Source organism: Emys orbicularis, chromosome 8 (genome assembly GCF_028017835.1).
Source record: "Emys orbicularis isolate rEmyOrb1 chromosome 8, rEmyOrb1.hap1, whole genome shotgun sequence".
Classification (NCBI taxonomy): Eukaryota; Metazoa; Chordata; order Testudines; family Emydidae; genus Emys; species Emys orbicularis.
This window is the reverse complement of record NC_088690.1, coordinates 111,044,815-111,181,713: the sequence shown is the minus strand read 5'-3', so window position 1 is coordinate 111,181,713 and position 136,899 is coordinate 111,044,815. Positions and strand designations below refer to the sequence as shown.

At 46.9% G+C, this 136,899-nt stretch overlaps 5 protein-coding genes across 7 annotated transcripts; 2 read left to right on the top strand and 3 right to left on the bottom strand.

Moving 5' to 3' along the window:
• Window positions 1-17,840: 17,840 nt before the first annotated feature.
• Window positions 17,841-25,408, bottom strand: LSM11 (LSM11, U7 small nuclear RNA associated). Its single transcript, XM_065410047.1, has 4 exons — window positions 25,000-25,408; window positions 21,341-21,480; window positions 19,936-20,019; window positions 17,841-18,262 (listed from the first exon to the last, which is right to left on the bottom strand). The coding sequence occupies exons 1-4, from the start codon at window positions 25,406-25,408 to the stop codon at window positions 17,858-17,860; spliced, it is 1,038 nt and encodes a 345-aa protein (XP_065266119.1). The 3' UTR covers window positions 17,841-17,857.
• A 3,680-nt stretch (window positions 25,409-29,088) lies between these two features.
• Window positions 29,089-38,658, bottom strand: THG1L (tRNA-histidine guanylyltransferase 1 like). 3 transcript variants are annotated; one of them, XM_065409552.1, is made up of 6 exons: window positions 38,468-38,658; window positions 36,486-36,662; window positions 35,730-35,899; window positions 34,705-34,793; window positions 32,106-32,213; window positions 29,089-29,986 (listed from the first exon to the last, which is right to left on the bottom strand). In XM_065409552.1, exons 1-6 carry the CDS (start codon window positions 38,656-38,658, stop codon window positions 29,828-29,830), a joined length of 894 nt encoding a protein of 297 aa, XP_065265624.1. In that variant the 3' UTR covers window positions 29,089-29,827. The 3 variants fall into 3 exon arrangements, with proteins under 3 accessions (XP_065265624.1, XP_065265626.1, XP_065265625.1); XM_065409554.1 differs by lacking the exon at window positions 38,468-38,658 and having other exon boundaries at window positions 35,730-35,804; window positions 36,486-36,638; XM_065409553.1 differs by lacking the exon at window positions 38,468-38,658 and having other exon boundaries at window positions 35,730-35,895; window positions 36,486-36,550.
• Window positions 38,659-39,489: 831 nt separating this feature from the next.
• SOX30 (SRY-box transcription factor 30) lies at window positions 39,490-51,064 on the top strand. The gene is made up of 5 exons (XM_065410150.1): window positions 39,490-40,411; window positions 41,713-41,952; window positions 43,945-44,124; window positions 46,139-46,631; window positions 50,683-51,064. Exons 1-5 carry the CDS (start codon window positions 39,490-39,492, stop codon window positions 51,062-51,064), a joined length of 2,217 nt encoding a protein of 738 aa, XP_065266222.1.
• A 14,318-nt stretch (window positions 51,065-65,382) lies between these two features.
• ADAM19 (ADAM metallopeptidase domain 19) lies at window positions 65,383-116,392 on the top strand. Its single transcript, XM_065409107.1, has 23 exons — window positions 65,383-65,476; window positions 67,660-67,736; window positions 72,776-72,846; window positions 85,919-85,997; window positions 87,463-87,539; window positions 92,468-92,660; window positions 92,933-92,998; window positions 95,252-95,323; window positions 95,924-96,090; window positions 97,240-97,324; window positions 97,991-98,130; window positions 99,926-100,103; window positions 101,767-101,856; window positions 104,367-104,562; window positions 105,740-105,848; window positions 106,575-106,779; window positions 107,543-107,620; window positions 107,939-108,047; window positions 108,154-108,298; window positions 108,735-108,819; window positions 110,533-110,763; window positions 114,208-114,354; window positions 116,345-116,392. The coding sequence occupies exons 1-23, from the start codon at window positions 65,383-65,385 to the stop codon at window positions 116,390-116,392; spliced, it is 2,742 nt and encodes a 913-aa protein (XP_065265179.1).
• Window positions 116,393-123,857: 7,465 nt separating this feature from the next.
• Window positions 123,858-136,321, bottom strand: NIPAL4 (NIPA like domain containing 4). The gene is made up of 6 exons (XM_065409655.1): window positions 136,270-136,321; window positions 131,185-131,313; window positions 127,511-127,567; window positions 126,785-126,875; window positions 125,450-125,610; window positions 123,858-124,462 (listed from the first exon to the last, which is right to left on the bottom strand). The coding sequence occupies exons 1-6, from the start codon at window positions 136,319-136,321 to the stop codon at window positions 123,858-123,860; spliced, it is 1,095 nt and encodes a 364-aa protein (XP_065265727.1).
• Window positions 136,322-136,899: the final 578 nt, after the last annotated feature.

The window sequence follows — 136,899 nt, the reverse complement described above, 5'->3', positions numbered from 1 at the left end:
CTCCCCAGCCAGCCTTGCGTAGGGTTTCTCTTTAACCTAGTGCCACCTCGTGGTGGAATGAAAAAGCTGAAAGGGGGATTTCTTGTAATAAGACTACTGTATAGCAAAATTTCAGGATTTTCACTTCCAGGCGTGGGTGGGAAGGGAGACGAGCCGCCTGGGATTTTGCAGTTGAAGCTAAGTGTACAAGGCGATTTAAGGTTCAGCTGAAGTCAGGCCTTGTACTGGTGTGAAAAGGCAAGAAAGCAAAGCATCCTCAAGCCTTTCCCCTCCTATTACAATCACCTTGAGTGTAGTGACTCCCCCTTTCAGAGACTGGCCCGGTCAGGGCTTGATTCCTCCAGCAGCCCACGCTTGCAGTGCCCATAAAGCCCATGCTAGTCGATCCGACACCGTCTCCTATACCACTCCCGTCCCCATGCTAGCTGAACTCTGAAGGAGCAATGTGCTCCAGGAACTTTTAAGTGAAGAAAGAGCAGTCTAAGGGTCTGTATTTCAAAGGGGGCTTTGGTTCAAACCCTGTCTCTTGGGCATTTGGCACCTACGGAAGATGTCAGGCTGAACAGCTAGCAGTGTTTGTTTGCTATCAGCCTGGGCTGGGTTTGAACTACATGCTGCATCTGAGCCATCCGCTCTCAATCTGCCTTCAAAGGGAATAACTAGCCATGTACAGGGGCAGCTGTTTTACAGCGAGACCTGTGAGTCAGTTGTGCTGGGTGGCATGGGACTGTTACAGTAGGTGATAATACACATAGGCCCAGTCCTGCCCCTGGACTTGAGTTTTATAGATGAGAAGCAGCACCGCTGCTGACCTGCATTAAGTGTCCAGAAACAGCTCCCATTTCTAATGACACCATAAAACAAGGGAAGAGTCGCGGCTGTGGCACCGGCTAGAGTGAAACAGAGGCAAGCAAATTAAATGTGATCTCAATCTGTTCAGCTTGTGAGCTGGAGAGCAGAGAGCAGCAGAGATGACTAGCCCAGGGAAGAGATTTAGGGGCCATTTGGGCAGTTATATTAAAACCATCTGTTATAAAATCTGCCAGACATTGTACAAAGCAAAAGGGAAGGCGATAAAGGTCCCGAGGCACGGACGGGGTCAGATAGAGCCGGTTCCTCAAAGCAGCCCCTCCCAAGGGTGCCCATCAGCTTCGAAAGACTTATTACTTTATTTTTTTAATGAAAGCTTAAGTTTCCAGCCTTTGTTATGAAGAAAACCTCCTGAACATGACCTGATCTGCTGTTGTCTTACTGAGTCTAGAGTCAGAAAAACAAGGCCTCCACTGACTAGAATGGAGCTATGCCTATTGCCACCGACAGAGGTTCCAGCCCAAGTGCTTTAATTAACTATCCAGTTCATATCCACTGGGCATTAACTCTGAAACCTAATGATGGCACATTAAAATATCAACGTTAAATATTTTGCTGCTGATTGCTTTTAGCAGAAGCAGCTCTGTGATGCTTTTCTGGTAACACCATTAGCAGTGTGCTCCCTTGTGGCTAGGCATGGCATGTCAGGCGCTCCTGCTTCGGCAGCCCCTGCTGACGTCCACTCTGACTCAGCCCTCTGGCTGGGAAATTTATAATCCCACCTCCTCTGGGGTAAATTAGTAGTCCAACAAACAATTGTCTCCACCCTCGAGTTGGGGGCTTCAGCCCAACTCCAGACTCACTAGTCCTTACCCCTAATATCAGGGGGATTTGTGCTCTACCTTCCTCGGTGGGCTAGTTGGGGAACCTTAGCCTTCGCTCTCTTCTGGGCTCCAGCTCAGGGCCCCTTTAATAAGCAGCCAAGGATTGTCTACCTGGCCCACTTCCTACATATCTTAAGCCTTTCCCCCAGCCTTTTCTTGGGCTCACTGTGTATCAGCATCTCTCCCTAGACCTCTTCTCCAGGCTCACTGCTGAGCTTCTTAGCACTGCCTGCCACCCAGCTGGTGCTGCTGCAGGAGAGTTCTCTCTACACCCCTGGCAGGGCAGTCTCTAATGATGGGGCGGGGCAAGGCAAAGAGAAAAACCCAGGACACCAGCTCGAGGTTGGGCCATCTATTTATTTGCATAAGCTTTTTACTGGTGCTCAGCGTAGTATCTGACTCTTCACAGCCATCAGTCTTCTGAGCACGCCACGTTAGAGGTTCAGCAGTGTGATTGTCCCAATTTTCTAGATAAGAAATGGACATGCCGAGATCACAGCCAATGTTTTCAAGAGTAGCTGCTAAGCCTCAGTTTTGGTGTTGCCAACTTGAGCCACTGGGGGCTGGTTTTCAGAGCTGCCGAGCACTCCCACAACTCTCAATGATTTCAACAGGGAGTAGAGGGTTTTCAGCATTGAAAACCAGGCCCCAGCTGTGCATGTAACATGCCCAAGGTAATGCACAAAATCTGTTGTAAAGCCACAGAGCCCAGATCTACCAGGTCCAGTCTTGGCAGCCAATAATCCTTCTTCCAGCAAGGCATGCTTCCATAGACACCTCCAAGTGGCAGCAGGCTTACAACAGTTTGCTGAAGACTGGAGAGTTAGTCCTTTTCAGGCTTCAGCTGCCCTAAGGCAACGTGATTTTTCTTCTCTGGAGGGAAAGGCTCTGAGGGATTTCCCAAAAGCCCTTAGAGGGGACCTGCAAAGAAACTAACACTGGGGTTCTGCCCCCCCCCCCCTCGCCATGAGCTGCAGAGAAGGCCTGAAAGGTTTTTATTCTTGGGTCATCACAGAGATCCTGGAAGCAAAACCTGAACAGAGAAGGGAAGTGACTTATTCAGACTGGTCAAAACTTCAACATCTGCTTAACTCATACTCATACTCTTAAAAGAAACAGTGTCTGTTAGGGAGTCAATTGCTCCTTCAAGGGCTGAGAAAACTCCGTGCATGTGTGAAGCACCAAAGCAGCGTTCCCACTTTTTTTCCAGAAACTCCAAAACAAGGCAGTTTTATTCCTCAAGGTGGTGTGTAAAAAAAAAAAAAAAAAAAAAAAAAAAAAAAACCCACCAACAAAAAAACCCAATATTTTCCCCCTCTTCTTTCTACAACATCAACTCCTTCCCAAAAACCGGAACAGAGCAACACTACAAACAAGAGGCCACTACTTCTAGGGCTCTGGGGACATTGTGCAGAATTTCATTGGGGTAGGAACCTGTAATCCTGTCTCAAAAGCCGTCGTTTTACCATCTGAACCAGCATTGGTCCCATTTGATTAATCTGAAGCAATTAAAGAGCTTTGGCTAGGATCTGCTTAACTAGCATTAGATGCACATCACCTCTCCATTAAAAATAGTACAGGAATTAAGTGAGTTTAATTCAACTGCACTTGGGAGCAATAAACCAAGGAGAGAGATGCTCACATCAGGTATTTGCAGCAGTATAGCACCTGTCTTTCCAACCCTTTGGGGGCACAACTAATGCAACTTCTTTGAAGCCCCAAATCAGGAAGGTATTTAAGCACATGCTTCCTTTGAAGTTAATGCAGACTACCCAGGTGCTTTAAGTTAAGCACCTGACTTAAGTGTTGTACAGATCTGGATGGAGTCTAAGCTAGTCCTGTCTCCACAGGGCAAGAAGCAGTTGTTGAAATCTCATTAAATGATTTATAGTCAAGGAAAAGGTTAGAGGGACAGGGAAGAAAGAGCTGATGCCTAGCAAAAAAAAAAAAAAAAAAAAAAAAATTTGGAGTTGGGTAATGCTTTAGATTGCCAGTGAAAGTAAATGAATCATAACTGGTAACCCCAGGCCAGACCCCTCTTCCCCCTTCCTATATACATCTTAGTGCTGTCACTCATTGTCTTTTTATTAGGTTTTCTGTTTTTCTTTTTTTAATAGGACCTGGATTAGACAACAGATTAATGCTTTTAATAATTTGACATGTGCCTGGATTAAAGCGCCTAAGAGCACAGCTACCCAAACACACAGCTACTCCAGCCACAAAGGATTTACATAGCCAACAGAACTGCTGCAAGACACAGTACTTACATCCTTAACGTCTGCCACATACTTAAGTACTTTGCTAAATTCGGGCCTAGCTAGGTAAGTGGCACACCATGATCATGCTCAACAATATCTCTTGCCTACTGTCTTGAGCTTTATAAGCAAGGTGACTGATGGCAGGGAAAACTGGCACAGATGAGGGATTCTTGCCTAATCTCTTCCACAAGTGTCATAGGATGGGAATCCTCATTTTCAGTGGCTGGCCAGGTGGAACTTGGACATAGGGACTTTCCCTTTAAGAGGCTCTTTGGGGGCAGGGCCCATCTTTTTGTTGTCTGCACAGTGCCTAGCACCATAGGGTTCTGGTCCATCACTGGGGTGCCTAGGTGCCACCCTAGTATTACTACTCCCTCAGATAGCTAGCAGCTCCCCGCCAAGGGTCTCCGAATGCTTTACAAACATGAAGTCTCAACGGCCTTGGCTACACTTGTGAGTTACAGCGCTGTAAAGGCTCCCCCAGCGCTGTAACTCACTCCCCGTCCACACTGGCAAGGCATTTGCAGCGCTGTATCTCCGTGGCTGCAGCGCTGCATGTACTCCACCTCTCAGAGAGGAATAGCGAGTATTGCGGCGCCAGTGTGGCCGCCTAATGCGCTGTGAATGGCCTCCAGAATTATTGGGCAGTATCCCACAATGCCTGTTCTAGCCACTCTGGTCATCAGTTCAAACTCTACTGCCCTGGCCTCAGGTAACCAACCATGTGACCCACCCTTTACATTCCCCGGGAATTTTAAAAATCCCCTTCCTGTTTGCTCAGCCCGGCGTGGCGTGGAGTGCTATCAGCGAATCTTTCCAGGTGACCATGCCTCCACGCGCCAAGCGAGCCCCAGCATGGAGCAATGGCGAGTTGCTGGACCTCATCAGTGTTTGGAGGGAGGAAGCTGTACAGTCCCAGCTGCGCTCCAGCTGTAGGAATTACGATACCTTCGGGAAGGTATCAAAGGACATGATGGAAAGGGGCCATGACCGGGACGCCCTGCAGTGCAGGATTAAAGTGAAGGAGCTGCGGAGTGCCTACCGCAAAGCCCGCGATGCAAGCTCGGGTGCTCCCCCCGCGACCTGCTGATTCTACAGAGAGCTGGATGCGATACTTGGGGTTAACCCCACCTCCACTCCGAGCACCACCATGGACACTTCAGAGCTGGGGGGGGCGGGGGAAGAGGAGGAGGAAAACAGGAGTGATGGTGGTGGGCCGGATGGAGACACCCCGGAATCCCTGGAGCCATGCAGCCAGGAGCTCTTCTCAAGCCAGGAGGAAGGTAGCCAGTCGCAGCGGCCGGTACTTGGTGGAGGACAAACAGAAGAGCAGGTTCTCGGTAAGCGTTTTTTTTTTTTCGGGAAGGAATTTTTTCGGTGCGGGCTCTTTGGGAGAGGAGGGTTAGGCATGCATGCCTAGATGCGGAATAGTGCATTGATGTGGTTTATCACATCGCGGTAATTGGCCTCGGTAATCTCCTCGAATGTCTCATCCGGAACGTGTGCAATGCGCTTGCGCAGGTTTATCGGGAGAGCCAGCGTGGTCCTTGTCCCAGCCAGGCTAGTGTCCGCGCCACTGTCCCGTGAGGGGCGGGGGGACCATTGCTGCACACAGGCAAGCTGCATATGGGCCAGGGCGGAAGCCGCATTGCAGTAGAAGACCCTCCCTTGCTTCCCAGGTCACCCTCAGCAGCGAGATATCGTCCAGGACGAACTCCTGTGGAAAATGTTGGGACAGTGTTCAGTGTAGGTGCCCCCTGAAGCTGTTGGCTCTCCCCAAGGCACAGAAACCCAGAGGACAGTGCAGCCCTGAAACAATCAGTCCCCCTTACTCACCATTTTGAGGCTCCCGTGGGATATGTGTGCTCTGTTTCAGACGGGAAAATTATGCTATTGTGTAGACCCTGTGTGTTTTCTACTCCTTAAGTGCGGGGGGAATCATTACTCTGTTTGGTATAAACAATGCTGCCTCTGTTAAATGTTGCATTTTGCCTATACAGCTGTATCAACCTTGAGACCTCAGCCGTCCCTCTTATCGCCTGCTCAGAGACTGCAAAGACTCAGGAAGAGACCGCGAAAAAGCAAAGATGACATGCTGCAAGAAGTGATGCGGCAATCTATTAAAGAGAATGAGAAAGCACAGAACTGGAGGGAGAGAGAAAGCAGGATCCGCCAGGAAAACGCAGCGCACCGGCGGCAAAGCACTGATACGCTCATAAGCATCCTGGAGCGCCAAGCAGACGCTATCCAGGAGCTGGTAGCCATACAGAAAGAGGAGCAGTACCGCAAACGCCACCCCCCCCCCACAGCCCTTGTCCCAAAACTCTCTGTTGTGCCCCACTGTCACCTCCAACCCACTTTCCCCAACTTCCGTGTTCTTCACGCCACCCGCTGCCTCCACCACCAGTATCTTCACCACCCAGCCCTGAAAACCACGACCCTTACCCTCTGCACTCAACCCCCATCACCATGCAGTATAGCTGTCCTGAAGTGCAGCACTCACTGCACAGCACACCAGACAGGACATACGTGAATCTGTGATTGTACCGTTCCCCACTCCACCCCCTTGTTTTTCAATAAATATTTTTTTTTTCTTTTCAATAAATGGATTCTTTGGCTTTGAAACATTCTTTATTATTGCATAAAGTAAAAGACTCCTTAGCCCAGGAAATAAACAGGCACTGCAAGTCTGCTTAGCAGACACTGGAACTACTGCACTTCACTCCCATGCAGGGCACCAGATATCATTGCTGGTTTTCAGCCTCAAATTGCTCCTTCAAGGCATCCCTAATCCTTGCAGCCCTGCTCTGGGCCCCTGTAATAGCCCTGCTCTCTGGCTGTGCAAATTCAGCCTCCAGGTGTTGAACCTGGGAGGTCCATGCCCGAGTGAAGCTTTCACCCTTCCCTTCACAAATATTATGGAGGGCACAGCACGCGGATATAACCGCGGGGATGCTGTTTTCGGCCAAGTCCAGCTTCCCATACAGAGATCGCCAGCGGCCCTTTAAACGGCCAAAGGCATACTCCAGTGTCATTCGGCACCGGCTCAGCCTGTAGTTGAACCGTTCCTTGCTGCTGTCACGGCTCCCTGTGTAGGGTTTCATAAGCCACGGCATTAACGGGTAAGTGGGATCTCCAAGGATCACAATGGGCATTTCAACTTCCCCTACCGTGATCTTCCGCTCTGGGAAAAAAGTCCTGGCTTGCATCTTCCTGAACAGCCAAGTGTTCCGAAAGATGTGTGCGTCATGCACCTTTCCGGGCCAGCCTGTGTTAATGTCAATGAAATACCCACGGTGATCCACAAGCACCTGGAGAACCATAGAGAAATACCCCTTCTGATTAACGTACTCGGATCCTAGGTGGGGTGGTGCCAGAATAGGAATGTGCGTCCCATCTATCGCCCCTCCACAGTTAGGGAACCCCATTTGTGCAAAGCCATCCACTATTTCCTGCACGTTACCCAGAGTCACGGTTCTTCTGAGTAGGATGCGATTAATGGCCTTGCAAACTTGCATCAACATGATTCCAACGGTCGACTTTCCCACTCCAAACTGGTTTGCGACCGACCGGTAGCTGTCTGGAGTTGCCAGCTTCCAGATTGCAATAGCCACCCCCTTCTCCACTGGCAGGGCAGCTCTCAATCTCGTGTCCTTGCGCCGCAGGGTGGGGGCAAGCTCCTCACACAGTCCCATGAAAGTGGCTTTTCTCAACCGAAAGTTCTGCAGCCACTGCTAGTCATCCCAGACTTCCATGACGATGTGATCCCACCACTCGGTGCTTGTTTCCCGAGCCCAAAAGCAGCATTCCACGGTGCTAAGCATGTCCATGAATGCCACAAGCAATTTCGTGTCGTACGCGTTTCGCGGCTCGATAGCATCATCGGACTCCTCACCCTCACTCTCACTTTGGATCTTAAGGAATAGTTCGACAGCCAAAGGTGACGTGCTGGCAAGACTCGTCAGCATACTCCTCAGCAGTTCGGACTCCATTTCCCGCAGACAGATCGCGCTGCACAGAAACCGTTGAAAGATGGTGCCAAAGGTGGACGGAAACAAAGATATTTCTGGGATGCGAAGCGATGCATCATGGGGCATTGGGACAGGACCCAGAATCCCCCGCACCCACGCCCCCTTCCCACAACCCACGGCGCCAGAATGGGAAGAGGTGCTCTGTGGGATAGCTGCCCATAATGCACCGCTCCCAATAGCGCTGCAATTGCCACAAATGTGGCCACGACAGTGCGCTGGGCAGCTGTCAGTGTGGACAGACTGCAGCGCTTTCCCTACTCAGCTGCATGAAGTCAGGTTTAACTCACAGCGCTGTACATCTGCAAGTGTAGCCAAGGCCAACGTCTCTCAGAGGGGTGCAGGCATTATCCCTATTGCACAGCGGGTAACTGGAACAGACAGATTAGACATCTTGCCCAAGATCACACAGGTCACCTACCCTGCTGAGAAGAGAATCCAGTGGCCTGGGCATAAACAATTTTTTTATTTTGGGGGGTATGAGCTAGAATTAAATAATAAAATAGCTGCTATCACGTTAGTGAGTACCCTGTACCACAACTAAATTGGTCCACTTTTAATAAAATGAGATGAACTAGTTTGGAACAGTGTCTCTTTATTGATGCAATCCCTATTTTTTTACTCCCCCCTCCCCCCAAACTGCCAGTTGTCTATGTGCGAGTGGTCTCTACCACCAGTCTTCTGCTCTAACCACTAGGGTAAGCGCCACTCGATACACAAATTAACAGATCAAAAAAAAATCCCCTTGGAACAACCACTGTTACACAGATATTTATTGCTTTGCAGTTTCAGCACTTTTATACAAACATTTGTATTTGGAGAGCAAATTCCTTGTTAGAATCATAGCAGCAATTCCTTCCTAGAAACTAAACGTTTAGGAAGACAGAGAAAGATAATTATGAGCAACTTGTACACTTGTTTATAACCATTTTACCAGAGCATGGTATTCCGGTTGTGAAATAAAAATTTGCAGTCACTCCAGGTGTAGCCTTGTAGACACAAGTAATTTCAAGACTGAAGTGTTACAGCTGATAGCTGAACATTTCTAGTGTGCCATGACAAGGCTAAAAGGTCAAGTGCCTTCAAGTGGCTGAAGAGGACAGATGACCTGTCTATCTGCTTCACCTGTTGTATTATGGCTTTAAGAATACTTGGCATTTATACAGTGCATACCTATGAGATAAGCAGATGTGGAAAGTGAGACAGAGTGAAAGTAAAACTTGCCACAGCCATGCAGCAGGTTAGTAGCAGCAGTAAGATTAGAACTAGGCAGCTCTTCACTCAGGCCTGAGTTCAATCCATTAGATCGTGCTGTTCTTCTCGTATAGAGCTTAATACTGTGGTAACTGATTAGCAAATCCCAACCCATTCAGCTACACTAGATACAAGCACTCGCAGAACCAAGGTCAGCCTGTCAACTCCCCTAATAATGCCCATTTTAGGTTTTAAATCAGTGGAACATTTCTCTCAGTTTCTAAACTTCAAGTGATCTATCGAGTAGAAGATACAATGCTACAGCTGCACTTTGCTCTGAAGCAGTGAAAATCAGAAGCAATTGCTAAAGGAGCAGAAGCAGCTTTCGTTTCTTTCCTGAGGGAGAGCTCCAATCTTTTGAGAGGAAAGAAGGACAGATATGTTTTTACACAAACTGATCAAATTTCTTTTCATTCTCAATGAATACAAGGCTGATAAAGTCTCAGGTGTACTAATTTTCTTCAGCTAGGTCATCCTACTGTATGCTATGAAGCTAGAAGCTAATAAAATAGCTATCCGGGAACATCAGAAGCCATTTCTCCTTCCTTGACAGACTTTCAGTTCTGTCAGCTGAGAGCAAGAGCACTTATGACATCTAAAAGGGCTTGTAAACATCATGAGACAAGCCATCTCTGATATTCCCCCACTGAAGTAGTCCTTTCTCCTCCATCCCTAGCAGGGCCGGCTCCAGGCACCAGCTTGTCAAGCAGGTGCTTGGGGCAGCCGCTCCGGAGAGGGGCGGCACGTCCAGGTATTCGGCAGCAATTCGGCGGATGGTCCCTCACTCCGCCTGGGAGCGAAGGACCTCCCGCCAAATTGCCGCCACAGATTGCGGCTTTTTGTTGTTGTTGTTTTGGCTGCTTGGGGCGGCCAAAACCCTGGAGCCGGCCCTGATCCCTAGGAAACAAACAAGAATCACCAAGACACCAGTCTATCTCTAGTGCAAAAAAGACAAATTTGCTTACCTGATTTTTCTTTTCCCAATGGGTTTCCTCTGCAAATTTTGGAGACAGGATCAAACATGTCAGTTAGCAGAGATGGGGCTTGGCTGCATCCCCTAGAATCACTGCCAGAGTGTGTGTTTCATGTGCTGTAAAATACGCAGAGAACTAATGTCATGGAAGTCTTGTAGTTGAGAATGCTTTCCCTTAACACTTCCTACGGTGTCTGCAGAGCATAAACCACCCAATGTTGGCCAAATTACATTAAAATCTGAGGAGGTTAAGAGAAGAAAAACTGTTGTCAGGTAAAGAAATCTCTCTCCGCTGTACTCGTATCTGGCTTTACCATTTCTTAGTATGGAATTTTAATGGTGGTAAAATCCAAAGGATGGGCTAAGGGAAGCGGCAGATCGAGATGTACAGGAAGGAATTTGGGGTGTGGGTGGAGAGCGTATTACTGCATGCAGTACCTGTCCAACAAAAGCAGCATCCGTCACCGAAGTCTGTGCATTAATTGTGCAGTGTCCATATGGCTGGAGGACCAGTTGGCTCCCTTGCCAATCTTTTCATAGTTGGCCTGAGATTTTCCTGCCCAGAATGCTGATGTGGATCTGGTCTGATGGGCAATAATAGATTATAGAAAGAACGTGTGCTTAGAATGATAAACTTCTTCACCGCATAATTTCAGCCATAAGACAACTGATGACTTAAAGGCCCTTTCCCCCATTAGCGATATAAGGCACAGACAGCTGTGGACTTTCTGAAGGTACTTTTGAAATTTACTTGGAATGAATGAGTTTTCCTTACATCCAGCTGATACTATTTTCCTCTTGAGGTACAGAGTTAGGACAGAAGGAAACAAATGCAACCTTGTGACCTATGAAGAAGTATTTATTTCAAGGATGGTCTAATCTTAGGACCATTTTGTAGGCATGCAACGCACAGGACTGGCTTCACAGACAGAATGCCACGCTAACGTAATGTTACTTTGATGGCAAGACAAAGATAGTGGCTGAAGCAGTTTGAGTGCCATTTTCATTACGGCATTGTAACTAACTGTTCTGAACAGAGCATACACACACACGCTCCCTAAAGCCCAGACTTACCCCCTCGGGGGTTTGACATTTTTGGTAACAAAAAGGAACATGGACCTCACCTTAAGTGAGTTTCCTTGAGTTTGGCAGTTTGAAGATTTCCCTGCAGTGCCTCTGTCCCTGCTTCCCTCTGCCTTCAAGTGAGGCACTCCAGACCCACGTGCTTCCACACTGGAGTTAATTGGTCACAACTGATCTGTCCTCAGAGTGACTCAGCAATAATTACGGAGCACTTTCTGCAGAGCACCTGATAAAAGGATGAGCTGCACGGGTCTTAGAATCTGCCACCTTTTTGCAGGCATCAAAATACCAAGTTAAGCATCCGCAGTGCTACTTGGTGGATCTCTGAAGATTAAGCAGCTGCGCTGCTCCTCTCAAGAATCTTCTGATGCAAGATTAGTCAACTGCTCCCCCGTAGGATAGTGACAGGAGGCAGGTTTACGCCGGGCTCTATCTAGAACTCATCTGTCTGATGGGAAGGCGTAGATTCCGCAAACTGAAGGAGTCTGTCTCTCAAGGGCTCTGGTCCGTGGGCAAGTGGAGCAGAGTCAGGTGGGATTTTTTTTGCTTACTTGTGGAACTGGCTTTGCTTCTAGACTTCTCTACACTAGCTGCCATTCAAGCCCTAGAAATCTGGGAAGAACTGAAGCCTTGAACGGAGTATTTCCCTTTGGTAGGATGGTCTGAAATCTCTCTTTTCTACTGACTACAGAAGGGAAATATTTCTTATTTCTGTTACAGTTCTCCAGTGGTTTCCCAAAGAATTTTCCACCTGCACATTTTGAGAATGCTATGAGATGTTTGGCTTAGCCCTCTCCTTCTCAGGAACATAAGTTACCATAGCAGTCTCTTAGCTACTGCAGTGTATGCCAAGGACTCAGAGGCAAATCTCAGGGAGCCCAAGCACGAAATGAAGCTCACTTTAGTGGCTAAAAACTCTTCGTGTAGCACTGATTTCAGGTCTCTTTCATTTGGGTTTATTTTTGGACAAAGTCTCTCTATGGTAGGTTCGACCCTGGAAAGTAGGCAGAAAACGTGATGTACACCTTTTCTAACAAACTAGGAAATTTCTCTCTATGGGAGGGGGAAAAAACAGAACAAAACAAAAAACCCTGCAGTTCACTCCAGCCAGGTCAAAGAGCAATCCCAACTAAGGATTCTGCCCAAAGACGGAGTTTAGAAAGTTTTGCCCAATTGCTCTGTAAGAAGGGGGTAGAAGATCCAACAACAGCCTATGTCTCTGTCTGGTGCCCAATGCCTGCTAAATGTCAAAACCTATCTCCAAAATTTGCACAAGGGAAACCCATACCTAGAAATCTTGAACGTGGTCATGGAGAATGAATAATTAGACACCCAGTAAAAAATACCTGGCAGAAGATAACAATGAAAACCTTTAGTGAGCCACCTACAGATAGGCTAATCAGTTTAGAACAGGAACAAACATTTTACACTTTCTATTAAAGCTGGTTCCATTTTTTTGGATCCATTTATTCTAATACAAGAGCCACATTTAAGCGACAGCTGATATCACAGCAGGAAAATGGTGGAAACGGTTCCTGCCCTGTCTACAAAGAGAACCAGAAGCACAGCACCTTCACCTGTACTTAAAACACCTGGGCCGAATATGCTATAACTCTCCTTAGCAGCTTCCATGCATCAATACAACTGTAACTAAACACAGTTCTGATGCCAGTGGGGATAGGGCTCTGATTTAAAGATCACTTCTTTAAAAAAGTAAAGTAGTAATAGATTTTTTTCCCATTGTATTGTGTTGGCAATAAAGAGATTACAGCATATTTGATAGTGTGAAAGCACAGTTTGATTCAAGGACCTTTCACGTTATAACAGCAGACATCAAATGATTCCACAGATTCTGTATTTTCTTAGTATTTTTAGAACCATTTCTAATATTTACCAGGGTTTCATGACCCTTCTTCAAAGGCAGTTTAGAGCACTTTGTTTCATGTAATAAAATTTGGCACGTCAAAACACACACCTTGTGAATGAATTATTGTTATCCAACCATCTTGCAGAACAGTAAAAAAGACTAGACGGAATGCAAGCGACATGTCCATCCCTTTCCAGTGTACCGTAGATATTCTGTCCATGTAGTTCTTTGTTTCCCCATCTGCTCCGGCTGTTTGTTCTTCACCTGAGGTTCTCTCATTTGTGACACCACAGTTAATTGCTGTGGTAAATGCATGGTAGGAGCAAACTGTATATGTATGAAACAAAGACCCTCTTTTTAGGCAAAAACAACCCAGGAGGGGAAAAATCAAGGAAATAAATAATCAAAAAATATAAACAAAACTATTTTTAAATACGGTTTTGCAAATATTAACATGAAGATTTAGATGATGTAGAAGAATTCATTCCAGATCACAGATTTTTATTTAGGGCTTGTTGACATATAAAAGTTAATCCGGAATAAGGAAGAGTGTGAATTTAAAGCATATTATCTATTCCAGTTAGTACTTTAAGTTCAGATTAACAGTGTCCACACATGGAGTTAATTAGGAATAGCTATTCCAAAATGACTGCCCAAGTACACAAGCCCTTGTATAGTAACTTTTATCCAAAGTGCTGCATACGCATAAAAGAAACATACAGGATCACTATTGACTTGTTTGTGGCTGAGTGACAATACCTTACACTCACAAGAGAGAAAGTTCATAATAAAGTTTTGCAGATGGGTTTTAAAATCACCGAGTATCAGAAAGAGGTGGAGGAGGGGAAGAAAGTGCCAACTCTAGGGCTATAGAAAGAAGAGGACAATATTTAGAAACATGTGCAGATATGAAAGGGGCAATTAAAGGAAGAAGGACCAGATCAAGCACTGAACTGTAAGAAAGAATTTTTAAATTGACAGCACAGATGGACAGCAAGACATTGAAATGAAAGCAGCAGCAACATGAATGGTGAGAGAGCAAAACAGTACATGTGTTGGGTGGTTAGTCAACTGAGGTGGCTGACGAGAAGATTTTGGAAAAGCAGATCAATAGCAATGCAGAAATCAAGGCACAAAACAAGCAGCTCAAGGATGAGGATTTGTACTGTAATGTAAATAAGAAGCCTACAGAGAGATGTTAAACCTTGCAGATATCACCTTCTAAACAAAGAGAAAAGGGTGGAAAAAAGTTGTTAGTTGAAGATAACATCAAGACTCATAGAAGCAGCAGCAACCAGATTGATGGGAGTATTATCAACAAGTAAGCAGTGGAGATGAAGAGAGAACATTCATCTTCGTCATATCTAATTTAAGGCAAGTGGCTTTAGTCCAAGTGGAAATGGACTCAAGCAAGGTAGAAAGAATTATGGGTATATGAGAAAAAGGAAAGGAAAGAACACAACTAAATGTTACCCTATGATTGGGCCTGAACAGAGATAATCACACCCAGCGAGTGAGTTGGAAGAAATAGACTAGGGGACCAAGAACAGAGCCCTTTGGCTGAGACAGAGAAATGGTTGTCCCAGGATACCCTAAATAACAAAACGAGATAAGAAAATCATTGGACTACAGTCAGAAAAACAACTGAGGCAATGAAAAAAAGAAGTCAGTGACTCTCAGATGCTGAGAAGTCAAGAACAGAAGTAAAATTTTTGGCTGCAACCTCAAGCAACAATAAAGTGACCTGATAGAAAGCCAAACTGGAAAGGCTGAGTGAATTAAGGGCAAATATGAAAATAAGATTTCTGCTCCAAGATTTTAGAAAGGACTGCAGGGAGAAGGAAGAATCAATAGAAGGCTTTTTAAGAATAGGGAAAATAGCTCAAAAGAGGGATGGACAGAGCCTGAGACCAGAGAAGTCTTTTCAGTGGCCAAAGTCTGAGATTAGGCAGTGGTTTGGTAACAAAGCTATCCTTAATTATAAGAAGTTACAGTAATTCACTTTTTTCATAGCAAGTTTTCAGAATCTTATTGAATTTGTTTTATTCCCACTACAGTCTTCAGTGACAGTGATTAAGTCCATTTCATTTTCAGTCCTTATTATCGCAGACTGGATTTGAACTGGCAACTCAGAGACTTATCCTATCAGTCATCCAAGCCCCAATACGTGCGTTATTTGAAATGTCTTCAGAAGTTTCAGACAAAAGGCTGTTTTGAATGTCCAGAAACTCGTGTATTAGATGTATTCCTAATTATAAACAATTTATACATCACTTTTAACAGCAAAATTATACTCCTACGGTTTTATATAACCAGTAAATTCTAGGACTGACTTTTTATTGCATTATGACTCAGGGTATAAAGCATTAAGTTGTTCTCGCATCAGAATGCTGGATGGTCTTAATCCTCACTTTTAGTGGGGGAGTTGCTATGCAGCATCAGATAACTGAGATCAATACAGGAGAAATGTAATGGCCTATGATATAGATCCCAAGGCCAGAAGGGACCATTGTGGTCATCTAGTCTGACCTCCTGTAGAACGCAGGCCAGAGAACTGCCCCAAAATAATGGCTAAAGATCTGCTCTAGAAGACAGCTATTCTTGATTTTAAAAATGGTTAATGATAGGGAATCCACCACAAACCTTGATACATTGTTCCAGTGGTTAATTACTCACTGTTAAAAATTTACACCTTATTTCCAATCTGAATTTGTCTAGCTTCCACTTCCAGCCATTGGATCATGTTGTACCTTTCTCTAATAAACTGAAGAGACCATTATTAAATATTTGTTACTCAGACTGTAATCAAGTCACTTCTTAACCTTCTCTTTGTTAAGCTAACGAGATCAAGCTCTTGGAGTCGATCACTAGAAGGCAGGTTTTCTAATCTTTAATCATTCTCGTGGCTCTTTTCTGAACCCTCTCCCATTTATCAACATCCTTCTTGAATTGTTGGCACTGGAAAACACAGTATTCCAGCAGCAGTCGCACCAATGCCAAATACAGAGGTAAAAATAATCTCTCTGCTCCTACTCAAGATACCCATTTATGCATCCCACGATTGCATTACTCTTTTGGCCACAGCATCACACTGGGAGCTCGTGTTCAGGTGATTATCCATCATGACCCCCAACTCTTTTTCAATGTCACTGCTTCCCAGGATAGTCGCCTCATCCTGAATGACCTACATTCTTTGTTCCTAGATGTACACATTTACGCTTAGCCATCTTAAAATGCTTGTTTGCTTGCACCCAGTTTACCAAGCGATCCAAATCACTCAATCAGTGACTGTCCTTTTTATTATTAACCACTCTCCCAATCCGTGTGTCATATGCCAAGAGGTCAGACTAGATGACCTAATGGTCCCTTCCAGCCTTAGGCTCTAGGAATTTACCAATAGCTGTTGAACAGTTTATACATTGCAGTGGTTTGAGGCTATTCTTCAGTGATTTAGATACAAGGAGGGGAACACTACTGAAATTAAACCACTGATTTGCTGGGGCTTAGCATTAATTTTTATGTTTCATAGAAACATTAAGTACACCTCTGAAATTCAATTCAACTGGAATTAGAGGGAGCATCATTCATAAAGATATACTATCCGGAAAGAATCACTAAGATTTGTGTTCCCATCAGAACTGCTGGAGAGGCAGCATCTCACATTTCAACAGAGGGAACTTCAAAGGCGCTTCGATACAGTACAACTGTGCTAAGTACAAGCTATTTTTCAAATCTGACAAGAAAAGTATATAGTATAACAGTGAAATGTGAGACTGTGGCAAATGGCTGATAAGAAATACAAAAGACTGGAGTATGATTTCTTGTGTTTCATGTAGAAATTCCCAGTAAGAAAGTTATTGGATTGACTACTTTAACTGCTGGCTGGCGGTGCAGGCAGAAAGCATGGCAAGTGGGGAAAAGCACAAGCTATGCCAATGGACACAAGTTCAAATCCTGACAAAGAGGGGTTTTTCCCCCCTCTCCTTATTTAGACACATCAGACCACCTCAACATTCAGTCTTTGTTCAAAAGACAGGCTTGGACAACAGAGGGTGCTGCAGCTCAGGATTGGGGTGCATTTACAGAGCTGTGCCTGCCACAGCAGGACACGAATGGTTAACACCATTGCAGTTGTCCCTCTTTTGCATAGGCTGTTAATTCCCTTACAAATTAAGATACAAGAGTTATTCTTTGCTAGACTTTAAATTATTAACTACTAATATTACATAAGTTGGTTTCATTAGAAACCAATTTCTCTTGCAATTATGAGACAGTATTTAGCATTGGTCACTCATTTTAGACTTGTATGCTGAGTCGCATGCTCTTTAAATGTGGGGTGACTATTTTGTCCCATAACCAAGCACACTGATGTCACCCCTCAACCCTCTTAAATTTAGCCTGTTAAGAAGCCTCCTGTCCTGCCTTGAGGATTCTTCTCATTTCCTCATCTTGTAGAAGCAAACTCTTGCTGAACTTGCCTTCAACCCCTTGAATGGAAGAGGTCTAGCGAGGCTGATCTGGCGGCTGGCTCAAGATGCAGCAACCTCCGACAAACTTGCAACTATTTCCCCTATCCTGTTATGGCTGAAGGAAGGGAACCAGTTATGATACCACGGTACTTCACAACAATGCTAAGTAGCACAGAGCTGTAGCTGCAATTCATGCTATGTGTTAAATATACTGACTAAGGCTCGGCCAAGTCAATGTGCTAAATGAACAAGCAAGACATTCTCTCCTCGGATAAATATCTGGTTTATATGACGTGTAAACACCTGCTGATAATCCACTTTGGGCCTCCGTTTTTTCCGTGGCTGGCCTTTTGCATTAGCACCCCCTGCACTAGTACCCTCTGTCTGGGCAGTCCTGCTCGGCAGGTCAGCCTTATTCCTGACTGCCAGATGCAAGTTGTCATTCGTTGTCTTCTTTTCTTCAGCTCCACTCAAAAATTTCTGCATCCCACACTCGTCCTCTGCTCTCCCCCGTCCTGACCCAGCTTTCCGTCCAAACATCTTGGATTCATTTGTCAGGGCTGGCTCCTCGGCTGCAGTCCTTGAGTCAGCTCCCTTCTTTATCAAGGACTCCTGCAGTTTGAGTCTGTCAAACAGCTGCAAGGGAACATTCAGGTAAATGATCCCATTCATGAACAGAGGCGTCTCATTCTCCCCTCCTAAATGAAGCACTGAGCACCTGGCCCAGAATCAGCAGCCAGGACACATGATTGGTGGAGAATTTTATCATCAACCGATATTAGATTTTTGCCAGAGTTAGACCAAGAAGTAAGGTGAATGGGTGTCTCACGCATACAGATCTGCCAGACTGACTATGCAAGAGTGCCTTTAGCATCTCATGACTAATAGGGAGTTTGGTTTTGCAGGGGCGATACTGCCGTGGAGGCAGTACTCAACACTATGGCAGGGAAGACAGGAGTCAGCATGTTGTTCAATGACCTCTAAACCACCCTCTACCCCAAAAACAATCAGATAGTTCTAAAAGAATCCCTATCCTCTCCGCCTCAGCCAGGAGACAAACAGCTGTGATGTGGAGCCTCGATATGTCAGGACTTCATTCAGGGAGAACAACAGATCCTTGGTGCCCCATTGTCTCATTAAAGGAGCCCCAGAAGAGGACTGTTTTGGGAGGTGAGCGGCCAAAACCAATAGTAACTATTCATAAAAATGCCTAGGATAGCAGAACTGATAAATAAAGAGTTAATTACTCTGAAAATGTAAAGGTGCTGAAGTTGGAAAAGAAATTATTATGCTGGCATTATGTGAATTGTGTGTAATGCTGACATGTGAAACAAACACTGGATTGCTTGGCATGTCCAATCACAGGGTTTCTTAATGGAAACCCCCCCCCCCCCCCCCCAATATGAATGGGCTTAAAAGGAACACTGGCAACTTGAATATTTAACTGATAGATTTCAAAAAAGGGGGGGGGGAAGAGAGGGGAGGAGAGAGAGAGAGAAGGGAAATCTATCCAAACAGATTTAAATAGTATGTCCCCAATTTGAAAACAAATTCCTTATAATAAATTTGTTCAAGGATTTCTCGGCTCCTCTGCTGAGGTTTAGAAAAGTCTTTTGAGCAGGCCCAAAGCAACAACATTAAACATGCATCTCCTGTCCCCCCTCATCCTCTTCCTCGCTGTTCATGTGTCTGTCTACTGCCTCCGCAGTTTCAGCTTTGCTGTAACTGGTAAATGCCCTCTTGTGGTGCTTGGGAAAACAACAAGCATGTGAGCTCCAGAGCAGGACATGAGAGGGATATTTAACAGATATTCAACAGACTGACATTCAAATGACTACCAAATGAACAGTGAAACTGACTATAGACGCAATGCTGTCAAATGCACAAAATAAACAAATTGTAATAAAAGTGTGTGTGTGGGTGGGGGGGAGGGGTTTCTCTCTGAGCTCTTTCAGTTCTAGTAATCTTCTAGGGTTATCTGTAAAAGTTAGTACAGGTCTGTCTCATCTTACGCTGGGGTTACGTTCCGCAGTCAGCGCCTAAAGCGAAAATCGCCTATAGTCAAAATTACATTGAGTGTAATGGCGGGCGGAATCGCCCGCACTACAGAAACAGAATTTAAATTGTTATTTTCTCTTTTTTTTTGTTTTTTGTTTTTGTTTTGCCGACCGTGTAAAGCTGAAATCGCACATGTTAAATGCGCCTAAGATGCGACAGACCTGTACAATTTCAGATGGAAATGCTACCTTTAACTACTACAAAAATAAGGCATAGAAAGTCAGTTGTTAAGCTATTAGAAAGCTATTTACCCTGGTAAGAGTCAGCTGAGGTTCACTGTAGAACGCTTTGCCCAGTACAGGCTTTCTGTACGTCTCATCTACATCTGTCAAGGCCTGGAAGAAGACAAAGGGAAAAGTTCAAGATAAAGTTCTAAACACTCTGACCTTCAAAACAGCTTTGTATCATACCTTATAAAGCCATCAAAAAGTGTCTTGTCTCAAGGACAATCTAGGAACAAGCACTACACAGGAATGTGTTTCTTTAGGTATAAAAACAAAGGACCTGTAGCACCCAGCAGCTGCTTCTACATTACTTCTACATCCTCACACACACATACTTTTGTTTTATATCCCAAGATAACACTGATTTTTCCCAACCTTCTCCCACCTTCAGGGCTCAAAACCCTTTGATGGCTGCCTTCCCTCCATCCAATTTCCCCTCTCAAAATCTTGGGGCAATCTTGCCTTGCTCGGCTTTTGTAGCACTGAAACATGGTAGTCTGTCCCCTTTAAGGAAATGGGGCCTTGGGGTCAGCTCACTTTCCATCACATGGTGTGGCCCTTTAAGATTTTGAGAGGTCTGATATAACAAAGTTGTAAGAGATTTTGGTAGAGAGGAAGTGGTCACAGGAATAGGTAGTGTTTGCGAGGAAATCCCATTACTGTTTCTTTAAGGACCTGGAACAAGGAGCCTTTCAGAATGGACAAATTAAGGCTCCCTTTTCTCCCAGCCAATTGAGATGAGCTTTAGGAAGCAGACCAGCATATATGCTGCCTCTTCCCTCATAGCAGGAGTAGGCCTGCTTGCTGAACTCTTTGATCCTGAGAACTAACTGAGGAAGAGGGCCCAGCTGACAGAGAAGATGGCTAAGGCCCTACAGCTGACCTAAGATACAAACACAGTTCCAAGGGGAGAACTGGGGAACTCTTGCCTTAAGGAGAGACAGAGGGACTGCATGAAGCACTACCCTAGCTCCATGGAATATGTGGAAGAAGAACTTAACATGTGGAAAAGACAGTAGTTTAAGGAGTGACATCAAATGAAAGAAAATCAGTCTCCTGAAGAAGAAAAAAAACAATGAGAGGTTCAGAAGGTCAAGGTAAGGAAAATGATTCGGGGGGGGGGGCAAAATGAGCAAGAAAAATTGTTTTGAGGAAAGACAGGGGAGTAGTTTCCAACACACCATGCCTAGATCCTGCAGAGAAGACTTTAGAAATTTCTGCTATCCCTTATATTCTAGCTCCCTGTGTTTGGTAACAAACTTTGGAAACTGTGAAATACATCCTAGCATTCAATACAAGGGCAAAATGGGTTCATGACTTACAACCTCTGCACTGGAAACACCTAAACATCCACTGGGAGAGGGACTAAACTGGCAAACTTGGAGGAGGTGGGAGTGTAGTATTGTAAGTCAAGGAGTAGTACAATAATTACCATATTCCAGAATTTGTCGAATGCAACCAAAAACCCTGTGCAGACTCCTCGCAGCCCCTTGAAAGTTCGGATGTGGACATTGACTTTTACACCATCTCTGACACAACGATGTAGTTCACCAAGAGGGCTGCCTTCATGAACTAGAACAGATATGAAAAACCATCAGTGAAGTGTATATTTTATACACAACAACAACAAAATACAGAGGGCTCCGTTCTTTCTAGTAGTACAAGAGAACCTTCTTGGAGGATACTATTTTATAACCAAATAAAATGGAAATCCAGAATTGTTACAATGTATTGCATTAAGCCAACTGTAATTCCCAGTGGAGCAGACCTCAACTTACAGTGAGATAAAAAGATTGTGGTATATGACAGTCTCAATGCACACAACTGACAGTCAAAACGGCCTATGGGCTTGTCTATACTGGCACTTTACAGCGCTGAAACTTACTGTGCTCAGGGGGGTGTTTTTTCACTCCCAGCGCTGGTAGCTACGTCCCTCGTGGAGGTGGGTTTTTTTAGAGCACTGGGAGAGCTCTCTCCCAGCGCTGTGCCACGACTACACAAGCCATGTTAAAGCGCTGCCACGGCAGTGCTTTAACATTGCCAGTGTAGACTAGCCCATAGCGAGGACAGGAAACAATTTTGCTACGTCTGAAAAACACCCACTTAATCTGAATGTTCAGATAAAAGGAGTTTACAAGGAACAATGCATAGGGCAAGAACTCCATCCCTACCTGGAATGCTCAGGGTACATGTTCCATGTAGAAACAAGTGTAATGATGCAAGTCCCAAGAAGGCAGCCATCTTATGGGAGTACTGCTTCTCTTTACAAGGAAACTTTGAAACAGTGGATCGCTAGAAGATCTCTGACCAACTAAGTTGAATTAGTGTGTAATTTACGGAGAGCTTCTTGGTTCAGCTGAGACTTAGTGGCTAGCAACTACTAATGCAGTACTCTCCCCAGCATCATACATCCCTCAGTGTATTTCACAGTGGGTTACTTGAGTGGACCATGCTGCACAGTATTTATCTAACAAAGGTTTACTTCATTCCTTGAGGTAGAAGGGAAAGGACTAAACTCCAGCCCCAAATGAGAGTTTGTTCAACTGCAGAACAGCACTTGTTTTAGTCTTAGTGAACAGTCATTAGCGAGGAAGCAGAGCCAGGGAAAACTGCGTAACATACCTGCCACAACATGCAGTTTGTCTACACACTCGCACAGTAATTCACCTGGGGTGCAGCTCCATGACAATACAGTGGTCTGCATACAGCTGTCACCTACACTACCACTGGTGAAGCTGTACTAATGGTGAATTACAGCTGTCAAGATGTAGCCATGAATTAGCCATGCAATTTCCATTAACATTCAGAGGGAAACTGCACAACTTAAAACCTCAAGACTCTGCATATTTATTAATAACAATACTACTTAGGAAATGTACCCAATCATGTAGCTTCTTATAAAACCTGACCAATATTGTGAATATTTTAGTCTAACATGTACAATTTATAAGTTAAATGCACACAACTGAACTTAAACTTCATTTGACAGGCATGTGATTTGGTTTTTGGTACAGGTGTCCAAACTGAGCACCTTACTGCTCACAAAACTACAATGCTGTTCCCCTGACTGCGTGTGTGAATTTATATTAACACACTCTGAACAATAATAATTATAGTTCATGAATCTGGTCATATCATAGATCCCTCTAGCTTTGATCTACAGTTCTATCATCATGTCACTAGACACCTCAGCACTGTATTTATGCCCCTGGAATGTACAGTTACTGACCAAGATATAGCAGTGTGTAACAAACACATACTGTGGTTATAATTTAACAACTAGCTGCACAGGATGAAATCTGATGCCTGGCATACAAGTAGTATTTTTTAAAGACACAGCAGCTGCTTTTCACAAATTAGTCACCTTAAAATCAAAGGGGAGAAAGTAATGACAGTGCAGAGACCTCTTTTAGTTAGCAATGTGTTTGAATTATGCTGTTGTCCACATCAAGCAACTTGTCCAAGTTTCCCCACAGCATCCAATCACGCACAAGTTCCCCACCCCCAAACTTCACCAGCCCCCGCTCCCTAGCCAACTCCACATTTTAATCTTACCTAGTCAGTTCCGCTACCCAGTTCCCCCAGTTGCTGCCCCACTCAATACTCGAAGCTCTCCAGTACCCCAGCATGCTCCTTTGCCCCCCCCAACCAATTCCCCCACAGGATGCCCCCAACCAATTCCCTGCCTCTCCAACCTACTTCCCTACCCCTGCCAGTAGGCCCCCAGATCTCCTTCCCTTCTCACCCATCCAATCCCCCACAGCTCCTCCTCATTGCTTTCCCATCCTAGCCTGTATCCCCCTAGCTCGCCTTCCCCTCACACCTCATAACCCCCTCAACCTTCCCCCAACTGCCCCTCACCCAGCCAGTATCACCCCACAGCCCCCTACCCCATCCAACACTTCACAGCTTCTCCTCACCCCATCCCTCCATTCCCATATACACCTCACTACCCACCCCAGCCTCTCTCTCCATCACACCCTGCCCCATCCAATGCCCCCATCCATTATCTGCATACTCCTTCCCCATATCCCTCCACCCAGTATCCCCCCCCAGTCCCTTCTCTCCACACCCCATCCATCACCACCACCCCACTCCTCACCCTGTCCTGCCACCCCCAGGCAAGATCCACCTCCCCCCACCCAATATCATCCCAGCACTCCCAGGCTACAACCCCCACAGCCCTTATCCCAGCCAATACCCAAAGACCCCTTCCCTCCACCCCCATCCAACACCTCCCAATTCCTCATCGCCCCCCTCCACAGCCAGCAACCCCATACCTTTCCCCCACCCCGCTGCTCCCCATCTCCCTAGAGCCAGCACCCCAAATAACCCTTCCCCATCCCACTGCTCCCCTCCCCCCCACAGCCAGCACCCCCATAACCCTTACCCCACTGTTCGCCCTCCCCCCACAGCCAGCACTCCCATTTCTCTCCCCCACCCCACTACTCCCCCTCCCCCCACAGCCAGCACCCCCATAACCCTTACCCCACTGTTCCCCCTCCCCCACCCCACTGTTCCCCCTTGCCACATCCCCCACCCCCATTCCCCTCCCCCCACTGCCAGCACCCCCATAGCCCTTCCCCCACGCCACTACTTGCCCTTGCCACATCCCCCACAGCCAGCACCTCCATAACCTTTACCCCACTGTTCCCCCTCCCCCCACAGCCAGCACCCCCATAACCTTCACCCCACTGCTCCCCACAGCCAGCACCCCCATAACCTTCACCCCACTGCTCCCCACAGCCAGCACCCCCCGTTCCCCCTCCCCCATAACCTTCACCCCACTGCTCCCCACAGCCAGCACCCCCCGTTCCCCCTCCCCCATAACCTTCACCCCACTGCTCCCCCACAGCCAGCACCCCCATAACCTTCACCCCACTGCTCCCCACAGCCAGCACCCCCCGTTCCCCCTCCCCCATAACCTTCACCCCACTGCTCCCCACAGCCAGCACCCCCATAACCTTCACCCCACTGCTCCCCACAGCCAGCACCCCCCGTTCCCCCTCCCCCATAACCTTCACCCCACTGCTCCCCACAGCCAGCACCCCCATAACCTTCACCCCACTGCTCCCCCCCAGCCCCCCTTACGCGGCATCCTGGTGAGGACGTTGCGCGGGGCCCGGCGGGGCCCGGCCCGGCCGCGGGCCGCCGCCTCGCGCTCGGGGTCCCGGTGGACCATGAGGCTGCGGAGGCGCTGGAGGCGCTCGGGGTCGGCGGCGGGCGGGCGGCGGCGGGTGCTGCGGGCGGCGGGCGGGCCGCGGCGGGCGGCCGGGCGGCGCAGGCCCCGCTGGAAGCTCTCGTACTCGGCCAGGTTGTTGAAGCAGGGCGCGCCGGGGAAGGGCAGCGGCGTGCGGGCCGAGTACAGCGCCAGCAGCGGGTCGAAGCGGGCCGAGCTCACGTCCAGGCGGCTGGGGCTGGGAGACCGGCCGGGCTCGGGGGCCGGGGCCGGGCTGGAGCCTGAGCGCCGCCGCGGCTCCGCGCCGGCCGCCTTCTCCATGCTCCGCTCGGGCCGGGCCGGGCTCGGCGCCGGGGCCACTTGTAGCTCGCCGCGGCCGCCGCTAGGGGCCGCCCTAGCGCCGCCCCCGAGCCCGGCACCGCCCCCAAGCTAAGCAGGCTCCGGCCCGCACCGCGCTGGGATGGGAGACGGAGCGCGGCCGGGCTGGAGGGAGGGTGACCAGATGTCCTGATTTTATAGGGACAGCAGGGCCGGCTCTACCATTTTCGCCACCCCGAGCAAAAAAAAAAAAAAAAGCCACCCGGACTGTGCCGCCCCTTAGCATGTCAAGTACCAGGGGGTAGCCGTGTTAGTCTGTATCTACAAAAACAACAAGGAGTCTGGTGGCACCCTAAAGACTAACAGATTTATTTGGGCATAAGCCTCACTTCTTCAGATACATCTTCCTAGGTGGGTGGGGCCAGGGGGTCTGCATCCGAAGAAGTGAGGTTTTTACCCACGAAAGCTTATGCCCAAATAAATCTGTTAGTCTTTAAGGTGCCACCAGACTCCTTGTTGTTCCCTTAGCATGTGTGTCCCCAGGCATGTGCTTCCTCTGTTGGTGCCTGGAGCCGGCCCTGAGGGACAGGCCCGATATTTGGGGCTTTTTCTTATATAGGCTCCTATTACCCCCAACCCCCGTCCCGATTTTTCACATGTGCTGGCTGGTCACCCTAGCTGGAGGCCAAGCAGGCATGCTGCAGAGACAGCCGCTGTTGGAAATAGCGCACATGGCCAGAGCCCGGAGGCCTTCAACAGGCTCCCTGCCCCAATGCAGTGGTTATCAACCAGAGGCACATGTACACCTGGGGTACACCGAGCAAAGGTCTTCTAATCTAGGGCGTACATCAGCTCCTCTAGATATTTGCCTAGTTTTACAACAGGCTACGTGAACTAGACTTATGTCAACACGAACTAAAATTTGATACAGATGACTTGTTTCTACTGCTCTGTACGCTGAACTGTGCGTACAATATTTATAGTCCAGTGATTTTATTTTATAATTCGATGGTAAAGATGAGCAATTGTTCAGTACTAGTGTGGCTGTGACACTTTTGTATTTTTATGTCTGAGTTTTGTAAGCAAGTCGTTTTTAAATGAGGTGAAACTTGGGGCGTGCGCAAAACAAATCCGACTCCCGAAAGGGCTACAGTAGTCTGGAAAGGCTGAGAGCCACTGCGCTGATGGTTTCAGTATAGATGAGCTTTGCTCAGTGCTCATCACCTCATCTGGTTGGAAATCAGGCCAGCAGCCCCAGCCCTCCTGGCTGGTAATCAAGCTCACCAGCACTCAGATAGATTAAAGATGCTCTAGTTTTAATATGGCTTCTCTAATTGCTGCACATTTAATTAATTTCTCATACCCAAACCCCTCTGTGTATCACAGCAGCTCTGCTGGTGTAAAACATCAAGTCCCTCCCCCAAGGACCTTTCACAGGTCATGCACTGGCTCTTTCATATAGGTGAGCACTTACATTGCACAACTGAAAGGCAGCTGGGTAAAGGTCAGTACAAAAAGCTTTTTTGTTATTTTTTCCCTAGAGTACATATTGCAGAAGTGTTTTCTCCAAAGGAAAGTGACACTGTTTCAGTTCCTGGAGCCCATTCCAGTCACTTTTAAGAGACTGCACCCCCTGCTATTAAACTCTATAACTAGTTCCCAAAGGTCAAATGCTTCATTTTATGGCAGTAAAACATAACTGAGAAAAGTCCTCTGAACAACTTCAAAAGGAAGTGTCCATTTCTTAAGTGGGTCACAGTGAAACTTTACCTGCTCTATAGAGGCACGGTGTGAACATAGTATTGGGCCGCTGGCACATACTGGTTCTAATTCTGTCCAGCACTCATCCAGCTCCTCTTTTGACTTGGGCAGATCCATTTTCAATTTCCTCTAGTTTTGAATAGCAAACTTTAGATAGATAGGGCCTGATTTTTGGAGGTCCTCAGCACCATTTACTTCAGTTGGAGTTATTTGTTCAGTACCTCTCAAAATAATGTGACCCAAAATTAAAGGCCATTTTTGAAAATAGGACCCTTACCTATGGCCTGCAGTTTCCACCTATCTGTGAAAGGGGAAGATTTACCTATTATACACTATTCTGAGGATTGGTTAATGCTTGCAAAATGCTCTAAGGATATAAAGCCCCATGTGGGTGGATAAGTATTATCAGCTGAAACCATGTTCTCAAAAAAATATTTTTCCACTTTATTCCGGAGTGAAAAATCCAAATTTTACTATCTTTTTGTTGAAGATTCATTTATTATATGAAGAGACTGACTCCTGAAGTCAGTTACTGGATACTGACATGAGACATTCTGGGGTCCAATGGAGTTTATATTTCAGACCAAAAAAAAAAGTATAGAGGGCTCACCGATGCTAGGAAGACTCTAAATAACTTTGGTGTAGTGATTAATTTGGAATGAATGATGTGCTGCCCACCCCACAATCCCCCAAGTCTGCCTTTTCCTATTAGCTTCTTGATGATCCCGTATCCATACTACACATTAAGAAAATGAGATTATTTACACTCTCTTCTATTTAAGTACTTATGATCCAGCTGGCTTGAATGTATTATTTTCTTTATACCCAGCCTATCCCATTAACAGGAGTGGGGGTGGAGAGGAAAATGGCCGCAGTAGTAAAACACCTTGATGCCGTAAACTTTTATTAGAGCTTTTCAGACAGGTTGTGAATAAATAATAGTTAAAAAAAAAAAATGCATATCGCTGTAAATCAGCTCCCTTCCTGGAAGGGGGGGGGGGAGGAGGAGGAGGAGAAGTGGCTGGAATGTTAATTAATGAGAGACAAGTCCAGTGTCAACCTTCTTTAGTCATAGTTGCTCCTTGCTTTCATTGTCTATCCCCAGCCTGCGAAGCATGAACAATCCCTTACCAAGTACTTGTCAACATAGTTTAACCAGACCTAAAGAAGAGTTCTGTGTAAGCTTAAAAGCTTGTCTCTTTCACCAACAGAAGTTGATCCAATAAAAGATATTACCTCCCCACCTTATCTGACAGTTAAACTACACCTCTACCCCGATATAACGCTGTCCTCGGGAGCCAAAAAATCTTACTGCGTTATAGGTGAAACTGCGTTATATCGAACTTGCTTTGATCCGCCGGAGTGCGCAGCCCCGCCCTCCCGGAGCACTGCTTTACCGCGTTATATCCGAATTCATGTTACATCGGGGTAGAGGTGTAAGTCATTTTGAAACCAGTATAGTTAAAATGGTACCATCCCTAGTGTGGATGCTTGTATATCAGTATACAGGTATAAGCACTTTTATAGCTTATCCCCCTAAATATACTGGTATAACTGTGTCCACACTAGGGACTGAACTGATTTAACTACTTTGGTAACAAGTTTTCCTCTAACCGAAATAGTTAAATCAGCACAAAAACTGTGTGTGAGCCAGGCCACCAAATTCCTTCAGGTACACACTCCACAAGGTAGTTTCTCCCCATCCATCCCATGACTCATCTCTGCCTCCTCTTGTAGCAGGAATTGTCATCAATACCACTTCATGGATCAAACACAAGTAACATAAGACCTTCCCAACTATAAGCAATAAGATCTTCTCTCCCTCTCCCACGCTCTCTGCTAGTTTCCATAGTCCTAGCCAGCAGGAGCCAGAGAGTTTCCCAGTGAGCAGAAAAATGAGAGCATGACCTACACACACCTCCTACCGTGATAGAAGTCTGTATGAGAATTTTATTACAACATTTGGCCATTTGAGACCTTCACTAATAACTAGCAAAGCTACAGTGACGATAAAGTCTGAAGAATAAACATGGGAGTGGAAGGGGGAGAATTACATTTCTGCATCTTTAAAAAAATACAAAAGTAATTTACACATGAGAAAAACCCTTTAAAATCAGTTACAGCAAATTGCTGGGCTACTTTGTGTATCCTCGATATGGGCCTGAGATGTCGACTGCTAGAGAATTTTTGTAACTAAGCTCCCTGGTTATGGAACTTGATTCAAGGAACTATTCCAAGTCTTTAGTCTGTTTCAGAGTTTAAAACAAAGCTAAAGAAATAATCTTTCTGCTGCTTTTAACTGTTCCAAAGAGTGGATCGTTTTAGGTGAATAACTCTATAAAGCACCCTGTGACTTTAATGTGAAAGATGCTACATAAATGCATGATGATGATGTTATAAATCAATGCAAATACGCATTTACAAGGGTTAATTTTGTAATTTTATATAAAAGTTCTTGCCCTTTGAAAGTAACATGATTTTAGCTTCTGCAGGCAGATATATCTGCATGACAGGCAAGGACACTGTTTCTAAGACAATATCGCTCAAAATGTGGATGCTGAATTAAAATTATCCGAGCCTCACCCCACAGTCCTCACTTCCCAGAAGCTCATGCAGATAAGTTGTTTCCTGTTATTTGCACAAGAACTCAAACAGGGAAGGTCAGCTATCAGCTAGGATTTCTGGATACTCCTCCCAGAACTGGTCCCCAATGATGTCACAGTGCAGTGGGACAGCTTTAGTCCTGGTCCGTGCCACTTCAACTTCCTTCTCTTCACTTTCCTTTGGCAGTTTTATTCTTTTTGTAGTGACTTCGTTAACCTGCAAATATAGTTGACACATGAGTGCATTTATAAAAGGGTTTTGAAGGTTTCATAAATTGTTGGTTTTGCCTTGTTTACATATTAACAATAAGCCACCACTTTGTCCCCTCTGCCTCATGACACCTTTTAATTTTGTACCAGAACCTGCAAATCTAGGCATATGGTGTCACTCAGGTACCAAAAATAAGTCATACTGAAACAATTTTTCCAGTCAAAACTCATTCCATGCAGGTCATATATTTACAGGGTTTTGCTACTGAATGGATCAGATTACAAGAGTGCCACTAATTAATGCCATACTGATGATTTTCACAGTAATTGTTTCAGGATTCATTTTTCATTCAATATCTACACCTGAAGTTTTTTAGCTTATCACATGAGTATTTTCAGCAAGACAAAAACAAAGATGGCAAGGTGCAGGTGAGCTGTTCGCTCTAAGCCAAACACTGAGATGACGTTTCAATATAAAGGCAAGCATCCCCAGGTGTATATATTACTATATGGTGAGACACTCATTAAAGGCATTTATTAATATAATCAAGAGATAGGTATTCATGCATGTTAGCTCGCTGGATAAAGAAACAGATGAAACAGTTGGTCATTCTCACATGGTCTGAAGAGAGCACCTACAAATATTTGGAAAGCTGGGAAAGAATATATTCACTTTTATGAAAAAAGTAGATATAAAGCCCCCAGAAGGCCTAATATTTTCAAAGAAAGGGATGTGCAAGAAACAAGGAGACAAGTGGAACACTATGTCAAACCAAGGAGTCTCTCCCTATAATATATCAGTCCTCTTGGTAAAGTGCCATAGAAATCACCAGCCACAAAAGAAAACTGAGTTAGCTATTAGTCATTCTTTTTATATATAACAAAAAGTAAGAACAGTGAGAAAATAATTGTGGCAGACTCTCAACCAACATTAGCTAGGCCCTAATCACAAGAAACACACACATGCAAGACTGACTTCTGTAACACATGCATCCACAGAGATGGTAATAAGTCTATGCCTAGGTAAACAGTCGTACAGGTATTTTATAAGTGAGTCAGATTTCAGACACCAGTTTTCATATTATTCAGTTAGACAGATATATCTATAACACCTCAAAATAACTCATTTTTAATACCTTTTGTTCAAAACCCCCATTTCCTTAGTATCTAGAATATATCTATAGATAGACAGTCATAGCCACAGAATCTGCGGTCATGACATGTAATCATAAGAAACATCAGGGGTGGGGTTATACTGTGGTTTGTGAACTGCACGTAGTTGTTGTAGCACCTAGGAGCACTAACCATGGACCTTGGTACTGTACAAAGAGCAAACGAAAAGACGGTCCCTGCCCCCAAAGAGTTTGCAATTTAAGAATAAGACAAAAGACAACAAATGCTTAAACAGACTGATGGGAGAGTACAAGGAAACAATGAGACAATATTGGTCAGTAGAGTAGGTGGTGGTCCCAGCTCATGAACAGCCTAATTGTTGTCAATATTTTGGTAGGCACCATGGCAAAGGAGAGTTTTAAGGCGGAATCTGAAGGAGAATGAGGTAGTTTTACAAATGTTTATGGGGGGCTCCTCCCAAGCAGGAGAGAAAGCACAAAGGTGCTTGTTTGAAAATTTAACACATGGGCAATGGAGGCTGACATCACAGCCCGGGGTGGCCAACCTGTGGCTCCGGAGCCACATGCGGCTCTTCAGAAGTTAATATGCGGCTCCTTGTATAGGCACCGACTCCGGGGCTGGAGCTACAGGCACCAACTTTCCAATGTGCCGGGGGGTGCTCACTGCTCAGCCCCTGGCTCTGCCACAGGCCCTGCCCCCACTCCACCCCCTCCCACGAGCCTGCCATGCCCTCGCTCTCCCCCCCTCGCCTCTTGCACACCACGACACAGCTGATCGGGAGGTGTGGGGAGGGAGGGGGATGCGCTGATCAGCGAGGCTGCCGGTGGGTGGGTGGGAGGAGCTGGGAGCGGGAGCTGATGCGGGGGCTGCTGCTCAGGCTCAGGTTGGCCACCCCTGTCACAGGCCAACTGGAGGCAGGAGTCCACCTGTCTATACTGAATGAGAGATGGTAAGTAGTGTGGGGGCTAGGCATGCAGTTAAGATGCTTTTACCTTCTGCCATATTAGTACAGTTCCTTTCCTATACATCAAGGGCTCATTGTTGTAGTTAATGTTGAATTCAGAAAATAAAATCTCATTCTTGTCTCCAGCCAAAGTTCCCTGAAATTGAGAAAAAGACAATAAAAAGTGCACCTTATAGCCTCAATTTATTTATAAATGTCCTTTTTTATAGCACAGAAACAAGTGGGGTAAATGTTGAGTGTAAGTAATTAATAACAACAACATGTGTACATGCATCTGACGAAGTGGGTATTCACCCACGAAAACTCATGCTCCAATACATCTGTTAGTCTATAAGGTGCCACAGGACTCTTTGCTGCTTTTATGTATGCAGGGTTTTTTTAATCTTCAAACAACTTTATTAACTTATTATCCTCACAGCATCCCCATGAAGTAAGTAAGCGTTATCTCCTTTGGTAAAATGGGGATAGATAAGCAGAGCAAGGTGTGTTCTTCTTGATTTTATTAGGGCTGTCAAGCGATTAAACAAATTAATAGCGATCATTTAAATATTTTGGGATTTTTCTACATTCAAATAGACTGATTTCTATTACAACACAATACAAAATATACAGTGCTCACTTTATATTTATTTTTATTACAAGTATTTGCTCTATTAAAAAAATAGTATTTTTCAATTCACCTAATAAAAGTTCTGTAGTGCAATCTCTTTATCATGAAAGTTCAACTTACAAATATAGAATTATGTACAAAAATAACTGCATTCAAAAATAAATGTAAAATTTTAGGGCCTGCAAGTCCACTCAGTCCTACTTTTTTTTCAGCCAATCACTCAAACAAACAAGTTTGTTTACATTTGCAGGAGATAATGCTGCCCGCTTCTTCTTTACAATGTCACCTGAAAGTGCGAACAGGCGTTCTTGTGGCACTGTTGTAGCCGCCATCGCAAGATATTTACGTGCCAGACGTGCTAAAGATTCATATGTCCCTTCATGCTTCAACCACCATTCCAGAGGACATGCGTCCATGCTGATGACAGGTTCTGCTCAACAATAATCCAAAGCAGTGCAGCCCGACGCAGGTTCATTTTCATCATCTGAGTCAGATGCCACCTGCAGAAGGTTGATCTTCCTTTTTGGTGGTTCGGGTTCTATAGTTTCCGCATCAGTGTTGCTCTTTTAAGACTTCTGAAAGCTCCACATCTCGTCCCTCTCAGATTTTGGATTCTTGGATTTTGGATTCCCACTTCAGATTCTTAAACCTTGGGCCAAGTGCTGTAGCTATCTTTACAAATCTCGCATTGGTACCTTCTTTGCTTTTTGTCAAATCTGCAGCGAAAGTGTTCTTAAAGTGAACAACATGTGCTAGATCATAATCCGAGACTGTTATAACATGAAATATATGGCAGAATGCGGGTAAAACAGAGCAGGGGATATACAATTCTCCCCCAAGGAGTTCAGTCACAAATGTAATCAACACATTATTTTTTTAACATGGAAGCATGTCCTCTGGAATGGTGGCCGAAGCATGAAGGGACACACGAACATTTAGCATAGTGGCATGTAAATATCTTGCAATCCAGCTACAAAAGCGCCATGCAAATGCCTGTTCTCACTTTCTGGTGACACTGTAAACAAGAAGAGGCAGCATTATCTCCTGTAAATGTAAACAAACTTGTTTGTCTTAGCGATTGGCTGAATAAAAAGTAGGACTGAGTGGACTTGTAGGCTCTGAAGTTTTACATTATTTTGTTTTTGAGTGCACTTATGTAACAAACAATCTACATTTGTAAGTTGCCCTTTCAGGACAAAGAGATTGTACTACAGTACTTGTATGATGTGAACTGAAAAATACTATTTCTTTTATCATTTTTATAGTGCAAATATTTTTAATAAAAAGTAATATACACTTTGATTTCACTTACAAGACAGAATACACTATATATGAAAATGTAGAAAAACATCCAAAATATTTAATAAATTTCAATTGGTATTCTATTGTTTAACAGTGCGATTAAAACCGTGATCCATTTTGTTAATCGTGATTAATTTTGGTGAGTTAATCACGGGAGTTAACACAATTAATTGACAGCACTAATTTTTATATTTGTACACAACGAAAGAAGGTGGGGAACACCACCCTATAAAGGCAAGAAGAGGAGAACGAGATGAATAAAGTGACCTGTCCAAGACCACATACTGAATCATTGTTAGAGCTGGGATTAGACTTCAAGAATTGCTGACTCACAGTTTTACACCCATACCACATCTCTTTTGAGGCCAGTAACATTTCATATACACATTTTTAGGCATCTGAAGCCATTAATTACGAAGTTAAAATCCTGTTTGGATTCTAATTAAAGTAAATTCTTTGCCAGTCAGGTTAAGATCTTTTCAACTCAACAGCAAAACAGAAATCCAAAACCAACATCATATCCAGAGAAAAACAAGCACATACTGGGAAAAATGAATTGGTATACGGTGAACATATAAGCCAGCTGGCTTTTCCTAATGAGCAAAACATGTCTGCATAGGGCTGGGTAATTGGAAGTACTTGGCAACTGGGTTCTGTGTATGTTCCCTGTACATAGTTGATGTTAAAAGACAATGAATTTAGAAGAGGTTCCTACCTGTAATCTGTCTTGTGCTTGGACTGGTGTCAAGCCACTTCGCTGCACAAGCATCCAAAACACTGTATTATAGAGGTTATTAATGTGGCCTGCAGAAATAGGAAATGGTGTCAAAGGACAAACAGACTATTTGCAAAGTCGAGATGACTTGTCACAGAATGGTTTTCCATTCCCACAAATTCCTGCAGCTAGATTTTTAAAATACCATTAGTAATATTTGTAGTTATGTAATATCATCGTAATCCAATCTCACGCTTTATGGCATACTGGATCTCTGGAATGGTCAGAAGATTGATTCCTCACAGCTACATAAAGTATTTCATAATTGTTAAGTAAGATGCATTATGGCAGACGGAGTTCACCTTCCTCTGAAACAACAGGTGTTAGTCACTGCCACAGGTTTGATACTAGCTTTGCAACAATGACCTGATCTGGCATGGAAAATCCTATATTCATCATTTGACTGTTGTAATTTTGCTACACAATATTGCTGAATCAGAATGTTTATACCTCTCAGTTAAAAAAAAACATTCAAGTGATGTTTCTAAAATTTCTGGTACTGACTCATTTTCAGTATTTTAGTGATGACAATCCGGTATCTGCTATGGATCCCATGTTATTAATGGGTGTGCTTGTAAAAATAATATGAGTATTAACACATAAAATATGTAACGTCACAGATAACACGTTGCTCTTTCTAAAACAGTGTCAGTGGAAGTTAAAAGGGTAATAAAAATACAAATTGGGATGTTTTTGGAAAATTATTGTAGAATGTAAAATAATCTGCTTTCTAAGAATGTTAACCAACTCTTCTGCAGCTTAACAGCTCCAAGGATGTGTTTTTAACCAAGTAAACTAGAATCCCTCTGCCATGCAGCAGCTTCTTTTTCACTGAGTGCACATATGCACGCTGGCAATAAGGGATTCGAGGTTTTCATCCCAGGAGGAAAAAAACACCCAACAGTTATAAATTGTTATGCTAAAAATCAACTGTTCTCGTTTTCCTGATATCTAAAGATGCTTACAATCTGCTTGTCTCCAGCTGAGATAGTCCTTTAAATTCTGGTTACTGGGATACAAGACAACTCGTCCATCAAATCCTGGTGGATACAGGAGTGGCTGGTCCTTAAAATAATCCTTCCAGTAGAAAACATAACTGGAGGCAAACTGGGAGACGACGTGAGTCATGAACTTACTTGCAAACGCAAAGCCAACAGACATAGAGAGAGGAGAGAGACAGAGAATACATTAGATATTAAAAGAACTCTACCTTTCTATCTGTAATTATTTGGGTATCAGTGGTAAGGCTTCTGGTGGACAGCAGTGCTTTTCATACCGTGGCTCTATGGACCACCAATGGCAGGTAGAACCTTTTTGAGTGGTTGGTGGAATTAAACATGTTAAGAACCAAGCAGTGGAGATTGGAAGAGGAGATAGGTTACTGAAAAAAACCCTCTTGTGTAGAAGGTGGTTTTTATTCACCCTTTTGCTGTTTGTTTGTTTTTAACTTTGTTATTGAATTTACTTTTCAAAAACATCATACACAGAAACATAACATCAAATAGTCCGTAGCTAATTACAATCTCATATTATTTTTATATATATATATATATATATATATCACACCCACAAACACAAGTGAATTGTGTAGTTTTCACCTATATTGTACAGGTAGCATCTGTACACGTGTAAGGACAAAGATAAACAATAACTGCACATGCCAGTTCTCAGAGAGAACTATTAAACCTGGGGAAACTGGTAAGCTCAAAAGGAGAAATTACCTTGCTCTTCTTTTAAACCAATTACTTTTCTTTTTAAAAACAAAGCTGTATTCATCACTCTGTCCATAAGCCATGACAATATCCTCCAGCTCTTGCATCACAGTCTGGGCACACTTAGTCATCAGATGGAGGGCACGGTCATCGTTAGGCTTACTGAAGCCATGCTGCTCAGCAAAGCTTCAAAGAGAATAGAGGTTCAACAGGAAAGTAACCTTATAAAAGATATTCAAGAACCTAAATACTTGTTTTCATCACATTTCCTCAGAACATCGTTGGCATGAACAGGATTTTTGGAAGTCAATGAACTCCCTCCAGGTGTCAAAAACACTATGAGAAAATCTGTCTGCTTCTGAGTCCCATATACCACAATCTCCTCCTCAACAAGATCAGACACCAACTATTTAACTGCCCTTCAAATCAACTGGTGCCCCTATGTTATATGGAGTCAATGGGAGGCGTATGGTTTGTCACTATTATGTCACTTTTTTGCTAAAGCACATTCAGACTTTATCCAATGGAGGAGACACATCAGCAAATTACCAGAGCTTGAGAACTTCACTGAATTTGTACAAAGTAAGAGTCAGCTGTGTATCATCACCTGAGTGGTGCAGCCTGTGGAAACTATAACTACAGTGAAAAAGTGCTCCATCTGACCATAAGCAGCCTGTGGGAGCAACCCACAGCCTTATCGCTTATGGAGATGATGGTCACACTCTCCCAAACCCACACACTACCAAAATAAGTCATTCCACTGCACACATTTCTGTCTTGGGGGAGAGGAGGAGAGAACAAACAACACATGACAGACATGTAGTCACGCTGCTTAATGCTCTACTGGAAGGCATTCATGGTACATCTGTACTACAGACCCTAGAGCATCATAGCTATAAGCACTGCAGCTGTGCCGCTGCAGCACCACAGTGCAGCCTTCCATCGCTCCATCTCTCTAAGAGACGATAGCTACATCAATGGAAGAATCCTTCAGTCAACCTAGCCATGTCTACACTGGTGACCAGGTCAACCTATCTACAGTGCTCAGGGCATGAAATGTTCACAGCCCTGACTGATGTAGCGAGGTCGACCTAAGTTTTAGCTCAGACCAGGCCTCAGATCCTATGGTGATGAGCACAGTACAAATACCTACATAGAACGGAAAACATCTGCCGAACCCAGAGATAAATGTTCGCCGTGTACCAGTCCCACTCTCTCCTCCCTCCCCCCAAGGCAACAGTCATGACATTTCCCCGCTGCCTACAACGGTTCCCAGCTGCCCTGAGGCCTAGGACGACACGACACAGGGGTAGTCAATAAGCGGTGCGTGGGCCAAAGCCAGACCGCCAGGTGCCTCTGAATGGATCATAAAATCTTTTTCATGTACGTATTATCCTTATTGCGATTGGTTTTGTATGATTTTCTCTGGTGGCTGGACCTTGCCAAAACACAGTTGATTACCCCTGCTCTAGCAGAAGCTGAGTGAAAGGACGGGCACCTCCGGGGACCCGCTGCTGCCCCCTTACAGAGCCCGCTAGCTACACCCAGGGTGGGACCAGATTCCCGATTTTATAGGGACAGTCCCGATATTTGGGACTTTTTCTTATATAGGCTCCTATTACCCCCCACACCTGTCCTGATTTTTCACACTTGCTGTCTGGTCAGCCTAGCTACACCCGGGACCCTCCGTCCCTCGGGGGTGCCCCCGCCCATGCCCCAGGGCGGCTAGACACAGTCACAAGCGCTGCCCGCCCCCCCCGGCCTGAGCACTGCATGCCGGGACCCGCTGTCTCCATGGGAACGAGGGGCTGCACGCGCCCCACGCCCCTCAGGAGAAGGGAGCCCCGAGCCCAACGCTCGCTCCGGGCCTGGGGCCCCGCCCTCACTCCCATAGGCTACAGCGTCGCCTCGGCAGCCGCACCTGCGAGACGCGGCCCCGCCATTGGCTGCCGGCGGCCCCACCCCTCCCGGAAGTGCCCCGCCCCTCGCACCGGTGGAAGTTGCGGCCGTCCAGCCGGGTGACCACCCAGCAGTTGGGCAGGCACGTATCGTCCGCCTCGAAGTCCCGCACGTACTCGAACTTGCTCTTCGCCATGGGGGCCCGGCCGCCGCTCAGCCGCGCCCTCGTCCCAGGCCCAAGCGCGGCAGCAGCAATAGCCCGGGCAGCTTCCCGCAGCCGCATGCGCTGAACCGGAAACAGTCCCGCTACACACACACCCCCACCCACCGGAAGCGACCTCTTCTAGCCACTGGCTAGGCCATCTCTATGGTGTGATGCTTCATTGGAGGACTGCTGCTAGCTCTAGAAGAGGGGGAGCTTCTGGTCCTTGCCGCTGGCACAGGGCTCTGCGCAGGGGGGTGGATTAGCCGCCCCAGGAACAGAGCCATCAGGCCAGATGCAGCCCTGACTCCACTAGGCTGGGAATGGCCAGGCTCCATGTAGAAGGCCTCTGCACCCTCTGCTGTGGGGACAACAGGGCCAGGGGATAAGTTAGCACGACCCCTCTTCAACCGCAGCACGTGCAGCAGGCGTGTGTCCGGGTCCCGCGTGTATTTCAGGGCGTGCCCGGCAGAGAGCTCGCCAGCCTAGGTGCACCCGCAAAACGCGGGGGCCGAAGGCTCCGGAGATCCGCTCATTAATTAAAATGCCACGGAGGGCTAGGGCGCGCCACGGCTCAGAGCAACCCTTCACCGTGCGGATTCCCACGCACGACCGGTGGCGGGGTTGCCCGCCTGCCCCGCTCTGCAGGCGTCGCGAGCGGCCAAGCGTTCCTCCCGGGGTCGCCGTGGGAACGCCATTGTTGCACGTCTCCATGGCAACCGCAGGGCCCGCGGGAGGCACGTGGCGCCCCGCCGTTGCCATTTGCGGCGGCCCCGGGCGGGGCGCGAGGCGCGGAGGGGGCGCTGAGAACGTTTGCGAAGCAACCGCAGGAAACAAACGGACGGCGACAGAGGGAGGCGGCTGAGCTCACAATCCCCGACAATCCCCCTCCCGCCGGGCCCCGCCTGCGCCATGGAGGGGGGGCCGCAGGAGGAGCCCCCCCGGCAACCGCACCCCCCAGCCGGGCAGGAGGCACCCCGCTTGGAGCACCTCCTCCTGCACCCCCTCACCAGGCAGGGGGGCAGGGAGCCGCACCTCCTGCTCCTCCCCCCCAGGCCGGGGCCCCTCCCTCAGCTCCTGTCCCCCCTCCCCGGGCAGGGCGCCCCCTGCAAGGAGCTGCACACCCTGAATGGGCAAAGTTCCCCCAGCAAGCAGCTGCTGCCCCCCACGGCTGCGCTGGGACCTGGGGAGCAGCAGGAGGGGAGGGAGCCCCCCCGGGCGCTGCAGGGAAAAGCAGCGGAGCAGGAGCAAGAGGGCCAGCTGGGGTGCGGCGGCTGCAGCAAGAGAAAGAGGGGCGAGCTCAAGGCCGCCGCAGCCCGACGGGCAGGGAAAGAGGGGACCCAGCTCGCGGCCAGCGGCACCGTCAGGAGAGGAGGGGATCAAAAAGGGGGGAACGCAGAGGAGAGCCAGAAAGAGGTGATGGTGAAAGAGACTGGGGGGGACAGCGTGGCCTCGGGGACTGGGAAAGAAGGAGCAATCAAGGCAGAGCAGGCAGAGGCAGCCGGTGAGGACTGCAAGGGGAGGGAAGAAGCTGTGTCGTCCAAGCCAGCTGGATTCTTCAGCGGCCCGACTCATGCCAGCAAAGATGCCCCCGCGGCTCAGCCGGCTGGTGGGTTTGGAACACAGCATCCTCAAGACCTGAAGATCCCATTGACACTCCATCCAGTACCCTCTGGGACCAGGATCCAGTTTCAGGGACCTCCACCTTCTGAGCTGATCCGAGTGACTAAAGTGCCCCTGGCCCAAGTGCCCCTTAAAATGCAATCCTTACTGGAGCCTTCAGTCAAAATTGAAACTAAGGATGTGCCCCTCACAGTGCTGCCCTCTGATGCAGGTATTATTCTATGGCAGTGGCATCGGAATGTCCAAGGCTTCAACACATGTTGCCCCATAGTTGGAATTCTAGCGGTTAGGAAACACAAGTGGAAATGCTATTGAAGTACTGGCCTTTCTATGTAAACTGTATCCATATCATTTCCACCTGCACTGAGAGTGTAAACATACAGGGTCACATTCAACCTGGGTTTTAGAGGGTTCAGCTCTGTTGATGTCTGTGCAGCTGCTTACTCCAGTTCTGACTTTAGCCCCCTGTAGCAGGTGTCTGATTCTTAATTATAAAGCCTAAGATTTTCAAGACTAGGAGCCTAAAAGCAGTCTTTAAAGTCCTTGTTTAGGCACCGGCCCGATTTTGAAAATGCAGGGCTTAATCTTTGAGTGGATTTAAGAGCTCAATTTTGACCTTTAAAATTAATTTCTGTCCTAATGGCTAATAGACCCTTGTCCTTTCATTGATAATGCAGGGTTTAGGTGATGGGTGCATTTAGAAATACCTTTCATAGAGGGACTGCTTGCTAAGTGAATTAGTAGTGGAGTGGAAACCTTCCACCTTTAGGTCATCAGCTCAAATCCAGCCTTATTGGTTGTGATTGGAAGTTGATTGCATCTGATGAGCATTTAGTAGATTCATCAGTCCTTCCAGCAAAGGTATCCACATCTCACAAAAAACTAGCACCATCTGGCAGACTTAGCAGAGAAGCCAAGAATTGAATGGCTATGGTCCCTGCAAGGTCAGGGTTTAGGTGCATTACTGTTGCACTGTGCATAAGCTTGCACTGATACTGTGGTGCCTTTATAAACATATGCATTACATAACACAATAATTAGTCAAATGAAAACAAACCCCCTACCATTTTTTTTATTATGGTGAAATTAGCTGTGATCTGTATGAAAGGAGAGAGAGAGACTATGCCACAATACATCCATTATATGCGTCTGACAAAGTGGGTATTCACCCACGAAAGCTTATGCTCCAATACATCTGTTAGTCTTAAAGGTGCCACAGGACTCTGTTGCTTTATGCCACAATAGCAGATACTGTAATGTCAAATATTTAAATTAGTCTTTATGGAGTATTTCACTTGTGGCTAGTCATTACTCCAGTATTCTCTTAGTTGATGACATTTAAATGTTTTTTCCAGGGGCAATTCTCCAAATATGTATGGAGGCTTGTGGGTTCCAGAATCCGGGTGTTTCTTTTGTTTGGGTTTAGCTGGATTCTTTCTTTAAATATGATTTACGGTAACATTGCATGTGCTGTCTGCCTAATGATATTCTTTCCTGATTTTTGTTATGTAGGGATACCAGATACCCCATTTAGCAAAGACAGAAATGGCCATGTAAAACGTCCAATGAATGCATTTATGGTGTGGGCAAGAATTCACCGGCCGGCACTAGCCAAAGCTAACCCAGCTGCCAATAATGCAGAAATCAGTGTCCAGCTTGGATTAGAGTGGAACAAACTCACTGAAGAGCAAAAGAAGCCCTATTATGATGAAGCTCAAAAGATTAAAGAAAAGCACAGAGAGGAATTTCCTGGTAAAAAATGCATATACTTCCTTACACCTGCATGTTTTAAAAGTTTGCATTACCCCAAAATGTTGACTTTATAAAGTGCTCATGGCCTAGTGCAGTATTCTGCATGGACTGATACAGATGCCCAGGGTGGGGGAAATGGCAGGCAGAGAGCTACGTGATAGGCAAATGAATCTAGTCCAGTAGGATTGGGAAAGGAAAAGCCATATAGGGAATGAGGGTCAGTATGCTAAATGGGAAGAAGAAAACCCTGTGTGGAGGTGGGTAAGAGGAGGGTCCCCAACTCCTAATGTTTGGTTCTTGGAGCACAGTATTCTGAACTTTGAATTCCCTGTGCTTCTAGAGTTATTTGTTCCTTAAATTGTAATATTCATTTAAGGCATTTTCCTAAAAATTAATTTTATCAGATACTATGGTGACAAGGACATAGAAATGCCTATAAATAGATTAAATAATTTTTTCAACCTTAACTGTGGACTAACAGTTTCCTGTCTGGGAGTAATAATGTAAATAATAATAGCGTCCAATACCCATATAATTAAAAATAAAGAAATCTATATCTATAACACCAATTACAAGTTAGATTATTAAAATTCAAAGATTTTCAAATCTAATTTACTTTTCATCGGTTATTCTGTTTCTTTATATTTTTCTTTTCACTCAGCTTGGGCAAAGAAATTAAACTAGTCAGTTTCACTTTCTAAACAATTTTTAGTGAGTTTCACTTTCTGTTTTCCATGCACAAATATAATGCTGCAAAGCTGTAGGAAATGTTCGGTTGCAAAGCTGTAAGGGAATGTTAAAGCCAAATACAAATGTTAAATCTGAACAAAAATCCTCATTTTCATTGGAAACACATTTATTAATATTAGCTTAGAAATAGCAGGAATACCAAGGGTCTCATTCACCCCTTCTTACTCCAATTTTCGGCTGTCTATATTACACTATTGTAAGTAATCCAGAGGTGAATCAAGGCTCAAATCTGGTTTTCTGTGTTTTGGCCGGAGGATTTGTTGGCGATCTCAGATGTGGAATGAGACTTTTTTCAGCCTTTAGCTGAAGGGGGCAGGGTAGTGAATCTTTAACAAAGCATTTTTCTCCTGAGTAATTTAAACAGGTGAAAAAACCAGAGTTTTTAAACTGAATAAAAATCACTAAACTATAAGGTGCTACGTCCTTTATATCTGTGATGTCATAATCCTACTTGTTCTCCAGGCTGCCACAGAGTATTCCAGAGTAGACAAGATCTGAATTTCTTATGTCAAAAACAAACAGACGACAAAACATAATATTAAACACCCCCAAACATTCAGGCCTCCTTTAAGCATCATAACCGAGACAAAAAGTCTAATGAAACCTAATTGGTATAAATGACCTACCATCATCTTTACAAATCTCTTACTATTTGATTGGTGTATGTATCAGAGGCAAACCTAGTTCTGCCTGCAGTAATATATGCACAGCTCCCATTGGGTCAAATTCTTCCTTAACTATTACATCTCTACAGTCTCACTGGTGTAAATGAAATTTGCACAGGTGTATTTGAGAATTAGAGAGCCAGTGAGATTATAAATCTGGAGCCATATTTTTAATATTACCATATTTTTTCAAAATAAAGTCCAAGATGCATTGCCATTTTCTCCTGTACCCTCCCTTCATAATGTCGTGTTAACCTGTGCCACACTGGCCCCTCTGGTTTTCTGATCCTGTATCTCCTCCACCAACCACATAATAACGTATGTTAATATGAAAAGAATGAGAGAATGTGCCAGTTTCATCATACTCTCTGATAGGGTGCTCAGTCTGCCACTTTATTGAAGTGAAAGGGAGTTTTGCTGTTAACTTCAACTGGAAGAGGATTTGCCCTTGTTGTGGATCCATACAGACTTTTCAGAATTGTGGGTGTCGTAGTTTTTCATGTCTTGTTACAGTGCAAGAAACTGGCCCACACGTCTATGAAACCTGCCTTAAGCTTTCTCATTTACTCTCCCACAGGCTGGGTTTACCAACCACGACCCGGCAAAAGAAAGCGCTTCCCATTGACTGTCTCCACTGTATTTTCCGGCACCTCTCAGAACATCATCACTACAAACCCAACCACAATTTATCCTTTCCGATCACCCACTTACTCCGTTGTCATTCCCAATGTACAGAACAGTATTGGACATCCTGTCTGTGAGTTTGTTCAATTAGTTTTGGTGAATTCATTCAATAATAATAAGAAAATTGTATCCTGTATAAGGTCAAGCGTAAGCCAGCATAAGAGTGTTTAAAGCAACAATCCAGTGGCAAAGCTGCTTAAGAGGACAAGGTGAAATTTGTCAGAAAAATTGTCACAGGGAAAGATGTTAATAAGGTGAGGGCTGCATTTTTAAAAGCTGCACCTAAACTTGCAGGTGCAACTTTGCACACAATTTTCTAGATGTACAGTGTTTTCACAGCCACAGTTTTGCATGCACAGCAACTCAGCTTTGCATACACAACTGGAAAATAATTATGTATTTAACTAGCTAATTTGCAAACTGTGGTAGCCATGTTGGTCCCAGGATATTAGAGACATAAGGTGAGTGAGGTAATAGTTTTTATTGGACCAACTTCTGTTGGTGAGAGAGACAAGCTTTCACGCTTACACAGAGCTCTTCATGTCCTGAACAAGAACTCTATATAAGCTCAAAAGATTGTCTCTCTCACCAACAGAAGTTGGTCCAATAAAAAAATTACCTCGTTCGCTTTGTCTCTCTAATTTGCAAACACATATTCGGTTTGAATACACAAATCCAAGTTTCTGTACACACCAAAACCTGGTTATGAGAGAAGTGTGCACAAAAAAGTGCATGTGCAAAGTTGTGCCCACATCTAAACTATTGTATAGTGTTATTATGCTGCCTTGAATACCTACTCTGTTTCATCCCAGAGGTGGCTATACTTTAGTTGTAGTTGAAGTGATTCCTGAATATATTGTTGTGAAGGACAAAATTTTCCAAAGTGCCTACATTCCAGTGACTTGGGATTTAGGCTTTGAAGTCACTTAGGCACTTTGAAAATGTCCCCAAAATGCTTTGGAATCGTTCTGTAGGAGAGGCACACTCTAAATGATAACTTTAATGTCATAAAAATGATACAGAAACATGTCTGTAAATTATGACAAAGTGAACAAACACTGCCTGGGTGTGTCCTTTTTCAAAACAAATGAAAAATAACAATTTTGGGGCAATTTGGTATTCCCACTTGATTCTGTTTCTTAGGGCCACAGTAGAACTAAGCAGGTTTACATCAGCTGAGAATGTATGCATATATTCTTTATGTATACATTGCAGGTCCATACTGGCTTGCTAAGTGGCATATGATTGTGAATTATAGGGGTGTTTTGCTGAAGATGCTCTGGAGAGATGGGTTAGAGAGCCCTGTAATGGCAGCATTTCAATAAAGCAGCGTTGGAGTTAACCACATGTCATCCTTCTTAAATTTGCTAATACACTTAATTACATTCAGATTTGGATATCAGTGTGACAAAGGTGGGTGTGTTACTCAGTAGAGGTGAGAAAACTGTGTTTGGTTTCTGAGGAGGGGATTTCCAAGGACAGAAGAAATGTTGAGCTGTCTCTGTTTTTGGTTTGGGAGATGGAGGAGGACAATACAGAATCCGCCCGGGAACTTAGCGTGTCTGTCTTCTTTCTATTCTATAAAAAGCGGCAAAGAGTCCTGTGGCACCTTAGAGACTAACAGAAATATTGGAGCATAAGCTTTCGTGGGTGAATACCCACTTCGTCAGACACGTGGTGGAAATTTCTAGAGGCAGATATAAATATGCAAGCAAGAATCAATCTAGAGATAACGAGGTTAGTTCAGTCAGGGAGGATGAGGCCCTCTTCTAGCAGTTGAGGTGTGAACACCTAGGGAGGAGAAACAGACTGATTCTTGCCTGCATATTTATACCTGCCTCTGGAAATTTCCACCACATGCGTTTGATGAAGTGGGTATTCACCCACGAAAGCTTATGCTCCAATACTTCTGTTAGTCTATAAGGTGCCACAGGACTCTTTGCCGCTTTTTACAGATCCAGACTAACACGGCTACCCCTCTGATACTTTCTATTCTATGTGTAGTTAGCTAAAGTGGTACTTATAAAATGCTCTTACTGGAACCCTTCCATTCATGATTGATCAATAATCATTTCTGTTTTCAAAAGGTGAAGCCCCTTCTACTATCCAGCTGCCAGCTCCTTCCATTCAACATCCAGGTCCAATTACACTTTTCCAGCCGAGTGTTGGAAGCACCACACCAGTGGCTGTCCCAGCTCCAAATCTGCCCCTTCACCCTGTAATTCCACCACAACGCTTTGCTGGACCTGAACAGACAGAAGCTCATCATCTACCTTCCGGATCAAGTTGTTCCGTAAAGAGACCTATCCCAGTTTGCATTGAGAGCTCCAGCAGGAACCCAAGTAATGCCAGCACCACTCACTCCAGATTTCCTGTCTCTAATAGTCAACCCCCTAAGGAGTACTCAGGTGTTTCTACTTGTCCTAGAAGTGCACCAATTCCCCAGGCTCCTCCCATTCCTCACTCACATCTCTATCAACCTCCTCCCATTGGTCATCCAGCCACTCTCTTTGGAGCTCCTCCTCGATTTTCGTTTCATCACCCTTACTTCTTACCTGGACCCCACTACTTCCCGTCAAGGTAATTAAGTCATTCATTTAAATTCTAGCGAGAGCATGTATGTGCTAAAGGTCAATGCAACCTACTGCTTATAGAAAGAGTGCAAAGAACAGCAGACTGGTCAAATGACTCTCAGTGCAAGAATGCAAGGCTGTGCGGGAAAGTGGGCTTAATGCCACCTTAACAGCTCCCCAATTGTGGAACCTGGCAGCCCGAGGCTGCTCTCAGTTGTACCCAACTACCAATAGCTCCAAGCCATTGTGTGTTCCAAGCTAACAGTAAATAGAAGTGCTTGCTGCCCCGCCACCCAAGTCCCAGCAGTGCAATTGAATTCAACAAAAATATATTGAGTAAAAGTTATGGAAATAAAAACAAATAACTGGGCAAGCATTTGAGCTGGTTACATAGTACCCCAAACACCTTGGTGGGGTTGTCTCTATGAAAAGGGATAGTACTGAGGTCTTACCAGATGGGAAGAGCCCTGGGGATGATATAGCAAATAAACCATAGTATATTCTTTGCACCTTTGGGTTAGTCAACTGGAGAAGAGCAACTTGAACCAAGAACTCTTGGTTTTGTACACCCCCGATACAGTATTTCAGTGTTGACTAAACTGACCACGTGCAGAGGGACTGCTATTGGTTCAACAGTGACCGCCTGCAGGCTCCAGTGCCTTGTAGCAGCCAGTTGAGCAACAGCCAAATGTGCTGTTCAGGCCCAAGAATACCTGCAAGCCAGCTAGTGCACAGAGATCAATGAAGAGAATTCACACTGCACAAACTCTGTGTCACTTTGAATGGAGAAATGAGCGAGCTCAGTGTTCATTTTCATAGCTTATTTTTTATAAGTAGCCAATTTTCCTATATTTGATCACAAATGATTACAACGATCACTCTCCAGCTGGAGGCGATGCTTAAAGATTTGGGGCCACATTCTGCCTTGACTTACACACTGCACTCTCCTATTGATCTCAGCAGAATGTGCCTGCATGAAGTCAATGGGTAAATCAGGGCAGAAGATGACCCATGAAAATTGAAAGACCTTAATGGACAGATCGTATCTGCAACACAAGTCAGTCTGTGGGCATGTGTTAAGTTCAAGAACCTTAAATAATAGACCAAAGTTATCATCACTTGAACAACACACTATAGCATTGATGCATTGGTGCCTGCCTTCACATTGGGCACTAAAGCTGAGCTGAGCTTTGGCCTTTGGTCTCCGTCATTAGGCAGAGCTCACGAGCAGCTTGGGGGGTGGGTTTTTTTGCTCATATCATAACAGTCTGTTTGGTGTTCTAAAACAATTCATCTTTTTTGTGTAGCACTGATTGTGCAAATGAATGTGTGTGAAAAATTGTGTGCTAAAAATTAGCAGCTGGATTGAAGAAATTTAAGGAAAGACCTCTTGACCGTGTTTGTACCAGCTGCTTTTGGGATCCTATCCATGTGCTCTCTTAAGAGATATGAATAGTACCACTGAAGCCTGGATCTGCATTGTACCAATACATATCGTTAAACTATAATATCATTAGAGAAGGGCTCTATTACTTGTTTCACACACTTTAGTTACTCTACAGTAATATATATATATATATATATATATATATATCTATGACACTGAATAAATTGTAATACACTTTGGCCCTCTGGGTCCTGAATCAGGATAAAAAATCAGTTATTAGTTGTTTTGGGGAGCAATTTTTTATCACCTTATATGATTCTTTTTCTGGAGTTTCTCACTTTCAACTATCAATTGCATGATGTCTAGGGTGACCAGACGTCCCGATTTTATCGGGACTGTCCCGATATTTGCTTGTTTGTCCCATGTCCCGACCGATGTTAGGTCAGGACACTGGACAAACAAGCAAATGCTCCGGAGACGGAAGTGCTCGCACCCCCCCCCCGGTCCCGACTCCGTCCCCTCCTTCCCCCATTGGCTACCTCCCCAAATCCCCGCCTCTTCCCCAGGCTCACCATTCCTCCTCCCTCCACAAGCGCTGGAGGGAGGCCCCGGAGACGCAGGGGGAGCGGGGTGCCGTGAGTGAGAGTCCGGCCTGGCCCCAGTGCAGGCAGGACTCAGTCAGGCGGTACTTGGAGGGAGAGTAGGGGGGCAGCCCGCGGGGGGAGGAAGCGGCCGATGGCCAAGCTCGGCGGCTGCGGTTCTGGTGCCCGGGCCTGAACCCCCCGAGCCCGGGCCTGTTGCGGGGACCCAGCAGCGCGCACGCTGTGCCCAGCCCCTGGCCAGTCGTGTCTGGGCTGCTGCCCAGCTTGTGCAATCCCACGGCGGCCCCGGGTCGGAGGCATCGGCAGCCCAGCCCCGTTCGTTCCCCTGCGGGACCCGAGCGGGACGGGGGGGCTGGGGCCTGCTGCCCCCACTCCGGGGCCGCCGCGGGATATTTGACCTGGGTGATCTGGTCACCCTAATGATGTCTAGCCATGTATCCTAGTGGGGTTCTCAACCTATGTACCATTCTAGGCCGCATATGCAGTGCTCTCTGTGTTATGTGCGCCATAGCCACACATATATATACTACCTGAATGGCCCTGAGGATGTTACATGGGCAACAGCTGTGTGCTGACTGGGCTGCAAGCAGCCCACGGGTTGTGAACCACTGATGTATCCTCTTTACCTTGTATACTCTGAGGGACAGGATTCCCTGACATCCTTCTTGTTTACTAACAGTCTAGCAGCTGCAACACATGATTTAAAAAGGAAATAAAAGGAATTTTTTTAGCCGTCTCCAACTCCACTATAAACGGTGGCCTGCGGAGATCACATAAACTGGGTTAGAACATAAGAACGACCATATTGGGTCAGACCAATGGTCCATTTAGCCCAGTAGCCTGTCTTCTGACAGTGGCCAATGCCAGATGCTTCAGAGGGAATGAACAGAATAGGGCAGTTATCAAATGATCCATCCCCTGTCATCCAGTCCCAGAATCTGGCAGTCAGAGCCTAGGGACGCCCAGAGCATGGAGTTGCATCCCTGACCATCTTGGCTAATAGCCATTGATGGATCTATCCTCCATGAACTTATCTCATTCTTTTTTGAACCCAGTTATACATTTGGCCTTCACAACATCCCCTGGCAACGAGTTCCACAGGTTGACTGTGCACTGCGTGAAGAAATACTTCCTTTTGTTTGTTTTAAACCTGCCGGCTATTAATTTCATTGGTTGATCTCTGGTTCTTGTGTTATGTGACAGGGTAAATAACACTTTTCCCCCCACACCATTCATGATTTTATAGACCTCTACCATATCACCCTTTAGGTTATGATGCTTGGTTTTACTATTTGGGTATGTTTGATAAAATGCTTGATAGAGTGTAGGACACTATTTTATCTGTGACATTACAGTAGAACCTCAGAGTTACGAACACCAGAGTTACAAACTGACCAGTCAACCACACACCTCATTTGGAACTGGAAGTACGCAATCCGGCAGCAGCAGACACACACAGAAAGCAAATACGATACAGTATTGTGTTAAACATAAAGTACTAAAAAATGGGAAAGTTTAAAACAATTTGACAAGGTAACTGTTTCTGTGCTTGTTTCATTTACATTAAGATGGGTAAAAGCAGCATTTTTCTTCTGCATTGTAAAGTTTCAAAGCTGTATTAAGTCAATATTCAGTTGTAAACTTTTGAAAGAACAACCATAATGTTTTGTTCAGAGTTACAAACATTTCAGAGTTACGAACAACCTCCATTCCCAAGGTGTTTGTAACTCTGAGGTTCTGCTGTATTTACACTAATAAATAAAATTGTTTTTTAAAAAACAACTTCTTGGGTGTATCCAGCAGCAACAGAGCTGCATATGTAGGCTGGTGTCTCTGTCATAGACCCTGGGTCTGACTCTCCTTGTATATAGGGTGGCTGCAGTGTTTATAGAGGTTGGTGTGTTTAAATATCTGACTACTGTATGAATTGGCTAATGCAGATCATTAGGGTAACTTTCATCTTCAGTCCCCAATAGAAATGAAGCCAGTCTTATGTAGTCCTTTTGCAATACAACTTAGCACCATGGCAGAAAGCTTGATTTATCGTCTCTTGGTCTCTTTCACTGCAGCACGTGCCCGTACAGCCGCCCTCCATTTGGCTATGGGAATTTCCCCAGCTCAATGCCCGAATGTCTTGGCTTTTACGAAGACCAGTACCAAAAGCACGAGGCTATGTTTTCTGCTCTGAATAGAGACTATCCTTTCAGGGAGTACCCAGATGAGCGCACACAGAGTGAAGATTCCCGCAGCTGTGAGAGCCTAGAGGGAGTGTCTTATTACAACAGCCACAGCCATAGCGAGGAGGAATATTTAACCCCCATGCCACAGCTGGATATTGGAGCCTTGGAGAACGTTTTCACCACAACCCCGTCCACACCCTCCAGCATCCAGCAAGTCAATGTGACTGACAGCGATGAGGAGGAGGAGGGGAAAGTGTTAAGAGATTTGTAATTTTTAAACCAAATGATAACAATACACAGGAGGCTTTTAAAATATTAAATAAACATTTCAGTCCTATAATATCTTTTTAGTCAGTGTGTTCAAGGAGAAACCCGAATCACCTCGGCGATAAGTGCAGATTGTTTTAAGAAATCTGATCATCCTTTAGCATTTTGGGAGGCCAGATACAGACCTGGGGCTGTCACGGATTTCTCTGGGTTTTCACCTGCTCACATTAGGCCTGCATTTGGGCCCAGAATCATGAAGGCATTCCTATTCAGGAAAGCATTTAAGCATGTGCTTAGCTTTAGGCCTGTACTTAAGTGCATTTCTGAATAGGAATGGACTTAAGAATGTGCTTAAGTGCTGGCCTGAATCAGGACTCTGGCTTTCTGTGTTCCAGGACTTGCATTCATTTTGGCAGTTTTACTTTAGGAATTTTAGCAAGTGAAATAATTCTGTCTGTATGTCACAGATTCTTGAACAAAATGTAATTCTTGATGCAATAAAATGCACTGGGGGCTAGGGATTGGGGTCAGGAGTAATTCCCTCATGCTTTCAGATTTGCCCTTTGGCTACCATGGTATATTTATTTAACAACATAATTTAGTTTGTTTTTCTATATAAGCTATATTTGTGCTGCAAACTGTTGTGTAATACATTGAAAATGTAGGGTCCAATTCTACCACCCATACTCACATTAAATAGTATCTTATTGTGCAAGAGTCCCATTGATTTAAATGGGGACCATTTGGAGAGTAAGGTGCTATTCAATGGGAATCAGGGTGATAAAGTCTAGCCCTGTGAAATAACTTATACTGGTGGACTATGATTTGATCCCTGAGTATAGTTAACATTAATATCTATACAATACCTATTTTAAATTTGTTAGTTGGAAAATGTCTCCACTAAATTGTAAGAGCAGATGAGATACAGAATTTTATTGCCAAAACTAGTAATTCATGTCACTAAACAATTTTTTTCTTTCTTTTTCCTTTCTTCCCATTTCTTTCACTGGGAATCCCATTGTTCTGCTTCTGTTCTATTTAAATAAAGTCACATGAACTGCATGTTGTTAGTGCTGTATGTTGTGATGACAAACTTTATGGTGTATATGAAGAGGACCTGATAAGGGCCTGACCTGTTGCACTCAGACCCCTGTATGATTATAACGCAGATATTCTAATCATGTTCCTTGTTTAGCAGCTAGGAAAATCAGACCTGTTGCAAATTGAGGGCCTGCTCCTGCTCCATTTGAAATCCAGGGGGAAATTTGCCATTGACTACAGTTGGACTTTTGAAGAGTTAAAATGGGAGTCTCCAGGGATAGTTTGTTCTAGAACACTGGACAGGTTTTCTCAATATAAATAGCATAGATACGTGTTGGATTTCCTATCGATAATATATCCCAGGTTTTAAGGTGTCTAAGGCTTTACCCAGTTAAAGAACATAGCTAGGTTCCATTTACACGACACATTGTGACCATGTTGTAACCAGGTCCCCTGATTCTATTATATCTGTAGTGTGGATGGGCCCTTAAGAGAAAAGGCTTATAAATAGCTGAAAATGCCTGTTAGCTCCTAAATTGGCTTCTGACTGAAAGCTGATATGGCGCTGGAGAATGCATGTGGGCAAACGCGCTAATTCCCACACAAGCATGTTTCCAAAGTGTAAAGCAGCTGTTTGCAGGATTACTCCCTGAATCTGACCTCCCTCTCCCCCCACTTTCCCTTTTATAGATCCCGGGGATGGTAAAAGGAGACACTGGACTGGTCCATTACAAGGTGCAGGAAGCCAGAGCTGCTGCTTTCCATTAATAGTCTGAATGTTGTGTGTTCTCTTGGGAGGTTGAGGTAACTAACAGAGATGTCCTTTGCCTTTTGGGGGGGGAACTGCCCCGAGAGCTCTCCTTTGGCCATCGTTTGGCCCGTGAACCTCAGTGGAAATTGGGAGCACTCAGCATCTACTCAGGGTCTGAGCCTACACAATTGGGGTCAATGGGAGTGGCACCGGGTGACTGGCCCCTTTAAGAGGGAGCAGGTGCGGGAGGAGGAGAGGTCCAATACACCTGTGACTGATTACCTGTTGCCAAATTGGGCTTAGGGGAAGGCACCCAGGCCTTATAAAGGGGGACACAGCAGCAGGGGGAAGAGGTGCTCTCTGTGGATCTCTCTGGGCCAGAAAGTGAGAGTGAGTGTGTGGAAGAAGGCTGAGCTCCAGCTAGGAAGAACTGGGAGTGGCTGTTTGGTGAAGAGCAGACTGGGACAGTTGAAGAGCACTAGGACTGGCAGAAGATGTCGAAGCTGAGTATGAACTATTGTGTTGTGGTGGTGGACTTTCACAAAGAGATTTTTCTCCTCGGTCTATGTTGGTCATTTGGATTCCTCACGTTTCAGTCTGTTGTCCCTTATTGTGTCATGATCCCAAGAATTCTCTGCTCCTTCAGAAGGTTCTCTAGCTAAACCAGAGAGGTCAGCATGTGGGCTGAGTTTTTCAATGTTACCTCAGCATTTTGATCACCCAATTCTCTTTTAATTTTCAGGAGAATTCTGTAATCAATACACTCACTATAGGCAAGGGTCCCTCTGTCATTTAAAAAGGCAGTTTGTTAGTTTGCATTATAGACATCTACACACAACAGAGGAAATCATGGGGAAATGCCCACTACGCCATGCACTAACCCGATGAGTCAAGACCTGGTCTATATACAGTTGTGGTACAATATAACAGCTTAGGTCACAGATGTGATTATTCCCCCCCCCCCCCCAGTATAATTATAACTATATAACTCCTGTGGACACAGTCATAGCAATATGAAGGTGCCTTTTGTCAGTATAGCTATTCCTCTTATGGAAATAAGTTATATTCGGATAAGCATATTTGTACAAGAATAACTGTTTCCGCACTGGGGGAATTGCACCGTTTTTAATAGGCAAGTATAGTGAAATCAGTACAGTTTTTGACCCATGAATTTCATCACAGCCAAGGTCATTCAGTTGTAAATGGAGAAAGCTCCAGGGTAATTAATCATCCTTTGTCTTAATGTCACTGATCCCTCTTTTAAAAAGCACAAATGGTGGCTTGATTTTTGTGTGTGTGTGTGTTAGTCCCATTAAAAACAGACTAGGACCAAGCCCACATCCAGTAGTATACTGTCAAACTATGGCATGTCTCCCTGCTTTGGAAAGGACAGCTGCTCTGGGCTCTGCAAATATTTCCTGCCATTCTGAATGGAAGGGGGAAAACGGAGGCTAAATCAGATGATTTGGGACGAGCTGAGCCCTTCCGAACTGTCACCACCTGAAATAGTGAAGTCAGCTGTTAAATTGTCAGTTGCTTCTATTGAATCCCAGTCTCCTCCCTTTGATAATGTCAAAAATATTGGGCGACAAAATGTTTTAATACAGAAGGATTTAATATTCTGTTCAAGTCTGTCAAGAATGTGGCTGCTCCCTCGGTCAAGGCAAGTGTCTCAAATGCTGAGGTTTGACAGCAGCAAAGCAGTGTTCCCTTCTCTGTCTGGGCCCGCCATTTTTGGTAATACTTCCTCCAGAGTCAGTCTTTTAACAGTGATTCCTTAGGCAGCCTTTCCTTTTCCCCAAAAGAGTTCCCCTGAAATATCACTGAGGTTCTTTTAATCTGATGCAAATCCAAACTATTAGAACATAAGAATGGTCTGACCCAGCATGGCCAATGGTCCATCTAGTCCAGTATCCTGTCTTCCAATGATAGCTGGTGCCAGATGAACTGAACAGAGCAATTATTGAGTGATCCATCCCTGTCGGCCAGTCCCAGCTTCTGGCAGTCAGAGGTTTAGGGACACCCAGAGCATGGGGTTCTAGTCTCTGAAGAGGTTTATTACTTTAACAAGCATTCTTTCTATTTCCTTGTTTGAATGACTCCTAATTCATGATGAAGGAAGAAGAAGAATTCTTTGTCCTTATATAGTGTCTTCGATCCAAGGACATTAAAGTGCTTTACAAACACCAATGAATTCATATTAGCTTCACAGCAACACTATCACATTGGCAAGTGTCATTGTCCCCATTTTACAGGTGGGGAGATGGAGGTCCTTGTTTTTAGACCTAACTAACCATTTGCATGCAACCATCCTTGTTTTGTGTGCTCATTTATGGTCACTGTGCAGGAACACTTTCAAATTTGCCTACATCCCATGGGAAGTCCATGGTAAGGCTGGGAACAGAATCCAGATTTCCTGGGTCCCGATCTGGTGCTTTAATCACAAGATCAGCGTTAGCTAGACAGCAGAACTGGGAAGCACACATAGAGGCGTTCCATTACCTCGATGTGACTATCAATGAAGTTACTAAATAGTCTACAGCTGACCGTGCAGGTGTGAATCAAGCAAAATTCCCCTCGACTTCAGTAAGACTTTTCTGAAGAAAGGGGTACAGGAAGAGGCTTCAGAAGTGCTAGACAGGATGTGACTAATTCCTTTGCCACAGGCAGTTAGTGCAACCACAAGAGCCCTGTTAAGCCTAAAATACTCTGGGCCGCTCCATGTGAACATGTCTGAACAATAACCAATGCACAACTGAACAGTGTGAGATTATATTTTTATAGAGGGGGTTTCTGATGAGGTCAAAGTCATATAACCAAAATCCAATGATAAAAGTACTGTCATATAAGCCACAAGGACTCCTGTCCTTTTTGCGGATACAGACTAACATGGCTGCTACTCTGAAACCTGTCATATAATGTGTAATTATTAAATGTTTTATTTTTTTTATAATTCTTGGGGGCTACCAAAAATCACAAATACCTCCTGACTGAACTCTATAATGATTACAACATTTTTGGCTCGATCTTCTGACTGAAGAGTAAATGTGGGAACTTTGGAAGAAGGTTTGCTGCATTATAGGAAGTTTTCAAAGATATGCCAGGCATTTACACAGCCATTGCATAGGTGTCTTTTCCATTTGCATTACCTGTAGTTCAATATAGGTAGTAAGAGGACAAAGCCCCGTGGTGCTCTGTCTGACACACTGTCTTCTGTAAGAGTATCATTCCAGACTGTGATACAGACACAACTTCCGTGGTGGTGTGGATGACTGCATACCGGAGGGAGTGGGTGCCAGCGGTTAGAATGGGGATCTGGAAATCAGGAGTCCTGGTTTCTGTTCCAGCTGTGACACTGATTCATTGTGAGGTTAGCTTCCTGGTTTCTGCTCTGACCTGTGAGACTCATTCATTGGATGAAGCGGGGAAAATCATTTAACCGCCCCATGCCTCAGTTTACCAATCTGTCAAAGGTAACACTCCTCTGCTCCACTGGGGTGTTTTGAGGCCCTGCTGTGACCCTGTATTGATGCTACTCAGACAAGGACTACTTGCCCCATTGACGTCATGGGACTGCTTGCATCAGTAAGGGAGGTAGGGACGGGTCCTATACTAGCTAGTTAAAGGATGAGTGCTTTGAAACAGTTGGGCGCCAGCCCCTGTGAAGCCGCGTTCTTCTAACACGGTTTGTTCACCACACTGTGAAAAGTAGACAAGGGGGGGGGGAAGATCCTGATACTACTAAAGCTGTGCCACATACTTTATCTTTTTCTTTCTTCGGACCAAGGATCTGCAGAACTTACTCAACACCAGCTGTCCTCTGCTCTTCCCGCAAGTCAGCTGCCATTTTGAGGGCAAATAAGATCTGTCTTATTTATTATGATAGTATCTAGGAGTCCCAGTCATGGATCAGGTCCGCATTCTACTAGCTGCTGCACAAACATAGAAGAAAAAGTTGGCCCCTGCAAGTCTTTGTTCTCTCTCTCTCTCCCTGATTTGTGGAAAGCTTAAGGAGCTGGCAAGACACACAAAACCACCACTGGCCAGCTGCTATTGTAATATTTCCTAGAAGAAGTAGTAACTGTCACAATCTGGCTCAATAGCTCTCTGGAAGGACATCGGTCTGTTGGGTCCCCTTTGCTCCGATGCCATCTGGGCCTGGCCAGAGCCAGGGCACTGTTCCTAGCTCTGGGTCCCTAAGGGTCTGTCTATACTGCAATTAAACACTGGTGACTGGCCTGTGGCAGCTCACTCGGGCTCGCAGGGTTTGGGCTATGGGCTGTTTCATTGAGGTGTAGACGTTCCAGATAGGGCTGGAGCCAGGCTCTGGGACCTTCCCTCCCCCATAGGGTCCCAGGCTCCAGCTTGAGCCAGAACATCGACATCACAATTAAATAGCCCCCTCGTCCAAGCCCTGTGAGCCCGAGTCAGCTGACCTAGGCTAGTCCCGGCTGTTTAACGGCAGTGTAGACATACTCTAAGGCACACTCCCCCGTGCAGCCCCCCTCTCCTTGGGATGTAGGGCTTTGCCGCCTGGCCACCCCAGAACCAAAGACTTGGCCCTGTGGAGCCCCCAGCTGCACGGGCGTTCCGCCTTTCTGCAAGCTCCCGGAGCATCTCGATGGAGTTAACCCCTTCAGCGACAATGTGGAAGCAAACCAGGAGCACGGGCTTAGCAAATGGATTTCTTAACCACAGGCACTTTTACGCTCAGGAAAGCTCTAGAGTGTCCCAGATCTTGGCAAACTAACAAACCGTCCTGAGTTGTACACCCTCTTACTCTGTCCTCACCCCTTCGGTTAGCCTGAGGTCTGGTCAGCCTGTCAGACTAGGCAAAATTCCTCCTGCCTTTTCTCGCTCACTAGCCTGGTCTTGTGGCACCTGGCCGTGGGTGACCGCCTTTCTCAGAGAGCATCCCCCCTTAAATACAGTCTGTACCCTGTTTGCCCTGTGCCCAGATGGGACATTCCAACCCCCACCCATGCGTGTCCCAGGTAGGGTGACCAGATGAGATGAAGAAAATATCGGGACACATGGGGGAGGTCTGCCGGCAGAGCGAGCAAAAAAAAAAAAAAAAAGCCGAGTGCTGCCGGCGGAGCGAAATATCGGAACAAATTGCGTCCTGACCAAAGATCGGTCGGGACGCGGGACAACCACCCAAATATCGGGACGGTGCCGATTTTATCGGGATGTCTGGTCACCCTAGTCCCAGATGAAGAAAAACCATTATACCCCGAGGTGGACCCATCACGGAGAGTCATTCACAGGTAACCCTTCTGCCAGGTGAAGTCGGCAGCAACAAGGGCCGGATTCACTAGCTAGAGGTTTGTCTTAACTCTACAAAACAGAACTGGCTACAGCCAACTCCCCCTCAGTAATCTGGGAAAACTTACCGCCACCGCCAGGCGCCTCTGAGAGGCACTACTTCCCCACTTATGGGTAAAACAAATTAGAAGTTTTATTACTAGGGAAAAGGGAACCAAGCATTGGTTTTGGAAAACCCCACCACCCCATTCAGAAACATAAGCAAACCACCCACTCCAGCGTACACTGGGCAGAATCCTTTGCCTCAGCTCCTCGCCCTGTAGTGTGAAAGTCCGACAGACCAGTGTTCCTTTCGGACCCCACTGCCTTCTCCCTCCATTGCACCCCACTCACAGCGGAGAGCTCAGAGGTACGTGGGTGTGAGTTCACCTCCCACCCTGGGGCGGGGAAGACATCAAGTGATGCTTCTGCTGCTATTTCTGCTGCAACTGGCCCACAGTTGCAGCTGTTCGCTCGGCGTCGCTGCCTGGGGCCCGCCTCTGCGCCGCCATGCACTCTGCTGCTGTTGGCTGATGCACTGGTGCTTTCTGCGCTGTTCCCTGCCTCTCTACTGCAACGTCTGCGGTGCCACATCTCAAGGTCCCGCTGTGACGGGTTGGATCACAGAAACCCCCTTGGGAACTGCCACCTGATATGCCGAGACTATCTCTGAGCCCGTTTTCCCTGCCAGCTTGGGGGTTAAGGGCCCTGCCTGGTTCGAGCCAGACAAGCTAGCCTGCTGCAAACCCAGACCGAGGTCTGAACTACGTCCCCCAAAAGCTGCAGGCTTAACTGAAAACAGCTTAAGAAGTGCTCCTGTCTCCAGCACCCAGATGCCCAGTTCCCAATGGGGTCCAAACCCCAAATAAATCCGTTTTACCCTGTATAAAGCTTATACAGGGTAAACTCATAAATTGTTCACCCTCTATAACACTGATAGAGAGATATGCACAGCTGTTTGCCCCCCCAGGTATTAATACATACTCTGGGTTAATTAATAAGTAAAAAGTGATTTTATTAAATACAAAAAGTAGGATTTATGTGGTTCCAAGTAATAACAGACAGAACAAAGTGAATTACCAAGCAAAATAAAATAAAACATGCAAATCTAAACCTAATACAGTAAAAAAACTGAATACAGATAAAATTTCATCCTCAGATGTTTCAATAAGTTTGTATCACAGACTGGACGCCTTCCTAGTCTAGGCACAATCCTTTCCCTGGTACAGCCCTTGTTCCAGCTTAGATGGTAGCTAGGGGATTTCTCATGATTGCCCTCCCCCTTTGTTCTGTTCCACCCTTTATATATCTTTTGCATAAGGCGGGAATCCTTTGTCCCTCTCTGGGTTCCCACCCCTCCTTCTAAATGGAAAAGCACCAGGTTAAAGATGGATTTCAGTTCAGGTGACATGGTCACATGTCACTGTAAGACTCCAAGCCTTCATTCCTCCCAGCCTGACTCACAGGAAGGCCTGCAAGCAAACAGAGCCATCCACAGTCAATTGTCCTGGTTGATGGGAGCCATCAAGATCAGGGCCGGCTCCAGGCACCAGCCCAGCAAGCAGCTGCTTGGGGTGGCCAACGGTGAGGGGTGGCACGTCCGGGTCCTCGGCGGCAATTCGGCAGCGGATCCCTCACTCCCTCTCGGAGCGAAGGACCAGCCGCCGAATTGCCGCCGAAGACTGAAGCGGCGGCGGTAGAACTGCAGATCGCGATCGCGGCTTTTTTTTTCTCTTTTTCTCTTTTTGCTGCTTAGGGCGGCAAAAACCCTGGAGCCGCCCCTGATCAAGATTCCAAACCACCATTAATGGCCCACCGTTTGCATAACTACTTTAGGACCTCAGAGTTATATTTCATATTTCTAGTTTCAGATACAAGAGTGATACATTTATACAATTAGGATGACCACACTCAGTAGATTATAAGCTTTGTAATGATTCCTTACAAGAGACCTTTTGCATGAAGCATATTCTAGTTACATTATATTCACACTCATTAGCATATTTTCATAAAATCATATAGAGTGCAACGTCACACCCGCCACTTACCTCAGCTCTCAGTGCTCACGGCTAGTCCAGGCAAGGCAGCCCCTTTCCCCACAGGAGGTCTAAGGCTTAGGGTACGTCTAGACTACCCGCCGGATCGGCAGGTAGTGTTCGATGTATCGGGGATCGATTTATCGCGTCTCGTCTGGACGCGATAAATCGATCCTTGAATCGACGCCCGTTCTCCACCTCGGCAGGAGGAGTAAGCGCAGTCGACAGGGGAGCCGCGGCAGTTGACTCACCGCCGTGAGGACGGCCAGGTAAGTCGAACTAAGATACTTCGACTTCAGCTACGCAAATAACGTAGCTGAAGTTGTGTATCTTAGTTCGAAACCCCCCCCACCCCCAGTGTAGACCAGCCCTTAGCCTTTGGCAACACAGCTCTGTCTGTTGAATACCTAGGCAGAGTAGGTGTGTTCATGTAAATACGCTCCGGTCCTGAAGTCTTTTCTCCCCAGCTCATCACTAGATATCAGGGGGTGAACTCATTCAGATCCACCTTACACAAAGCTGATGGCCCTCCACGGCTGCCTCTTTGATAGTCCCCTCCAAGCTGCCCCACCCCCTGCCTGGCAGGGCAGTGTCTGGAATAGACTTGCCTTCTCAAGGCCCAGGCTGGTTTTTCAACCCAGAACACACAGTGGCAGCTGGCACATAAAATGGGAGACTGGCTACAAAAATGGAAGTCACAAAACCAAATGGAGTTCACAGTTCGATACAGACATCTCCCCCCGTCACAGTAACCATTAAGGGGCCTGAACATTCTTTTAACAGAGACGTTTATAACAATCTCAGTAGCATCAGGAAAGCTCCTGGAATTAGGGCAAGACAGAAAATCATTACAGCCTCTAGCAAAACTTTCTTCCAAATGGAATCTTAATTTTCCATCATCATGATTTATTGGTATACTCAGGAAGACAACACAGATCCAGCATGCATATAGAAACCATCTGCAAACTGCTCCTTTCTAAGTGGGTTTGCTGATCACTCTCCTACAGTAATTTTTACTGTAGAGTTGAAAGTAGAGGATTTTATGGATCATACAGATCAATAATCTTCTGAAGAGTTTGGACAGAAAATAATGAGTTTACTTGGCCTCCTGAGACACCACAATATCAAATCACTTTCAAAGCACCAGAACCAAATGCCTTCAATCTCTATCTGCCTGTGCACTTTAACACTTGAGTTACCACTCAAGAAAGAGATCTTGGAGTCATTGTGGATAGTTCTCTGCAAACATCCACTCAATGTGCAGCGGCAGTCAAAAAAGCAAACAGAATGTTGGGCATCATTAAGAAAGGGATAGATAATAAGACAGAAAATATCATATTGCCTTTATATAAATCCATGGTACGCCCTCATCTGGAATAGTGCATGCAGATGTGCTTGCCCCATCTCAAAAAAGATATATTGGAATTGGAAAAGGTTCCGAAAAGGGAAACAAAAATGATTAGGGGTATGGAGCATCTGCCATATGAGGAGAGATTAGTAAGACTGGGACTTTTCAGCTTGGGAAAAAAGACAACCAACGGGGGATATGATAGAGGTCTATAAACTCACGACTGGTGTGGAGAATGTAAATAAGGAAGTATTATTTACTCCTTCTCATAACACAAGAGCTAGGGGTCGCCAAATGAAATTAATAGGCAGCAGGTTTAAAACAAACAAAATGAAGTATTTTTTCACACAACACACAGTCAACCTGTGGAATTCCTTGCCACAGGATGTTGTGAAAGCCAAGACTATAACAGGGTTCAAAAAAGAACTAGATAAATTCATGGAGGATAGGTCCATCAATGGCTATTAGCCAGGATGGGCAGGGATGGTGTCCCTAGCCTCTGTTTGCCAGAAGCTGGGAATGGGCGACAGGGGATGGATCACTTGATGATTAGCTGTTCTGTTCATTCCCTCTGGGGCACCTGGCATTGGCTAGATGGACCTTTGGTCTGATCCAGTATGGCTGTTCTTATGTTCTTACATTCTTACTTCTGATTTTTAAACATAGATCCCTCTCAATAAAAATTACATGCCTAAATCTTCAGGTCATGATCTCTAGCTACATTTATCATGAATCACAGGAGGACAATTCATAAAGAAATCCACATCTATGGGAGCACAACTTGCGGGATGGATGAAGTTTTAGCTGGTGTAGATCTCTTCACCTCAGCTCCACTCCATAGCTGCCCCTCTTACCCTGCTCTGTCCCCCTGAGCTCCCTTCCCTTCCCATGTAGCAAATCCCCTCCTAAGAAAACCCACCAATAGGAAGAAAAAAATAGTGGAACTAACGTGACGTTTGCTGCCGTCCCACTGCTCACGCAGCATGTGTGTCCAACCCCTTCCTCCACCTGGGTCTGTCTTGTCCATTTAGATTGCTGGCTCTTCGAGGCAGGGATTGTCTCTTTCTAGGTTTGTACAGCACCTAGCACAATAGAGACCCATTTTTGGCTGGCCCTTAGGCACTGCCCTAATAAACATGATTAATCATCCTCATCTTTGGGGAAAGTGTGGACATTCATGCTGGGAGTCTCTAGAAAATGTAAGCAAAAGTAGATAACGTGATGTGTTTCCTTGAATCAATGAATAGAAAAGGGCAGAAGAGACCATTATGGGCCCTGGGAGTTTTTCGCCTTCCTCTGCAGCATGGGACATGGGTCACTTGCTGGAGGATTCTCTGCATCTTGAAGTCTTTAAACCATCATTTAAGGACTTCAGTGGCTCGGACATAGGTTAGGGGTTTGTTACAGGAGAGGGTGAGTGAGATTCTGTGGCCTGCGTTGGTCAGGAGGTCGGACTAGACCCTTCGGACCTTAAAGTCTATGATTCTATGATCAACTAGTCTGGCCTGCAAAACACAGGCCACAGAATCGTAACCGGTAATCCCTGCAAAGACCCCAATAACTTGTCCTCATTTCTTCTGGTGTAGAATTGAACTATGAGGAAATGCTTCTCTTTGCCCTAGAAGGCCTAGTCTTTGCTTGAGCAACTCAAACTCTATTGTGTTTTCAGCTCTGGGAATTGGGTTCCCAGAGCTGAAAACATAGACAGAAGCACCAGGCTTCTGCATAGACAGACCTGGCCTCCCCCAGTGAGGCCAGGTCTGTCTATGCAGAAGCCTGGTGCTTCTATGCCAGCAATGTCCCTGGTAGCCTGTGATGGGGTGAAACTCCATCATGGACTAGGATGAGTTAAAAGCTGGTTAGTCTAATCTATTACACCTGTGCCATCATTAATTTGTTGAAGGAATGGGCCTAAGAGGCAGCAGATGATAGATTAATGGACACCTGGGCTTCATAAAATGCTGAGAGTGTTCAGTCTGAGGGTGTACAACCACAGGGAGTGGGTAGGTTTCTTTTGAAGACCCTGAGCCAGGCTCTGCAAAAGAAGGGTTCTCTAGGGGACCCAGCCCAGGGGCTGACAGCTCTGCACCAGAGCAGAGGGCAAGACTCAAAGGTAACCAAAAAAGGGACTGAGATTCGGGTGGTCTGAAGGGCCTGAGGCTTGTTGGGACTCTTGAGTTGGACTTTTGTTACCCCAGGACGGGTTATGTTTGTTTGTGACTTGGCAGAGGGCCAAACCACATCTCCAGCACTCATTTGTGTGTGGCAAACTGAGGAGACCTACTGTGGGGGAGGAAACTGAGGCAGAAAGTGCTGGTAGGGCTGTGTCTGGGCAGAAGGAGCTCTGGGATGGCCATGCCCTAGGACACCGCCCCCAACCATTGCACTCTCCTGAAGCACAATTCCATTGGCTTGGAGATGTATTTATTTTCCTGGGGGTACATCCACAGGGCTGGTGGGGAGATAAGAACATAAGAACGGCCATACTGGGTCAGACCAGTGATCCATCTAGCCCCGTATCCTGTCTTCTGAGAGTGGCCAATGCCAGGTGCCCCAGAGGGAATGAACAGAACAGGTAATTATCAAGTGATTCATCCCCTGTCACCCATTCCCAGCTTCTGGCAAACAGAGGCTAGGGACACCATCCCTGCCCATCCTGGCTAATAGCCATTGATGGACCTATCCTCCATGAACTTACCTAGTTCTTTTTTGAACCCTGTTATAGTCATGCATATGTCAGAGATAACCAGATAAACATAGAGATAATGCATACATCCCGCTGGCTCTGCCCAAGAACCTCTGCACCTCTGGTTCAGCCCTTGTGGGGTCCAGCCCAAGGTGGACTTGCTGCTGCAGAGGTGGGAGAGGGCTGCGCCAGATTGCATTGACTGGTTATGCCCCTGAGAGGGCCATTGCAGCAGTTAGGGAGGTCCTAGCCACAGCCCAATGTCCGCCAGCCATGCTATCTGTGCTAGGGACGGAGAGGGGGCAGCAGAGAAGTTCTGCAGTTCAGAGCTGTCCTTCCTGTTCCTTACCTCAGTTTCTCTCTCTGTAAACTTCTGCCACCCTGGCTCCGCTCATTCTGATGGCAATGCACTCACCAGGAGGTGAGGGACTGAAAATGTTTCTTTGGAGACAAACCTTCAACTATGGAGGGATTGAGGAGATCAGCTATGAAAATGGATAGGAACACTCAGTACAGGCCCCCTGCTGCTGTTTGTCTGGAGAGTAAAGTCTATTTGGGTTACCCTGTGCCTAAGTTTTCAGTGCGTTCTAGATTTTTGGATTGCCAACCTATAACTCCAATGGGGGAGCAGATGGGCAGGAGGCTGGAGGTGGGGGACGTTAGGTGGGGGACAGCTGGGGCTTTGGGGATTGGCAAGAGTTCATGGTGTTGCCATTTAAACTGCCATCATTGGGCATCAGAGCTAACGCTTACGGAGATGAGGAGCTATACCCTTAGCAGCGCTCAGCGATTGTTTCAGGCTGCCTGCAGACTCGGGAAGACAACCCTGGCTCCCTTTGCGCATGCTTCGCCTTTGCGGGGGTTTCTGAGCCGCTGTGCGAGCTCGCAAGGTGCAGTCAGTGCCGGGGCTGGGTGCGCAGCTCGGCGGATTGTCCCGGACATCTCTGGCCCATCTGGCTGGCGGAGGGGGGACGCCCCCATTGGGCGGACTCGGGGGCTGGCTCCGGGCTGTGCGTGGGGAGAGGCGCCTGCCGCTGAGCGGCCGCCAGTTCGCCGGGCGGAATCCGAGCCTGCAGCGAGCCGCCGAGCGAGCCTTGGCGGGGAGCCTCTGCCAGCCCCCGGCGGGTCTGGAGGGTGCCAGCCGCCCCGCGGAGCCATGCCTGGGGCTGCGGGGCCAGCCTGGGGCTCCCCGGCTCCTTTCCTGCTGCTGCTGCGGTTTCTCCCCGCCCTGGAGGCAGCAGGCTGGAGAGGTAAGTCCGCGGGGAAGATGCCAGGCAAAGGGACGAGCCGAGCTGTGGGAACCCGGGGTGGGGTGAACTTGTGGGGCTTTATTCGAACCCCGGCTCCTGGCCATGGTGATGTACCTCCTCTCCCCCCGCTTTTTTTCCTGTTCTTTTGTGTCTTCCACACCTTCCCTAGTCTGAACAGAAGGGTTAGCAGCAGGAATAGCACAGCCAGTGTCCTAGCAAATCAACAAGAACACCCAGAGAATACGCATTGCAGGCGGCACTGCCCCTATAGAAAATCCTGGTATTGGGGGGGCTTGGGGGAGACCTGGTTATAAGCAATGTCTTGTCTGCTGCTGGGTCCAGGGTCCATCCCCAGGATGTGCCCTGGGGATTTCTAGCGGCGTGGAATGGCAGAGGTTCCTCTCTCTCCCTGCAACACACTCCCAGCTGCAAAACCCCAGCTCCGCAGGAAAGCAATGATAGTCTTGGATGGGTGACAGCCCTAATTGCAGGTCAGCAGGCTGGGATAGACATTAGCCGGGAAGAAGAGCTCGTTTCTTTCGGCAACAGATAGTCCCTCGCCCACCTTGTCTCATTAAACCCAGGAGCATTTTTAACTGGCGGTTAATCACAGGGTCCTAAATCTTGGATTGGTGGGTTGGGGGCAGACTGAATTCAGCCCATTTTCAAGCTGGCTATTAGAATAAGATTCTCTTCCACTTGCTGTCACTGTCCCCAGTGGATTACCCTCTGAGTGTCTTGTGAAGGCTTTGACACCAGGGGCTTTTACACCCGAGTCAAATGCAGGAAAGACAGATACGGCAAATTATGTATTTCATCTCACTCTACTTGGGGAAGCATTCCATGATACAAATCGGCTGGAAGGGGTCTGGAAGAGTAGCTAAAGAGAACTCGATGAGCAGAGGCGTAGCGAGCGCCCTCCATACCCTCCGACCGGAGGGGGCCCCTAAAAGTTGCAAAATAAATACCTCATTCCAGTTTCTGCATTGTAAGGGGCCCCGCCCGGACATATGTTCGGAGGGGGCCACCGTTCGGAGGGGGCAACGTTCTTTGTTGCTACGGCCCTGTCGATGTGTTTAGATGTCATGAGAACTTCTTTCCCCATTCTGTTTCCCAGACCTGAAGAAGAGGTCTGTGGAGGACAAAAGTTTCTTTCTTTCACCAACAGAAATTGGTTCAATGAAAGATATTACCTCACACGGGCCTTGTCTCAGGGGAAAGAATAGACAGACCTGCTTTAAAGGGGAAAGCATCACTGGGCATTGCTATGTGGTTGTTGGACACGTTGGCCATGCCCGTAAGTTTCAAACTAAGGCTTGGTCTACACTTGCCCCCCAAGTCGAAGTAAGGTACGCAAATTCAGCTACGTGAATAACGTAGCTGAATTCGACATACCTTACTTCGAACTTACCGTGGTTCAGACGCGGTCCACACGCGGCAGGCAGGCTCCCCCGTCGACTCCGCGGTACTCCTCTCGCCGAGCTGGAGTACCGCAGTCGACGGCGAGAACTTCCTGGTTCGATTTATCGCGTCCAGACCAGACGCGATAAATCGAACTAGGAACTTCGATCCCCAGCCGCCGAACTAGCGCGGCAGTGTAGACTAGCCCTAAGAGAATTATTTAAGTGCTTCAGGGAGTTTCTCCATCTTTGTTCCAGCAATTAATGTGCCTTTTTAAACTCCTATTTAAAAATCCTCTTCAACAATTATTGCTCTGTCCAGCTGAACTTATCCATGGTTTGTATATTTATTACAGGCCTGATCCAGAGAGGAGCTGAGCACATGGCCCCCAATCCAGCACAGCACATGTTTTTAAATATAGGAGCTGCCTCATTTAAATCAACCAGATAGCTCATGTGCTTAAATTCAAGCACATGCTTAAGTGCTTTGCTGGATCAATGCCTGTGCTTGCATATGTCTGTACGTTCCGAAATGTAGATGTAAAAAATTATAAGGAAAATCTTTTCTGCTGCTAATATTAAACAATGTACTTAAATGTGTTTAGAGACATTAGTGGCCAAATAATTCAAACAGTTCTTGCTTTTTGCTGTTTATATGCTGTCTTTTGAAGGATCTGACCCTGTTCCATTAAGTCCCATTGTCTCTGATGGGGCAGGATTAAACCCTAAATGCTGGGCTTTGCAGTGGAGTTTTGATTCTGAGCAACTGTCTGTGCTCCCCAGGAGAAAACAACACTGTTGGCTCACAGCTGTACCAGGAAGAAATAACGCTGCAGTGGAAAGCCACAGGAAGCGTGAAGGTATGTCATATGACCATGTTGACAGGAAAGGGGCTCTTAAATTTTTTTTTTTCAACTATTCTCTCCCAAGGTGCGAAATGGTTGACTGGATCTGGTGATGTCTCTTAAATTCTTCAGGCCAAATCCTGGTCACTGGCGGCACATGCAGGCTATAGGAGCATATCAAAAAACGCATCAGCATAGAGGGGAGCTGTTTGTTGTGATCTGGACTCTCCCCAAAACTCATAGGCTGCTATGTACCCACTTGGCATATGGTGCTGTAGGGGAGTGCTACAGAGAGGGGCTAAGGATGACCTGCCGGTAAGATCCCCGGACCCAATGCCAATAAAGCACTGCTCTCTGTGCATAGTATCTCAGCTCCAAGCTGGAATCCTACCTCCAGAGAGCCACTGCTGGGCAGAATATGGAGGCAGACTTGCCCTGCATTTGTGGCGGATGTGTGCTCCAGGTTTGGAGACAGAGCGTAGTCTGTACCCTGGCTTTGGCTTGCAGAGCAATAATAACAAATAACTCTTGCTGCTATATCACTTTCCATTATGAAGGATCCCTTTAGACTATGTATTAAGATTGCTTACCCACCACTGAAATGCAGCTGCCTCAGGGGAAGAGCCCAGCAGCCATTTAACACACCCATCAATGATAACAGTAACAGGCTGTCTGTGGCCTCCAGTGGCAAAAACCTTAAGGAGGGAGGCCCAGAGGCAGGATAACTCAGTGCTGGTCTCCTTGGGAGTTTGCGCCAAATCTTAGTCAGGTGTGGGAAGGCAGGTTTTCCCTCATGGAAGAAGCTGCATCCAGCTCCAACACCCAGTGATCTGTTGGATCCCTATGCCCCGTGCCTTCACACCTGCTCTCAACAGGCTCCCACAGTGTCTGGCAGGGCAGCTCCATTAGCCTTGCACTAACAGGGTTATTTTGCCAGCAGCAAATCTCAGGACGTTCCATGAAGAGGACTCTGTTGCAAAGAGTGAGGGCCATGGAAAGGGTAATGCAGCTTGGGGCTGTGTCGCCTCCTCAGCGGAGTCACCCTTGGGTGCCAGGGAGGATGAGAAACACGCCCTGGCCCTCTCCTGGAGCCTCAGTCAGGTCTCCATAGTTACAAGGCAAAGGAGGATAATGGAGGGAGGTTCACCTGCTTCCTCTGCATCTCTCCATGTTCAGATCTAGGGGGAATGATCCATTCCCAGTCAGGGCCTGAATGCTGCACCCCTAGGTGAGTGTCCCATGGATATCACGGGGAGTCCTCTCAAGAATAAAGGCTGCTCACATGAGTGATGGTTTTCAGGATGGGTTTTGCCTCCCAGAAACCCCATGAGATAAGGGTTCAGTGACTTGACCAAGGTCACACAGGTTGTCTGTGGTAGAGCATGATTTCCTGAGTCCCAGTCCTGTGCATTAGCCACAAAACCATCCTTCTTCCTCTCAGCACACACACGCCGGTTCCCATGAAGAGTTTAATAACCACTCTAACGAAAACTACAGCGCAAGGTCAAATGCAAATGGGAACTAGCCAGGGAGAGGAACCTTCACCACTATCCTTAGGCTCTTTTTAACGATATAAATAATTACAGCCTTGGCGTATCCAGGGTATGAATCACTCAATACTATGACAGGTTTCAGAGTAGCAGCCGTGTTAGTCTGTATTCGCAAAAAGAACATGAGTACTTGTGGCACCTTAGAGACTAACAAATTTATTTGAGCATAAGCTTTCGTGGGCTACAGCCCACTTCATCGGATGCATGCAGTGGAAAATACAGTAGGAAGATATATATATATATATATATATATATATATACACACACAGAGAACATGAAACAATGGGTGTTACCATTCACACTATAAGGAGAGTGATCAGTTTCACGTTCTCTGTGTGTATATATATATATCTTCCTACTGTATTTTCCACTGCATGCATCCGATAAAGTGGGCTGTAGTCCACGAAAACTTATGCTCAAATAAATTTGTTAGTATCTAAGGTGCCACAAGTACTCCTGTTCTTTTTGTCAATACTGTGAGAACTTCTGGGAAGCTTTTATAGTGTAATGTGATGAACAGGAGCTGTGGTAGGTAACTTGCTCTCAGGATCAGGCCGAACATTCTCCCACTCAATAACATCATTGCAATGATGCAAGAACCAGGGCTCACCCACTGAAATGAATAGGCGGCAAGTTTAAAACAAACAAAAGGAAGTATTGCTTCACACAACGCACAGTCAACCTGTGGAACTCTTTGCCAGAGGATGTTGCGAAGGCCAAGACTATAACAGGGTTAAAAAAAGAATTAGATAAGTTGATGAAGAATAGGTCCATCAATGGCTATTAGCCAAGATGATCAGAGACGCTACCCTGCCCTCTGGGTGTCCCTAAACCTCTGACTGCCGGAAGCAGGGACTGGACGACAGAGGATCGATCACTCAATAAGTTACCCTGTTCTGTTCATTCCCTCTGAAGCACCTGGAATTGGCCACTGTTGGAAGACCAGCTGCTTGGCTACATGCCTCATTGGTCTGACCCATTATGGCCATTCTTATGTTCTTAATGTATTGTGGAGGTATTTGGTTATTCTTAATCACAGACCTGTCCACAAAGAACACAAGGGCATCTGACCAGCACTTACCCTTAGACAAATTGTCAGATCCTAAGAGCCTTCGTCAATGTTTATTCAGGCAAATTCTCATTGGATTCAAGAACCCTGCTAGCAACAAGCAAGCATGAGCAGTTACAACTAGTATATTTCGGGTCCAACTGTTAACAGGACCCTAAAAACAAAATGGGATGGGAGGGGCAGGGAAAATCTTGTCAGCATCAACTGTATGGAGAGGTTCAGTGACACAAAAGGCTCTGAGCTACAGTTAAACCTGCCTGTGTTTGTGCTGTGTCTCACTTAGCAGCTCAACAATAGACTAGTGGTGAGCACCTGCACCTAGGGTGACCAGAGAGCAAGTGTGAAAAATCGGGATGGGGGTGGGGGGGTAACAGGAGCCAATATAAAAAAAACACCCAAATATCAGGACTGTCCCTATAAAATCCGGACATCTGGTCACCCTACTTGTGACTTGGATCCAATGAAACCAGAATTTGGCCTTTTGCAATTACAAACCAATGTTGTCTGCTGGATATAATATCTAATGGCCTGATTCATGGAAGCCAAGGAAAGACTCCCATTGACTTCAATAAGCACAGGATTAGCAGAAGACCAGACTATCAGAATGAAGACCTGCCACGTGGATATGAAAGAAAAAATTTTTTAGTTGACACTAGAGTTGGGATTAACACAAAGGGATCTGAACACACACGTTGACTGACAGAATGTTTCAGCCAAGCAAGTCTTTAGAATACTCTTATGGTTTCACTTGAGTTCTGTGGTATGAAATCCCCTTGCACATTGAGTAAGGCGGATGAGGAAATAACCTGACGCTCTTATTTCTTAATAACTCCTTATCTTACAATTCTAATCGAGTAAGAGCAGCTTTTTGTGCCTCCTTATGAGGCAACTTCCCTTAATAGAAAATCTTGTAATATCCTCAATTGTACTGAGAAAATCTTTTAATATTCTCAGTTGTACTGAGTCCACTTACATTTTACGTTTCAGATCACTTCTGCTAAGAAGCAGCTAATTTTTATCAGCTCTGTGTTCATTTAAAACTTGTTTCTGTTTCTGCGCTGAACGGGCCCATGTTCCTTTATGTGAATTAGTATAAAAATGAAATACTGTACTGAAAAATAAGTCAGTAATAGCAGACACATCTAGTAATGAGGTGCTTGGGTGTAGTTTATATCCCTGATCTCTCTCCCCCTCCCACTCCCCCCTTGTGTTTTAATTGTATCTGCCTAATAATGAAAATAATTACAATGTAGTGGTTACTGGGAACACTTTTCAGGTAATGCAGCCTGTCTAGCAGGTGTAGACGCCTCACCTGTGTACAATGCACACCTCCAGTTTGTCTTCTTCCAGCCCTACCATTTATTTAAAGCTAGGGATACACATAACTTGCTCTACCTATATACAGCTATATATCTGTATACTGTAAATATAGAAGGACCCCCAGATCTTTGGACCTGTCTATATTGACATTTGAAATGATCTTAGGTCCTTCATAGAGAACCATGTCTCTGAGTACATCCTAGAAAGGTAGACTATAGTGTCTAGCATATATTGTAGACCAGCGGGGCTGCAGTTTCAGAATATGTTGAATAGTTTTTCTGGGCAGGAGACTTTATACAAATTGTGCATGCTATAAACCAGTGGTTCTCCAACACTTCACTTTGTAGAAGAAAACTTCTTTCCTGGACCAGCTCCGCCTCCAGCAACCCAATTCCCCACTGCTTGGGTTTAATTTTGCAGGCCATGAAGCAGGACTCCGTGAGCCACCAGAAGTCCATGGGCCTCAGTTTGAGAACAGCTGCTTCAGGCTCTATTATGAAATGGCTTGCAAAACAGTGTTATTAAACGAAGTCCTTGCATTCTCTAATAAATTGCTATCACAGTTTCAAATTTCATTGTAGACAGGGCCCAGTACTAGAGCTACCATCCAAAGCAGGGCTGGGATTTTTCAAAGGAGGCCATGGGAATTAGGCATCATACTCCCAGTGAATGCCAGTGGGATTTGGGGACCAAACTCTCTTAGGGTGCTATGAAAATAGATCCTCACAGATGCTGGTTATATTTCACCATTAAAATAAATGTGTCTCTGAGTGGGTCAGGTAGGAGATATCAGTTTGGTTTTAGTGCCATCTGCTAAGAAATAGTGTAAACACAGCTCTGCATCAGGCAAATCGTGCTAGGATGTTTTTCCGGTGACCAAGCATTCCCTGGGCTCCGAGGCATGGGACCTGTCCATGTTTCCAAAGAAGTAACAACACATCGTTCCTCTTGAGCATTATTAGGCACAGCTGGGGTGGGAGACGTGCTCACCGCTGCAGGGTGGGATAAGGGGAGGTTTGCACTTGCAAACAAAGTAATTGCTGTGTTGATGAACACTTAGGTATTCCCAGTGATCGTGTTGTATGTGTAATGGGCAGTTTCTCTGTTGCATGCAGCACCCATTCAAAGCCGAAGTCAAGATGACAGTCGAGGGGAGAGAGCTCATCCTGGATGTTGAGAAGAATGAGTAAGTGTGCTTGTCCATAGTATGCCCTGTGCAGTCTGCTCCCGAAGGTGATGAATAAGGAGCTGATCCAGAGCCCAGTGGAGCGCTTCCTGTTGGCTTCACTGAACTTTGGATCACACTCTAAGGGCTGGTCTAAACCTAAAGCTTAGACTGACCTAGCGACATTGCTCAGGGCTGTGAAAAATGTCATGCCCTGTGCGACATAGTTAGGTTGACCTAAGCCCCCACCGTAGACACAGTCAGATTCATGGAAAAATTCTTCCTTCAGCCTCGCTGTGGATTAACTATATTAATTGACCATCCCCTTTTGTCAATGTAGGAAATGTCTGTGCTGCGCCGTAGTGTGCCACTGTGGTTTAGACATACTCTGAGTGGGGGAAATGCGTGCTGCTCTTGTGCATGATAAGACTACTCTGGGTCTGACCTTCAGCTGGTAGAGTGACTTCTGTGGAGCTCTGTCAATGTATGCCAGCTGGCAATCTGTCCCACAGTATATAAACCCATGCCATGTAACAGTTAGTACCTGTGTTAACTAGACAATGATTTCTTGTTACTCTTTACCTGATGTTAGTGAGCTGGATTGTTCACCAAATGGCTCAATGTTTTTTTTTTATCAGTAAAAAGCTCTAATGTGGATTTTGTATGTTATGTTACTCATAAGGGATTCCACTCCAGGTCTCTTAGGAGGAATGACAGTGAAACTTATATTTCTCTAATGCCGCTCATCCTAAAGTGGCCTAAAGAAATGTTTTCACTTGCACAGACTACAGAAATTCAGCCACCTCTGGGGTAGAACATAGCAGCTGGTTGACAGCACACAGGAACAGTACATAATAGTTTGGGATAGGAAGCGAAGAAGAATACTGTATCCAAATGAAGCTACCAGTGGATATAGGTAGGCATGACGATTTAGCTGCTGGAGTTTGGATGTAGATTCTTTGGTACTTTTTATACCAGATCCTTTGCCAGGCAAGTGGATTAGATTCTAATGGTGGAAGAGCAGCCAAGACATTTCTTATATAGCTGGCCCTTGCCAATTTTAATCCATTGATGTTGGATTTCTTTCTGTGTCAGATTTATATAGTGAGTTCCAGTTGAGTGTTTTTTCTCCTAGTAGCCACTAATGTATTTATACCCTGGAATAATGCTACTTACCATATTTAAGTATATAGTGCAGACATACCAGTCAAACCTAGGATCTCTCTTCTCCTTCCCTAAGAGTGCAAGGAAATGCTGCAATATGGCTATACAACTGTAATTAGTGTTTATGGTGACACACAAACATAACTGATTTGCGGGATAGTTTGGAGGGGAGCCCAGCTTCTCTTGGCATGGTGTAAGGCAGTACCTGAAATCAGATGAAAGTAGATTCTGGGAAGGGGTTTCTGTGAAGGACTATATCCTAAGGATAAGCTGCTGGGACTTTCAGCATTGAAGACACTGCAGAGCCAATTCTGCACTTGTGCTAACAGAAAATGTTATAAATATTCTGCCTATCAAATCTTTGGGCTTTGAAAGTACCAAAGCATAGAGAGGGGACCAAACTCTACTGCCATTCCTAGCTAAGTCCTGTCTACAGAAGCAAAATGAACGGTGTAGCAATTGTGAGCAGCCGTGATCTCTGAAGCAATGCTGTAAATTATCTAACTGCTACTGTAGATAGGACACCACCATTGGGGTCTATTTCCTTTGACTGTCAGGTCTTAAACCTATTGCAGCATTTGTGCTTTGTAGTATTGTAGAGGTGAATTTATTCGCAGTCCAGGAGGCTTTGGCAAAAGCAGAGTCCTGTCAGAAATCCAAGTAACAGGTTAATTCAGCGTATGATGACATAACCTCCAGGTGCCTCCTGGGAACTGTGCTGTGCTATTTCCATCAGAGGTCTGGCTCTCGGCATGTGTTCATAAACAGAATGAGGCTCACACACCATTTGCTATTGTGTTTACTTCCTGAGGTAAGGCTTTCATTCAGCAAGATACACATACATACCCTTCCATCAGGGAGCCTGCTGGCTTACCAGGATTAATAAACACAGATGGCATTATGAAGTCCTACTATTTGAACAGATCTTATAAAAACGCAGTACATAGAAAATATAGAGGATACAAAATCATCTTTAACACTGACTTCAGAGGAGTTTTTCCTGGGCACGGAGTGAAGGCTCAGGCTTATAGTCAGAGACAGAGGCCGAGACCCAGAGGAGAACGGGCAACAAGACATACATTTAAGGGAGAGCTGTTGGGATACTGGCTCAGTGAGCAGCTGAGAAGTGTTTGAGAACAGAGCCGTTGTTTGGATGTCACTTTCAAAGTCATTTCAGCGAGTTATAGGGGAATTCAAGGGCAGCGAAGAAGGAACGATGAAGCAGGCAGAAGAAGTGGGGGCCTCAAGAATGTTGTGGATGCTCTAATAAGACGCCTTCCATCTGAGACTCTCCAGCCCTTTGCAAGCGTTAAGGAAAGAGTCCTCCTCTTGTCCCTGGCGCGTGCCTATGACAGAGCTGTTGGTTTTGAATGCAACAGTTGTGTTGCATGGCAGAAATGTTCGTGCCACGTCCTTGATTTCACATTTATGAAGAGCACATTGTGCTCATCCCCAGAAGATGTAAACCAGGGGATATTGCATCTGTTCCCGTTAACATGCTACATTATTATTTAGTTTGTAGTGAAACTCAGCACCTATCTGACTGTGGACTCCATACACCTGAGTTCAGGCTTTGTGCGTTAGAAACTAATAACACCATTTTGTTGGTGTTGCTAGTATGAAAAAGGCAGAACCATGATTTCGTTCCAGAGGAATCTAGGCCATAGCATATAAAATCTGAGCAATAGCAAGAGAATATCCCCTAGTGCCATTTAATTCTTTTTTTTTTTTTAATAAGTCATTGAAACGCTCAAGTCCTGCAGCTGCAGAATTGGAAAGTCCAAGACTGCACGGAGAGAGAAATATATGGAGAGATGCCTATAAGAGCAATCATACATTTGGCTGTGGCTTAGGAATGGAAGAATCTGCATTCTAAACCTTGGATGAAAACAGAGGTTTTTTTTTTTTTTAAAGGGACTTGTGTTTAATAAGTACCAGCTTTGAGCCGAAGAGAGGGGTGTACTGGAGGTGCAGTGGAGAAGCTACGAATGTTGATCACAATGGTCCCTTCTGACCATGTAGCAGGTCTGCGTGCCATGAGATTCCTCTCTATCAGGGAGAACAGCTGATACTTCTGTTGTACAAATCTGAGACTAATTTGTTTTCCCACCTGGCAACAGGAAAAGCTGTAGGGGAGGAAAACACTCCTCCCTGTCCTGTTTCCAGAGAGTCTCTGTCACAGGGTGACTGTCCCCTTTAATAGTTCACCTGCCTCCCAGTTGGGCTTAAGAGGAGGCACCTGAGCAGAAAGGGGCAGGTAACAGCTGCCTGAGAAGAGAGGAGCGACAGAAGGAGCCGAGAATAGCCTGTGGGACAGAGCTGCAGGAGAGCAGTAGCCGTGAGCTTCTATTGACAAGTTCTGATGGAAGCTGTTGGCGGGGGGGACTGGCTAGAGCTGGGGACCCCTGCCCAGTTGCAGGAAGGCTTGAGCAGAGGCCCCAAGGGATGGAGGGAGGAACGAGCTTGGTCAATGCAAGCTGGACCCAGAAGCAAGGCGTTGGCTCTGGACGCTTGATGAGCCCGGGTAGAACATACAGGCTGGGAGGGCTGGAAGTGGAATGCTGCAGAAAACCTGAATGGAGGCTATGGGAGGAGCCCAGGAACAAAGGGTTTGTCCTGGAGCAAGATTCCCCTGATCAGGGATAGGACTGATGGGCAAAGGGGCCTGGGGGAGTGAAGCACTGTGGGGAGCCCTCTCCCTGGGGACCTGACTGGGAGCTCCAGGAGAAGACTCAAGGGAGAGAAGTGGATCTTGGAACTCTCATGGGAAGAGCCTGGGCAGTGGGGCCCTGGGACTGGTTAACGACTCTTGGGTGGGTAAACTGGGAAAAGTGACCCTTGAATGGAATCTAAGAGCTTCTGCATTGTCATCTGGTCTGACTTCGAGGTTGTGGGAGGACCTGTGTTTACCTTGAGGGACCTGTGGACTGTTCTACTTTCTATGAGTCAAAGGGGTTGAATTAGTCCCTGAGGGAGAGACGATATTCCTTTGAAGGGAAAGTTGAGGTGGGTTGTACCTGTGCTGCCGAGGTTGGCCACAGGAGGGCGGCCGTGATGGGGTAATGTGATATGAACAGTGAGATTCGAAGCCCTCTCCCACCAGGAAAGGATGACTGGCAGAGCACTGGTGGGGCCGCACCCAGAGGCCATCCTATGACAGTCTCCCAGGCAAGGGAGAGGATCTGGGACAGCCATAGTTACCTGAAAACTGCAACAGTGGGCTCCCAGCAGGCAGAAAGGACTGGGAGGAGAAGGGGCTGCCAGACACTGCAGGGGATTGATTGGTGCCTAGATGTCCACCTATGCTGAGGACCATCAGTGATGGGTCCTGCCCTTCCTCACCACACATCAGCCTGCAGCTGCTGGGGAGAAGCTGCCAGGAGAGTGGCCAGCCAGGGATGCTTGAGTCCCTCTGAGCCATGGAGGGAGTCACAGTAGCATATGGCAGCTCTGACGTGCCTTTCAGACCATTGGTAGCTTTATCCTCGTAGCTTTCTGTCAGATCGGGTGCCCCTGTCCTGCCCCCTGGTTGGCTGTAGTGCAGCTACATCATGCTGGGAACAGCGGGTTGGATCACGTATTCCTAGTGCAGACAAAGCTCCCGCTGACCTCAGGAGGCATCTTGTTTGAATGAGGGGAACGGCATCAGGCCCCCAAAGGGCATTTTTAACCATGTGCAAGGCCAATTCCATGCAATGGAAGCCAAAATGTACAGTGGTTGGCTGAGAGCAGTTACTCTTCTAGCATAGACAGAGTTCACAGGCTCCCAGCCCAACCGAGAGATCTAATTTTAGACTCTCTTACCTCAGAAGCAAAAACATTCCACCTCTAAACGGTACCATTTCCGTGTCTGAAATAACAAGGGAGCCCTGTATCTGATGCTCTGAGCTGTCAGATAACGAAGCTGGGGGTCACTGGTTGGTTGTCATTTCCTGCCGCTACAGTACTGGTTTCAGTGACTGCTGACCGAGAGGGGTTTGTCCACCTCCCAGCAGGAAGGATATTCCAGATCTTCCACACAGTGTCCACACACTATCTGTATCTAATGGCTTCCTGCATTGGGGGAAGGGATGGGGGGCGGTGGGATGGAGGCAAGGGGCAGGAAGCATTTGACCTGCTCGGCTGGGCTCATGAAGGGCTTTTTTACCATTAGGAAAACGGAGTTGGCACCTGGAGACATGCAGCTGCTCTTCCTCCTCCTCCTCTTTCGTTTGGGCTGGTTAGTGATTTCTTTGTAATGCGGGGGGAGGAGAGAAAGGAACGTACCCCTCTAAATTATCTGTTCCCTGGCTGCAGTGATTGCATGACTTCCCAGCCAGGAAATCTATTTCCTTTCCTCTTCCTCTTTATATGTTTGCGTTATCCATTGCTAAGTGCAGCAGCACGTGGTGCTGACGTTGCGCTGCAGCCATGACTTCATTGCATGGCTCTTCCACCCCAAATGTCACTGACCTGGCTGAGAGGAGTCTTTTCAATACTCTGAAACAGGCAGCTGCGTTTTACCTTCAGCGCTGGAGAGTCGCCTCCCCTTCCAAGCCTATTTTGCCAGAGCAATAAACGTGTTCTCGTTACCCGAGGAGAGGGCCTTGAGAAAGTGAGATATGCAGGTTCCAGGCTTCATGTGCATCTGAGTCACCAGCACCAGCAAAGAGCCTTGGATTCCAGCTATCAAGCGGGGTGCCCCAAGGGTTGGTCCTGGGGCTGGTTTTGTTCAATATCTTCATTAATGATCTGGAGGATGGTGTGGACTGCACTCTCAGCAAGTTTGCAGATGACACTAAATTGGGAGGAGTGGTAGATACGCTGGAGGGTAGGGATAGGATACAGAGGGATCTAGACAAATTAGAGGATTGGGCCAAAAGAAACCTGATGAGGTTCAACAAGGACAAGTGCAGAGTCCTGCACTTAGGACAGAAGAATCCCATTCACTGTTACAGACTCGGGACCGAATGGCTAGGCAACAGTTCTGCAGAAAAGGACCTAGGGGTTACAGTGGATGAGAAGCTGGATATGAGTCAGCAGTGTGCCCTTGTTACCAAGAAGGCTAATGGCATTTTGGGCTGTATAAGTAGGGGCATTGCCAGCAGATCAAGGGACGTGATCATTCCCCTCTATTCGGCATTGGTGAGGCCTCATCTGGAGTACTGTGTCCAGTTTTGGGCCCCACACTACAAGAAGGATGTGGAAAAATTGGAAAGAATCCAGCGGAGGGCAACAAAAATGACTAGGGGGCTGGAGCACATGACTTATGAGGAGAGGCTGAAGGAACTGGGATTGTTTAGTCTGCAGAAGAGAAGAATGAGGGGGGATTTGATAGCTGCTTTCAACTACCTGAAAGGGGGTTCCAAAGAGGATGGATCTAGACTTTTTCTCAGTGGTACCAGATGACAGAACAAGGAGTAATGGTCTCAAGTTGCAGTGGGGGAGGTTTAAGTTGGATGTTAGGAAAAACTTTTTCACTAGGAGGGTGGTGAAGCACTGGAATGGGTTACCTAAGGAGGTGGTGGAATCTCCTTCCTTAGAGGTTTTTAAGGTTAGGCTTGACATAGCCCTGGCTGGGATGATTTAGTTGAAGATTGGTCCTGATTTGAGCAGGGGGTTGGACTAGATGACCTCCTGAGGTCCCCTCCAACCCTGATAGTCTATGATTCTATTTGAAAATGTGTCAGGTTTTACATAAGGGCTTACTTGTTTTCCTCTCCAGTTGCAGTTGGATGTCAAAAAGCAGCCCTGACAATTATTACTACCAGGCTGGATGTTAGAGGGAAGGGTCGGCTGAGTTTCTCACAATAAGCTCTGTCGGGGGATTTTAGCAAAGTGTCCGGAGAAGAGGGGTCAAAGTCTCCTCTGGTACACCGGTGTGATTCTGCTGCAGTCGATGGAGTAGCTCCACTCTGTGAAAGGAGGAATAGCCCCCAAATGCAGACAAATCTGATGTAGAAAGCCTGACAGGGAAACGAATCTCTCCCACCCCAAAATGTTCTTGGCAATTAGTTTGGGCAGATTTATTATTATTTGCAAAGAGAGAGGGATGGAAAAAATTCAGAGCTCTCAATCCGGTTATAGACTCTTTACGGTCGGTCTCTAGACCAAAATGAAAACAGCTGACATTTCCCACAAGAGATCTGTGGCCTGTTGGTTTTTGGTTTTTGAAAAATTGTGTTCATGCATCCAAGATATTTGTATTTATTTTAAAAATGGCACCTACCCATCCAGACTGACGGCATTATATCACAATCCTCAACTGAGTTGTTAGCTCCACTGAGTTCATTAGAAGAACCCACCCGTCTCAAAGGACAACCATGGATGTCCCCTGGAGCCCAGCCAATCTCAGCTGAAGACCTCTGAGTATATCATTTCAGAGCACCTCCCATTGAGATAATTGGTCATTGAAGGTTCCCAGCACGGCACAGGGTTGTGCTAGTCGATTATGCTTGTTGTAAATATTTTACTGGCTCTAAGACACCGGAAGACCAATTTATTGTGGAAACCCTGTCAGAGATTTTTCCAAAGCCACTTAGGGATTGGACCCCAATTCCCATTTAAATGAATGTGCCTCTAAACTTCCTAGGCGACTTGGAAAATCTCTCACCATATGTTTTATTCAGCCCTTATCTAGCCCTGGTCTTATCTAAGCCCCAGTGCTGCCAAGTCTTGACTCCAGGGGCAGTTAGGGGCTTCCCGGGGCCTCCTTCCCTGCCATCTATTTGCAATTCGTTTATCTTGCTTTCTGCTGTTCTTTGGAGATCTGACAGGAAAAGGAAGAGGGAAGGGAGTCTTTCATCCCCAGTCTTTCCTCTGATTCCCTCCCTGTTCTGTTTAGCTGACTGGGCTGCAGGCAGTGCTCTCCAGGGAACCCGCCTCCCAGCAGGGTCTCCCTGCATCCCGTGCCCCATCTCCGTTACATAATGCTGCCTTCTCCCGCAAAATGCCATCAGCCTCATTCACTGACTACTTGACCTGCCCTGTCGCTGTGTCTGAGACAGCAAACCAGAGACACCCCTGAATTAGGAGACCAGGCCTTCCCTGCAGGCCCGTTCACACAGCAGCTCAGTGGCATTAAGATGGGCCCTTTGTTTAAAACAATGACATCACTGACGGAGCTGCACTGGGCCAAGATCACTCCAAGCCGGTCTTCAGCAGACCAGCGTCTTTAAGACATCTGTACATTGTGGCAGCGGGCCAGGCCTTTGCTCATTTGGCTGCCTTGCTCAGAGCTGACCTGGCTCCCCAGGATGTCCGTTCCATGAAAACTGGCAGCAGCAGTATCTTTCTAGCCAGCCTCCCAGCTCCAGCACGGGGAAGTCGGATGCTCTGGGGTGCAGCTGATGCGTGCAGGTCAGGGAGGGGTGAGTGTGGGTGCTGAGAGCCAGCCTCTCTGCTGGTTAGAGCAGCCTGAGGACTACTCTAACTTAGGCAGGCCTCAGATCGCCCCAATACCTGAAAGGCCAGGAATCAGCATGGGAAAGGGTTACTCCCAGCCCCACGGATCCTTTCCTCCACCCATGCCCTGTTTTTCCTGACACACCATCAGCGGAGGGGGAGAAAGAGCTTGACAGTTCCTGTGCTGGCTGGCCTTATATCACCTTACAGTGGGGTGATTGCCTTTGGGACAGTGATGCCAGCTTTAGGGCTGGCAGTTTGACACAAAGTGACCGCATAGTGCCAGAGAAAGCATGTTTGAAAAGTGGGCAATGAAGGCCAGAGCCTCGCTGATGTAAGATCTGCTAGCCAGGAGCCTGATCCTGCCTCCTGACTTAAGCGGAGCAATGTCGATTTACACCGGTTGAGGATCTGCCCCATAGGTTCTCAGCAGAGACTTTCACACAAACCAGAACCTCTCATAAACACACTGCTTGAAGCAATTTCCTGGAAGTTAATGCAATTTGGTGATGAAACATTTGTTTCTTGCAGATTCATGCTGAGCAAGTTAGGATAGTCAGGAGACCTTTTTCCGTAGCATGGTGTTTCTGTGATTATCGGCTGTTTACAGATCTGAAATAGCTGATACCAATACAACTGAAGGATGGGCCAATAATGAGGTATCCAGTGATGAGCATTAGCACATCAGAAAGAAGCCACATGAGCTTTGCTGGGCTACAATGAAGTTTGAAAGCAGAGATAAAAGCAGTTGTATTCCAGACATCAATTGGGCTCAAACGGATCGCTGCCAAACATGACTTCTACTTCTCCCCGTCTTGAAAAGAATCATTAGCTGCATGGAGGCAAGCGGCAGTCTCGTCTGTGGCATGAAAGAACATTTTCCATTGCAGCCTGGCGAGGGAGAAAGGGGCGTCTCAGGAGATGAGACACTTGCAAGTCATTTTTAAGAGTGCTGTTTACATTTAGCTCAGGGAAATGCAACCTACATGGAAGTCTCAATGGGCTGCCTGCTGGGGAGAGAGTGATCACATCGCCTAGAGGCGACCTGCAAAGGGGGAATAAAAAAAATAGGAGGTTTTTTTTTCCTTCTTTGTGATTTGTAAAGATGACTTGACAGGGTTTATTCTCCCCCTAGAAAAGTCTGGAGTTTATTTATTTATTTATTTATTTTGCTTGTTTTTCCCCTTAGGAATATTGGGAATTCTGGTCTTTCCTGGTTTTTCTGGAGCACTTCTTGGATGACTCGGAGAGGTAGATTGGATCTTTCCATCCCTTATCTGAAGGGGTTCGGGACTGAATCCTTAACCAAGCCAGCCCGAGCTTTTCTCACAAGGATTTGAGTTAAATATAGGGCAAGAGAAAGAGTTTCAGACACTCTGGAAGGGGAAGGGATTTTTATTCAATCAGTCAGGTTTCACTTTCTTGGTATCTCTGATGTCCTAAACCTGCTAATTCTCTAACCGTAGAGTCTTCCAGGAGTGACAAGACCTGTATGCCTCCTGTCAAAAAACAAGCCATTTAAAGAAATAACCATTTACATTTTGTTACTTGGGGGAGGGTGGAACCCACAACCCATCAGGCCTTCTTTATAAAGCATAAAAAGGGCACAAGCACATTCTGCCCACCCCACTTTGCACTTTAAGAACTCCGCTGCCTGGAATGTAACAACCCCTCGTGAGGAGCAGCTGAGTAGGAGCTGGCACCGAGGCTGAATATCACAGTCCCCAACTATGGCATCCTCGTGTGATGCCAAGTGTGATGACTAGCCAGTCGACAGTACAGCAAGGGGTGCTTTGTAAATATCTGCGATCGGTCCTTTTACAGGCTTTTCGAGATGGGCTGGCTGGTTTTTGTCGGGATCTGCCCTGTTTTGCTGCTGCCGAGATGGAGACGGGTTGCGACTCTCTCCGTTTTGCCATTCACAAGCCAGTCTTATGTCCTAGTTTTGCAAACTCAGCCATCTGGGCGAAAGCGGAGGAGGAGACGGCGTCACAGCCGCATCGCCCCGGCACCCAATCCAAATGCGTACGAGTGAAGTGCTGAGAGCAATCCAGCTTGCTTTGCCTTTCCCAGGATCCCAGGCTCCTTGTTGAACTCGGGGGGAATTTTGCCTCTATAAGGAGCACAGGGTCAGGTCCTAAATAGGGTGCCAAACTTTGCCTTGTTCCTATGCCAAAGAAGGTTTTGCGAGCTGTGAAATGACACCAGCTGAGTCCATTCTTGGGCCATCACAATGTAACAGGAGCAGAGATGGGCTTACAACAGCCATGGACAGCCCACAACCCTGGGGGAAATTTATGGCCCAAGCTGGATCCAGACTTCACAGCTGGTCCCCCTCCCCCCAAATGCACGTTGGACTGAACCCAAACCCGGCATCTGAACAGGCCCAGGCTTCAACCCTGATGTATTTGGATCACAACTTGTATGGCCTAATGTCAAAACACAAGGGGCATGAACCCCATTTTCATTGGCGACGACGATGATTGGTTTTCCATCTCTTGGTGTCGTTGGCTGAAGACTGGATGAATTTCTGGAGAGATTCTTGAGCCAAACACAAGTTATTGGGCTCGGTACAGGAGTAACTGGATGAAATGACTTGCATGAACAGAGGAGCCTGTGACTGGACTCAAACCAGGAGGTCCCTTCCAGTCCTTTGGTTTTATGTTCTTAAATTCTACGGCCAGGTCAGATTAGATGGTCAAACATTCCCTTCTGGGCTTAAAATCTTTGAATCTATGTGCCAATAGTACCAGAGGATCAGTGAACCCATTGGTCTGGGCATTGCTCAAACACATAAGAACATGCAGTCCCTGTCCTGTAGAGGGACTAAAAACCTCAAGTGAAATCTTGTGCTTTTCTTCATATTGCATCCCCAAGTCTCTGCAAATCATCATTGTACAGGAAATTATTATTCGTGCTGTTCCGTGTCCCATGGGAACCTGGCTGGGGCATCAGCGTTTTTTTACTCTTTGCCATTTTATTTATTTATTTCATTTTTTAAAAAATGTTACCATTGGAGTTTGTTGAAACTGGAGGCAGGATTTCTGAATGAACCAAAATACAGCGGTGGCAGTGGGGGGCCTGGCCGTGTGGGCACAGTGCTCCATAGCGGGGAATCATTCAGTGGCCGAGTTTGGGATTCACAGGCACGCTTTCCTTTGTCCTGATTTCATTTAATAAATGGTTTGAAGGGGCACTTAGGAAGATGACTAGCTGAGCACTTACACGTATGAGTGTATTTCATGAGACCAAATGATCTGAATGCGGTTGTCAATGGCCATTAACCTTTGAACTTCCGCGCCTCTCCCCACTCAAGTTCCTCTGGGTAGGGAGAGGGGACATATAATATTGGTCTCGCAGATGCTCTGATTGCAGTGATGTTGTGTGCAAGCCCTTAGCCCCTCTCTTGTTTCTGACAGTGTGTTAGTGGACGGCTTGGCAGATGGAAAGTGCTGCCTTAGAGGTAAATGTTGCATGGCAGAATGTGGAATATGTAGCAGAGAAAAGCTCCGTACTGACCGCCCCCAAAAGGCTCATCTTCCATTGGCCATGGGTTTTTTTTCACTTCGTTCAATTTTATTCTGTTTGTTATAGCTTGTTTAGCCTAACCAAACGAAGGCTGAGGGGAGATATGATTCCTCTCTGAATACATCAGAGGGATAAACATCAGGGAGGGAGAGGAGTTATTTAAGTTAATCGCCAAGGTGGGCACAAGAACAAATGGAGATAAACTGGCCATCAACAAGTTTAGGCTTGAAATTAGACTGTTTCTAACCACCAGAGGAGTGAGGTTCTGGAACAGCCTCCCAAGGGGAGCAGTGGGGGGCCAAAAATGTAATTGGCTTCAAGACTGAACTTGATAAGTTTATGGAGGGGATGGAATGCTGGGACTGCCTACAATGGCATGTCGCCCATCTGTGACTGCTAGCAGCAAATATCTCCAATGACCGGTGATGGGACGCTAGATAGGGAGGGCTCTGAGTTACTATAAAGAATTCTTTCCCAGGGTCTGGCTGGTGGGCCTTGCCCACATGCTCAGGGGCTAACTGATCACCATATTGGGGGCTGGGAAGGAATTTTCCCCCCAGTCAGATTGGCGGAGACCCTGGGTTTTGCCTTCCTCTGCAGCATGGTGCATGGGTCACTTGCAGGTTTAGTGTAAATGGTGGATTCTCTGTAACTTGAAGTCTTTAAATCATGAATTGAGGATGTCAGTAACTCGGCCAGAGATTAGGGGTCTATTACAGCAGTGGGTGGGTGATGTTCTGTGGCCTGCAACACGCAGGAGATCAGACTAGATGATCATGATGGTCCCTTGTCGCCTTGAAGTCTGAGACTCATAACAAAGAACTCCCACACTAAATGCCTTAGGACCCAATCCAGCACCCACTGCAGTTAATGGGCGTGTTTCCATTGATTGAAACGGTAGCTGGATCAGGCCTTTCTTGCACTGTGATTGTCAGATATCCCAGCAGAGATGATTCAGTAATAATGTGCCAAGTCTAAAGAAATGTCCTTTTTTTTGTCTTTGCCTTGCTATTGGTAGGCACCTCTTTGCCCCAGGCTACACTGAAACCCACTATACCCAGACTGGAAGGCCCCACACCATCACTTTCAACCACACAGTAAGTATGCAGACCATGCAAGCAAATCCAAGGAGAGGGTACAGAGAGGGGACGGGGCTTCATCTTCTGGAGACTTGAGTTCCCAACTGGACTGGGTTGAATGTGAATTGAGTTTGGAATTTTCAGCTGTAGAAGTCTCCAGTGGGCAACTGTTTGCATCCCCAAACCTTTGGCCAGCCAATGGTCCCATCGCAGATGAGTTCTTGGGTGGGCACAGTCTGACGGATGCTGCAGATTAGGTCTGTGGGGCATTGGCAGAGATCTGCAGGGAAACCTCTTCCTGTGCCGGCCTCTAGCCGTTTCTTTTTAGTCTCTGCAGAATTTTGCAGCTCTTGAAAGCGAAGACCTGGGGAAAATGCTGCTTTTTCCTTTACGAGGAACAAAACTCTTCTGTGTATGAGCAGATTTGATTGTTTGCCTCTGCCCGCAGGTGGAGTTGTAGCGCTCCAATAAAACCCCAGCTGAGTATCCTATTCCAGTGGCAGTATTCCACAAGGTCTTCACCAGATCCCAAATACCCAATCTGGGTTCACCCCAACGAATATAAAGCAGAGCAGAGAGAGAATTTTCCAAAGCACTGAAAGGACTGAGGAGACTCAGCCCCATTGCCTTCCAATGCTGCGGTTCATTGACACTGCTCTTTGCAAAGTGCGAGCTCCGTGCTTGCTATGTTCCCAGCCTTTTGCGCGACTAGCCCATGCCAGCTGGCTCCTGGTCAGAACAATCATCATGAATTACCAATCTCAGACCAGGACTCTCGGCTGCAGTTGCACAAAGATATACATTGGTTAGAATTTTAAACTAAAAGATAAAGACGATGAGATCATTTTCCCTGCTACTGTTTGCTCCCCTCTCTCCTCCCGGAGGCACACAGCTGGGTGAGGAGTTTGGGCTGGGGTGGAATGCTGTCAGCATGTTGGCCCGAGTGGCTTCCTTGTTCCTACCATAGTCTGCCTTTTGTCTTGAGATGAGCCCATCTAAATGGACTTTCCGGTCTATAACATATAACCCTTTATAGAACTAAAGTATGAGGTCAGCACATTCTTCAGGGCCTGATCCAACGCCAGCTGAAGTCAACAGACAGATTCCCATTGACTTCAGCAAGCTTCGGATCAAGCCCGGTCGGCTCGTCTGTGAAGCTTCCTCGGGACGTTACAGCACCTTAGATTTTATTAGCAATGAAGAGCATGTTCATGCATGTCCACAAGGCCATGTTATGACAGCTGAGATGCTAGGTTTGAATCAGGGGACCACTGTTTGTTGTTGTTGTTGCATTAAAGTCTCACCTGGTGGCAGAAGGGACAGTACTAGAGAGAATTAAAGGCTCTCTCATTGCTCACGTGGGACTTAGCAGCACCCAGGTCCTGTACTGGTCCTTTCTGCCCAGGAGTTAATTCCACCCTCCAACAATAAAAGAACTCACCAAACTGTTCCTTCCCTTGATAATCTCCTTTCTCCTTTCCAGGACCATTGCTTCTACCATGGTGTTGTGCGAGGCCTGGAACAATCCAGCATCACACTCAGCACGTGCAAAGGGCTACGGTAAGATTCAAGCAAGCCCTGACAAAACAAGCATCTGACAGTCTGGCCTCCCCTCATCCTTTCCAAGGCCTCCGGGCATCCCCTCATGTGACACCCTAGCAAGGTTGTTAGCATTAGAGCTAGTCGGGAATTTTCCAACTAAAAGTTTTTGACCAGAAAACGTGGATTGGTCAAAAGCGAAGCTTTGTGTGGGAAAGGGTTGGCTTCAACAAATGGTTCGACTTGAACTTTTGAAAAGTTTTGAAATTGTCGCAATGAAACCTTGTTTTCCCAGTCGGAACTGACGCTTTGGTTGGAAACTGAGTAAAAAATAAATAACTTTTGAATATTTTGTCCACAGGAATTTTTGTTGGAATTGACACACTTAAAAAGTGTTTGACAAATTTCCAACAAGTTTTAGTCCTGGGCAGAAAAAAGACCAGATCCTCAGCAAGTGTAAATCAGCATTGCTCTAGTGAAATCAACAGAGCTACATTCACTTACAGCAGCTGGGGATCTGGGCCCACAACGAGGGTGGCCAGCTTTCCGGTTGAAAAGGGGACCTGCTGGTGTCCGGTCAGATCTACTAACTGGACACCCAACGTCCGGTTACTGCGGGTGGGGGAGGTGGGGAGGGACCAAGTCATCATCTGTGTCAGCCCCTACTCTGTCAGGGTCACCTCCTACCTGCATCGGGCGGCTGCAGCTCCCCGCCCCAGCTCTGCAGGAGAGTCCCTCCCAACCCACGCAGGGAGGAAGGGGGAGAGGGGAAAAGCAGTGAGTGATGGAGGGATGGGGAAATAGGAGCAAATGGGGGGTGGGGCCTCAGGGGGAAGGAGCAGGGCAGGAGTGGGGCCTTGGGGGAAGAGGCGGGGCAGGGGAGGTTTCGGCACTCCTGCTGGAGTGTCTGGTTTTTAAATATTACAAAGTTGGCAACCCTAAATATCACATGCACTTGAAGGCTCTCAGTTAAGATACTTCACATCTGTTTATAAACAGGACACTGTTTGCAATCAACTCCAGCTGAAAGCTGGTTGGAAGTCGGGCTGGAGAGATTTAGTCCTGTCAGGAAACAGGCCTTGCCAAAAAAAACCCTTAACAACCTCAAGTGCTTTCAATGTAAATGAAATATCTGGTGGTATAAACAGGACAAAGTGGCCACCTGTGTTTTGCAATAAATAATCCACTTGCTATAAAAAAGCAGAAGAAATCACAGGTGTGCCCTACTTCTGTTTTATCCCACATTCTTCCAGGCACTTTATTCTTAGCGTCAGAGGAAACGGCTCTAGTTCGGCTAACGTGTGCAGTCCTGCTGCCCCGCGCCCCAACCATCGAGCTGCACTGTTCTAAATAACGATGTAGGGAAGTCGAGCACACACATCTGTTTTCACTTTCCCTACAGAGCTCTCAAGCAGAGCCATTCTACCCCCAAATCTATACGTCTTCCACTGGGCAAAGAACCCCGTTAAACACGGAGCCTTTCCAAACCTGCTGCATGGAAAAAGGCCAGTTGAGAAAAACAGACCCACATGGGAAACATCCTTCCATCAGTCCTTGATTACAATAGTACAAACGAGGTTTCCGTTACAATGTGGGGAGAACGGCAACGTAGCACCTAGGAGTATTGTTAAAAATGCCCTTGCAAAAGGAAAACCTCCAGAAGTCGTTGTACTTTCCACCAGGAAACTGTCTTAGTGCGATTTTAGTGACTTGATATTGCACGACAAATGTGTGGGGGCGCCCCATAGAAAGGGCCCCATCCTGTGACCCTTGATTTACCAGCTGAAGTCAGTGAAGCCAAGCTGCCAGCGGGTGAGCGTTCTCCCTGCTTTTCCTCTTCACGGGGTACAGCATGCGGCACCTGGCTGGTTTTGTTGGCTAAGTTCTTCGGAGCAGGGACCATCTTCTCACTCGGTGTTTGCACAGCACCCAGCACAATCAGGTCTTGGTCTGAGACTGGGGCTGCTAGCTGTTACTGCAGTACAAATACCAAAGAATAGAGTGAGGGGGGGGCATGACCCTGTCTTCTCCGGGCTGTCCTGTGCCCTGACGATTGACGGGGAGAACGGCTCCCATTGTGTGGAACGGAAGACCTGCAATCATATCCCATCACTGCATGGAGTGCAAGAAGATGGGGGAGCCTCTTTGCACGCCCACCCTGCTGTAAGCGCCCCTGGAGCAACACGGCCTGGGGGTAATCCTGTAGTTTGTGACAGGCCCCTGCAATACGGTTATGTTCTAAAGAGAGCCAGGGATGAAGATACCCTTGGCTTCTCATGTGCCTCGGTCGCAGGCACAGCCCCACAGCCTGAGTGGGCAGCAAACGACTGAAATGGATTCTCCAAATTGGATAAACTACTGGTTCATCCACAAAACTCGGCAGCTTCCCAGCACAAAGCTGAGCGAGCGACGGTGCGGACAGCAAGGAGGCTCCTTTAAGGTCGAGAGCGACGCTCAGAGGGCTGTGCAATCTCGAGAGATGTGTGAGAGAGGGATGGGGCAGGGGTCTGAGAATAGGGCACGTAAAGGAGCAGTTACCCATTTGCAAACACGAACGCCTGCTTGTCCCTGTAAAGGTGGGGGTTGTGATTAGCAAACGGGGGTGCTCATAAGGGTTGCTTGCATTCTCGGATGTTGGCCCTTAAGGTTTTGCTGTTGACCTATGTTACTGCTAGAAAACGAAGAGTCCCTGATCAGGACTGGGGCTCCCTGGTGCTGGGTGCTGTACAAACATAGACCCCGATCAGTCAAATACTCATGCACGTGCTTAACTTTTAGCCCCTCATCACGTGCTTAAAATTCAATGCAGGTGTGTTTGCAGGACCAGGGCCGTAGAAGCTTATGCAGAAGTGAGCTTATTAGTTATGATGTGGTAATAAACCACGGTGTGAGCAAACACCACGAGTACCAGCTGGGCTTCAGTGGGCTTGTGTCTGAGGAACTCAAGACGAGGACGGGGCCTGCATTGAAGCAGCAGAAGCAGAAGCTTGAAGCAAGGCTTTCAGTGGGACTCCCCCTCCCCCCCCCCCCCCAGCTATGTGACCCGCCAGTGGATTCCTCCTGGGCACCTGCCAATGGGACCAAATGCTGCTTTCGGCGGGGCAACCCCTGCTGATTAACGTGGGCTAACACCACCTGGATCTTTTCCTTTTTACGGGTGAGCTTTATTTGGCATTGCTCTGCAGCTCCTAAAATAACTCTGCGTCATGAGGTGTGTTTCTGGCACTGGGAATACGAGAGACTGGGCTTCTCTAATGCTTTCTAAAGCCTGCGCCGCTTGTCCAGGTATTCCTATTGCTGCAGGGCTCAGGGAAAGGCTTCGAGCTTGCGCCGACTCTGTTATGGCTGCGATGCACCTTTCAGGGGCCTGGGGAAAGCATCTGCTGAGCCATCCTAGGCAGCTCCTATCCAAAGGGGCTCCTGCCTCCTGGCTGGTATTGGAAATACAGAGCCGTGCCTGCGTCACTGCACGGCCTGGGCTTGTGGGGGAAGAGCTGGAGGAGAAATGCGGCAAAGCGCCACACAATGGCTCCCTACTTGGCTTGAAAGGGGTCGCCTGGAAACTCTTGCTCTAGCAAGTAGCTTATAAATGAAAATAAACAGGCTTCTAATATGTGAAATCTGGATAGCGCACCCCGCTCCCGGAGAGCATCCTGAATACAACCCCAGACTATAACGAAAGAGCGTTCCTTGGCCATATACATTATTTATGTTCTTTGATACCTCTTTTCTATCGGCCACTCACTTTGCTAAATAGGATGCGCTAGTTCCCCTCCCACACTGTGCCATGCACGGAAGCACAGACGGTTTGTCTCTCTCCAATCTTCAGTATAATTTCAAGCAGCCTGGGTGAAATTCATCCCTGTGCAGAAGAACAGCAAAAGGCCCTCCCCTTGCCTCACCTGCGTCCCTTAACCTCAATTTCTCCATTTGTATTCGGGGGTAATAAATTCTTACCCACTTCCCTGTGGCCAAAAAGGCCTAAGAATGATTATCTAAGGCACATGGGTATGTGACAAACAACGTATCCTTGATCATGGCTGGTATTTACAGAGGAGCCTAAGGAAATTAGGTGCCCAACTCTCATTGAAAGACCATGGAAGTTGGATGCCTTTTTCTGCCAGGCACCTTTGACATTCCCAGCCCCCATGTGATTGCATCCCAGAGAGGCTGTAGTTCTGTATTTATTGACTAGATCGGGTTGGAAAATGGTATTTTCTGTGCGGGGGAGAAATGGGGAAAAACCCCTTAAAATTGACATTTCAGTTGAAAATTTTCACATTTCTTTTCATGAAGGGAAACAAAATGAAAAACATGGTTTTGGTTCAAAATGCACAGGCTTTTGGCTTGGGTTCCCTTCCCTTTTTAACAACCAGAAAATGGGGGAGGGGGGAAGGGAGGGATGGAGGGGGGGAAGGGAGGGATAGGCGGGGAGAGAGGTTTTTTCTTCCTTTCCTCCACTTTGAGGAAATGAGGCAAAGGAGGAAAATAACCCAAAACCTCAAATTTCTATTGATGGAAAAAAACAAAACATTTTCTTGTTTAGTCAAAAGGCCAATTTGTGATTCAGTTGATAAGCCGCTTGGCGCACAATATTTTAGACAAAAAAAATCTCAACAAGCTCTCTATTAACTGGTAACATCATTTCCCTGTCTGAAGTATTTATTTAGCTTCCTTTCCCACAGTATCTGAGCACCTCACAATCACTAATGTGTTTATCCTCACAACTCCCCTATTGACCCCAGAGTACAGACGGGGAACAGAGACACTGAGAAGCTAAGGCCCAGATTGTCAAAGAATTTCAGTGAAAGGTAGTGGCGTTGGGCCTAAGTGACTTCCCCAAGATCGCACAGGAAGTCAGTGGCGGAGCAGGAAATTAAATGCTGGTTTTCTGGACCCTAGACTAACCACTGAACTGTCCTTTCTCTCACTGCTTCTTATTTCAACAGTGGTCTTATAGTACTGAGCAGCAACCTCAGTTACATCTTGGAGCCGGTCCCCGATAGCCAGGATCAACACTTGATCTACAGATCAGAACATTTGAGGCTTCCCAAGGGGACCTGTGGATATCTGCACAAAGAGCCCACAACCACACACTTGCTCAACACATTGACAGGCCGGGCCACAGCACACCATCACAGGGTGAGTGTGTACCACGTAAGCGAGGGCACTCATTGCAACATGCGGCAGGGTGTGGGTCATCACCTCTGAGCAGGCTGAGGACATGAAACCAAGGGGATGCAGTTCCTCCAAAAGGAAGTCAGCGATTAGGAATTAGTGGCCGCTCAAACGATGTAACGGAAGCAAACAAGTGTCCGTGTGTAACGGGGGGCAGGGGAATGGTCAGTAAGGCAGCCATTGCCAGACAAGAAAAATGATTAACCACAACTAACCTCTGGGGTGCTCTGTCCCAGGTGAAGCGGGAGGATTTGCAGTCTACGAAGTACGTGGAGCTGCTGCTGGTGGCTGATTACGCAGAGGTAAGAGAAATACGCCATGTTTACACCGGCTGAGAACTGGGTCCATGGCAAATCTCTCTCGCTGCAGAACAGGTAGAGTGTGGACACTGGCAGGGGCAGCTTTCTCCTGCTATCCCTGATGTGGAGGGATCCCGGCAGGGTGTACAGAATGGGGTTCCACTTCCCTGCCCTCCCGGTCCCCCACCACTCCGAGAATACCCAGGAAAGACATTACTTATTGCCAATAGGAGGGGGAAACTGTGATACGGACAAGTGACTCGGGTTGAGCCCACCCATTTATTTCAAGTAGGTCACTGCACAGCCATCAGAGATGTAACTATCGCCTGTCACTACCAGTCTGCACTGACTACTAACAGTTACCCTGGATTTGAGGGGTGTGTGTACCTCAGAATGTGATCAAGCCAATTGCAACCATATTATGAGCATTCAGCCACCATGCGTTAATAAAGAAGAACACCACATAGTTAACAGTTAATTGGAAAGCAGGCTTTTAGATGCAAGGTCAAAATCTAGCTGGCAGTTTCTGCTAATCAGAGTGGGAGGAGGGGAAAGAAAAGTAAATAACTGAGACAGAAAGAAGATACGTGGAGGGAAACCTTGAGTCTAGATGCCTCTGATATTAGAAGTTTATTGAAAGTTAGGAAAAGTTATGATCCAGGAGGGTCATTATGATCTATGTGTTTTGTAGAAATTAGTTATAAAAAGTCTAGATAATAGAGTATACTTTTGGAACAGTCCTCTAAAGCCATCTTGAGAAATGTTTTTTCGGACACCTTTTCTCTCCTGTGGGTGAGCAACTGGCCACTGCGAACCCACTGTTAATTACTCAATACTGTTCCAGAGTTCAGGTAAATATCTGGGATGTTCAAAGCCTATCGCTTATGTCTGTGTGTGCATAAATCTAATAAACTGCCGTTTTAGATAGAACACGCTGACTTGCATTAATCTTTTTATCAGACAGAATTGCTGTGTTCCCATTGATTTATTCCTGGCACCACCTGAAGTGAAACCGTTATGTTACCCCTGCTGGGGTTCTGAAAACCCAGGGTAACGCTAACCAGTGACCTAATGTGAAAAGGCTCCATATCTTATTAGCAGTCAGCATGCAGGAGCATTCACTCAGTTACACAGCTCCATGTTTAATGATGTTGCTCCTGGAATAGACGGCTCTCTACAGATTGTGATTTGGGGTTGTGGGGTTTCTCAGGGATAATCTGGTCCCCTAATTCTATTCCCTGTCCCTTCCCTACAGAAATCCAGGTGATTAGCTACTATCTCCGTTGGTATTTAGTGGTGGAGGTAAAGAAAGCTCTTGCCGAGGTTTCAGATGCTGCGAATCTAAACTTTCTGTGTCAAAGCTGTTCAATACCATCCCAAACCTGACAACGTTTAATTGATCATTTAATTATCACACAGAGTGGGGTAGGGAGGTCAGCCCCATTCATAAAGTTACAGGCTGATGCTAAAATTGCACAGCTCCTTCAGGGCTATTGGCTGTAACCTCTTCTGAATGACACTAGAGAGGCAGATTCTGGGTGTTTCGCCTCTGTTAGGCACCAGGAGACTGCAGAGATTGTGCGAAAACGCAGCTTATCCAGGGATTGCCAGATGTTCTTCCCCCTTTCGTTAGTCAAACCCTTGATGTGATCAATGCAAACTGCCCCCTCCTGAAAGAAGAAATGCCCCAGCTTTTCCAGTGAGAACCCCCAGTCTGGTTTAAAAAAGATCTTTTAGGAACTTGTTTTAAGTACGTGAATCAAACATTATTTGCCAAGTTAACTCATTATTTACCACATGTTTTCAATGGGCCAAAAGTGTTTTAAATGAAGCAGTGCAGCTATCATTCTTGTCCGGTAAGTGAGTTGTGTAACGAATCCTCTATGATAAGTGCTGTGGTTGTGCTAATTACAGGCATGAAGTTACATTACCTTGTGCGTAACATGGCAAATTAGTCAGCTCTTTACGTAAATGTCTGGCCAGGGGATTCTCACCTAGGATGAACATGTGTTGCTCTGTTCGATGGCTAGCATCACGGTGGTATGATGCCGCCAGCTTGGCGCACAGGGAGAAGTAGCTCTTCCTGTTGCGAATAGGGGTCTGGTGTATACACTGAAGGGGGACTCCTGGGCACCACATGTGCACTGACTGGGTTAGTCCCCTCCGTATTCTCAGAATAACACGATCTGGTTAAATGTGTGTTACGCTCTTGCTTGTTTTTAAAGGATGATGCTGATTTGTGCTCGTTTCATTCAGTTTCAGAAGAATAACTATGACCTTCAAATAACGAAGAATAAACTAGTGGAGGTTGCTAATTACGTAGATAAGGTGAGGCCAGGTGTGTAACCGGTGGGAAAGGAGCTGAAGTCTCAGCGAAACACAATCACCTGAACTTCTTGTGCCAGAAAGAAGGCATCCTTCTCAGCAAAGGGAATTCCCCACTGGCTCCTTCTCCCCGATGACCTGGCACTGTGGAGACTGGGCGGCGCCCCCAGAACAGTTCCACTGAGCAGAGGCATTGGAGACGGGGAGCCGAGAGGGAATCCCCTCCCCTTACAGGGGTGTTAGCAAGAAAATCTCAATGTGTTTTGAATTGTTTCTTCTCAAAGCTGTGTTACTGTGGGTGACCTTCATCGCTTACAGCAACCCGCTACCATTAGCCCCACAAGGAAAGCGCCACATCTGGCATCCAGCCCAGACAGTGCTTTGGAAGGGTTTTGTATTGGATGCTGATGGGGCTCGTCCCATCCCAGAGCTGAGGGTAGAACATGCTTCTAGGGAGACCCACTTTCCCTGAACCTACGGTTCTGTCTAACTGTACAAAATTCACATATTTAGCATTGTTTATATTAATGGTTTAATATGAGGAGAAAAATCGTCAGCAATCAGTTGATCGGCTCTTTCCTCTCCTCTCTGTGCATCTTCTAGTTTTACAAGTCCCTGAACATTCGGATTGCCCTGGTGGGGCTGGAGGTCTGGACTGACCGAAATAAGTGCGATATATCCGAGAATTCACATTCCACCCTTTGGTCCTTCCTTGCTTGGAGGCGCAAGCTGCTAGCCCGCAAAAAGCACGACAATGCCCAGTTAATCACGTATGTTGCTTTTCCTGGAATAACACGATCTCTCTGCCCAAGGGATCTGGGGACAAGGTGTGAAATCAGCAGGGATAAGGTTCTAGTTGGACCGCATTCATGGGGCTGGAGCTTTAGAAAGTGGTATGGAGTCACAGTATATGTACATTGAAGTGGGGGACTGCCATCCCCATTATTGTGCATGCATAATACTCGTGCAAATGCTTGTGCATCTTTGCATGCACAATTGTGCACAGACTTTTCTGAAGATCTGGGCAGTAAGGCAAGATGTACAGTTCAGTGGGTGCAGATTGCAGGAGGCACTCAGCCAGTTCTGGGGCAGTGCCCTGTGTTAGCAAGTGCATCATTCTGCACTCTGACATGCTTGGCGCATCGGGCTGGGAGCTAGCTGGCTAAGCAGAGTGACTCATCCTGTTGATCTGATTAGTTCCACTGGATACAGGGTCAGCAAGGTGGGTCTGTTAGAAGAACAATCTGCAGCAGCTCCCTAGTGAGAAGTGGAGTGGGAGCCAGTGAAAAGCAAATGCAGAGATGCAACACCTTTTCCGTGGGGTTTTTCACAGACAGATTCATTCTGCTTTTCATACTGTTCTGAGTGTCTGGTCGGACATGATTCCCCAAGCCACCGCTTTCTTATGAGACCCTAAAAACTCGGAAGGGCAGTGTAGCATTCCAGGTGACTGGGGACTCCTTAAATCAATGCACTGAGCTAGCATAGTGAGCCCTGGAATAGATCTGCACTGCCTGGGTATTCACCCAGCACTCATTAAATTCCCAGAGTCTGGCCCCAGCATGCATTGTGCTCAGGATACAGCCTGGGGTGGATTGTCAGTGGACAGTCTCTTGTGTGTTTGTTTCCAAGTCCAGGAAGTCAGTAATCTGCTAGGAACATCACCAGGCCATTACAAGCAATCGGATTGGCTGCACAGTCTAGATGGCTTGATCATGGTGTAAGGTGAACTATTAGCTCTAGAAGAGGAATGATGGAGCTGAAAAGCTAAACTGTGAAGATAGCAGGAAAGGTATTAATGAAGAAGCCATTTCCTTATGGTCTGATGTAAGTTCATAGGGCTACAGACAGCATTGGTTTCTACAAGACCTCAGACTACATCTCTGTCCCATTTCATTATTTCTCTGGATTGTTTTCAGTGGGATGTCGTTCCAGGGCACCACAATCGGCTTAGCTCCGCTGATGGCCATGTGCTCCGATTTCCAATCTGGAGGGGTGAACATGGTAAGTTATTACTAACAACTAATCAGGCATTTCCTGTGCGTAGCAAATATGTGTGATAGCTGCCTCCCAGAAAACCAAGAGGGAAAACGCTTTTTTAGGTCGGTCTCCAGCATTCCCTTTCATAAAAGGTTAAAGACAACCCCAGGTAACAATTCTCCGTGCATCCGTGAAAGGCTCTGGGTACCTCATTAATCCGGGGCACACACAGTCTGACAAAACGTTGGTGGGGAGAAGATTGAGGTGGGAGTTGAATCCGGAGCATTTGTGCGTAGAAAACAAGACTTCACGACTTCAGTCTCGGGTGCCAGCAATGCAGCACGTGGTGCCATCACTCCGATCGTGTAAAAGGCTACCGGGGTCTAACGATAAACAATATTCAATTCAACCCAAAGTAAAGGCCTGTTATACAGCATTATGGCCCAGACAAGACAGGCCGTAGGCAGTACAGATTGGTGCTCATGGCCAGCAGACCACTTTGCAACAGACATCTGAAACAGACAGAGATGGGCCTGAGCTGCAGCATCCAGACCTGGATCCAAACTGCCCCATTGACTGCAGGCCCACCTTCAGCAGCAGAAAATGCACCTCTCGGCCCAACCCCGCTCGGTGCGAGTGCTCGGCCGACGTGTCGGTGACACGCTGACGCTGCTCTTTGATTCTGACCAGGATCACTCCGACAACCCCATCGGCGTCGCTGCCACCGTGGCCCATGAGATGGGCCACAACTTGGGCATGAGCCACGACTCGGCTGGCTGCTGTGCCGCCCGGGCTGACGACGGAGGCTGCATCATGGCTGCCGCCACGGGGTGAGTTGCTCTTCCGTGGAAAACAAAACCCGCTGCGTCCCAGAGAACCCAGGGGAACGGGGATCAGTGAGGAGGCAGCATGGAGCTGGGTCCAGCGCTGGGTGTTGTATGTAACAGGTTTACGGAGACACCTCTTCAGTGGCAACTTGGGTCACGTGGCAGGAGCAGTTAGTTTAATTCCCAGTTTAAATTAAACTGCCCCCTACCAAATGACTGACCCCAGTGGAATGAAGGGGTCAGCCAAAATACCCTGCAGCGGGAGGGTTTAGTCGATTTAGTTGCATGTGCTCTGTATGTAAAATACCCCTACGGGTGTTAGGCACTTTTACTTGTATAACAGCAGGGTTCATATTCCCAGGCAATGTGGTAACCAAGGGCAAAGCGATTACCTGGGGGACCATCCAAAGGCACAGCTACGGAGCCATGTTTGTAAGCCGGTTACCTGGGGTTGTCATTGCCTGTTAGGAGCTTCTTGTTAAGAGAACTCAGTTCCACTTCATGTCAATTCACTGGGGGCAATTAACAGGTTAATGGGGTGAGAGCGTAGTTTTGCCCTGGAAGTGGTGATGCAGCAAATGGATTTGGTCCATGCTCTTCTGCTTCTATTTCAGGTGAGTGGTTACAAGTCTGTATTTCCCAGAAAAAGAACCGCAAGCCCTGAGGGGAAGAGGGAGGAAGAGCTAGAGTGTAAACCCAGGGGGATTCAGGGTTAATTTTTCATGGGTTCTGTGTTTCTTCAGACACACACAATCCCTAGCTCTGCCCTCCTCCCTTAAAGCCACATGCTCTCGTATTGCTGAAAAATTCACTCCTCAGGGCTCCAGAAGAGTTTCTAGAAGTTCTAGAGCTGGGCTTTGTACTAATAAAAAACCCTAACCCACCCCCCACTCCTCACCCCCTTCTTATTTGAAATGAAACAAACCCATCATTTAACCAAGAACATTTGAAGTTGTTTATCACAAGCCCATCTTTAAAACCCCTTGTTTTGAAGTCATTGAGTTCTCACAAACAAAGAAAAATATCAAGAGGGAAAGTGGCGGTACGCTGGCATGCGTGCACACACGCAACATGCACACAAATGCAACATGCATGTGCCTGTGTGCATGCATCTAACATACATGTACATATACACACATACACCCCAAGAGGAGATTAAAAAGCCATGTAACAGAAAACCTACTTAAACCTGTTCCACTTGAGTAGGAGGTTGGGGGGTGGGAATAAATCTTTTTATCAGTCAGATTCACAACCAATTATTCAGTGTCAAGTGTAAGGTTCTAAAAGTTACTCTAACAGTTCGGAAGAAGCCATACTGAGTGGCTAAGGGTATATCTCCTTGGGGGCCGTGTACGTGGAGCCTAGGGTGACCAGATATCTTTTTCTTATATAGGCTCCTATTACCCCCCACCCCCATCCCGATTTTTCACATTTGCTCTCTGGTCACCCTAGTGGAGCCTGGGTTTTAGTCTAATACTTGATATTAAGAAAACCTCTTGGATGGGGTGTCCGCTATGCCTCTTCCAGACTCTCCCACCTTGAATCCCCCACCTGGGGAAAGGAGGCATCAGAGCTGAAATCTAAACTCCTTGTCCGCTGTAACCTGGATACAAGATGGAATCTGACCCTGCCCAGGAACACACAGGCTAAATTCACCCTTTGTGCAACTTCACTGCAGTCCCGGTGGGAGCCCAACCTTCAGAGGAGGAGCAGTTCTACCCGTGTGTGCATTTGCTTTGCTGCTTTATGCCTTAGATCGCCTCTCACGCGATGCTCCTCTGACCTGATCTGTGTGCAGGCACCCGTTCCCCAGGGTATTCAACACGTGCAATAGGAAGGAGCTGGACAGGTACCTGCAGTCCGGCGGAGGGATATGTCTCTCCAACATGCCAGACCCCAATACTTTATACGGAGGGAAGAGGTGCGGAAACGGTTACCTGGAAGATGGGGAGGAATGTGACTGCGGAGAAGTGGAGGTAACTCTCGTTTAGATCGAATTGTTTGCGGCTGAGATGGGAGAAAGTGATGTGGGTGCGAAGCAGCCGACAGGCACACAAACCCATGATATGTGCACAGCTTTTATAGGTGCAGGAGACACGCGTATGAAAAGTACAATTAACATGGGTGCAATGTCCATCAGATTGTAAAGCTCTTTAAGGCTGAGACCTTGTCTAACTGTATGTACGGCACCTAACACAATGCATCCCTAATCCTGCCTGGGGCCTCTGGGGGCTACCACAATACAAACAATAATGGTAACATGCATTTGTAACTTGCTAGCTAAATGGGTCATGTCCCCCTCTAGTGGCTGATGCTCATAGAAGATAAGAGCCTACTACTGATATCCGCTAATGAAGTGACTCCTTTAGCTCAGGTGACAGATGTCTGTGCTTTTGATGCTGAAGATTTTAGGATTAATCCCTGCCGACGACCCCTTGCAAGAGTGGTTACACATTCAGCACTGCTTTTGGCAGAAGGCACGTGCAGGGAACATCCAGCATACATGCTGGTAGGAGACATGTATGGAGAGAGCATGCAAGCTGGATGCTTGTAGCTTTAGGAACTATACTAAGCTAAAGCACTTACCACGGAACGTATTTGAAAAATCCACAGGGAATGGTTAGTCTGGTTCAAAAGAAACAAAGAAAATAAATGGGAAGAGCATTTGCATGAGCGGAAGGATGGGAGTTCAGTGTAGAGAAGCCCGTTAGCTTAGTGGATAGAGCACTAGCCTGGCTTCTATTCCTGGCTCTGCCACTGGCCTGCTGGCTAACCTTGTGCAAATCACAGCGCCATTCTCTGCCTCAGTTTCCCAATCTGTAAAATGGGGATAATGATAGTGGGGGTGAAGCGCTTGAGATCTACTGGTGAGAAGTGCTACATAACAGCTAGGTATGAGTATTCTAGTTGCCATCTTAATGCAATCGCTCCACCAATCCAGCTCTAAAATACAGTTAAACTAGGTGGGTAGCCTGGACACACCACAAAATTTGCATCGAGTTCTAGATTTCAGATAGTCCAGGGGCCTCTGGTTTGACCTGATGCAAAGAGGAGGAGTCATTTGCAAAATTCAAAGCCAGACGTAGGTTTGAAGTTCAGGGATCTGGAATCCGCAATCGATTTGGACCCAGATCTAAATCAGAAAAAAAGTGGGTAGAAGACTCACTGGCCTTTCGGACAGCCGTACGAGCCTCATTTGTATTGCGGTTTGCCAGGCTCACTGGAATTATGTGCAGCTTCATCTCTGAACATGTCAGGTTGCCTCCTTTCTTTCATTCTGTGCTTCCCTGTCTTCTCCTCTCTGCGATGAAGCAGGATGAGACGGAACCCTCCTGGGGCTAGCAGGCCAGAGCCGCCAGTTGAAATGCACACAGCATGAGCTAACCTTCCATTCATTAGAAGGGGGGGTCAATAGCATACTACTGCCAGGGGGGATACAGCAGTGCTGCAGTTAGAAGACAAGTGCGGGGCTTTCTGGAAGGGCCAGTTGCACAGAACATGCAGGGAGAGGGCAGATGCACTATGTGCATCATCAACAAGAATGGGATAAGCCCCGCCCTGGCAACTGGCCACCTGGGTGTTTCCGGCTCAGAACATCTGCCTCATAAACACCGCACGTCTCTTGTTCCTCTCTCTCAGGAGTGCAATAATCCCTGCTGCAACGCCATCGATTGCTCCCTGAAGCCTGGCGCCGAGTGTGCGCATGGAACCTGCTGTCACCAGTGCAAGGTGGGGCCCGTTGCATCTGTCCTGTACTAGCAAAGAAGAGAGAGGTTGGTCGGGGGCTGTTAGAACAGGGGAGTGGCTGAGGGGAAACTGACAGAGCGAGGAGCATGTGGCCCCAAATTTACGGCTCCTCCCGCCAATGATTTGAAAAGACGTATGGGACACAGTCCTGGGCACTGTTTGGATTCCCCACCTCATGCAGGCATATCTTGCTTGTGCCGTCTAGTTTCTTTGCCCCTCTGCTATTGTTTAGTATCTCTATAAAATATTTTGGGAAATAGCTCGTATACAACATGCACCTTTAAATACAGTTGCATTCTCCTGTGCAAGTATCTCCCCCTCTGTCCAAAGGCAACAGATATCATGGTGATAGGCACAAACCACACTGTAGGGGAAGGGATAGCTCAGGGTTTGCACATTGGCCTGCTATACCCAGGGTTGTGAGTTCAATCCTTGAGGGAGCCACTTAGGGATCTGGGGCAAAAATCTGTCAGGGATGGTACTTGGTCCTGCTGTAAAGGCAGGGGACTGGACTCAATGACCTTTTAAGGTCCCTTCGAGTTCTATGAGATAGGTATATCTTCATATTAAAAAAAAAAAATACAGAGCCCTACAGCTGATAGATTCCTGCTGTTAGCTCACTGAGGCCCCATAGTACTGGCCAGGCTCCAGGGAGACATTTTCAAATGGATCCCAGACCCCTGATTTTGGACCTGCAGTCAACAGTGGGGCACATGGTAGAATGTGGAGATCTAGCCACCTGGTTGCGTTCACCACTCAGGGTGTGAGACATCTGCATTCGTACCCACTTTGCTCGCTGCCCGCCATCGACTTCCGGCACAAAGGTGGAGGCTGCCTTTGAGGCTGTGGCCTTATTGCTTTGAGAAATGCTGCGGAGGAGGAAGAAAAGACCCTTCTGTCCCGAATCCCAATGTCCTAAGCTTGTAAGCAGTATAGGCCAAGATCTTCAAAAGTGACTCATGGTTTTGGGTGCCCAACTTCAGACCGATTAAAGAGGCCAGAATTTCAGAGAACGGATACTCCACCCTTTCTGCAAAGCACAGCTCTTCAGGTACCTAAAGTTGGGTCCCCAACAACGGAGGCAGCTAAAATTTCTAGTCATTTTTGCAAGTTTTTGTCGTTTATATGAACAGGATTTCAGTACATAATGTAGGTTAATTCGTTGCTCCATTGGAGTGTTGCGTGAAGCGTGTGCTGGTCATAGTCCCTGTCATTTCAAACACGTGGCCAGTTGGATTCGGTTCCTGTCACTTTGTTACTGCCTGCAGCCTCTTCTGTGATCAGTGGAGTGAACTCTGCAAGCTTCTGCAATTTAAAAAAACGTGGGTAGTCTAGACAGTGGAGAAGTCCGTTTTCTCCCCTTCCCTTCCACCTTCCATCCCCTGGGGAGACCAGCACCATCTGTTTTGGCTTATGCTGGTGCCGTGCTGTGATTACGAGGGGTTAAACTGCATCAAGGGACAAGCTTCTGTTTCCAAAAAGACAACTGGCACAGCAGGGCTTGGAGCGTAGGTTCCCTGGTGGATTATGTTACCAGTTTATTGATGGTTTTTGTGTTCTGCCCCAGTGGTCGGTGAAAGAGTGAAATTGTATCCCAGGAGAAACCTGCACATGAGAAGGAGTGTTTTTCCTTGGGGGGGGTTGACTGGATGTTATCTTTGTCTTTAGCCTTCTAGTGAACAGTTGAATTCCTCTAGCATAGCAGGTAACCGGAGAAACTCCAGCAGCAGGGTGTGTGCCGTGGATGTCTGGATCTCACTTTACATCTCCGCTTCCCTAGGAAAGTCTGGTCAAAATAACCTGGTTGTTTTAACTCCTTCCAAGCCTGGGTGTAGAGGTCTTGAGTTCTGCAAACAATACGCTTGCCTGGCCCAGTGGTTGTAAACTCTACAACCAGATGTCACTATGTTCAGCTCAGTGGGTGTGATGAGCGGTGTGTAAATATATATCAAGCAGAGCCTGCCACTGGAGCGATCTGACTGCCTTGCTTGCGTCAAACAGTTTTGCTGTCTTGTTAGATCTTGCAGGAACCTATGTCTGGTTTTGGAGCCCAGCGTCCCAAGTTCAAAGCCCCGCAGTTTCTCTAGGCGATTAATCCTCACACAGGTGTGTGTGCAACCATCTTATAGTGACAATGTGCCCATGTTGATCGCCAGTGGGCTGCAAAACGCTAACAGCATTTCAATGACTCGGCCTGGGTTCCCAGCCATCCTAGAGATGAAAGATACTCACCGGGTCACAGTACTCTACTTCGCCCATCTCATTTTAACCAGAGACGGGAAAGGGCTTAAACAGATCAACTTGCTTTTAACCACGACTAGCTAGTTAATGAAAGTTCAGTTGATAGCAGTTTGAGGGTGGCTAAGACTAAGAGCTGGGGGATGGCTAGATTAGACAGCTTGTAGATTTTTCTAACTGTAGAGAAAAAAAATCCTATTGCAGACAGGCAAGGAGTAACCGTTGATTTCCCCCCGCTCCCTCCATCTCTTTAGCTGATGGCTCCAGGAACTCTCTGCAGGGAGACGTCGAGACCCTGTGACCTGCCAGAGCACTGCACTGGCAAGTCAGCATTCTGCCCCGCCAACTTCTACCAAATGGACGGCACGCCGTGTGCAGGAGGGAGGGCGTATTGCTACGTTGGCATGTGTCTCACGTACGAGCAGCAGTGCGTGGAGCTCTGGGGGCCCGGTAAGGAGAGTGTCTTGCAGAGAAGTAGACTCCCTGGTGAGATGGTCTTTGCAAGATTGATCATCTGCTTTAGATTATTATTATTGTTCATGATGGTAGCACCTAGGACCCCATAGTGAGATCAGGCCCCATTGTGCTGGGCATGGTACAGACATAATGAAAGACAATCCCCAGTTGGAGGATCTTCCAATCCAAGGAGACCAGAGGTACAAAGGGTGGGAGGGGAAACAGGCACAAAGAGGGAATATGACGTGCCCAAGGTCACGCAGCAGGTCATTGGCCACCCCAGGAATTGGACCTAGGTCTCATGACTTGTAGGCCAGTGCCCTGTATGCTGTAGCATGCTGCCTCCCCGTAACTGTCTCCAGAAGTGGCCAGGAAGGGTTGAGGCATATTGCAGGGGCAGCACGCAGAAGCTTCTACTTCCTCTGCCCGTGTTGTATCTGTTTTCAGATAAACAGAGGACTTGTAGATTTCTATGGTGACAGATTATGATCTCACAAGCATGGAATTGTGACTTCACCATGTGATCCAGGAGAAGCCAGTTGGGGCTGGAGGAAGCAGAAATGCAAACCCAAGTGCTTGTACAAATTATACCAATGACAGCCAGCCAGAAAGCTCCAGCGGTGTCCAGCATTCCACCCGTTCACTACATCCCTAGAGGGCTAGCACTCAGCAGTGTTCAGTTCCAGAGGACTTGTCCCAGGCTGTCCACGCTCGGCTGGAAAACCTCTCCTGCACTGCTCACTGGGAGCAAGTAGTAATAGGTTGTCATCCATCCATCCATCTAAGGGGGGAGGGATAGCCTGCTAAACCCAGGGTTGTGAGTTCAATCCTTGAGCGGGCCATCTGGGGCAAAATTAGTACTTGGTCCTGCTAGTGAAGGCAGGGGGCTGGACTCGATGACCTTTCAGGGTCCCTTTCAGTTCTATGAGATAGGTGTATCTCCATCTATTATTATATTATCAACTTGTCAGGGAAAAAGAATGAACAAGAGATGGGGTGCTGGGTTTCAGGAAGCAGTAGCATGACCAGACAGCAAGTGTGAAAAATCGGGATGGGGGTAATAGGCGCCTGTAAAAGACAAAGCCCCAAATATTGGGACTGTCCCCATCTGGTCACCCTAGGAAGCCACCACCTTCCCCAAGAGTCAGTCACATGAGTCTCTTCCATACAGGAGCAAGGCCCGCACCTGACCTGTGCTTTGAGAAGGTTAACGCTGCCGGCGACACCTATGGGAACTGCGGGAAGGATGTCTACGGCAGATACAGGAAGTGTGAAACGAGGTAGAATGCAGAATGGCCACTGATAACCGCTAGTAGGGAAGTGATGTTTCCTACCCTGCTAAGATAAGGACCACCAGATTAAAGCTAGCTACCCTCTGTTCATATTAATGCCCTCTCCCTGCCGTCAGACCGCCCTTATCCCAATTAGAACTGTGCGGTTCTTTATGATAGTAGCATTGCTATTTATTTGGGCTGCTCGAAATTTTTCCAAGTTTAAAGATTTCACCAAAAAAAACCCCACCCCTGAATTTTGAAGAAAAAAGGATGAGTAAAAAGGGAAGGAAATTTTTGAAAAAGTTTTGCTAAGTGTTGTTCCCTGTTATTTGGCCAGGCCCAATATTTATAACATCTAAAAGGCGCGTTCATATCCATCTCCATGTCCATCCACTCAGACTGAACAGTCTCAACACACGGTGGGGCGAAGGGCCCTGCAGTCTGTGTCCTGTTGATGAGTCTGTTGGGTTTGGCTTACCCCAGGTACATAGGTGAGATGGTGACAGCCTGTCTCCTTAGGATTGTTCCATAAGCTGGCTCTCAATGGCTCCTTATTTCTGTTGCCACTGAACCAATGAATGTTATTGTCTTGACATAAGTTCAGAGATTGGTCAGCGCCCCCTCCTATCTCTTGGGTTTAATGTGAATTTTCTTAATTCTGTGGGAATCAAGTGGAAACGTTAACCAGAAGGCACGATGCAACCCTTCACCCTGTCTCCACGTTTCCAACAGAGATGCGAAATGCGGGAAGATACAGTGCCAAAGCTCTGCTTCCAAGCCGCTGGAGTCCAGAGCTGTCTCGATAGACACCACCATCACGGTGGAGGGAAGGCCGATCAAGTGTCGGGGGACCCATGTGTATGGTGCTGAAGAGAGTGAAGGGGATATGCTAGACCCTGGCCTGGTGATGACGGGAACAAAGTGTGGGAACAATCATGTAGGTACAGCCGCGTACCACGGTGTTGTTGGATGGGTCTGGGTGTGGCTTTGCCGGCTGGAAAATGTTCTATGGTTATTAAACAATTCTCACCTGAGGCTTCCTGCCTCTCTGGGGAACTGTTACGTATGTCACGTGAGCAACTTCTTACAGCACTGCTTCTGCGTGCTTGTTGAGAGATAACACGGCATCCCTACCGCAGGTTACCTGCTATAGCAGGGGCTGGACATGATGACCTAGGAGGTCCCTCCCAGTCCTATGTTTCTAATAGTTCCCTCTCTCGAGCAGCAGAAGAAGGCTCCTTTTTACACTGATACCAAAAGGCGGCGCCTTAGCTCTTTGCCATGTGAAAGAGGGGGATGATGTCAGATCTGAGTCTTGTGCTCTCAGACAGTGCGGCCTAGAGCGACGAGCGCCAGCTTATGGGTCAAGAACTAATACCAGCTCTCCCACAGGCCTGCTGTGTGGCTTTGGGCAAGTCAACTGGTCTCTTAGCCTCAGTTTCTCCATCGCGTGTCTGAAGTTCCATTCACTGGAGCGCGGATGGGGATGGACATTTGTTTGGAGACCAGCCGAACCTCACTGCTGGACGTGGCTTCAGTTCTGACATTATTATTTATTATTATCTGTACTCTGGTAGCCCCCAGGAGTCCTAGCCAGCCCCTCCCCCTCCCCCCCGGGACCAGGTGCTGTACAAACATGGAACAATGAGACGGTCCCTCCCCCAGAGAGCTGACAGGGTGTTTGGTTCCTGTTCCCACAGGTTTGCTTCGAGGGACACTGCAGGAACACATCCATCTTTGACTCTGAAGGCTGTCGGAAGAAGTGCCATGGGCGGGGAGTGAGTGTCTTTCTGTCTCGTCTCCATTTCAGGCTGGGTTGGGGACAAGCCACTGTACATTTGTGCATGGCATTTTGTGGAGCTATTTATACTTAAAAACTCAGTTCTGGTGTCACATTTACATGAGCCCCTCTGGTCTCCTGCTTCTTAATCCCATGCGAGTGACGGGCGTCTAACTCCCAATTTGTGCCTTTGAAAACCGACTCTACCATGTGGCCCATGTGAGAGGCTGGAGGCCGGTGTTTGGTTTGTTGCTGTGCGTGGATTCTAGCAGAGCTGAGCAGCTGCCAATAAAGTCCCTAACTGTTCCCGAAACAGGTGTGCAACAGCAACAAGAACTGCCACTGCAACAATGGATGGGCGCCCCCATTTTGCAACAAACCTGGGAACGGAGGCAGCCTGGACAGTGGGCCCTTGCCCCAAGAAAGTGGGTGTGACTCATTTGATCTTCCTGGTCCCTAGTAAAGCAGTGGGGTGTGGGTTGGGGAAGGAAGATCCTTACACAGTGATTGATTCTGTTTTCTTGCTTTCAGGCCTGGTTCCAGTGATAGCAGGAGTCCTGGTTTCCATCTTGCTTTTGATCGGAATAGCAGTTGCGTTTTGCTGCTATAAATGGAGGGACAGACTCAGGCCTCTAAAAGAGACCATCATCCCTTCAAAGAGGAGCCAACAGTTTGGGTGAATGTTCACGATTATTCTTTGCCTCCCTCCATTCCAAACCTTTCCAGTGTCCGAGAGAAGAGAAATCACAAATAATTCCTGTATCTAATTATCCGTCTCCCTGTCGAGCACCGAAGAAGGTTCATGCCATGCAGATCACTCCATGGACTGAACTTTCAGACACTTCCCTTTGGAGAATAGGCACAAGAAAATGTTCCCATAGGCGATTCTGTTGGCCAAGCAGCCACTAATGAATGACACAGATGTTTGTGGATGTCAGGATAGCAGTTTGCGTGGTAAAGTTTAGTCACTAGAGGGTGACATGGTTAAACATGCTGGTTGGGCTGGTCGATGTTGTTTTCAAATTTTGATGAAATTTCTTGTTGAAATTTAGGCAAAGAAAAAAAGAGGAAATTCATTAACCATTCTTTTCTTTTCTCTCCCTGATTGCCAGCAGTGCCTCTGCTCCAGATCAGTATGGTGTGAACGGCCATGCAAATCCAGCCTTCAAGCTGAAAACCCCACAGGAACACAGAAAGGTAGAGACAAAGACACCAGAAACCTACTGAGAGGCATTGTTCAGCCATAGTGCTAAACCCAGTCTGCCTCTGTCTCCACATCATTCTGAGATATATTAGCAGGAGTGTTGTAAGCAAGACACAAGGAGTAATTTTTCCGCTCTACACTGTGCTGATTAGGCCTCAGCTGGAGTATTGTGTCCAGTTCTGGGCGCCACATTTCAGGAAAGATGTGGACAAACTGAAGAAAGTCCAGAGAAAAGCAACAAAAATGATTAAAGGTCTAGAAAACACGACCTATGAGGGAAGATTGAAAAAATTGGGTTTGTTTAGTCTGGAGAAGAGAAGACATGACACCAGTTTTCAAGTACATAAAAAGTTGTTACAAGGAGGAGGGAGAAAAATTGTTGTTCTTAACCTCTGAAGATAGGACAAGAAGCAATGGGCTTAAATTGCAGCAAGGGAGGTTTAGGTTGGACATTAGGAAAAACTTCCTAACTGTCAGGGTGGTTAAGCACTGGAATAAATTGCCTAGGGGGGTTGTGGAATCTCCATCATTGGAGATTTTTAAGAGCAGGTTGGACAAACCCCTGTCAGGGATGGTCTAAATAATACTTAGTCCTGCCTTGAGAGCCGGCGACTGGACTAGATGACTTCTCGAGGTCCCTGCCAGTCCTACGATTTTGAGTGACTCACTTAGGGTGACCAGGTGTCCGGTTTTCAACCAGAACAGCTGGTCGAAAAGGGATCCTGTCTTCCTTCCCCCCCCCCCCGGGGCTGGAGCCACAAGCGCCAACTCGCCCCGCTGCAGGGGGAAGCCCCGAGCCTCCGTGCCCCACCCCCAGGTGGCTGAGTGGCCCGTGTTTGATTTTTTTCCTGTGGGTCACAGGAAGTCTGCACCCCCAGCCAGAGCCCTCATACCGCCCGCACCCCAGCCCAGAGCCCCCTCCCACACTCCAAACCCCTCGGTCCCAGCCTGGAGCACCCTCCTGTACCCCAAATCCCTCATCCCCAGCCCCACATCAGAGCCCGCACCTCCAGCCGGAGCCCTCACCACCCCAACCCTCTGCCCCAGCCCAGAACCCCCTCCCGCACCCTGAACCCCTCATTTCTGGCCCCACCCCAGAATCTGCACCCCCAGCCCAGAGCCTGTACCTCCTCCCACACCCCAACCTCAGCCCGGAGACCCCTCCTGCACCCCAAACCCCTCATCCCTGGCCCACACCCCCAGCTGGAGCCCTCACCCCCTCCCGCACCCCAGCCCCCTGAGCCAGCCCGGTGAAAATGAGTGAGTGAGGGTGGGGAGAGCGAGTTACGGTGGTGGTGGTGGTGGTGGGGATGGAGTGAGAGGGGGTGGGGCCTCAGAGGAGGGGCGGGGCAAGGGTGTTCGGTTTTGTGTGAGTAAAAAGTTGGCAACCCTAGACTCACTCCTTTTGGCTCCTTTGAAAATCACAGCCAAATTGTTTTCTACACTATTCAATGCACCCGTTGCTGACACTTGTAAACTTCCTGGTGTGGACTGTGTCACAGGCAAAATGATCCAAGATGATCAACGTTTGCTAGATATCCATGGCCGAAGACAGAGTCACTTGGTCAGTTTATGACTCTGTAGTCAGCACTTTTTGCTGTATTGCTGGAAGGCCTCATGGACGAAACAGAGGTGCGACAATGAGTATAGAAAGCAGCATGTCTGATGTGGAAATAATGCCTGGTGTTTGTGTGACTTGTATGCAGGCTACCTCCACCCCAGAAATCCCATCGAAACCTGCTGTGCTTCACCCCAAACCTGCCCCAGCTCTCAAAACTAATATACAGCAACCACCTGCTTTCCCAGCTGGCCACAGCAACGACACCAGGAAATCCCCTGGTCCGGTATATCAGATAGATGGGATTCCGAAGGACACTGCAAGACGAATTCCTCCAACCAGGCCAGCACCCCCTGCTCCAAAACCCATAGTCTCACAGGTAAAGGAATCCGATTGCAATTTGCCATAGATCTGTCTGTCCTTTACTGTGGTTGGAACGTGCCACCTGCTCTGAGCGAACGTGCTGGCGTCTAACTGCTCATGGCAACGTTCGAGTTCTGATGGTCACTAGCACCAGGCATGGGGCAGAGACCAGTGACTAACCTTTCCGACTGCAGCTCAAACGATGCATTTCCCCCACCTGTGCTCTCTCTGACCGAGAGCTGTGCTGAACTGGGCACAGGAGTGGGTGGGATGGAACCACCAGGGACTCCGTTCTTTTGTGCTTGCCTTTAGGTTTCATTCACATCTCTTGAGATGAGATGCAGGTGAATGAACTCCATTGTGTTCCCTCTTCCTGCAGGACAGTTCTATTTGTTCCCAGTGGAGAGGTTAGCACATGTGCTCCTGCTGCCTCATACTGCAGTTGATAATGTGCGCTTTTTCAATGATTATTCTTCATTCAGCTCTGTCAGTTCTCCGGATGTCCCGCTGGGTGCAAAGGAGACTGTTAGCCAGTCTCAGGCAATACCATTTCCTTCAGCAGGGGCACCAAGTCTTTGTGTAACTGAGGTCACACTGGGTATGTCTACACAGCAACTAGACACCAGCAGCTGGTCCATGCCGCAGGGCTCAGGCTGCAGCCTGAGGTCTGAGACCCTCCCACCTCGCAGGGTCCCAGAGCCCGGGCTCCATCCCAAGCTTGGAGGTCTACACAGCAGCCCCGCAGCCAGAGCCCCATGGGTCCAAATCGGCTGGCATGGGCCAGCTGCTGGTTTGTCTTTGCGGTGTAAACGTACCTGCTGACAATTTGCCAGGAGCCGAAGAGCCACACCCATTTTGTATTAAAGAAGCAGATTGCAGTCACTCTTGACTTTTATAGCGTTATAGCCTATGGAGACGACAACCCCCAGCATGCAATTAGCAATCAGTGATAGGCCCCATCATGCAATAGACCATCTCGATCTGGCCACCTCCAGGAGCATTCCCTGGAGGTGCAGCCTCAGGCTGCAGTGTAGCACTGTGTGGCTGCAGATTGGCCACACTTGGATTATATGTTAGGTTGTTCCATATCTATCGGGCCTCATGCAGCGTGTAATTGATTTGCTAAATTTCCTTCACTCGAGTCAGCATACAACCCTCTTCAAACCACCCACAATTCCTTGAAAGCCCTTTTACTAGCTTAGGGCCAGAACCAGAGGAAAACCTTCCAAAGATGCATGCCAGGAGAGAGCTGCATCACGGGAGGCAGCAGGAATTTGGCTTCAGAGAGCGTCTCCAAAGGATGTAGAGGAGAAATCAGAACAAAACACCGAAGAACACAGGATTTCAGTGAATGGGATTTGTTTCTAGCTCCATTGTTCCTATGGACAATTCTGCAATTAGGCTATTCACAGGAAAAAATACAAACAAAAGCAGGAAGTGGCCTCTGATCAATAATGAGAAAATATCCCTTGTGGCTGTTTGTTGACAAGTTTCCTCCAGACACATGTTTCTTCTCTGTGACAACCAGATATGCAACGCCGCTGAGGTTGTATCAGTCAGACCTACAGCAGAGGAACGCTTCTGCGGCGGTTTCAAGAAGGAAGGTCCCCTATCATTTGATTGGGTGAGGGCCACAGAGATTAGAAGATATATGGGCAATGACTAGTTTCACTGCATTTCTCCATGTCAGTGTCTTTCCTAAGGATCCACAGCATGTGAGCACTTGCTGTACCTATCAGGACTCTCTGGACACAGGTGTTGATAGACTTCATTGAAGGAGTTAGAAATTCCCCCTTGAACACAAGAGCAGGACTCGTGAGTTAGTGGTGATAAATACCCAAGCACTAGCTGATGTGAACCATCGAGTGTTGCATCTGTAGGTGTTCAGTTGAACATGGGGGATTTTGGGGTGCCCTCCAAACTGTAAAGGCAGACTTGTTTATTACATCAGCACCTGCAGCACAATGGCTAAACACGGAAGCTAAGCAGTGCCATGTGAGTAGGTCCTCTGAGATGACTGCTCCCAAGAGTCATTTGTTTTGCACTGAATGTGGTTATGAGAATAGAAAATGTAACGCTGAGAGTATCCCATGGGCGGCTGTTTGTTGCAGGACAAGAGTCATTGTTTGTTTGTATTAAAAAAATTAGTTGCAATCAGATGCTGGTGTGTGTGTGCATTTGCATGTATAGTTTATATAATATATGTGTGTGCGTGCATGCGTATGTGTTGTGTGTATGCAGCATGGGGCATGGGTCACTTGCAGGTTTAAACTAGTGTAAATGGTGGATTCTCTGTAAGTTGAAGTCTTTAAACCATGATTCGAGGATGTCAGTTACTCAGCCAGAGGTTATGGGTCTGTTACAGGAGGGGGTGGGTGAGGTGTGGTGGCCTGCCATGTGCAGGAGGTCAGACTAGATGGTCATGATGGTCCCTTCTGACCTTAAAGTCTATGGGTCTAAGTACTGGGCTGAAACTTTCCAATCCAAATCAGAGCTCAGGAAATCATGCGAATTAAAAGCTCTGGAGGCAGAAGTGCTCTAGTCCTGGTCAGAACAGGCAGGGAACATGGGCAGCAGCCATTGGCTGAGACCACCAGCATGGGGGGGCATGTCGTGAGGTGAACCACTGTCCAATAGTTATTGGGCTGAGCTGAGCCCACCAGCCCATTTCACGCCGGTCACCAAAGAGCCATTAGATTGTAACAACTGTCAGAAGCCCCTTGGACCAGATCCAAGCCTGTGACCTAGAGATGGACAGCTCCATCTCCCATCCCTTGAGCCAGCTAGTCTCCCTCCGTTGTGATCTAAGGCAGATCTGAGTACAGGTCTCCAGAGGTGACAGGTTAGTTCTGTCATTGGCCTTCGCCCCCCATATGGAGTTGTTTCATTTTCGGAGCAATACTTGATATTCTCCTTGGGGGCTAAAGCAGACACCTCCAAGATATGGACCGTTTGCCAGTTATACGGTATGGCTAAATTGGCATCAGGTGGGTATCGGATTCAGAAGCCCCCTTAAGCACCTTTCAGTAACAGCTCTGGCAATCAATACGAGCCAGGAAATCGAGCAGACGCTCAGGACCTTTTAGCTAATGACTTCCTGGGCTTTGTAATGAGGAGGGAGAAAAACTGGGCGCAGGGCAGGGTGGGCGAAACCACCTTCCGTGCTCTTTGCAGAGCTCCTAATCTGCAGCTGGCGAATGCCTGCTCTTGAGAGGGCCAGGGCGCTGGCAGGTGTGCCAAAGGCCTCTGTCAGGGCCGGCAGTGGGCTTGAGCTGATGCATTACATGGGATTCTAGGCTCTCAGTAACTGCAGTCATCCATGGAAAGGGCAAGGAAAGGGTTAAGTCATGAGCAATTGGCTGCAAACCTTTCTTATGCTCTGAGGTTGGGGACCTCATAGGCTTGGCCATAGAGGCGCCCTTCCTGAATGTGAATTCAAAGCTCTTTGTTTCTTGCTTAGGACCCTGCTAGACCCCGCCCCCCACAGAAAGCTTTGCCGACTAACCCCGTCCCTACTGGACCCAGGACTGTGCCAAAGATGAACACCACAACGCTACCGCCACCTGCTGCTGGAAGGCGCCCAGGACGACACCCACCACCGGCGGAGGTAGGGCTTGCTTACAAAATACCACAGAGGAGAGCAGCATGCTCTCACCACCACTAAGCATGGCTGTTCCAGACATATAAAATCACCTTGCTATTAAAATACAAAATCCACTAGTGCAGGGCGGTTAAAGGAAACAAGAAGGTTTTATCACCAAAATATTTTCCTTCGCTGGTTTATTGTGGCTGGGTTGCTTATGAGTGCTGGGCTGCACGCACCTGTTTGTTGTTGTAGGGTTGATGGCACTGATTTTAGTTCATTTCTCACTATGTATTTGTTGGGTTAAACGATCGAATGGATTCAACTCTCCAGGGATACCAAGGACAGTGGCTGTTTCAAAATAGTCTTTAATAGAAACACAAATTCAGCCGTGGGAATTGCTGAATATAGGCAATCCTGTGACTGGGTTATAGTCCACAGCAGTTGAGTTGCTTTTTAATTCTCTAGCTCCCATAACATTTTCCAGAGATTAAATCTCTACATTAATTAATGGTCTAGAGAAGGGCACGAGCAGCGACCATGGTGGCAAAACATGCTGATGACAGACGATTATTTACGTTGGTCAAGACTAGTGAGGCGCTGAGGAATTTCAAAGCCAAGTGACTGGCTAGCATGATGGCAGATGAAACTCGTGGTTGCTAAATACAGGACAATACACGCAGGAAGGAAGAACTCTAGCTACTCCGACACCAGGCTGGTTTTTAAAGAAGCCCTTTATCGCTCAAGGGAAAGGCTTGATTTGTCACTGTGGATAGCTCAGAGTAAACTTCTGCTCATTGTACAGCGGCAGCCATACTGGATATGTTAGGAATGGGCTAGAAAAAAAATACTGACAATATTACGATGGCAGTGTATAATTATAAATTGATGGCAGGCCTTCATCCTGTGTTCCGTTCTGGGGTCCAGGGACGGGTGACGTAAAAGATTAGTCAGAACGGCCTCTGAGGAGATATTTTGAAAGGAGAAGAATAAGAGAGGACATGATGTAGGTGGGCACAAAATAATGAAGGCTATAGAAAAAGTAATTCAGGCACTCCAATTTACCCTTTTGCATAAATTCAGAACAAGGGGGCCAGCCAATGAAATTGAAAGGCAACCAATTTGGACCTGATCAGAGTAAACATGCTTTAACACAACCCATTGCCTGTGGAACTCATTGCCACAGGATTCTTAAAGAATTAGACATGTATTTGACTACTGAAAACACCCACCATTATATTAGATTGGACAAAAATAAATGATAAGGGATATAAACTTTCCTGCTTCAGGGAAAATTCCAATCTTGTCACTCTTTATATTAGGGTTCCATTGATAAAGAGTTGATAAATGCTTAATAGTGTTTTAACAAATGGTTAATCAATTTTTATAGATTGTTTGAGACCACGGCTTATAACCAGCTACACCACTGTCCAGTGACTAACTTATAACCATCTGTAACACACATTACTCATGTATGTAAACTGCAAGGAAAGGTTTAGGTCATGTGCAGTTGGCTGCAAACATTTCTTATGCCCTGAGGTTGGGGACCCTATAGGCTTGGCCATATAGTTGTCTTTTCTGAATGTGAATTCAAAATTCTTTGTTTCTTGCTTAGAATACATTACTCATCTATGTAATGTGCTTATAGCGTCTATTAATCATTGACTCACGCTTAATATAAAGTCTGAGCCCAGCCTCTAACTGCCTGGGGTCAGGAAGAAACTTTCCCTATGGGTGGGTTACTCTAGCAGTGTCCATTATGGGGATTCTTGCGCCTTCCTGTGAAGAGTCTGGTACGGGCCACGGCCAGAGGCGGGATACAGGTCTGAATTGGCATGACGTCGCCAGGGTTCCTATATGTTTCTTCCATCAGTCAGCTGGACTCAGACAGCCTGGCCTGTCCCTCTGTGGTGTGAGCTGAGTGAGAACAAGTGGGAAGCTTTTTCTTTTTCACAAATACTTATTTCAGTGTCTTTCCCCCCCCCCCCCCCCCCATTGTAACTCCCCTCACCAGAATTCAACAGTGAAGCTAGCCGGAGGAGCGGACGCCTTGAAAAAATGATGGCCAGGCCCTCTGTGCCGCACGGCTGGGGTCATCCAGCCAAACAGGGATTCTTTCCGTATCGACTCAGGATCTCACCAGGAACTGGATGTCTTTGTCACCAGGAAGCAGATACACAGGTCATGTTCAGAGCTTGATCTCCTCTCCCCTGGCCCCATGTTCCCACCTGGCTCACTGGGCCACATCCGGCCCTGCACAAATGGATGTCGCTATCATAGAATCCTAGAATATCAGGGTTGGAAGGGACCTCAGGAGGTCATCTAGTCCAACCCCCTGCTCAAAGCAGGACCAATTCCCAACTAAATCACAGTCCTAGTGTAGGCAGATGCAACACCTAGTGACACCAGTGGGAATTGCATCAGAATATGCCAAGACTGAATTTGGCCCACTGTGCCTTTGGCTTCCTGCAATACAGGAGTTACTTGATTAAAATGGCAGTGACATATTATTGTGCAATGTATAATGCAGAAGAGGGGGGCTGGGGAGAGAGAGTGCTCCATATTTTAAAAAATATGACCTCACCCACCTAGTGTCTCTAATATCTTGGGACTGAGATGGCTACACCAACACGCTATATTTCATCAGTACGTTAGTGCTCCAGTGCTCAGTGATCTGAATTTGTCAGCTGCTGGACTTGACAGGCGGTGCTCTAAGGATCACACCACTCTGCTTCCCTTGGTCTGTCCAGAGCAGGCACAGCTGCGAGGGTGTCACTGCTACAGAGCTATCAAAGGCTTCAGTCCGTTCTGTTTCCCTGGGCATTGACTGACTGGTCAGCAGCGGGGAAGGAAACAGTGGAAAATATGCCATGCTGAAGTAACCTGGGCTGGAAACCTCCTCCCAACCAGACCATCCCTAGCAAGACCCTTTCCATCACGGCCAGTCGGTTGTATTGCATTAACTGCTTGATTCCTCTGTCTTGTCTTGTTGATGTAAGTGTAAGATCTAGTGGCATTTCCAGCTTGGTTTATGTGCCCTTATCAGTGTCGTTTGGACTTACACTAGGTACTACAGAAAAACTCTCTAAAGAAAATACAGGGTGAACAGTCAAATGGAGTTAAAATGAAGTCTGGGTGGTGGCACCTTCCTGCCATAATGCGGTACCACAGCTAACCAGACCCGTACACTTTCTGTATATAGCCCATCAGCCTCCATTCTGTGTTGAGCAATACAGAGCAACACTGGGTACCTGGTCACCAGACTAACAAGAAACGTAACTTTAAAGCTTCCCAGTTGGGAGAGCAATGGAAGATTTCTATGACACATGGTGCTTTTGTTGGACAGCTGATTGAATCCAAACTCTCCTCTAAATGGACCTCGTGGAGGCAGTTGTCCATGTGCACTTTAAACTGAAGGTCCTAATCCTAGGGCCTTAACATTGTGAATTTGTTGGTTTTTTTTTTTAACTGATTTAGGTTCCCACACATTTTATCTCAAGATTTTAGATTTGGGACATTTTGTTCCCCCAGCAATTTTTCCGTTTTCCTTGAAATTACTTCATGTGTGAGCATCAGCAGTTCTGGAGCTAGAGACACAATAGCTGTCATATCCGACTTATTATGACTAGAAGTCTTCAAGTCGAATAGTCCAAGCTGCACAGTGTAAGAAATCCTACGGTTTGCTGCAAAAACCTGTTCTGGGTTGTGATTCCATTATTGCTACCTGACCATGAAGAAATACCTCTGAACATTTACATTAGGTTTGGCTGGCATCTAAAGATGGACCGAGCCATTTTTTGCAACATTAGCATTTCTTCCTCCTCAAGGTTCTATAAGTAAACAAGGGCACTTTGTTCCCATCCAGCTGTCTACTCATTGCAATGGTTAGTTTGGACCCTCTGCCGAGATTTTCATACTCCTTAAAAACCAACCAATAATGCCCCCCAAATGGGGCTGTAAGTGACTCTCGCTACCCTTGAAATGTTTTTCTCCACACCTGCTCCTGATTACTGTCCACTGGCATCAGTGCTTCAATGCAAAGCAGCCATTTGCAGTTTGACAAAATCAAAGTATTTTTATAGGCCCTTGCAAAAGACCCTGAAAGAAGGGTATCGCACCAGCAGCCAGTTATTTCTCAGAGGGTTTTTTAATCTTCCAGTGATTGTAACGGCCACCTTAGCTGGCTTTTCACCACTCTGTTTATTGTTATGAATCATGTTTATTACGACAGTGCCAAGGCCCCAACCCAGAATGAGCCCCCATTGTGCAAGGAGTGGTAGACAATCCCTGCCCCAAAGAGCTCACAGACTAGATGGACACAGGGTGGGGGGAAAGGACACACCATGCATTTAGGCCTCAATCCCTATCAGCACCAGATGCACATTTTGAACATAGCTCGACCTCTTATTAAAACCACACACACCCTTATTAACTCCTGCAGACAGCGACCCCTCAGCTACAGCCTCTGGTTCTGATCCGGGCCCACTGAAATCCTTAGGATACTTTCCACTGACTTCAATAGAGCCAGGGAACACAGGGCTCAGAAAACAACTGGACATGCCCTGAAGCCTGAAGGGAACCCTGCAGTTCTGGGATATTGTAAAGCCTCCAAAAGGGAACGCTCAGTAAATCACGTTACATTTCCACGTGTGTGAGCTGAGTGAATGAAGGGGGGGGGGAGAAACGAAAATGTGATTTATTTATTTTTTATTTTATTTGGGAGAACATATACAAACTATGTGTCACTTTCTCTTCGGTCCATGTATTGTTTACAATAATGCTCTCTCTGCACCTATGCAAATACTTGAATAATGCAATTCATTGTGCCTTTTGCCTAGTTTCTATTGAATAAATCTGTTGTCAATTGTCATTGACCTGTTGCATGGGAGTGTTGCTAACTGAATCAATGCCAGACAGCGCTAGCTCAGCCTGGTGACTGATACGCTCTTAAAGAGGGACGTGCCCTGTTCAGAAGTGATGCGATTCCAGGGAAAAGGTCTTTTCTAAACGTTTAGGTACGTTCAGGCACTGCAAAGACTCCAGTCGGTTGCAGACCTGAAGAAGAGCTCTGTCTAGCACGAAAGCTTCTCTCTCTCTTTCTCCAACAGACGTTAGTCCAACAAAAGATACTCCCTCACCCGCCTTGTCGCTCCAGAATTCAACCCACAAAGCAAAGCCATGGCTAGGAACTGAAACTGGAATTACAGGGAGAGCAGAGCAGCAAGGACCGTTTTTCTTTACCAGGAGAGGGAGCTGCTGTTCTAATCTCTTTGCCACGGTTCTATTTCTTGCTATGATGCAGATGCCGGCAGTATACCCACATGCGGCACAGCAATAAATTCGCAACAAAGAACCACTCAGAAAGATTTCAGCTCAGCCCTCAAGCGTTTGTATAAAACTCTTTATTCTCCCTCTAAGTACAAATGTTATTGAAATGTCATTGAACGTGGGGGGTTGCCTCCGGTTAAACATCAAAGCTAGTCACAGATACATTAATTCTGCCTCTTCCCAGTATGTATAAAGCACGTTCATTAGGAATAAAGAGCCCAGGATCTTGCAGGCAGGGCCAGATGGCGTCTTGTATCACCTTGTGTTGAGGGCCCCAAAGGACATAATGTGAGGTCTGGCAGCTCCACGGCAGAGTTGGGGGACATTGACTTTCATGGGTCACAGCGGTGACTTCCGGCTCAGCGTGTTGCTCCAATCTCCTGCCCCTGGACGCTGCCACCCCACTTATTCAGCTGGCCACAAGTGACGGGTGTTGAGCGTAGCGCTGACGTGCTGAGCTCATTAGCTGAACCTTCCGCTCATAAAATAATGCTGGGGGTTTTCATTGGACTCTGTATCTAGTAAATCTCCCCACATCTCCAACCCTTTAAAAAACCAGACACCGGAGGGATCCTAGCTCCATTTAAAGTCAACAGGGCTATGACAATTTACCCCAGCGGCTGATCTTCCCCTTTAACTCAGCACTCGGATGCCAGTACATAGAGGCTCTACCTGTGCGCTGGGACCAGCCGTGTTCTTAAACCAGATCCAAAGAGAGCCGAGATGTTTTTCAGGGATCCACGTGTGGTTTCAGGAGACTGACATGAGCGTTGTTCCGCTGTAGGGGAACTAGATCACAATCATCTGAAGGCTCTGCTTACTCAGCCCACAGTGGTTGCTACCAGCAACCGAGCACCACGATTCAGGATTAACTAAAGCTCACGTTGTGGGTTCAAAAGGTGGGGGAGGACTCAGATTGTGGGGGTTGTGGCTGAAAGACACTGTGGAAGAGGGAGCTGTGCGGAGAAGAGTAAAAATCCAGGGGGAAGGGGAGCAGGGCACAGTGCAAACCACAGACAGAGAGACTGCAAAGACGAGGTGAGGAAAGAAAAATGCTAATAAAAAAATCACTCTCTACAGCCACAGATCGGTTACCCACTTATGCCAGCCTGGCTTCTAAGGCACAGCCCACACTTCCCTTGGGGACAAAAAGCATATGGGTTTCAATGAGGGGAAGAAAAGACTTGGAAACTAGTTTTGCAAATCTCCCAAACAGCCCACAATGGGCTCCCCAAACCTCAGCTTCGAAACCATTTGCCTATTTGGTTACTAATCTCATTTGCCAAAAAAGTCTTTCGCATTTGCACCCAATTGGTCTTCCAGGCTAAAGAAGCACTTTCACTGACCAAGGAAAGGTGCTAAGACTTGAGGAAGCCAGTGACAGTCAGTGATTTGCCGCTCTCCAAGGCCGATGTTACTCCGCTGAGCTCGGTCCCCATTTACACTGGCTCATGCAAGGGCAGAATCAGGCCCAGTAACTTTACAGAAGACGCTCCGCATCAATTAGAGCTAATGTGAAAAACACTCACGTGAAAGCTAATTAACATAGTGCTGCAGAAAACTGCTCCCCCCACAGCTCACAAAACCAAAGATTAATTATATACTATACATATATACACACACACACACTTTGCCAGAGCCCTGTTTAAAAAAAAATATGCTAAGGGGCAGATTGTGCCATTACTACTCAAGCTGAATGGTCCCTTCCTGCAGAGGAAGTCCCATTGCAATGTTATTACTCACCATAAACTGGCAGAATCTGGCCCTATAGCCTTAAGTGGCATCGTTCACCTTTCTAGTGAACGCAGATAATTTCAAACGCAGTCCTGGCGCTGTCACAGCCCACAGCGTTACCCAGCACAAAGCAATGTCCTAGTAGAACAACAGGTTAACGCAGAGATGGGGCTGAACCAAAACTTCACAGCCAACCCTTTAGAAATCTGTGGGTACTTCCAAGCTGAGCCGATTGAAACCTTGGCATTTGGTTAAGAGCTCCTCTCTGTAAAAGATTGAATCAACCCCCAACCCTCTCTCTGAACTACCAAGCTGAAGTCTGGGGCTGTCCTATGTGAAATCATTAGCTGAAGAGCAGCAGACCTGCGTTCTCTCAGGCGGTTGCCTGCTGATCATTTAGGGCCTGGGGTGTACATTCTACAGCTCTTCACCACTGGCAAGATTGAGCTCTGCCTCGTATGACTGACACACTTGCACTGGCTATTAGCTCATTGTCACCAGCTGGCTCATCCTATAAGGGAGTCAGAACCCCCTCCAGCTGCTCCTAACTGGCCGGGGACCAGGTGGCTTTGATTCATGACTGGGCCCAGCTGAGAGCAAGAGGGTTTGCACAAAAGGCAGCACATGCTCAGTTGGAGGGAGGTTACAGCCTGGGGCTGGCCGTAATGGGAGAGGGTTGTAGGTGGGCCTCAGAGGATGTCAACCCTAGGTGGCTGGCCTTGGGGGTAGACTGGAGCTAGGCCCTAGCAGAGGGGAAGGGAGTCCAGGGAAAAAGCCCTGAGCGTTAGTGCCTTGGTAGGAATGGGCTTCTAGGGAGAAGACCAGGGGAGGTAGTGCTCTGATGGAGAATGGGCAAGCACTCTGCAGAGCAAGGGAGAGGAGCGAAGAGTGAGCTCAGGAAGGGGCTGTGGAAAACGCCAGAAATAGGCCGAGGCAGGCAGGGGACTTCAGCAAGCGGTGTGTGGATGGAGTTTGGCTGCTTTCTCTGGGGTCCTTTAGCTGGGGGTGCTAGGTGAGAGCCTGTTATACGGGGGGAGGGATAGCTCAGTGGTTTGAGCATTGGCCTTCTAAACCTAGGGTTGTGAGTTCAATCCTTGAGAGGGCCATTTAGGGATCTGGGGCAAAAATCTATCTGGGGATTGGTCTTGCTTTGAGCAGGGGGTTGGACTAGATGACCTCCCAAGGTCCCTTCCAACCCTGATATTCTATGATACTACATCATCCAGCAATTTGGGGGCGGGGGTTCCAGCAGTGAGTCCACCCTTCTCCATTCGTGCACTCAGATAGATTAGGTTCCCCTGCAGCCAGGCAGTGGCAGCTTTCACCACCTTAGGACAAACACTGCTAACTTCCCTGCCCTGCTAGGGTCTATTCTGCATTGGGAGGGCTGAGAGAGCTTCAAACTTTCTCAGCATTCAGGGTGTTGGGACCTGAGGTTTTGGTTTCTCTCACTAAAGCGACAGAAACTATGTTCAGATCTGACCTGAACTTCCTCTTTAAGGATGTTTTGGTTCAAGCCCCTCTCAAATGTTGCACTAGATCCTTGCGTGGAACGCCCCATGCTACACTGCTGTGGTTAAAATCATCAGAGGCCATAAAGTCATGTTGCATAATTACCCTGACAATTTATTAGATACAAAATCTGTTTGGCTGCCCTTTGGTAGGATGGCAACAAAAACAAATGATCCCTTACTTGCCTGTCTAAATATTTACTTGCCCAGGATGAAGGTGTGTCCTGGCTTCAAAAAGAGGGGGTTGGTGGGTCAGAGGAGGGTGTTTTCCAGGAGTGGGCCTTTTACTATGGAACTTGCTCTGACAAGCCAATGGCATGCTGAAAACCCATCTTTTCCCCCAGGCTTTCGGGGATTGGAAGAGTTAAGGGGTTGTCAGGACTTGCTGTTGCTATCCGCCTGGGTAAGCTGCCCAGGGGGTTTGCAAGGGCAGAATATTCACTGGGGGGTCTCTGCCCTTTCTGTTTGCTGTTGCCATGTATTTTAAGTTTTGTAGAAGTACCTAAAGCTCTTGGGATAGGGGCTGTAAAGAAATCAAAAGCCACTAATCAGTCAGTCAGTGGAGGTCAGTTTGAAGTAAGCACATCAGCCAGAGTTCTGCTTAGGAAAACGTGTGCAGATCGTGCACTAGAAACTGACAATGTTGAGAGACCAGCCATCAGAAAGGATCCCAGAGTAGAATTTTGCTCCAAGCTTGTCATATTTCAAGGGAGTTGCCACTTTCAGCAGCTATTCATGTTGATGTCTTGTGGATGAACACAAAATATACCCCTTCCTTGTGTTATGACATCAGGCCTTCTCCAGAGCCCACTGGAAGATTTCATTTGACTCTAGTAGCATTAGGTCAGCCCCATGATTAGTTTTACTTTCTGTGCTTTTGCTTTAAAATTTCTCAGTAACGTTTTAGCCTGTTCAGAGCAGCATCCTCTGCCCTTGAACATTTATATCCCTGCTTTAGCTGTAGATCATGAATACTTTGGGTTTATCATCGGCAATCATGCCAGAATTGTCCACTTCTATCAGAATGTTCTTGTCGTCCTTGATTGCTGGTGCCTGGTCGCTGTTCTGAAGAACATGCGGTAGGTTCCCCAAATTTATATCCATGTCTTTGAAGGCATGGAGTAAAAACACCCCCAAAATAATGGTGAGGAAGCCACAAACCGTCCCAATAATGTCCACCACCGACATGGCGACCCACTCCTTAAAGAGGATGATAGAAGTGGTGATGACTATGGTGGTGAATAACACGTAGTAGATGGGAAATACCAAGGAGGTGTTGAAAATGTCTAGGGCTTTGTTGAGGTAGTTGATCTGAGTGGTGACGGAAGCCACCAACGTGAGGATGAGGATCCAGGTCAGCGGGTTCTGCAGGACAGGCTGGTCAGCAAAGAAGCCCTTGATGGCAATCCCCAGTCCTTTGACGGAAGACACTGAGAAGGCACCGATCACGGAGCAGATGGTGAGGTAGATGAGAATGTTGCGCTGCCCGTAGCGGGGTGCGAGGAAGAAGATCAGAATCAGGCAGGTGACTAAGAGGATGGCAGCGTAAGCGAGGAAACCTTTGAGAGGCAAGAAGTGACAACATGAAATCCACTGGCATGCACAGTCAGGCTATAACGCCAGCATGCGTTACTCGGGATACGCCAGAGAGATCAAACACCAGCCCACCGCTGGTCATAAGCAACGTAACCCAGAGTAAGGCAGTAACACACCGGACATACGCAGGAATACAGTTTGAAAAAACCCCAAAAGGCCAGATCTTCAAACTGGTGGAAAACATTGTAGCTCCACTAAACTGCATGAAGCTATGTGGATTTCCACCAGCTATAGATCTGGGACCAAAGAATCCCCAGTCACTTGTTATGCGATCCCAGTCTAAGGCCTTAGACAAATACCGGTCAGGGGTTCATTTGACCAGTTTATGAATGAGCTCGCTGCCCATGGAAAGTTCGAATCAGATGGCAACGTGTAGGGCCACATCAGCACATGGGTCCATGGGCATAAAGGAGGACGGGATTTGGCTGACTGTGGGAAACGGCTGTGCCGCCTCCGCATTGCAGCTTGTCCACCTTAATGCTGACCTGCTCCACTCCAGGTAGTCACAACCTGAGCACCTTGGAAGCTGAGACTGCAAATGGTTTGGGGTGGGAAAAAGCTCCTAGTACAAATTCAGCCCAGATATGGATGCCCCTCAGAGAAGGGCAGCAATAGAATCAGGCTCCTAGATGCTCCAGTCATACAAATAACTGCAAACCCAACCGCAAGACTATGATTCTCTAAAACCTGCACAACTGGATCCCAAGTGCTGATTACAAAAACAAACACGCACTCTCCAGGATTCTAGAGCCACTGTCTAAAACACTAGAATGCACAACAGGGTACTGCAGGGAACAGGTTATAGGGGTGCACCATGGAGTCTATTAAATCCTTCAGCTAGACCCTGGAGGCGTGGTCCCTAACTAAAGCAAAACTCCTTCTATCTGATGCTCATACGTTTTCCTCTAAATGGCCCCATCTTTGAGCTGGCTGAACTGCCTGGTGCTTACCGGGCTCTTTCAGTTTTGAAGCCATTTCGGCCAGCGTGGTGACCTCTTCTTCCTCTGGGGCGTGTATCACTATCACCGTGCTACCCACAATGCTCAGCATGCAGCCTAGCTTTCCCAGCAGGTTTAGCCGCTCTCCGAGCAGATAGGAAGATAGGATGGCACTGTGCGGGTCAGACAAATAAAATACGTTACTACCCCCAAATCGTCTAAGGGAGAACGGCAAGGGTTAAACAAAAGGCAGATTAAAAGGTTACATGTAAAATACATTCACGTCTTCACTTTTATTAAGGGCCAGGAAGAAATTCTTCTCTCTGTTGTGTGGATGTAAATCTAGAGTAACTCCACTGAGTTAAGTGGGGTTATTCCAGATTCACACCAGAGTTACTAACAACAGAGTCCGGACTGTGTGACTCCTAAAATTCACAACTCATGTAGAAATAAAATTAAGGTCTTGAAAGAAAATGCTTATAGGTGGGGAGAGATCAATGTGTCTCCAGAGAAACTAATAGTGTGGCCAGTTCCATTCATGCTCAGTTGGGTAACATGACGTTCCTAGCACCCAGAGAAAGGGGTTTGAGGACCAAAGAAACTAACACTCCATTCATTATTGAGTTATTAAACTTTAGAAACTCTTTGAAGGGACAGGGGAACCCAACAGCAAAAAGTCTAGTCATGTTCCAACTACATGTTTGCTCATCAAAATGGCCCACTCTGGAGGCAGTTCCCCCACTGTAGTGGTACTAAATCTCCCATTTTTATTGAGAGTCTTGCAGGAATTGGTGTCTTTTTGAAAAAATAGCCCTAGCTCCTGGAGTCATGTGAAAATCGGAGACTCCCAGTTTTCATGAAAAGAAAAGTAAGTTTCTAGCCTTCTGGCAGGAGAGAAAAGTGCAAAAATGTGATCCCAATGCACCCTAAAAGTTCAAAAGCCAGACTGCAAATCAAGAGAACCCAAAATGGATGATTTTGTGAAAAGTTCTCATGATTTTTGGCATTTGGGATTGGCAATACTATCCACTGCCAAAAATGTTGTGATACCAGGGCCGCCGCTGGGCGAACAGAACAAGGAGGAAGAGACCGAGGTTTTTATAAAAGCTTCCAAAGAGACACTGGACTATTGGTCACCCCAACATACATTGTTTCCATATGGCATATGTTATTTAATCCAACAGTTAATGTGCTTTGCGCAACATCCCACGCTGAGAAGAGCAGCCACCTATTTGTCTATTTTGTAGCAATCGCCAAGATGTTTTTCTTCTTGCAGCGCAAATCACGTTTGTGCCATCTGGGAAAAAAAGGGGGTTGAATATAAAAATAGAGAGACCTAGAAATCACCTTATGAGCACGCTCAGGGCGCCAAGGGGGGTGACGATAGTTGCAGGTGCAAACGCATAGGCAGCAAAGTTGGCAGCTTCCCCTCCACCCACTGAGCAAACAAGAGAAAAACAAACAGCCAGCAAGTGAGTTACAACACGTACTTCGTTAAGGTCATTGTGCATTTTCAGAGCGATAAGGAAGGAGCCCGAATCTTGCTGGGGGTTTCCACGCCACATGTAAATTGAGCCAGGGCATCTTGGGTAAAAATAACCCCCGTGAGAACTGTTACCGAGGAGGGAGCTTTACACAAGGGGGATCTGCAGGAAGTTGTGCATCCTGGATTCCATTACCAAGCAGGGGGATGGAGGTGCTACTCTCCCCTCCCGAATATCTACCTACTGCTGTAGACGTGCCCTTTCATGACCTTGGTCAGGCTTTGTCCAGTGCCTGGTACGCTGACAGACCAGCTAGCCTTCCTGGTATAACCGGGGCTTTTCATACTCTTGGCCAGGAAAACCGAGCGAACTAGTTCTGCAAGCAATCCAGACGGGCTGCAATGTGACGGGCACGGCATACTGGTTCTGCTCTATTTATCTATCTGCAAGGGGTGGAGAATCCGTCCCTCCACTGAACCAACTTCCGAGCCACTGGAGAAACTGGCTAAAATAATAGCTTGGTTATGCCTCCATTTTCTAAACCTTGTGAGGGCTAGAAATGCACGGGAATGTGAATAACCCCACTTACTGGTTAACAGTCCAGCCCACCACAGCCAGTCCTTAAGGTAGCCATGACCTCCGTCTCCTGGGAAAGCAAAGCACAGATATTTAGGGACTACAAGAAAAATAACCCACAGCCACAAGAACTAGCAGATACCGAGCTATGGAGGGGTTGTTTCAAATGACTATTGAAACAACCTAGAAGGAGAGGAGACAATAAACAAATCAGTAAAATCCAACACAGCAACCAGAGATTGAGAAGGCTATTAGTGGAAGGTGGTATTTACAGCCTGCATAAATACAATAGAAAACAGCTATTTAATCCCATTGGACAACACTGAAAAGGCAAAGTTATCCCCTGGCCGGTGCTAAGCACTGAAAACTCTGTGATGAGTTTGCAGCATCTTTGCATGGATTTGCTGCATGCCCTTGACCACTAACAGCCATGGTCATTGTTTCTGTTTTTCAGGGAACTGCTGGAAGGGTCCCAGCAGCAAATCACAGAATATCAGGGTTGGAAGGGACCTCAGGAGGTCATCTAGCCCAATCCCCTGCTCAAAGTAGGACCAATCCCCAGTCAGCTTTTTACCCCAGTTCCCTAAACGGCCCCCTCAAGGATTGAGCTCACAACGCTGGATTTAGCAGGCTAATGCTCAAACCACTAAGCTATAAATGTCTTGGCTAGGGCCCAGATGTGGGACTGAAACCTGAAAGGGAGATCGTGGGGGGAAGAGACAAAGGGTAAAGCTGATGGGGAGACAAACCTCTTGCTGGCAACATGGGTGGCAGTGTTAGCTAGAGCATAGGGCCCTAAACTGCTCAGGACGTCTAGGTTCTATCCCAAGCTCTGCTGCTGATGGGCTGGGTGACCTTGGGCATGTTGCTTTCTCTCTCTTGGCCTCTGTTTCCCCTCCCACTCTTTGTCGTGTTTCTTTGGGCAGGGATTCTGTCATGTGTTTGTGCAGTACCTAGCACACAGGCGTCCTGATCTCAGCTGGGGCCTCTAGGCGCTACTGGAATACAAATAAATAATAATAACGTCCCCGACTTAATGCAAACAGGGAGTTTCAGGACTCTGCATTTCCAATGCAGAATTATTTATGGCATTAAAAAATAAAAATGAGATGGTGGAAAATGTGTCTCTAAAAAGGGAGAGTTCAGAGGCTCAAGCAGGGGCGGGAAGTGGAAATCTGAAGTTCTTCCACATCAAGAGCCTGATCCTGTCCCCATTAAAATCAAAGCAAAAACTCCCATTGATTTTAGTGGGAGCAGGCTAGGGCCAGTTTTCAATGACACTGGCTGAGCAGGTACTACCACGTAACAGCCCAAATTACGGGGACTGTCGAAGTATGCAGCAGCAGAGGGCCGTGCTCAAATACCATGCTAATGAGCCTGTAATAAATGCCTAGATGGAAAGATGAGATGGCTAAAAGGAAAGTCTGAGCCAGCAATGGATAAAGAACACTTGGGAAACTATTGCTAGAATTGAAACATTTCAAGCTCCTCAATGAAAGCTACAGGGAGAAGATTACACACCAGCTCCCTTAGAAATCCCGGCTGTCTCTGGCGCAAAACTTTCTCAGAAATTCTTCTTTGTGGCTGAAATTTTCCATGGTTGAACTTAGCCCCACGGTGGATCACTCTGGAAAATCCCCGTGACCACTACGGAGTTAGCTCAGCTTTGGGAGGGGGAAGCTGGGGAAATACTTTTGTTAATGTTAAATTTCTAAGATTTCTTTGGGCAGATAACTCAAAAAAGCTGAACTGTACAACATCGGCTGTTGCATATGGCCGGTCCTCAGCAAGGGGCAGTCACCATGGGGGTGGATCTGTATCGCTTTAGTGGTTCGAGGCCCAGACTGGCATTCAGGAGCTCTGGGTTATAGTCCCAGCTTTGCCCCTGGCCTGCTGGGCGACCTTAGTCAAGTCACCTCACTGCTCTGTGCCTCAGTTTCCCCATCTGTAAAACAGGGACAATGATACTGACCTCCTTTGTAAAGCTCTTTGAGATCAACTGATGAAAAATGTTATCTAGGAGCGAGGTGCTGTGGTTTGTACACAATGAGGTTGGCTGCAGGTGCAGATCGAAACGCCTATTAAGACTTATGTCTGTGACACCGGAGCAATGGGCTAAACTCCACTGTGCAACTCAACAGTGGGCAGAACTGGGGGATAAGACTCCATCCCGCCTCCAAATTCCACCTATTGGGACACACAAACACACCCACATTTACCTAGAATCTGTACACACGGCTGGTCGGCCAACAGACACGCACACACCAGTGCAACCCCACTGCACACACGTGCTCCAACAACCACAAGCTGAGCTTCCACAAATCCCACTCAGACTCACCTCCACCTGCTGCTCTAACGTGATGCAATATACACACGCTTCCCCTTGCTCAAGCACCTACTGCATAATCGCATCCTGGCACATACCTTCCCCCTTGTGCAATACAATCCCACACAGGCATGCCTCAGCCAGAGCCTGCATTCAGCACCCCCCACTTGCCCCAACAGGCACGACACATTTGCATGCTCTCACAGAGATCCCTCTTGCTCCAGCTCTGGTCGTGCCCCCCCTAGGCCATCTTATCAGGACAGACACACTCTGTCAGCAAGAAGGCATGGTTTGCACTCTGCTCATTAAGGACAATGCACACGTGTGAAGGGATGGAAGTAAAGCCTTGCAGTGTCACATACCCTCACCTTGCAAAACAGTGGGGATCAAGGTCAGCAATACCATTAGGGGCCAGCCCACTCAGTAATAAGCCCTGCCCTGTTCTGTGTCATCTGAGAAGTCATAGTCAGTGTAACCTCATGGTGCCAGCGGTAGGATACCTGAGACACCAACTGAAGAACACTGAGGATCTTATAATCATTACCTCTAATTTGGATTGGCACCATCCAAGGTGCTTTTCTACCTGTGAAGTAAAGCCACCCGGACCATTCTTAGGGCATTAGAACTGCTTTAGTTCTGAGGTGCTGGGTGCAGGTGCATCAAAAAGATAACCTCTCTGAGACGGCAAAGATAACGACAGCGGCCCTCACTTGCTGCATCATGTCTGAGATTAGATTGTAACCTCTCCAGCCAGCACAGAGACCATATTGTTCTGTAGAGTTCTCAGCATGTTTTAGTTACTGTATTATTATTAATAATAAATAAATAACACAGATGGGGAATTATTTATATGTAGTTTAACATTAAGTTAATATTTACTTGGTGGAAGAGGGAAAGTTTATACACACATTCTGGGCTCTGCAAATGAATTTGACATTTTGCATTAATAAGATGTCATTCTCCAGTGCAGGAAAAACACACAGGGCCTTGTCCTGTCCCAGTGAATCCAATGGCAAACTTCCCCATTGACTTCAATACAAGCAGGATTTGATTCATGGAGAACAGAATTGTGCAATCCCATCTGAGTAAATTGATCCATTCTTCATGGGTGAAATTCTCCCCTGGGCAAAGGGCCAGCACCAGAGCTGTGAACCATTTGAGTCCCACATCCAGTTTTATTTACACAGAGAAGAGTCCCTGATGGATAAAAAGTTCCCCACTCCCAGTTATCATGCTCTTCAGATGCAAACACACGCACCAACAGTTTCCCCCGGCCTCATTACTTATGGGAGTGTGGACAATGCATCTGATTCTGGGAGCAGAAACCCCATCTTCCCCACCATGCTCCGGAATCTCCATACCTGCTCTGGTGCTCCCTTTGTCCACCAGCCGCAGCAGCCCTTTCTTCTTGAGGATGACACTGCTGCCGATGAGGAAACTGGAGAAGATGGCAAGGGCTAAGCCAATGTAGAATCCATATTTGCTTTCTACTTGTGTTGCCCAGCTGCTGTGCAAAGTGAGGTTCTTATGGACAGAGGTGGTCAGGTTGCCGTCACTGATCACCTGGCATACGACCCGATGAGAAGAGCAAGAAACAGTAACCAAAGAACCTGTGAGGACAACGCACACAGAAAACAAATGTGAAACGTTAGTGAGAATATTCTATGGGACTCTATCAAATGTGTTTCTTTAGGGATGGTGATGTAGTGGTCGGAGCACAGGGCTGGGACCCAGGATTCTAATCGCAGGTCTATCACTGAGTCCTTAGACAGCCTTGACAAAAATGATTTAAGGCCAGATTCTAGCACCCTTATGCACTCTAGTTCATGAACAGTCCCCCTGAAGTCAAGGTGTTACCGAATATGATCAAAGTAACAGAATCTCTCTACCTAAGGTACTTATGTGGCCCCCCAATACTGTAGTATGTGAGCACCCCAAAATCTTTAGCATGTTTATCCTCCTAACACCCCTAGGAGCCAGGTAAATCCTATTATTGTCATGAAACTGAGGCAGAGAGAGACTAAGAAGCAGCTTCACAAAGTATTTAGGTTTCTCCTACATGAATGGAAGTTAGGAGCTGGAAGACCTGGGCCTAAGTGACTTGCCCAAGGTCATGCAGGAAGTCTGTGTTGGAGCAGGGAACTGACCCCAGATCAAAGGTTCAAACCAACAACCAAACCAAGTAGCAAAGGAAAAGCTTAACAGAGGCACGAATGCTAATTGTTTAATGTACGAAACCCTCAAGAAGGGGGCAATTACGTGGCATGAGTTTGTGGCTGGATGCCATGGGTAGGCATCAGTGGCACTGGGACACTAGGCTTTAAGCTCCATCTGTACTACAACTAGAAACCCCTGGCACGCTTAGCTGGCAAGTTTCCAGCTAGCGTGGCTGGACACAGCAGCTTTTTCCCAGCATGGCTCTAGAATCCTGGAAATGTCGGGCTGGAAGGGACCTCGATAGGTCACTAGTCCCGCTGCCTGCACTGAGGCAGGACCAAGTAAACCTAGACCCTCCCTGAGAGGTGTTCGTCGAACTGTTTTTAAATATCTCCAGGGATGGGGTTCCATAACCTCCTCTGGTAACCTAGTCCAGTGCTTAACTAGCCTTATAGTTAGAAAGATTTTCCTAATATCGAACCGAAATTACCCTTGCTGCGTCATAAGCCTTCCTTCAGTGGACATGGAGAGCAATTGATCCCTGTCCTCTTTAGAACAGCCCTTCGCATATTTGAAGACTGTTATCAGCTCCACCCGCTGTCTCCTTTTCTCAAGACTAAGGATGCCCAATTTTTTTAGCCTTTCCCCATTGGTCAGGTTTTCTAAACCTTTTATCATTTTTGTTGCTGTCCTCTGGACTCTCTCCCACTTGTCCACATCTTTCTTAAAATGTGGCATCCAAAACTGGACACCGGACTCCAGCTAATACCTCACCAGTGCTGAGTAGAGCGGGACAATTACCTCCCATGTCGTACATATGACACTCCTGTTAATACACCCCACTGCATCACATTTTTTTGCTCATATTCAATTTGTTACCCACTATATCCCCTAGATCCTCTTCTGCAGTACCACTGCTTAGCCAGTTATTCCCCATTTCGTAGTGGTGCGTTTGCTTTTTCCTTCCTAAGTGTAGTACTTTGCACTTGCCTTTATTGCAGTTCATCTTGTTGATTTCAGACCAATCACCCAATTTGTCATAGCCATTTTGAATTCTAATCCTGTCCCCCAAAAGTGCTTACAACCCTCCCAGCTCGGTGCCACCCATGACTTTTATAAGCATATTTTTCACTCCATTAGCCAAGTCATTAATGGAAATGTTGACTAGTACCAGACCCAAGACGGACCCAGGAGCGGCGCCAGGGTTTTTGGCGCCCTAGGCAGGGGTCCTTCCGCGCTCCCGGTCGTCGTCGGCAATTCTGCGGTGAGGGGGTCCTTCCGCGCTCCCGGTCTTCGGGGCACTTCGGCGGCAGGTCCCAGAGCGAGTGAAGGACCCGCCGCAGAATTGCCGCTGAAGACCCAGAGCGTGGAAGGACCCCCCGCTGCCGAATTGCCGCCGAGGGTGGCAAAATGCCGCCCCCCCAAATCCTGGCACCCTAGGCAACCGCCTAGGTTGCCTAAATGGAAGCACCGGCCCTGGACGGACCCCACTAGATATGTCTTCCCAGTTTGACAGTGAATCATTGATAACTACTCTTTGAGGATAATCTTTCAACCAGTTGTGCACCCACCATCTAGAAATTTCATTTAGACCACATTTTCCTAGTTGGCTTATGAGAATTCATGTGGCGCTGCGTCACAAGCCTTATTAAAATCAAGCTATAGCACACCTACTGCTTCCCCACAATCCACTAGGCCAGAAACACTGTCAAAGAAGGAAATGAGCCTGACTTGTTCCTGACAAATCCATGGTGGCTATTTCTTATAATCCTGCTATCCTCAGGGTGCTTACAAATTGATTGTTTAATCATTTGTTCCAATATCTTTCCAGGTCTCAAAGTTAGACTCACCGGCCTAATTCCCCAGGTTCTCTTTGTACCCCTTTTTCAAGATCAGTACTATGCTTGTTCTTCTCTAGTCCTCTGGGACCTCACCCATCCTCCAAGATAATCACTAATGGCTCCGAGAAAACACCCAAAGGTGAACTTCATCAAGCCCTGATGACTTGAATACATCTAACTCATCTAACTATTCTGTAATCTGTTCTGGCTTGTGTTCCTTCACTCATGTGTGTCATTTGTGTCAGCCTTTCCACACCTATGCACTGAACAGCCATGTTTGTATCTTGTCTCTCTAATATCCTGGGACCAACACAGCTACCACAACACTACATGTTTTGTGTCAACACACTCTAGGAAAACTTGGGCTCAGCAGCTGGGACCGGGAGCTGTAGTTTGTGGGTCCTTTTCATACAGTGACCTGCGCTTTAGGACATCCACCTGGCTATAAATGGGTGACATGCAGGAGTGCTGGGAAGAGGGTGAACTTTATTTCCTGGCTCCTGTCATATGACATTGGTCAGGGCTGCTGAAAGTTAATATTGCTGTCACACAGCAGGGGTCACAGTATCCTTCTCAGATACTATGCGAGTCCTATATGTTATCAGTGATGTTCCCTTGTCAGCTAAAGTCCTTCAAGAACTGAGACTCTGAAGTAATTTCCCCTTTCTCCACCACAAGCAGAAATAACAATTTGACTCCCACTCTTTATTCACAGAGTCACAAACAATCCTTGCTCTCCAGATATACTAACAGCCCTGGAGGCTAAGGGAGAATCTATCTCAGCACAATCACGCTGCTACTACAGGGCCATCAGAGCCTAAGGCATTATTTGTTTCCGTCAGGAACTGACTTCAGCAAATGCAGAACAAATACAGGGGCAGCCGAAAGAAGGGATTTACTATACGACAGGTGAAGATCATTGGCTATCTAGCACGAGTATAGTAATTGGAAGGAAGACCTTTATTGAATAAAACACTTCTCTGAAGGGTGGAGAGAAGCATTAAAAAGCATTTGCCAGGTTGGAATGACTCCACCAGCACCAAGATAGAGAGGGGGGGAAATGAAATGAACTTGGAAAAAAATATTGACACTTTCCCTATTTGAAAATGAATACTGACTTTCAAGTTATCTTCTATTTATGGCCCCTCAGTATAGTATGTGAGGGCTGGGCACCGGGAAGCTCCCAGAGAAACAAGAAGGGCATGGCTCCCAGCTCAGAGCGGCAGATCTGTTTACTGAATTCTGAAACAGCCATGATTCAAACATTGTTTGCAGTGTTCGTGTAGCCCTGTCGGTCCCAGGATATTAGCGAGACAGGATGGGTGAGGTAATGGCTTTTATTGCACCAACTTCTGTTGGCGAGAGAGACACGATTTCGAGCTTACACAGAGCTCTTCTTCAGGTCAGTCAGGTTACACAAAAGAATTATTCTCTTGGTAGGATTGTCATTTGTCTAGTACAGGGGTAGGCAACCTATGGCACGCGTGCCGAAGGGGGCACGCGAGCTGATTTTCAGTGGCACTCACACTGCCCGGGTCCTGGCCACCGGTCCGGGGGGCTCTGCATTTTAATTTAATTTTAAATTAAAATTTTAAACATTTTAAAAACCTTATTTACTTTACATACAATGGTTTAGTTATATATTATAGACTTATAGAAAGAGACCTTCTAAAAATGTTAAAATGTATGACTGGCACGCGAAACCTTAAATCAGAGTGAATAAATGAAGACTCGGCACAACACTTCTGAAAGGTTGCCGACCCCTGGTCTAGTACCTGAAGGAGATACTGAGTAAGGTTGAAAGCGTGTCCCTCTCCCCAACAGAAGTTGGTCCAATAAAAGCTATTACCTCACCCACCTCGTCTCGCTAATATCCTGGGACAACCACGGCTACGCCAACAAAATGAATTTTAATTTTTGCAGATTTTCAGTTTGCCAAAAATGTCAAGAATCTGCCTTTTCATCTCCATTTGGGGGGTTGCAAAAAAATTTGAAATCGTGACATTTTCCATGGGGCAGGAAATCTGCTTCCTGACCAGCGCTAGTTATCAAGGCCCCTTGACACAAAACTTGCTGTAGAGCTCAGGACTCATAGATTTAAAGGTCAAATGGGACCATTATGGTTATTTAATTTGACCTCCTGCACAATACAGGTCAGAGACTCTCCACCCAGTAATTCCTGCATCAAGCCTGGTAATGTGTGGTTGAATGAGAGCATATCTTCTAGAAAGACATCCAACCCTTGTTGATTTAGAGACTCCAATGCCACCCTGCCTGTTCAGGCCGCCCTCTGCCAGCTAGTCCGTCGTTCATCACTTCCAGCACCACATTTCTACCTAATTTGGTAATTTTGCTTTTCTATGGAAATAGAGGAGAGCTTTTCGTCAGGCACTCCCAAATGGCCTGACCCCTATAGGAGCAGATAGTTAAGTTAAAGGTTAGAATAGCAACCTCTCACAAAGCTTCCCTCTCTGCTGCACATTGTCTGTGGTATGATCATTGGGAATAAAGACCAACCAATTACAGAGTTGATCAGAAGCTAGGAATGGGCAACACGGGATGGATCACTTAATGATTACCTGTTCTGTTCATTCCCTATGGGGCACCTGGCACTGGACACTGTTGGAAGACAGGATACTGGGCTAGATGGATCACTGGTCTGACCCAGTATAGCCGCTCTTATGTTCTCATGTCAGGTTACACAAAATAATTATTCTCTTGGTCGGATTGTCGTTTGTTTTCACAGCCACCCTTATGGCAGCATCCAGCACTTGGGGCCATGTCATATGCCAATAACTTCTGGCAAAACCTAGGCAAAATCTCCTCCAGAGAAGATGCTAACATCAGAGTACTGCAGCATATGACAAGGATGCTGGGCCTCTTTCCTGTGCCCCTTTGCCCTCTAGAAGCACACTATATCACGCCTGAGAACCCAGAAGGTATGGGGGCAGATCCTCAGATCCTTGTCGTAGCCCCCTTGATTCAACAGAGTTCTGGCAAACGACACTAGCTGAGCATCTGCCACATGATAATTCTGAAGTTAGGTCAAAGGAGGAGTCCCTTAGTGGGGTGATACCG

Excerpts from the sequence above, each read along its gene's own strand:
- LSM11 (XM_065410047.1), bottom strand. The coding sequence starts at position 25,408 with ATGGAGAAGGCGGCCGGCGCGGAGCCGCGGCGGCGCTCAGGCTCCAGC. Across the intron at positions 21,481-24,999 it reads CGTCCTCACCAGGATGCCGC|TTCATGAAGGCAGCCCTCTT; the intron begins GTAAGGGGGGCT and ends TATCTGTTCTAG. Across the intron at positions 20,020-21,340 it reads TCGACAAATTCTGGAATATG|GCCTTGACAGATGTAGATGA; the intron begins GTAATTATTGTA and ends GTCTTCTTCCAG.
- THG1L (XM_065409552.1), bottom strand. The coding sequence starts at position 38,658 with ATGCGGCTGCGGGAAGCTGCCCGGGCTATTGCTGCTGCCGCGCTTGGG. Across the intron at positions 35,900-36,485 it reads TGGTTTAAAAGAAGAGCAAG|TAAGTTCATGACTCACGTCG; the intron begins GTAATTTCTCCT and ends TGCGTTTGCAAG. Across the intron at positions 32,214-34,704 it reads AAGCACAAGACAGATTACAG|GGAACTTTGGCTGGAGACAA; the intron begins GTAGGAACCTCT and ends TCTCAATTTCAG.
- SOX30 (XM_065410150.1), top strand. The coding sequence starts at position 39,490 with ATGGAGGGGGGGCCGCAGGAGGAGCCCCCCCGGCAACCGCACCCCCCA. Across the intron at positions 40,412-41,712 it reads AGTGCTGCCCTCTGATGCAG|GGATACCAGATACCCCATTT; the intron begins GTATTATTCTAT and ends TTTGTTATGTAG. Across the intron at positions 44,125-46,138 it reads CAGTATTGGACATCCTGTCT|GTGAAGCCCCTTCTACTATC; the intron begins GTGAGTTTGTTC and ends TGTTTTCAAAAG.
- ADAM19 (XM_065409107.1), top strand. The coding sequence starts at position 65,383 with ATGCCTGGGGCTGCGGGGCCAGCCTGGGGCTCCCCGGCTCCTTTCCTG. Across the intron at positions 67,737-72,775 it reads AAGCCACAGGAAGCGTGAAG|CACCCATTCAAAGCCGAAGT; the intron begins GTATGTCATATG and ends TGTTGCATGCAG. Across the intron at positions 108,299-108,734 it reads AAGAGGAGCCAACAGTTTGG|CAGTGCCTCTGCTCCAGATC; the intron begins GTGAATGTTCAC and ends CCTGATTGCCAG.
- NIPAL4 (XM_065409655.1), bottom strand. The coding sequence starts at position 136,321 with ATGATCATACCACAGACAATGTGCAGCAGAGAGGGAAGCTTTGTGAGA. Across the intron at positions 127,568-131,184 it reads CAAAGGGAGCACCAGAGCAG|GAGACGGAGGTCATGGCTAC; the intron begins GTATGGAGATTC and ends TTGCTTTCCCAG. Across the intron at positions 125,611-126,784 it reads GCCCTGAGCGTGCTCATAAG|TGCCATCCTATCTTCCTATC; the intron begins GTGATTTCTAGG and ends TGACCCGCACAG.